The sequence below is a fragment of the Narcine bancroftii genome, chromosome 7 (assembly GCF_036971445.1).
Source record: "Narcine bancroftii isolate sNarBan1 chromosome 7, sNarBan1.hap1, whole genome shotgun sequence".
In the NCBI taxonomy this organism is placed as follows: Eukaryota; Metazoa; Chordata; class Chondrichthyes; order Torpediniformes; family Narcinidae; genus Narcine; species Narcine bancroftii.
The window spans coordinates 44370664-44514842 of NC_091475.1; the positions used below are offsets into that span (position 1 = coordinate 44370664).

The window sequence follows — 144179 nt, forward strand, 5'->3', positions numbered from 1 at the left end:
GTACTCAAAACTTTAGCAATTTCATCAGAGATGAAAAATTTGGAAAATTCACCATTTTTTTCATGAAGGAACCTTTCTTTGTCTTTATGGTTTATTGGAAATCATGACTATTGGTTTCAAATGTTCTGAATTGACACATGGCGGTAATTGTTGAGTGAGCAAGTGAATAGATAATGAGAACTGGATTAGTAAAAATAGCAATATATATGTTACTAAATTTAAAAACCCCTGTACTTGCATGTCCAACAACAATATGATCTTAATTATAAAAATAAAAGTGAATGTATTAATATTATGGTTACTTGAACTAGAAGAGATTTAATGAGTTATTCAGTTGATACTGTGTGGTTTGTAGTGACATATTATGCATAAATAATAGAACAGAAGGACATTAATATGTGTTCTATTTTTATGTGCTCTGAGCCCTCATAACATCACTAATTGATTGAAAATTAGCTGATTCATGAAGGTGCTGTAAGGAAAGAAATTTACTTTCCTTTAACCATCTCTCTTAAATGTAACTTCAGTCCCATATCAACATCATTGACTTTTATCTGTCCTTTGAAATTGATATGAGGGGTTGAGTAAGAAATCCTGGCCTCCCCACTGTGCCTTGATATTTTCTTTAATGATATGCCCATTATTATTTCTGAAGGATGGCTATCGGCATCTGCCTCAGGCTTAACTACTTTCACAAACTCCATGAGGAAGGCAAAGATTTAAATGCAAGGTTTTTATTTTAAAAGCATTAGTGCCTGCAGTTGAGTAGCTGATGGGTGCCTTATAGATCCATTAACATGTTTTTGCTATTTTTTGTAACATCAATTCTTACTTCTGTACATTAAGCTTGAATGTGCATAGCAGATTCATCACTATGTGAAATGCTTGGCTATTATCTCTTCAGCATGACTACATACTCAGTGTTTTGCTATGCTGATACTTCGTTACCCTTCCTCTTATGGGGCTACTTCAAAATCAACACAGCTTGATATAGTGAATTCAGCACATCCTCACCCCAGGGAGTTCTCATTCCACCCTGTTTTCCAATGGGATTTGGGTCTGTGCTTTTTGTAGCAGGCGTCTCCTCGATTACCATACATAGAAAAGGATGCAGCCCACATCTGAGCAAGACATTGGACTGCTTTGACAACAAAAGTCTGCATATTGTACCAGAATTGTGATCGTTGCTTTTATTCTTACATTTACAATATCTTACATCTATAAAACAATGCCAATCAAACTAAGTAGCTCTGCAACATTTTGGAATACCTGAAGCCAAAGAATTCAGTTGAAATAATTTTACCGAGCAAAGGTCCATTGGTTGCTAACACACTGGCTATCAAAAATGAATTCCTCCTTGCCAATTTCTCTCACCTTTCATAAGAACATAAGAATAGGAGCAGGAGTCGGCCATCTGGCCAGTCAAACCTGCTCTGCCATTCAATGAGATCATGGCTGATCTGTGGATAGGCTCATCTCCACCTACCTGTCTTTTCCCCATATCCCTTAATTCCCCTAATATGTAAAAATCTATCCAACCTTGTCTTAAATATATTTACTGAAGGAGCCTCAACTGTAATTCCACAGACTCACTCCCCCCTGGGAAAAGCAGTTCTTCCTCATCTCTATCTAAATCTACTACCCTGGATCTTGAGGCTACATCCCCTCGTCTGGTCTTCCCCATCAATGGAAACAGCACCTACCTCTATCTTATCTATGCCTTTCATAATTTTATACATTTCTATAAGATCCCCTCTTATTCTACTAAATTCCAGCGAGTCCAATCCTAGATGACTCAATCTCTCCTCATAGACTAACCGCGTCATCTCTGGAATCAACCTGGTGAACCTCCAGATGCGCCCTCACCCGTACCTCGCACAGTTGCAGCATAACCTCCCTGCTCCTAAATTCTTTCTCCTCTCATCTTAAACCTATGCCCTCAAATGTGAGGTTCCAGTTGCTTGAAATCCAGATACTGTATTAACTGTATTTTATTGTATTAAAATTATAAATAGTTTGAATTTAATACATTTGCATTCAAAAATATAAAACAAATTGTTGTAACAGGCCTGAATTTCACATTTGTGATGAAAAGTTTAAATACGTTCAAAAATATTCAACAGAAGTAAAGAGCATGCATTTATGATCATCCTGGGTTTCAAAGTACCATCATCACGATACTTTTGAAGTTCCTTTACTGTTGAGGCTTTGATGAAGGGATCATGAGCTTGAAACATTAACTCTTTTTCCACTTTCAAGTTCATCATCATCGAATGTCCGTAGACAAGCAGATGAAACAACTTTTCTCTGGATCACAGTGCACATGAACAATACATTTATCACAGCACAAAATAATCACATACATACATTGAAATTTAATATAAAATACATTTGTCTAATTATTCTGGAATAATTTACTCAATTTCATTAATAGCAGAGCCAAGATTACTGTTCATCAATCTCATAGCCTGAAGGAGCTAACATACCACACAATGATGCAGCCAGACAGAACACTTGCAGCTTTGTGGGTCAGTAGCCTTGTCCTCCTCAACCACCTTAGCAAGTGTAGTTGTTGCTGCGCCTTCCTAGCTAATGAGGAGGTGTGAGTCCTCAATAGGGCAGGATGGTTAGCATAGTGGCTGCACAGTGCTATTTCAGTGCCAGCAATCAGAGTTCAAATCCAGCGCTGTCTGTAAGGAGTTTGTACGTTCCTCCAGTGTCTGTGTGGGTTTCCTCTGGGTGTTCCGGTTTCCTCTCACTATTTAAAACATAGGTCATTTGGGTGTAATTAAGCGAAGGCCCACACTCACAAATGCATCCAGTGTCCAAGACCTCTGAGTGGTGCAAAAATCATCGGCCTTGACACTGAATTCAAGACAGGTTCGGTTGTGATACCAAGCAGAGACAAATGAACCCTTCCTACCACTGAAAATGTTGGCAGGGTACTGTTGTAAGACAAATTGGTTGGTCTGGTCAGTCCTGAGGTCATCTATGACTATGGGTTGTCTTCCACAGCTAGCGTTTACGCTAGCGGGTCCATCATTGAAGCATGGAGAAGGAGGCTCTTGCTTTTCAGAAGTGGCCATGCTGGGCACATTTCCTCCCTCTTCTGTTAGTGGAGCTGAAGGAGACCTTGAAGAAGCAGATAAGTGTAGCCATTTTCTTATATTCATTTCAGTTCAAAGTGCATTCTGATAGTTGTTTGCTCTCACTGAAACAAGCACCAGACCAACAACCATACTACTTCCCCAAATGTGACTTTATGCAAATATGACCAACAGGGTGTGTTTTCTTTCTTTTCTTATCATTTTTTTTCCATTTAGCAAAAAGGTTTTCACTTTTAATATGATAAATATAAATTAATTAATAAAACGCAAAGTTTGGTGCCAAAGGCTTGGTCTGCAGGTGGGTGGGGGGGAGGGGGGGTGCATGATGCCGACTCTGAGCGGCCCAGGCTCATGGGCTAAATGGGCCTGTTACCATGCTGTGTGTCTAAATTTAAAGTTCATTCATTATATGCACACAAGGAACATTGTCCTCTCCACTCTCCATGATGGAGCCATTGATGTGTTGTGGAGAGTTATTGACCTTAATCTTCATGAAATTCACAATCATCTCCTTTGTCTTGTTTAAAAAAAATGGCTATACAGCCGCTGACATGGACCTTGGATAGCGGGTGCAGAGACAGCTCTTCTCCACAGGGTCCTAATGCCAGCAGCTTTGTACAGGCTTTAAGCAGCCTGTTAAAGAAGCTGACCATGTTCCTTCTTAAAATATTGCAGCCGTGAAGGTCTGTGCCCAAGATGGTGGTGCCTCTGCTAGGCAGTGTATGACAAGGGGTTGTAGACTCTGGGGGTGCAGCGGACGGCACAGGGCACAACAGTGGGGAGAACATGCCAGTTTGAGAAGGAGAAACACGGGAGACGACCCTACAGGAGAGGTGACCACAGCAGTGGATCAGCAAGGCGTTTAGCAGCTGAGGGAAGCACACAGGGTGCAGGCCATTGGTGACTCGTGGTTGAAGGATGCACACGAGGCTACAGGCTGCTGGAGACTGGCTCATGGGAACCAGGTACTGGAACTGGGATTTGAGAGGGTGCTGAGGGCAAGAAGAGCCTTGAGCACTGAAGACTTCCTGATTTTATCAGAGGTTTGGACCTGGAACGTGGGCTGCCAATGGTTTGATCAGAAGTCTGTGAGGCCACAGAAGCTGCAGGAAGTCTGGAGGTGAATCCACGGATACTGTATCTCTGAAGGCACTCTCTTTTGCTTCTCTTCCTCTCATTGTTAGGGATGCCGGGCAATGTTCAAGGTGACTCTTTGTTTGCCTTATGGTATATCATGTCTATTACATTTTTATGTATTATTACGTGATACTAAAAGGAACCTTGAGATGTTGTTTTTGCACCACTTGGTGAGCCTCCCAAACTCCTCTCCGTAAGCTGACTCGTTATACTTTGTGCAGATGTCTCCTCAAACAAGTTTTATACTGCCTCTTTTACAACCATGGATCCCGAGCTGATCAAATTGCACACTGATAGCTGAGGAAAACAGATGTTGACCTCACAAACTGAGAAGAACAGGGCAATCTCAATGACAGCCAAACCATCAAATAGGAACCAGCTTTGGAGAGAAAGCATGTGCTCTTAACATTGAGAAGAGAGCAGAGACATGGATTTCCTTGATTTTTCAGCAGATGGACATGCAGTGTAGTGTGGGCTGGACAAGTCTCCTGAAAAGCCATCAGTGAAACTTTGGAAAGATCAGTATGAATTCACAATTTGAATATTAGCCATCATTATACTGACTCACTGTGCCCACAGATATATACAAGGAGAGGTGCTGTAAAGGGCAGCAACATTATGATAAGATCATTCATTTTGTTCAGAAGCTGGCTGTTAATAAATCTTGGTTGGGCACTGGTGAGAGGTACTGTTACTCCAAGTGTCACAAGATTGCTTACATCCATCTGAAAGGGAGACTGCAGTTTTTTTTCTTCTGGGGATATTCCACTATGTAGTCAGAGGTTGATTGGCAGTAGTAAGATCTAGCACTATATCTCTTGGTTTACCTATAATCTTTCAGTTACTATGGTACAATTCACATGAATTCCCCAAGCCCTGCTGTATAGTACAAACCACTTTGTTTACCAATGCATTAAACTCCGTGCTTCAACTCTTTGGACTGCAATGTAAAGTTACGTGATGTTTCTCTTTAATTTATGGGTTTCAACCAAAGCAAAGAAATTGGCCTCAAATTTGTAATCAGCTGTGACTTGTCTGCTCATCCTTTAGAGTAACAGGAAAAGGTAATTCCACCAATGGCAGTATGCTGGAGAAAGCCACAGCCTGGCCTTGCTAAACCAAAAGGTCTTCAGTGTCATAAAGGTATTATTGGGTAAATGGTGAGATGTTTCCACTCATGGGAGAATCTCAAACATGGGGACGTAGTTTCAGGAGGAGAGATCATGTAAAATGGAGGGGATGTGAGTCTGAAGAATTCACTAGCTGGAATGTGGTGGAGGCTAGATCTTCAGGGTTTTTTGAAGAGGAGGTAGATAAATTTTTGAAAGATCTGTAAACTGAGAGATAGAAGAGATTGGAAGCCTGGGGCATATTAACTGCGAACATATTAAATGATGGGAAAGGCTTGAGGGGCCTGTTGGCCTACTCCTCTCCTTTTTTCTTGTGAGTATGAATGCATGAGCTATTTCTGCACCTATTTCTTATATATGCAGTGAGGAAGGGAATATATTTTAACATTCATTGATCTTAGTGAGAGTCGTGGTGCATTGAGCAAAGCTGTCAGAAAGATTCAGAGAAAGAGAAAAGTGACAAAATAGCTTTGTATGCTTGAGGGTGGAAAAGCGATGAACAAGCCTGGGGTTTTGGAAAGGACAGAGAACACCTTGAAAGTCTAATATATTTCTAAATTTCAGCAGTCAGAATGGAGAATTTATTTAGATATGATGATGGTACACTTTATTGTCATTGTGCTGGTAGACCAGCCAACGAAACACAACCAGCATCGATCAAAATTCAAAAACATACAATAAACCATATACAATTAAAACACACACTATTCTAAAATGAATTGTTAAAAATCACTAATTGTAAAACACAGGTGCAGCACCACTCAGTGCCGTGAATTGGTGTTTAACATTGTCACAGCTTAATTAAAAAAACTTTAAGCCTAGTGGTGTGTTATAGCATCTGCCCAATGGTAGGAGATTAAATAGTTCATGGTTAGGGTGTGTCGCATCTATAATGATATTTCTTGCCCTGCCCAAACATCATTCCCTATAGATAGATTCGATGGTAGGCAATTGCATTCCAACAATCTGTTGGGCAGTTTTCACGACCTGCTGGAGTGTCTTACGATCCTGAACAGTACAATCCCTGCACCACACCGAAATATCGTAAGTCAGCATGCTCTCAATTGTCTGTCAATATGAATCCAACAGAATTCTTGAGCAAAGGTGTCTCTTCTTGCATCTCAAAAAGTTGATGAATTCAAGGACCAAGTGAGGTCAACAGAGATATGGATGCCCAGGAATTTAAAGCTCTAAATGCTCCACCACCGCTCCATCAATGTAAATCGGGATGTGAGTGTAGCTTCTTGTGCATCTAAAATCTACAATGATCTCCTTGGTCTTTTGGGTATTGAGTAACAAATTGTTCTCAGCATACCACAAGGCCAGGTGCTGAACCTCACCCCTATAGGCCGTTTCATCGTCCCTGTAATCAGGCCTACCACCGTAGTGTCATCTGCGAACAATAATTAAGTTTGTATTATACATAGGAACGCAGTCGGAGGTAAAAATGGAATACAAAAGAGGGCTCAGCATGCAACCCAGGGATATTCTGGTATTCAAGGTGAGGAAAAAATATTGCCCAGCCTGTAGTAAGGGAATCCAGAATCCAATTACAAAGGGAAGGGCTGATACCATATAAAGAAAGTTTGGTAATCAGCTTTGATGGTAAAACAGTGTTGAAAACTAAACTGAAATCGATGAATAGCATTCTAACATGAGAGTTAGGGCTCATGTCAAAGTAGAGTCTAGCACTGTTGAAATGGCATCCTCTGTCGACCTGTTAGTACGATAGGCGTTGATCTGTAGCGGAAGGCAAACAAGATTTCAACTGAGATAGAACCAAACTCTCAATATACTTCACGATGGTGGAAGTAAGTGCAACTTACGGTAGTCATTTAGACTCTTGGCGGCAGAGCATTTCCAGCATAGGCACAGTTGTAGCAGTTTTAAAGCTTGTTGAAACAACAGCCTTGGCCAGGGACAGGTTGAAAATGTCTGTAAAGACCCCAGCCAACCAATCTGCACAGGCTCTAAGCACATGATCAGGTATGCCATCTGGTCCAGCTGCCTTCTCAACACTTACCCTACTAAGAATGGCCCATACATCTGTAATGGAAATCGAGAGAGGTAATTAATTTGGAAAAAGATCCACCTTGAAAGGGACTTCCTTATTCTCATGATCAAGATGAGCTTAAAAATAATTAAGCTCCTCAGAGGATTTTAAGGGGTCGCAAATAGAGGAGACAGGCACTTTGCCTGCCACGTGTGCCTTGAGTCTGAGGATACCAAGTGCTCTTTGATCATCTGCTTGTATATATGCTTAGCCCAAGAGATTCCCCTCTTGAAGTTGGTCCTGGCTAATCCATATAAATCCCGGACAACAGATGTGAAGGCTGAATCTCTTTCTTTGATCAAATGGTGATAAAGGAAGGAAAGGGAAGCACAGTAGACCTCCAGTCCATAATCGGTGAAGATTGATAAGAACTTCTACTCCACAGTCTCCATCAGTACTGGAGCACCACAGGGCTATGTTCTTAGCCCGCTGTTCTACTCACACCTACAACTTTGTAGCTCGGTACAATAATGGCATCTACAAATTTGCCCAAGATACCATGGTAGTGGGTTCTACAGTATTGAAATGCCAGTTGATGAAGACATTCATCACAGTCTCCCCCCGGCAGAAGAAGGGTTAAAATCAAAAGGACAGCTGCTAGGAAAGACTGAAGCAAGCGATACATGGATACCATGTTTGGCTTTGAGATACTCTAACAGCCAAAATATGCCAGTATCTAGCAAGCAATCGAAATATAATAAGATGTTTTATGAATATGACAGCCTATTAGGTTGTTTACGAATTCTGGTGCTTCGTCTCAAAACAGGTGGCTCCTTTGTAACCTTGGGAACTGGTACAGGTCCTGGATCTATAGTGTAGGAAGGACTGGCTTCTGGACCCACTCCAGAATCGCCAGCGTGAGGCAGTGGAGCCTCAGCATGGCCATCTGAAAGCTTACTAGGGGTCACAGGCTGGGGCGATGAGTCCAACCTCTCAGGCTCACTCTGAGTAGGGGTGCGAGGAAGGGGCGAACCAGGCAAGGCCAGATCTCTTAGGAGTACAGTGTCAGTACTCTCGTCTGGGAATTTAACATGAGCGTAGTTGGGGTTAGTGTACAGTAGCTGAACTAGTTGGACTAGGGGGTCTGTTTTATGTGGCCAGCACGGTTCCAGGCTCAGATAAACAGGCTGGCCAGTCCATCACAGTTCCTGATTTCCTAGGAAAGACAAACATATGTTTATGAGGTGTTTGATTTGTTGCAGTACACAATAAAGACCAAATAGAATGTAGTTCCTCAGGCAGCACCTCCTGCCACCGGGTAACAGGGTAACAGTGGGTTTTTAAAGCAAGATTAACAGTCTTCCAGACTGTAGCATTAGCCCTTTCAACCTGCCCATTGCCCTGTGGTACGGCTAGTGGCAATCCCCTTTTCACAGTTGTCTTCCATTCCTGCAGCTCCAGGATGCATTTTCTTGATGTTTCTCTTCATCTTCTTATCAGTGGGAGTACTTTTCACCTTACACGCTTTAGCGAAGTGGCTGAGTTTCCCACAATGGCTGCAGGTAGCAAATCGAGCCAGGCACTTCTGTCTGGGGTGCCAACTCTTATCACAGAAGTAACATTTTTCAGGAGTTCACCCTTTTCTTTCCTTCAGGGTTCCAGCACTCCTGGATATTTCCTTTTCTGTTTCTAGCATTTCACTGGACTGCATAGCAGTCAGTGTTTTGGCTAGAGTGACTGCCCAGTCGTAGGTTAAGGGCTCCATCTCCAGCAAACTCTGTCGGATGTAACTGGAGTCTATCCCATTGACCAAAGCATCCAACTTCAAGGCATTGCAGTGTTGTTGCACATTGACTGCCCTGACATCAGATTCGTTTGCCAGTGAGTCGAGGACCAGTGCATAGGCAGCATCACTTTCCCCGGTTTTCTGGCATCTAGTCAACAACTGGTGTCGAGCAAGCACGACATTCCGTGGCGCTGCATAGTAAGCAGTCAGACGTTCCTGGGCTATAGCCAAAGTGGTGGGTCCTCACCCAGCAGAGAGTTCAGGTGGCCCCACTGTATCGCCTCATCGACCACGTTGTTTCGAGGCATGAGGTAATCGAGACAAGCAATCCAGTGGTTGAAAATTTCTCTGGCCCTTGGGGCAGACTGGTCGATTATCAGCCGCTCTGGCTTGAGCACTGCATCCATTTCTGCTAATAAAATTGAAGTGCCAGTTGATGAAGTAGACGAAGACGATGTGGTCAAGCAATAATCATGGCTTTTATTAGCAGAAACTCATGGTACAATAATGAAAGACAATAGGTGCATATACAATTATATCCAAGGGGAGTGTCCTTAACAGTAGAGATAATGCACAGTCAATGTTAGTACAGCAAGGCTCGCCAGAGGGGAGACAGGCAGCTTGGCAGACGTTCACCACAATTATGAAGGAAGGGAATGAGTCAACATACAGGATGGAGATTGAAAACTTGGTTGAATGGTACCAACAACAACCTTGCGCTCAATGTCACAAAAACTATGGAGCTGACTAGTGGCCAGAAAGAAAGCCAGAGGTATACAATTCAGTGATTATTGGGGGATCACAGGAGAGGGTGAGCAAATTTAAGTTCTTGGGAGTCACTATCTCAGAGGATCTTTCTTGGATCTAGCAAACCAAGGGTATTGTGAAAAAAGCACGCCAGCGCCTCTATGTCCTTAAGAGTTTGCGGAGGTTTGGTATGACACCAGAAACGCTAGCATATTTCGACAGAGGTGTGGTGGAAAGTGTGCTGATCGGCTGCATCACTGACTGGTAAGAGAACACCAGTACCCTTGAGCGTAAAGCCCTCCAAAAGGTAGTGGACATAGCCCAGCACATCACAGGCAAAACCATCCCCACTCCTGATTACATCTGTAGGGAACACTGCCATTGAAACCAGCAGCAATCATCAAAGACCCACACCACCCAGCATGCACTCAGTTCTTGTTGCTACCATCAGAAAAGAGGTATAGGTGCCACAAGACTCGCATCACCAGGTTCAGGAGCAGATGCTACCCCTCCACCATCAGACTCCTCAATGACAAACTCAATCAGAGACTCATTTAAGGACTTTTACTTGTGCACATTATTGATTTTCTTTTGTTCTCTCTGTATTGTACAGCCAGTTTATTTACGTGTGTTTCTGTTTATAGTTCTTTTATATGTTTACACTATCAATTAGTGGTAATTCTGCTGTGCTTGCAGGAAAAAGGAATCTCAGGGTTGTATGTGAGGTCATGCATGAACTCTGACAATAAATCTGAAATCTAGATCACTGAATAGTGCATGTAAGAAAGATACTGAGGGGAATGCTGGAAGAAAATAATAGTTTACATGCTTTGGAGGGTGGAAGAAATTCTGGCAGAAATTGCCCCAATGGGGGAAACTTTCATATCATTAGAAGTGTCGAGGACTTACAGGGTGTTAAGAGTTACAGAGACAAAACTCATTTGGTGCATCAGAGGACATTTTTTGAGGGCAGGTTTGGCAATAGGGGAAGTCAGGAAACAGTGATGCTAGCAGATGAAATCCTGCCAGTGGTACCTTTAAAATTAGAACCTACAGTTGCACAGAATGCACACGTATATGTAATGAAATGAGAGTTTTATCACCAGGGTTATGAAGAAAATTAGGATTTCATGAGAATGTAACAAATTAATATAAAATATAGGAAGAGTTTACTCAGCCAGCAATTACCTGCTCCTTAATAAAATCAGGATGACACTTTCACCTCAACACCATCTTTCTGCTCTAACTTAATTTTCCTTCATTCTCATATTATCTAACAGTCAATCTTGAATCTACTCAGGAATTGAACTTCCACGGCCCCCCTTTGATAATGAAACAAGGCTTGAAGTGTGGAGACACTTAGTGAACTGCCCCATCATATCTTCTCCTTTTGCATTCTGTTATTGCTCCAACCTCCACTCAAACACAAAATATTATTTGTATCTGCACTTCTGTACTTACTAGTTCTACTGTACTTTCAAAATAAACTCTATCATATCATCTTTGGGACATGTGATAATAAACTTGAATCCCAAAGATTCAGTTCTGATTGAGTGAAGAAATTTCTTCATATTTCTGTCCTGAAAGGTTAGTCTCTTATTATGAGTCTGCACTCCTGGTTTTAGACAACCCAGCCATGGGAAACATCATTCTGTATCTACCTGTGTTGTTGTTCTCAGAGAGATGCTGTATAGAATTACACCCAAAGGTCCCTTTGTACATCAATACGCCTAAGAGTTCTGCCATGTCCAGATTTCATATTTATTGTCATGTACCTTCGTGACATTGCTTGCAATCCTGAGATTCTTTTTCTTGTCGGCGAGGCAGAATTACCACTTACTGGCAGTGCCAAAAATAACTGACTCAACGTACACTTGTAAACAAATATGGAAATGTAAACAAACTGCAATACAGAGACAGAGAAAAAAATTACTAAAGTGCAAAAGTAAAGTCCTTAAATAAGTCCCTGATTGAGTTTGTTGTTGAGGAGTCTGATGGTGAAGGGGTAGCACCTGTTCCTGAACCTGGTGGTACAAGTCTTGTGGCACCTATACTTTTTTCCTGATGGCAGGAGCCTGCAGCTGACGTGGACATTTACCCCCTCCATAAATCTTCGTCCGCGAAGCCAAGCCAAAGAAAAAAGAGGAGAGGAATAGAGCGTGTTCTGGGTGGTGTGGATCGATGGAGAGCATCAGCAATCATCAACGGCAGTGCTCCCTATTAATGTTCTCAATAGTGTGGAGGGTTTTACCCATGATGTCCATTTCCTTTTGCAGGGCTTTATGCTCAGAGATATTGGCTCCCCATACCAGATGATGATGCAGCTGGTCAGTACATTTTACGCCACAAATCTGTAGAAATTTGCCAGGATTTCCAATGTCATGCTAAACCTCTGCAAACTCCTGATGAAGTAGAGGCACTGATGTGTTTCTTCATGATGCCATTAGTATGTTGGGTTGAGGAAAGATCCTCCAAGATAGGGACTTCCAAGAACTTAAATTTGCTCACCCTCTCCACTTCTGATCCCCCGATGATCACTGGATTGTATACCTCTGGTTTTCACTTCCTGAACCCAATAATCAGTTCCTTGTTTTTGGTGATGTTAAGTTCGAGGTTGCCCATTCAGCAAAATTTTTAATCTCCATCCCATATGCTGACTCATCTTTTTATACAACCCACTACCATGGTATCGTCAGCGAATTAGCACATGGTGGTGGTGTTGTACCGAGCCAACAGTCCTAGGTATATAGCGAGTAGAGCAGGGGGCTAAGAATGCAGCCCTGTGGTGCTCCTGTACTGATGGAGATTGTGGTGATGTTCTTACCAATCCTCACTGATTGTGACCTGGAGGTGAGGAAATCTAGGTTGTTGATTCCCAGGACTAGGTGTTTACTGATCAATTTTGGGGGTATGATGGTGTTAAATACCGAACTGTAGTCGATAAAGGAGGATCCTGATGTATACATCTTTGCTGTCCAGGTGTTCCAGGGCTTTGTGTAAAGCCAGTGAGATGGCATCCACTGTAATCCTGTTGCTATGATAGGCAAATTGAAACAGATTCATGTTACCACTCAGACAAGAACTGATTTGCTTCAACCTAGCCTTTCACTGTTGACATGTGTGCCACTGGCCGATAGTCATTTAAGAACCATTCTTCTTGAGGCCTTTATGAAATAGGTGGGTACCATGCCCTGCTGGAGTGAGATGTTGATGATATCTGTGAATACATTGGCAAGTTATATTTGACCTTACACTTGTCTGGATTAAACTCCACCTGCCATTTCACTACCCACACCTCCAATTCTCCAACTGATCTATATCCTGTTGCATCACTATCTATTACTGTATTCACCCATCTACATATTAGACTTAATCATTTATAGATATGACATACCACAGAGGTCCCAGAGGTGATCCCTACAGAACACCATCTGATCTCCAGTCAGAGAAACACCACTCCATCTCTTCTCTCTGTTTTCTCTTCACAAGCCAGTTTTGAAACCATCTCCCCAGCATTGGGAGAACACCTATATAGCCTCAGGGAGATTTGCCTCAGGCAAATCCACACAGAAAGCACTCAAGGTCTGGATTGAAACCGGGCCATTGTGGAGCTGTGTGCCTGCTATCCATGTACTCGTGCACTTGTAATAATGGCCAATACACAATTTGCCTTCATATTTGCTTGCTGTACCTGTATTTTCACTTTTAATCATGTGTGTATAAGGACAGCCAACTCCCTCTGACACCAGTAATATCCTCCTACCAGATGCCATAAACATCTCCAGATTCTGTTAGAACCCCCCCTCCACCTCCCCTATCTCTCATTGCTTATATCTCCTCCTCTCTTTTTCCCTATCCCTCTGTATCCTTTCTTCTAGATATGCATTCACAGAGCTACCCACTCCCTTGATCAATGCTCAGCTCTTCTACCCTCCTCTCCATGTTCACCTATGGCTTCTTGGTTGTTGGCCTGTGCTCCTCCCTCTGTCCCTTCTTCCCTCCTATTCCCATCATTTTATTCAGGTGCCTGTCTGCTTTTTGCTCAGACCCAAAATATTGGTTATATATAACACTGCAGGACCTGCTGAGTTTCTCCAGCAAATTTGTGTATGTACTATAATCACAGTGTATTATCATTTTCTTGTTTCACTCTCTCTCTGACACCAGCACCTTTCAATCTCTCACCATTTCAAAGGCCTGTCTTTCTATTTATTCCAGTACTGTGGATGAGCCAGTCATTACCTTGTGGGAAGATTATGAGTGTATATCAAATGTAAAGAAATGAGAAATTAATCCCAATAACTATGGACTGTGATAACAAATGAAGGACTATTTTTTCTATATTGGAAAATAATCTTTAAAGGTAAACACTGAGCGTATCACTCCACACATTCCATTTGGTGAATCTTTCCTTTAATCATCAGAAAACCAAAGTATTGTTAAAATGTAAGACTATATCTCCTAGAATGCTCAATTTATGCTGAACTTTGTTTATTTATCATTATTTTTCACTGATCCTCTAAACTAATTTCCCTAGGATTATGGTGGAAAAAACATTCAATTTCGCATATCTATGCTATTCAGTTTTATAAGATTGGATGTTCATTTGAGGATATTGACTACACCTTATGACTACTGTCAAGTGGTTACTCCTGAACAGTATTAAATTACCACATGTTAGATTGTTTAGGAACTAAACATTGCTGGTTCTAAATAATGGAATTCCTGACCAAACCACGCTGATTGCTGAAGTTAATTTTCTGGTTTTGGCAAATGAGGATGAAACAATGAGGAAGCTTTATGGTGCCACCTATGAAGCTTAGGCATCCCAACCTGATAGAGTCATGATTGTGGCTGATGATTTCAACCATCCCAACCTGAAAACTGTCTTACCACGGTTTCTCCAGCATGTCCACTACATCTCCAGGTGAGAACACTTAGATCAGGTGTATGCCAATGCTCCTGCTGCATACAAGGCTGTCCCTTGCCCCTATCTTGGCTTACTCGGATAAATTATCTGTCCTGCTAACCCTGGCATACAGACTGCAGGTAAAACAAATGAAGCCAGTTTGCAGGAAGATCAGGAGGTGATTGGGGGGATGGGGGAGGAGGAGGAGGCACAGCAGCAGCAGGACAGGATTGAGACAATGTATTGGAACAATTTCAAGGAGGCGGCCACCTAGAACGGCTACATAAACATTGATGAGTGCATGAGCTACATCAGCAAGTGCACTGAGGATGTCACAGAGATCAAATGCTACACAACTAGAGCTAATCAGAAACTATGGTTTGATGCAGAGCTCCATGCACCTCTCAGAGTACATGATTTTGCCTCAGGACAGGAGACAAGATAGAATTAAGAGAAGCCAGGGCTGATCTTTCCCGTGCAATCTGGAAAGCAAAGTGTAGGTACACACAGAAAATCCATAGTCAACTCTGTGACATTGACAAGGGATCAAAACCATAACAGACCACAACCTTGCAAGTCAAAGACAATGATACCTCCTTTCTGGATAGGCTGAACACCTATGCATGGATCGACGAGAAGGACAGTCTGATGTCAAAGAAAGCCCTGTATCCCCTTTGCATAGCTACAACTGAGGTGAGGGGAACCCCATCCAAGGTGAGACACATCTTGGGACCAGACAACATACTGGCCGGACATCTTCAACATGTCCCTGCATCAGTCCATCATTCCCTTGGGTTTCAAGGCAGCCACCATTATCTTGCTACTAAAAAGGGCAACAGTAATAGACTTTAGTGATTATCGTCCAGTGTTACTAACCTCCACCATAATGAAATGCTTCAACTGTCTAGTGATGGAACACATCAAAGCACACCTTACAGAAACATTGGACCCGACAGGTGTAACTATTCCACTGATGTTATATAGCCTTGTCCCTCCACTCCATCTTGTCCCACCTATGCCAGGCTACTATTCATTGACTTCAGCTCGGCATTTAATGCAATCATAGCCAGAGGCTCTTGGAGAAGCTGTCCTCTCTGGAACTCAACATTCCTCTCGTTAACTGGACTCTGGACTTCCTAACGGAAAGATCACAGTCTGTTCGGGTTGGTAGCATGATGTCGAGCACCATCACAGGGCTATGTGCTCAGCTTGCTGCTGTTCCTCGACTACAACACGAGATCCAGCTCCAACAGTGTCACCAAGTTTGCAGATGACACACAATAGTTGGTCTCATCAACAAAAACAATGTTTTGCACTACAGAGAAAAGGCAGAAAATCATGCGAAATGGTGCGAGAATAACAACCTGAGTCTTGATGGTGCTCGACATCCTGCTACCAACCCGAACAAACTGTGATCTTTCCGTTAGGAAGTTCAGAGTCCAGTTAACGAGAGGGATGTTGAGTTCTCCAAGAGCCCCTGGTTATGATCATATTATATTCAAAGTTGAAATCAACGAACAGCAGCCTGGCATATCAGACGTCATTTTGCAGGTAGGATAGGATGGAGTGGAGGGACAAGGTTATAGCATCATCAATGGAACAGTTGTGTCTGTAGGTGAATTGAAATGAGTCCAATATCTCTGGGAGGTGCGCTTTGATGTGTTCCATCACAGACAGTCGAAACATTTCATTATGTTGGAGGTCAGTGTCTCTGGGAAGTAATCACTGAAGTCTGTTAATGTTGCCCTCTTTGGTAGCAAGGTAATGGTTGCTGTCTTGAAACCCGAGGGGACGATAGACTGCTACAGGGACATGATGAAGATGTCCGACTGGGTATGTTGTCAGGAGAAAGGAGATGGTTGGGGGCTTCAGGAGAACCAGGAATGACCACCCTCCACTACACATAAATAGCTTGATAGTGGAAAGAATAGAGCACCAATTCATTCGAGTCCACCAGAAATGATCTATCCTGGACACAAAACATCTCACTTGTCAGGAAGACGCAACAGCGACTGCACTTCCTGAGAAGACTGAGGAGGGCAAGGCTCCTGGCCACAATCCTGTCAACTTTTTATAGGAGCTCTATCAAGAGTGTCCTGGCCAGCTACATCACTATGTGGTATGAGATCTGTACAGCATCAAATCGGAAATCAATCCACAGGACCATGAATGGCAGAGATAATCATTGGGGTCTCCCTTGCCCCCATCAAAGGAATTAACCGGGATTTTGTCTAAACAGGGCTTGCAAAATCAATGAGGTCCCCTACCACCCTGCACACAGCATCTTCCAGCTATTCCCGATGGAAAAGAGGTACAAGAGTATCAGAGCCAGACCACCAGGCTGGCTTCCCACAGGCAGTGAGACTCCTACAAACCCATCACAGTTCAATTAGTTATTTAATATTAATTTTTTAAAAAATATTCATATTTGTATATAGGTACAGAGCACACATTTTGTTTGTCTGTATATGTCTTTGCAGTATGTGGCATCGAGGACTGGAGAATGCTGTTTCGTCAGGTTGTACCTGTACAATAAGATGATAAATAAACTTGAATTCTCACCCCTCGAGTATGGCAGCAGGACATTCAGCCCAACACATCCATGCTGACTCGTGAAAACCCATCTGCTACTAATCCCGTCCTCCCGCAGTTGGTCCACACCTTGTGATATCTCGATGATTTGAGTGCTTTCTCAAGCCACTTTTTGAATGTCAGTGATTCTGCTTCCACCACTCTCTCAGGCATTGCATTCCAGATATCCACCACTCTTTGGGTGAAAAAGGCCCCCTCCAAATCACTTAACCCTTCCCCCAATCCTCTGTCCTCTAGTTTTACTCTCATCAGGGCTCTAGCAGTCCAAATGCAATCAGGGATGTCAGTTAGGTCATGAACTAGAAAAAGAAAATACATTTTAAACAATAGAAAACATACAATGAAAGTAATTCTCAAGTGTGAGTGAAAGGATTGAATATTTTCACCATCTTGATCAATGCAAGCTGCCTCCAATACACCCACCTCTTATTTTTATTTGCATATTGTTCCCACATAACTACTGTAGGCAGGCATGCAACCATAGATAGACTGGTGGATTTAACTCCCTCAAGTAGCATTGATGAAAGCCCTTTGATTTCTTCTTAGCTACATTCCAGATTTAGTCTGTCAGTGTTATTTTCACTGGTTTCAGTAAACTGACAAAAACAGCAAGCAAGTATTCAAGTGGATGTAAAAAACATGAATGTGTCTTCTGAATAAAAACTCCATTTGTTGAAGTGGTACCCAAATTTGTTCTTGCAAAGGTTTGGTGGAGAGTTCTGTGTGCACACAGCATTTTTATCAGTGTTGGAGAAGCACTCATTGGCACATCAAGCTTGATGTTTTTAACGTAATTTCAGAAGTCAAACTTTGTTGAGGTTGTGCTGGTCTGTGGCGTTAATGTGTTTACGGAAGGGAGGTGCACAGCAAGACTTGTGCAAGGCAAGTTGAGGAGGGTTGACTGTGCGCTTACAAGCAGGTATACCTGATTTCCGCACTCAACACACTTAGCATGTCACTGCAAATGGTGTCAGACATTTATGGCTTAGGTGGAGATTCGATCCTTACCAGACTTATTAGGCTAGCACCTCTTTGCATTTGGATCCTTCCATGGCTCATTGGTGAAACGTCTAACATTGCCTGTTGGTTTTACATTGAGATGGGAGGAAGCCGAACTAACACAACTCCCGCCATTCTTTCTGCTATTGACAACAGTGCATTTGACTTGCTTGTCAGTTTCTGGTCAAGATATTGTTCAGTAGGTGTAGGCAGAGAATGACTTTAAGATAGATAAGTAAAGATTGACTGTGCGCCAGTGGTGGACAGATACATAGGGATAGAATAGAGCTCTATCAAGTGTTGCCCAGGTATGATTATTTGGGCTACAATTGTCAAGCAAGATTAAATTATGGGAGTTATTTACATTGCAGGATGATTTTTAATTGGTACTCTTATGGAGTTCAGAGGACCCCAAAAACCAGCAGCACCACAACACAGGGTTATTTAAACATAAGTAGTTTTTAATCATATTTGAACAAGAAAACTTAATTGAACTTTAACTTATTATTTAACCTACCTAACCTACTTAATCCCCCCACTAATACTAAGTGCAGGTATGTGTAATGTATATTTAAGATTAGAAAAGTTCTTTGGATCACAGTCCAATCTCATGGGTTGTAGGCAATTCTTGTACTGTGCACAGAAATTAGCATTAACGAAGTACACCAGTCTTTGGTGCTTAACAGGCAAATGGTTACCACTTAGGAGGGTTCTTGGTGGTTTTCAGAGAGAGATTCCTTCTCAATCAGCCTTGCTGACGAAACTTTCCCCCTTCAGGGTTCTCCAGATGATCCTCTTTCTTTCAGATCATCTTTCAGATTGCCAGGCTTCCCCTTTGACCAGGCAGCCTTCCAAAGTTTACCAACTTGTCCCTCTGGAACTGATTTCTGTGACTCCTTCTCTCTCTGGTTCACACTCTCCCTCTCAGTGCAAACCTCTTCTCGCCTGCCTGCAAAGATCACATGCTCTCCCGGGCCAGCTGTATTCTGCAACCTGGTTGCTTTTTCTGCAAAAAGCACTCTGCAAAAGTCCTGTGTTTTGAAATGTGTGTGTATGAGCTGCTCTAACAATTACTTACAAACCATCTCTAAATACTCTCTCACAGTACATACTCCATATAGGTGTGATGAAAGGAAAGTTGAGATTGTTGAGTAGGTTTATATAATGTGCCCTCCACAATGTTTGAGACAAATACATTTTTTCCCTTTATTTGCCTCTCTGCTCCACAGCTTTAAATTTGTAATTAAATAATTCACATGTGATTAAAGTGCACATTCCAGATTTTATTCAAGGTTATTTGTGTGCATTTTGGCTTGACTATATGGAGATTACAGCACTTTTTACACATAGTTCCTCCATTTCAGGGTGCCATCATGTTTTGGACATATGGCTTCACATGTGTTAGCAATTACTCAGCTATGTTTAATTGTTCGTTGGTGCAGATATAAGAGAGCTAGGGTTGCTTCTAAGCTATTGATCATCTTTGGAGACTGCAGTTGCCATCTTTCAATATAAGAACCAGAGTTATGCCAGTAAAAGTCAAAGAAGCCATTATGAGGCTGAAAAACAAGAATAAAACAGTAAGAGATATTGCCAAAACCAAAATCAACAGTTTGGAACATCATTAAAAAGAAAGATCGTATTGGTGAGCACAGTTATTGCAAAGGGACTGGTAGGACAAGGAAGACCTTCACCGCTGTTGATTGAAGAATCTTCCATAATTAAGGAAAATCCCCAAACATATGTCTGACAGATCAGAAATACTCTTCAGGAGACAAATGTGGATGTGTCAATGTCTACTGTCCTCAGAAAACTTCATGAATCAAAATACAGAGGCTCAGAATCTTTAAAGGACAACAACAAAACTGATATCTATCTCAAATACATTTACTTATGCTATCTATGGAAGAACTGATGGAGCTAAATTCCCCTATTGAGCAGTTAGAAATTAAAGAAGTGATGAGTTCATTGCAAAATAATAAGGCCCAGAGGGAAGATGGCTTTCCAGCTGAATTTTAGATGGAATTTAAGGATTTATTACTTCCTTTATTTATGGATATGATCCATCAAGCTTCATTAACACTTACCTTGCCTGAATCTTTTTCTACTGCAATTACAGTAATACCAAAAAAGGAGACCCTTTAAAGACTACTTCATATCAGCCAATATCTTTATTGAATACAGATTACAAAATTATTGTGAAAGTCTTAGCTAATAGAATAAATAGACTATTACTGAAGTTAATAAATGCTGATCAAACAGATTTTGTTAAAAAGAGATTAGCAGCTGGCAATGTAGCGAGATTGTTAAATATTATTTATTTAGCACAAACAAAGGGAGATTTAAGTGTGGCAGTAGCACTAGATGCAGGAAAAGCCTTTGATAGATTGGAATGGGACTTTAAGGTACTGGAAAAAATTGGATGTGGACAATCTTTTATTAACTGGATTAAAGCATTGTATATTAGCCCAAAGACTAAGGTAATAACCAATGGACAAATTTTGGCACCATTTCATTTACAGAGGTCTAGCAGACAAGGATGTCCTTTGTTGCCAGAACTATTTGTATTAGCAATTGAACCTCTCACAGAGATAATTAGACAAAATGTATCTATTAAAGGATTCAGAATTGGTCATTAAAAACATAATATAAGTCTATTTGCAGATGATGTAATGATTTATTTGACCGAACCTGATAACCTGGTTAGAAGAATATTATGTACAAGTTATGGGTTATAAAATAAAAATGGAATAAAAGTGAAGTTATGCCATGTCAACAAAACACTCAGTTTAAATGACCAAAAAGTGGGATCAAATATTTGGGGATCAGAACAGATGATAATTTTAAGAATTTATATAAATTGAATTATTTACCTTTGCTTCATAAAGCCAAAGAAGATTAGAAGAAGTGGATGACATTGCCTATTACTTGAATTGGGGGAGTTAACAGTATAAAGATGAATATTTTTCCAAGAATTCAATATCTCTTCCAAACATTACCCATCTCAATACCTCAGAAATTTTTATGAAAATGTAATATGTCTAGATTATCGATGCAGAAATTAACATGGAAATTTCTACAATTATTATAGAGCAGCTCAAATGCAATTTATCGCATCTTTTTTTTGAAGGGGAGACTATACCGGCATGGGTTAATATAGAACTGGGAAGACTGGAGAAAAGTCAGCTGCAGCCTTTATCTACAAATGGAACTCAAGATTGAATACAGGAATTAAAGGCACACCTCTACTGAAGCATTTAATAGATATCTAGGGTAAGATAGATGGGGAAATTGAAACTAAAGGAGGAATATCACCTTATATCCCTTTATTTCAGAACAGTTTGAAAACTTTTTTATGGGGTAACAAATTCTTGAAATTATGGTCTTATAAAGGAGAGACTTATTGAAGACTGTTATGAACAAGGACAATTAATGTCCTTTACTCAAATGAGGGCTAAGTACGGAATAACTAGAAATACACTTTTTTGATATTTCCAAATAAAAAGATGTTTAAGAGACAAGTTAGGATCAGAGAGATTGTTACCCCCCCCACCCCCCCTCATGCAGTGAAGTGGAAATTCTCATTAGACCAGAGATAGTACGGAAATTTACCTCTGTAATGTACCTTCTACTACAAAGAGCAACTTGTAAACTTGGACTTTATAAATCTAAACAGAAATGGAAACAGAATTTGGGAATTACAATAGAGGAACAGACATGGATGGATTTGTGCAGAGACTGTATGTCTAATACAGTCAATGCACGATATAGATTAGTACAGTATAACTTTATGCATCAATTATATATCACGCCGTATAAGTTGCATAAAATAAAATAGGATTTATCAAATAAGTATTTTAGGTATGGTGTCAAAGAAAGTCTTTTTTTGCACTCTACATGGACATGTCCAAAAGTGAGACCTTTTTGGGTGAAAGTAAGGGAATTATTAGGACAAATTACCAGAATATCATACCCACAAAATCATGATCTATTTTTATTAGAGAATCTGGAAGGGACAAACCCTAAACTGAAACTTTCATTAAATCCAAGGAAATTTGTGAAAATAGTATTGGCACTGGCAAGAAATTGTATTGCAGTTACTTGAAGTCGGACTCATGTTTGGGGCGTTGACAGCTTATGTGCAGAAATTCAAAAGTCTATCCCGTTAGAAAAAAATTACTTATAATTTGAGGGATAAGTATAATATATATTTACAAATATGGAGCCTATACATACAAAAGATAGATATCATGGTTTAATTCTCATCTCTTCCAACCGCTGATTCCTATAACCTCACCTATTAGTGTAAATAGATGTCTCTCAGTTAAAGTCCTTGGTGCACCATGGCCTATCCTAGTACAATCCAGTAGCTTTTCTAGTTTCTTTCTTTAATATTTTACAATATAATATGAAAATGTATAAGTAATAATTGCTTTTGATTTGGTGGATTGGGGTTAGAGAGGGTTTTAGTTTTAAGTGGAGGGGGTAGATTTCCTTTTGTAGTCAGGACTAATCTGTACTAATATGATAGATGTATACAAATGATTATATACTACATTTTTGAAAATTCTAAAATAAAGTATTAAAAAAAGCAATTTAGCTACTTGGTCTATCCCTGTGATCCATAAAACACAATAAAGCTCCAGGGATTGACAGTAATAATCCACAATAGGTTACAAACATCCCAACCTGGACCTGTAGAAGCTATTCCAGCATCCAAGTTTTGGACTTTTAGAAGGACTATGGAAAATTAAGCAATTAGATTTCATGGTGATTTTACATTGTGTCCAATGAGGATTAAAGTACTCAATCTTTTTCATCACTCAAAGACATGTTCATCTATTAAATACAAACTTCACCAAGATAAGTAGGAGAATGGAGAAGGTGATGTCAATTATGTGCAATCTACTTGGGGAAGCTGGTTATGCCCTCACAGAGTCCTGAAAGGACCACCACAAAAGCCATGGAGTTGAGTGTTCTAGCTCAGCAGGTCCAGCAAAGAGCAAACTTCTATCTCAGCTGCCAGTGGATACATTGACCTCTGCTCTACACTGGACTTTGCCTTCTTCCCGAAAGTCATGCATCCTAGAATTGGAACCTGCTACTACAATGTTCAATGTAATTTCACTGCAAAGTATTGAGCAGCTGATGGTGTAGGAAGACTTCTTTCATAAGGATAAAGTAGGTTTGTTCTCCTCGGTGCAATCTTTGTGAAATGGGGAATATCTTCATGCAAGACTTTGAGGAAATTTAGATTTCTGAGATACAGCATGCCTAATGATTTCTACATGCAGCCCCCATTGTACATAGAATAAATTAACCTGTGAAATATCAAAGTAGACGAGAAATAAGCATTGAGGGAAGGCAAGTTTCAAGTTTATTGTCACAGAAAGTATGGTACAATGAGAAAGCGTGCAATCCAGCAAACCACCCATACCTAGTACAGCAATAAAAACAGAGTTAGAGTTACAGAGGTATGTTAGTACAGAGCAAAAGCAACATCACTTTGCTAGTGTAGGTTTGTTTGGGAGCGTGTTAAGAGTTAGTCAGATGCAATGTTTGCATGTGTAACATAAAGTCCTTTACTAACACCATTTTGCAGGGTTATGGTAGATGAACAAAGACAACCCCCTGCCTTTTCATGTAGGTGAGGTGAAAATGATTTCCCATGAGCAAAGAAGAGGGTATGTGACTATGTTTCTTACAGCGCGGGCCATGCAATTGTTGGGAACAACAGCTCATCTTGGGACTGGCCACATAGTAATATTACAAATCTCAAAATCTCCTACTTAAGGTAAGTCATTCTCTGTGTAGCAGAGCTGGCACAATGGTACATCATCCCACTGTGATATAGATTCAATATTTCTCTTTCCATTAGCACAACCTGACCTGCTGTGCATATCCCACAACCCTGCACCTAGCAATATTATTATGCTTCTTTGTCTGTGTTATCGTGTTCCATCTGGCCTTATTATCCCTCTTGACTCAATGACTACTCATCGACACAGCAACTTTGGCCTCACCATCAGATATTTCCTTTGTCCTATCCATCCCTCCTGCTGTGTCCTCCACAACTTAAGTTTACCTTTCTTTTAATCTCTTCTCATTTCTGTCAAAGGACATACATCTGAAATATTAACTCTTTTTATATTTCCAGATTTGTCTGACTTGGTGAGTGTTTCCAGCATTTTCATTTCAGATTTCTGACATTTGCTGTTTTTTGACTTTATAAGAAGAGCAAATATGGTCATGGATGTTAAAGATCCGACAGATTTAAAACTAACTAGTTGTATAAGGATGCCAAATGAGTGGAGAAAAGTGGTCATTGCATCAAAGATGCCCCTAAAGGCATGCAGCTTCAGGTCCTTGAGTTGTCCTTAGTAGAGTATGTAAGGAGAAATTATTCCCATTGTCTGAGATCTAAGGCCTAAGGAACCAGATGATATGGCTTTGCAATAATTAGTAAAAAACAAAAAGGAGATCCTTATCTTATTTTTATATAGGTAGCTGTTAAATGTAATTTTCCTTCCAAAAGGATGGTGCAAGAAGATTAAATTGTGACTGAGATAAAACAGTTACAGGAATACTGTAACAGTATTTGTGGGATAATTGAGAAGAGGCAGGGAGTTTAGGAAGTTTGTTCAGTGAACGAGCATGGATGCAAAAATGCAATGGGTCACCTTCATGATAACAATATGATGAGATATTTTATGATAGAGGAAGCATGGAGAAGGACATGTAGGGCAGGGCAATTGAGAACCTACCTTCTGTGCCAGGAAGGACATCTGCAGCACTTGATGCAGACGAAAGCATTGTGAAGGACTCCATACACCCCTCATGTAAACTGTTCTCCATTCTGCCATCTGGTAGCACTCGGGCCCTTATGTCCAGATTGGGCAGCAGCTTTCTCCCCCAAGCCATCAGGCTTCTGAACTCCCAGAACATTTGTGGGTAGAGTATCATGGATTGTTGCTGTATACATTTTAACATTTTAATATTTCAATGTGTTGAACTTCTATTCTAACTTATATTTGTGTAAATATGCTCTGTGATCCTGGAGAAACGCTCTCGTCTTTACCGTGTGAGCATGGTATGAATGATAAATAAAGGTGACTTGACTGTTTCCATCAGCCTATTTCCTGCCTGCTGTTAAAAATCCAGCAGCAAGCTGATGCCAGCCCCTGTTGGTGCTTGAACTAGATTTCTACTGAAGAGTGACATCCATTCAAAGCAAGAATCCATGGGAAAATTTCAGGGCAAATGTTTCCTTCGATTTATGTTTTACATTTGTGCATTAAATAATTCTACTGCTGTATTGAAGCCATGGTGTGGCTGCTTTCACAATTAATGTTTTTCAGTGCCTAAACTAAAATCCACTGATCAGCTTCATAGAGCATTATTTATTCCTTTGGAATTGTGAACAAAATAAGAGTTCAGAGGTACACTCTATGAGTTTGGGGAATGCTCCCTTTGGTAAATTCAGAAGAACATATGACCAGAAAAAAAGATTGGGGACAAAATGAGATGAGACATATTCTGTATTTGCCAAGGAACTACTTTCCAAAAGCACAAGAGGAGGAAAATGACCCATGAGTATTACTTCACCTGACATTTGTTTTATTGTGAAAACAGAGCAGCAGGCACAATGTAAACAAGAAAGCATACAAAAGCATTCTGTATCACTTCAGTGCAAACAATTTTAAAATAAAAACACACATCCCCTGCAGTGGCATTGATTCATGATTATATGTCAATGCCACCTCACTTACATGATATATACAAATGTACAAAGCAGTAAATACTTCTTGTCATTGTTTTCTAAATAATAAATTGTTTAGTGGTAATCTCTCAATATATCTTTGAGAGAGAGAGAGAGAGAGATTACGACTAAACATGACTCAAGTGTACAGTAAGTTTACTTCTTTGGAGGGAAGATGCAATTAAGGGCGAAGGATGGTTTTGCTAAGCAACGTTGCCATCAATATCATGCTACTCGACAATGAGACAATCACAGCTTCTTTAGCATTGATCTCTGTGTTAAACCACAAAGAATTAAGAGGTAAAGCAGGCACAGCGGCAACCCATGAATCACAAACGGTGAGTCTTTTTGAGTTGCACGTGACCACATAGCTCAATAACCACAGGCTAAATTTCCATATATCTGTACTTTAAATCTGGATGTTCTTCTTATAAAATGGAACTTAATAACTTTACTATAAATTTAGATCTTTTTGTTAGGTGAAAGAGTGGTTAGTATTGTTGTGTTCAATTTATACCAGAGCCTTTGCTTGCTTACACAGCATTATTCACTAAACTGAAAATAGAAGCAGTGCATGCTAGTGCCAAACAGGACAGGAAGATTATTGGAAATATGGATGTGGGAAAGGTTGAGAAGAACTGAGATGGAAAATTAATATATGTCCTGTGAGATGCTGAGTGAAATAGTTCATCTGTAGCCCATATTTCTTTGAGCAGCAGCTATAATTGTAAACTCTACAAGTGCGATGAAAGAAATTTCATATTCTCTCATGAAATGGAAAAAGACCATTTTGCCCATTAACATTATAGCAGCTCTAAGAACAATCCTTTAATTCCTATTCCCCATTTATTTCCCTGTTACTTGTTCTCATTCAAGTTCCCATTTACTGCTCCCGGACATCCAAACATCTGCCCACATCAGGAGTAATTTATAACAGTCAATTAATTGGCCAATCATGTGTTTGAGATGCAGGAAGAAACCAGAGCACAGTGAGGAAAGGACATCCAAACTCCACCCAGTCCAGGCCAGTGGAACTGAGACAGCAGCACTGCTTGCTAAATCACTGTACTGTCCATGCAATCCATTTATAACACTGTTTAAATACCAAACTAGTATTATGTTACTTCACTCTCTGAAATAGTATCTATCATCTTCCTCTGTTCCTCAGAATTTCACTGTAGAATAAAACTGCCTTTTTACACATAATTGAATTCATTTGTCACTGTCATCGAACCCCAGGAGAAAAGTCTTTGGAATAAATAAGGATTAAAAAAAGTTTGCAGTTTATGAATGAGGCTTTGGATCCCTGTGACTACAAGTAACATGGTCATTTTTATTCGCCCTTTATTTTGACCTGGAGCCTGATTTGAAGAAGATTTGTTGGAAAATAAGCCATTGGTTCATTTTATAAAACTGTTCATCTTAGGGAGATTAAGTTAGAGAGGATGGCATCTCTGTTGAAAAACATCCCTTTGCTTTGTAGTTGTCTTACATATGTTAAAAGCTTCATTGCTGAAAGTCAGAAGGCAACCCTATTAACAACGGTGAAAAGTAGCCCATCTTTCAAACAGGAATTTTGCTCAATGTGAAATATTATCAGGCTGAGAGCAGGCAAAGCTCATAGTGTTCCCATTTCCATGAAACACCAGTTAAATTTGCACTGTATTATAAACAGGCTCAATTAAGTTATGGTAGATAGTTTTGGAGGGGGCTTCTCTGCAAATGGACTTACACGTGGGGAGGAAGGAAAGGAGTTCTGTTGTGGAAAATGGAAATGTGTCAGCTTTGGTCACATACCTAGTTCAGGAACAGGCAATGAAAAGGTTCCTTCACACTTTTGCAATGGTGATTTGTATCAAAATGGTGCACAAGTTAAACACTCTCACTTTCTGTATGAGTTTTTAGTGAAGCTACAAAGTTCTATGTCAATAATTATTAAACAGTAGATAGTCATGTAATGACAACTGAAACTCATAAGACTTATGTAGGCACAATTATAAAGGAAAAACATTTCCAACACCTCATAATGGACACTGAGTCTGATTGACACATTTAGAAAGGTAACCGATTGCATTGAGTTAGCTTTCTTAATGTGAAGGTGACAAAGATGGAGAGACATAGAAAGACATTTTTTGAGCTGCAAACACTGCCATATATGATGGATGAAAATTCAAGAGTAATAAGGAAAGGAATGAGAAAATCTCCCTTCATGATTCTGATGATCACTTATCAGGTTCCAGGCATTGTACCCCTGTTTGTCACCCATCCAGTAGCTGTGTCCACCTCCCCCTCCCTGGATCCAACTGATATTTTTTTTCCTGTCTATCAGCCATCTGCCTCGGTCTCCCAACTCCATCTTTTCCCTTCCTCACCATCTCCCCACAGATGCTGCTTGACTTGCTGAGTTTCTCCAGCAGGTTGCTTTTTGCAAAAGAATTCAGTTCTCTGGAATTATGGGCTGGAGGATGATGCAGAAATAGAAAATGATTAGGCCAATGGGCAAATGGAAACTTTTGACACCTTAAAGAAGTGAGTCTCATATGAATAGGATCCTAAACCTTGGTGCTAGTTGATCTTTCTTTTCAGTGCAATCCTGTACTCTGTAATTGTTCTCTTTACATGTCTGTATGAATGTTAGAGATAACCTTTCAGATAGCTCACAGAAGAACCCTTTTCATTCTAGGTATTTTGTAAGAAATAAACTTATCAACAATCCCTCTAGTTTCAGCAAACCATCTGTCTCCTAATTCCTGAAATGAATGTACCATCCCAGTAAATCTATATCCAAAATTACGCTATCCTCCATTAGTATGACACTTAGAAACTTCTCAATGTGATCTAGCCAAGGTTTTATAATCAGTAATAGTATGACTTGTGTACAAGTCCTCTTGGTTTGAGGGCCAGCACTTCATTACTGAGCATGATTACTTGTATTATTTGTCCTCAAATCGCTTTGGAGCAAACACCTCTCTTTCCTGCTTATCACCTTTGGAATTTTTTTTTTGCTTTACAAACCCATAAAAAAATTTTAGACTGGGGATCTGGGGAGTTTGAGAGTGTGATTGAGGAACAAGAAGGTGAGAAGAGACAAAGGCAAATAAAGAAGAGAAAAATAATTAGAAATTGAGATAATAAGGTGATATTCAAAATATGCATGCATCTGGAGGAAACTGATGATACTCAAGTGTAGCAAAGATTAGAATAAATTTATCAGCAGAGAATATGGGAAGGATTGATTTAAGAAAAAATATTCTGAGTCCTATGGTGGCACAGTTGATTTGCACCCTGGATGGGATCAGAGCTCAGGCAAATTAAGCTAACAACTAGACTTGGGACTAAAGCTGACTCATTTCATTGAGGATCCACAGTGACAACAGTGATATGTCATTAATTATTCAGACAGAGGACCACACAATTTATGTCATCCAACACCTCCTGCCTTACTTCAGAAAAAGTGCTCAAACTTCAAGTATGGATTGTATTTTCTACACCCTGGACACTTGCAGGATATACATCCTTCAGACTTCCAGAAAATGATCGGTTCAGTTTAACCTTCACTGTTGCACCTTTCTATGAAATTCAGAGATCCAAATTGAAAATGACAGCATTATTCCTTTGGTTGCTAGTGGTTGCAAAATTCAGCAAAACCAAATGTACAAACATCGATATCACAAACTCCATGAATGCATCATTTTCTAAACATATTTCAATCAAATACACACAATTTACTTACAATTACCATATTAGTCATTTGCAACAAATATATAGATTGAAATTACTTATTGGCAAGCAAATTAGTGTTTTAGACAAGCTTATTAATTGAAAATTGAACATGCATATAGGTGAAAAACACAATGCTGGAGAACCTCAGCTGGTCAAACTGTACTTTATAGAGCATAAGATAAAGATACGTAACCAACGTATACTCTATTGGTTATGTATCTTTATCTTTGCTCTATAAAGTACACCGATTGACGTGCTGAGGTTCTTCAGCATTTGTTTTCACTCTAACCACGCTACTGCAGACTTTCATGTTTTACTTATGCATACAGGTGAATTTACATATAGTGTACTTGAACAGGCACAGATTTGAGAATTGAAATCAAAATGATATTGTGTAGTATTCCATAGATAACAGTGTAAACTATCAAAAAATGCAAAGTATCAATAATTGATTTACTAAAAACTTAAAATGATGTAATTAACAAGAATTTTTTTTGGCTGGTGCAAAATATCCAACTGTCAAATTTAGGAATTTGAAATTTATTTTGCAAAGTGATGGGGAAGCTTCAGAACTCACAAGGCACAAAAACACAAGAAAGTTTTGAAGGGCTTCTTCACAAAACACTAACATTTTTTCCATTGCATATTGCCCTTTTGCAATGTATTGGAAGTGAGACAGAGAAAACCTGTTTTAAATCTTGAATGAATATTATTGAGGATGCTTTGATGGCCATTATTTTGCAGTGTGATGTGCCTCTCACACTTATGACTGGCGATCAATTTGTGAGATCCTTAAACTAAGTTATTTCTAGGATCCTAAACCAAAGTTTGTCCAGAATAGGTTTTCAGTGTGATTAATTATCTGAGTGACTTAAATATACCTAGGGAGTGAAATATTAAGGATTTCTGAATTACTACAATTATGCATTGGAGGATGATAATCCATTATTGAGCTCCAATGAGTATTACAACACTATTGAACAGATCAGGCAGAAACCCTCTGAAAATGCTAGAGGCATGATACTGGAATGGAAATTACAGGTTTGTATGTTATCAGTCAGGCATAGCATGTTTGAAATTGTTAATTTATAACACAATTAAAAATAATTCTGATAGAATATGCTTCTCCACTGGCTATTCAGCAGGCTTGAATTTGGAACATTCATTTATGACAATATAAAGTTTACAAAGCATGTCACAATGACAGAGTTGTATCTTCCAGATTTTCCATCAGTAAACCCTTTAGAAATATTAATCATCTTTAATTTCCAAATTCTCAACAGTGATTTCATTAATTACCTTATTCAATGTTACTTGAGATTTTATATTTGGGATCTGTCAGAGTTTTATGCAATCTTTACCAACGAGTAAAAGCGAAGAATGCCCTTTAAATTTTAGATCCATCTATATCTAATAGAGGTGCCCACTAATTGTTCAGCATATAGAGATGCCCTTTGCATGGCTGAGTTTACATAACATACATGCTTTTTTTTCCATGATTAAAACCCAATGAATAGCAGGGGATGGTAATGACCATACATCTTCCTCAGTGTAAATTGATTTTGTTTATAGAAAGGCATGTCCCTATACAATTTGATTTGCACCCCATTAATGAAAAAATATGAATTAATATAGTTCATTCATTCATTCTGCCAATATTCTATCCATTTATTTAAGTCAAGTTTACTTCAGTCTGATTAAAACTAATTTAAATAAATGTTACTTCAAGTGAATTGTGGGAAATTTTTAATATTTGCAAGCAACATTAAAAGAAATGAGCAGCATTGTGAGTGGATGTGAACTTTAATTTGCTGATGGAGCTCATAGTCCTTGCAAATCTGCTGTGGGAAAGTGGTAGTTGGAGGTAATTTTTTTTCTCTGGTAAATTTGTGGAGCCATTACTTGTTTAAAGTGAGGATAACCTTCAAGTTCAAAACATCCTATAGCATAACTTAAGGGACAGAATCTCCGAAAAGTAACAAAGATTGCACTGAAATTGATGGATGATCAAAATAGGATGTCCAAAATGCTGGGAAAGATCCATTGCATTTCCCATTGGCAGTGAGAATCCACCAAGGTTCTTGGTTTCACTAGCACAAGTTTTAGTTGATACTGATCCCATTCTCCAGAAGAAAATATGGTTGCATTTATGTTCCGATGGACTGACCAGAATAGATTGAAGTCTGGTTTGATTGGTCCTGTCATTGTTATCCTCCAAGTGATATGGCAGAACAGTTTTGTCTTTTGCTGAACTAACAAAGATATTCAACTATTATCACAGGCCCAGATAGTCTTCTCTGAAATGTTATCCTCGTGATATATTTTTAAAAATATATTTATGATTTAGAGATATCTCTGCTCCTGCTTTGACACAACACTTCCATCTGCCTCAACAGTAAATTAGTATTTGATAGAAAAGTTAAGTATTCTGAAGTATGGTTTCATACCAGAGACGATAACTATTTATATTTTCTATTGTCTGCCAGTGGAAAAATCTATCTGTTTAATTTAAGAAAATGTTTTCTTATAGCCTTATACTCATAGCCTTAACAACTTGGCATATCTCCCTACTCAAAAATTCCTCCTTCTTACAATGGGTATACTTCACATGCTCATTACTGGATACAGACCATAGTCAAACTTCCTTAAGTCACCCTTGGAGATGTACCACAGGAGCTCCTCAATAGAATTCCACATGCTCTTGCCTTACCTTCAAGACAGCACTCCTCTCTTATATAACACAACCTTGAAGTAAAACAAAATAAGATTCTGAAATAACCATGATCCATTCTATTTCTTTCCAATTATATCGCTGTTTTTCTCTTGAAATCAGAAAATCTTACTGGATGCCTTTAAATGTCTCCTACCCAGCTGGCACACCAGCAGATGCCCATCCTTCACTGATAAAAGTAAACCCTTGAGAGTTAGTGTGATTTTGACTAAGGGGCCATCATGAATGAGCTCTTTCCCAACTCATGGTCAATGCAAGATTATTTTTACAGTGGAGGAAGCTGGATGGCAATCAGGGGCTACCTCCATTACAGGCACATGTATAATAAGGTGGTTCCTATTTACAGTGAGCACAAAAAACCTTGCTCAGTGAAGTTACTTTCACTTTTACAGTTCTCTTGGGGAGACAACACCAGAGTTCATCACAACTATCGATGCCCTTTATTGATGCCACCCTTTATCTTGCTTGTTTGGGGGCAACATTTATAGATAGCAGTCTATCCTTAGACATGCATGCCAAAAACATGATAATAGTCTGTTTCACTCCATAAGTGATACTTGATTCTATTGATGTTAATGGAACTGAATTTCTGAGTATAAATACGTAGCCTTCTACAATACAAGTCAAATGATAACAAATTTATACCTGGCTACAAATTAGGAACTCCTGGATAGTACACATCCCATCATTCAATAGCACTATGCCAAAGTACCATCCAACATAATGTACATACCTGATTTACCACAGCATCAGCTATCATTTATCTATCTAATTTGTTCATAAATTCCTTATCTAGTCCATGCTTTAATGGAATACCAAAAATGTCCTTCTGAAATAATGTTGCAAAGTCATTTATTGCCTCTTGCAATTTGCCCTGAGAGATAGTCTGGCAAAACCACTACTGTTGTGCCATATCTTTGGTACACCATTCGTTCCCTGATGGCTTCCCTGTTAATAAGGAGCACCTACTGCATATCAAGACTATTTCCAACACCTAAAAATAAACTGCTTTAATCCAAATTATTCTGGAAAAATCTCAACTGAAACCTATGGTACTGAGTCCCCACATTCTTCCGCTGATCCAAAGATTCTTCTTCCTTCTCTTCAGAGACTGGCATTCCTTGGGCATGACCATGATTGAAAGTGCAGAAAATACCTTGTCTAATAGTGCTATCTGGCACCCTTATACGTTACCTTCTTGGTGAGCAAAATTCCCATTGATTAGACTGAAGCTTCCCACTGAGTGGTTAGTACTTTTGAGGGATGTCATCCGTGAAGCTGTGGTGCTCTTGCCCATGCTAGTTGATCGAACAAGCAGATGGCTCCTGCAGCAAAACAAATTATTGTTGAATTGCTTTCTGAAGGTCTTGCTTAGCAGATAGAGGGCAAAAGGATTGACACAGGAGTTGCTGAAAGCCAGTATCCTGGCGCAAATGCTGCCAACCAAGTGGACCAAGGAGATGTCCACCTGTCTGTAATGGAAGGAGCGGTACAGGTAGATGATGTGACTGGGGAGCCAGCTTACAGCAAAGAAACCCACAAACACCAGGACTGTCTTTGCAAGTCTTTTCCTGGATTCCATCTGTGAATAAAATTAAACAGAAAGATTGAAACTTTCTAGAGTAACATCAATTAGTGCAAAACTTAATGCTATAATAAATATTTAACACGATTGCCAGTATATTAATTAAAGTTACATAAGATAAGTCAAAATGAAGCAATAGAACAACTTGTTTCCTATCTCAGCTGGAACCACATTACAATTTGTAGAGCCCCCTTTGAGTCAAGCATATCCTCAACATATTTGTGAACTATAGAGGATTTATTCATCATGGGGAATTTTCCATCACATCTTTTAACATGAATGGTATTGTGCAACTCTGATATAACCTGTCTAACCAGCTACTGCCTCATTGCTTCAATGTTGAAGGCTTCTTTTTAATTTTTCACACTATGAACCATATTAACCAAAATACACACAAACATTTCCCTCTTGAATATACACAGTGTCATTTTCTCCCCTTTTTCTTCCCTCCCTCCTTCCCACTCCCCTCCCTACCCATTAAACAATGTCATCACACAATGAAAATAAACAAGAAAATTGTGTCATCTACTGTTACACACTGGGTCAGTTCATTTTGTCTTCTCATTCTGTCACTTTAGCGGGTAGAGGTCTGCGGTAGGCCCTCTCTGTTGTGTTCCATGTACGGTTCCCAAATTTGTTCGAATACTGTGATGTTATTTCTTAAATTATATGTTATTCTTTCCAATTGAATACATTTCTGTGTACCATTGCTGTATTCTCAGGCTCTCTTCTGATTTCCAGGTTGACATTATACATTTTTTTGCTACAGCTAAGGCTATCATAATAAATCTTTTTTGTGTTTCATCCAAATTGAGGCCTAGTTCTTTACTTCTTATATTACTTAGAAGAAAAATCTCTGGATTTTTTGGTATGTTGCTTTTTGTGATTTTATTTAATACCTGATTTAGATCTTCCCAAAACTTTTCCACTTTCTCGCATGCCCAAATTGCATGTACTGTTGTTCCCATTTCCTTCTTACAGCGAAAACATCTATCTGATACTGTTGGGTCCCATTGATTTAACTTTTGGGGTGTGGTATATAGACTTGATCCTGCCTTCCGGTGCTGTCAATGTGAGGCTAACAAGTTCTCATTATGATTACTAGGGTTTCCTGTGATATCCCAAAGATGTGTGGGTTGGTAGGCTAAGTGATTTGTGTTTAATTTTATAATTTACTGATGAACCTGAAGGCAATAAATGGAAATGTGGGGAGAACAGTACAGGATTTATGCAGGATCAGTGTTATTGGGTGCTTGATGGTCAGGGCAGACTCGGTGTGCTGAATGACCAATTTTGGTGCTTACGAGACTATGTCTAGAGTGTAGAACAGGGAGTTGGACTGTTGAAAATGACCCAGCCTGAATTTTTTTTATCCTTATTTGTTTCCCATCTCTACTGGACCACAATCCCATTTGAAGAGCTTTCCTTTTAGTCAAATTCTCCTTTAAACCCTGGAGATGCAGTAGAAAATGAAAGACAGAAATAAGATGGCTTTGCAGAAGTTTCCAGTGGAACACACTGTTGATTGACTCTGGCCACAGAGAAGCATAGGTGAGTGTGGACAGAGGTGAGATCTGAAGAGCCAAATTCTGCTCACATTGCTGAAATCTAGATATTTGAACAGAGACCAATGCAAATGTAAAGATGAGAATTTTTAAAAATCTGCAATTAAAATGGCAATTGCAAGTTGCATCACAAGTTCGAGATGTGAGTTGAGTTACACAAGTCCAGAGTTGATGGGCATTGAGCAATAAAAGCCTGGATTTAGGTGAGATAAAAGGAAACCTACCTTCATTGGCTAAATCGCTGATAACCCAAGATTTAAGATCAAAATGAAGATGTTAAAAAAATAACAGTTTTAGGTTCTACTTTTAAGATTTGCAAAACATGACTTTATAGGATGGAGCATACAGATTCAAATAGTAGCCCAGAAAAGAGAATTGGTTGAAGAATAAAGATATTGTGGAGAAGGCACGAGAATGGGGCTGAAGAGGAATGTAAATCAGCCGTGATGGAATGGCGAGGCAGACTCGATAGGCCGAATGTCCTAATTCGGGTGCTATGTCTTCTGGTCTAATGGTCTTGTAAGGGAAGAACGTGGAAATAACTGGATCGCTCTTTAAAAAAGTCAAAGCAAACTTATTAGTGTGATTGGTTTCTTTTGTGCTCTACTATTCTGTGACTACAAATGCAAAATAAAGCAATCTTCCATCTTCTAGTAAAGATTTTAATTACCATGTGTTCTTACGTATAGTTACAGTAAAAAAAAAATCGGGTTCAAGTGGTACTCAATCATTCATTAGAAAAAACGGAGATCTCTAAATTGTTCAACTTTCTTTCTTGATAAGTTAATAACTACACGTAATGCTATAAGAGTGTCAGAATTTCTTCTTTAGCAGCACTTTTCTTATTGAAACCAGGCACTATTCAAAACTTTTATTTCACACCCTATGCATTTGGCCCATATCTTTCTGAACTCTTTCTATCCATGTACCTATCTCAATGTCTTTTAAACGTTGTAATTGTACTCACCTCAACCATTTTCTCGGATGGCTCATCCCATAAATGCACCATCCTCTGTGTGGGAAAAACTGTTCCTCAGGTCCCATTTAAACCTTACCCCTCTCACCTTAAACCTATGCCTACTGGAATTTTCTACCCTGGAAAAAAAGAAGGGGTTTGATGTTGAGTTATTGTGGCCAAATTGGGGAAGTGTTCCATTTCTCACCATCTTGACCAGTGGCAGTTTTCAACCAGTTACTGTGCAAGAAAAGCAAAAATAGGATTGTTTCTAGCTATCTATCTCTCTGTTTGTTTGTTTGTTTGTTTGTTTGTCTGTCCATTTATTTATTTGTTTGCTTATCTATTTATATATGTCTGTCTATCCACCTGTCTGGCTAGTTATTTATTTATTTATTCATCTACCTATCTCTCTCTCTCTCTATCTAGGTATCCATCTATCTAGCTAGGTATTTAGCTATCCATCTATCTATCTGTTTATTTATGGTTATCTTTATATTCATTTATTTATCTGTTTATCTATTTATCTGACTTTGTCTTTGTGTTTATTCATCCTGCGACATCTAGTGTTGAAACTAAGAAGTGCTGGGCAATTTATTGTTAGAGACCAAGGTGTAACGAGTTACTTAGAAATGGGCAACAGGTCATAGTTGGCCTGTGAGCTGTAGTTTGGCCACCCTTCATCTTGACTGTTCATGATATGTTTCTACTAGTTTTACACTGCTTTGGAGATGACTAGCAGCTGAGGTGGGTGATAGGAGGAGGTATCCAATTTCTCCCTCATTCCACTACCTGGTGTTGACTGCTTTACATGGATGTGCTATCAATGGCATGAACACATATTGTATTTCCAATTCCATGGCTGGTTCATCAAGATCTGTTTAATTTTCCCTAGCTCCAAAACTCCAATAGGTAAAAATGCCTGATCAGCTTCAATGTTTACAAGAAATCTTGCCATCTATTGTGCCTTGTCTACTTCCCAATCAGCACTATTGCTTTGCAGAGGCCAAGACCAGGCTAGGACACAGAGGCCAAGACCAGGCTAGGACACAGAGGCCAAGACCAGGCTAGGACACAGAGGCCAAGACCAGGCTAGGACACAGAGGCCAAGACCAGGCTAGGACACAGAGGCCAAGACCAGGCTAGGACACAGAGGCCAAGACCAGGCTAGGACACAGAGGCCAAGACCAGGCTAGGACACAGAGGCCAAGACCAGGCTAGGACACAGAGGCCAAGACCAGGCTAGGACACAGAGGCCAAGACCAGGCTAGGACACAGAGGCCAAGACCAGGCTAGGACACAGAGGCCAAGACCAGGCTAGGACACAGAGGCCAAGACCAGGCTAGGACACAGAGGCCAAGACCAGGCTAGGACACAGAGGCCAAGACCAGGCTAGGACACAGAGGCCAAGACCAGGCTAGGACACAGAGGCCAAGACCAGGCTAGGACACAGAGGCCAAGACCAGGCTAGGACACAGAGGCCAAGACCAGGCTAGGACACAGAGGCCAAGACCAGGCTAGGACACAGAGGCCAAGACCAGGCTAGGACACAGAGGCCAAGACCAGGCTAGGACACAGAGGCCAAGACCAGGCTAGGACACAGAGGCCAAGACCAGGCTAGGACACAGAGGCCAAGACCAGGCTAGGACACAGAGGCCAAGACCAGGCTAGGACACAGAGGCCAAGACCAGGCTAGGACACAGAGGCCAAGACCAGGCTAGGACACAGAGGCCAAGACCAGGCTAGGACACAGAGGCCAAGACCAGGCTAGGACACAGAGGCCAAGACCAGGCTAGGACACAGAGGCCAAGACCAGGCTAGGACACAGAGGCCAAGACCAGGCTAGGACACAGAGGCCAAGACCAGGCTAGGACACAGAGGCCAAGACCAGGCTAGGACACAGAGGCCAAGACCAGGCTAGGACACAGAGGCCAAGACCAGGCTAGGACACAGAGGCCAAGACCAGGCTAGGACACAGAGGCCAAGACCAGGCTAGGACACAGAGGCCAAGACCAGGCTAGGACACAGAGGCCAAGACCAGGCTAGGACACAGAGGCCAAGACCAGGCTAGGACACAGAGGCCAAGACCAGGCTAGGACACAGAGGCCAAGACCAGGCTAGGACACAGAGGCCAAGACCAGGCTAGGACACAGAGGCCAAGACCAGGCTAGGACACAGAGGCCAAGACCAGGCTAGGACACAGAGGCCAAGACCAGGCTAGGACACAGAGGCCAAGACCAGGCTAGGACACAGAGGCCAAGACCAGGCTAGGACACAGAGGCCAAGACCAGGCTAGGACACAGAGGCCAAGACCAGGCTAGGACACAGAGGCCAAGACCAGGCTAGGACACAGAGGCCAAGACCAGGCTAGGACACAGAGGCCAAGACCAGGCTAGGACACAGAGGCCAAGACCAGGCTAGGACACAGAGGCCAAGACCAGGCTAGGACACAGAGGCCAAGACCAGGCTAGGACACAGAGGCCAAGACCAGGCTAGGACACAGAGGCCAAGACCAGGCTAGGACACAGAGGCCAAGACCAGGCTAGGACACAGAGGCCAAGACCAGGCTAGGACACAGAGGCCAAGACCAGGCTAGGACACAGAGGCCAAGACCAGGCTAGGACACAGAGGCCAAGACCAGGCTAGGACACAGAGGCCAAGACCAGGCTAGGACACAGAGGCCAAGACCAGGCTAGGACACAGAGGCCAAGACCAGGCTAGGACACAGAGGCCAAGACCAGGCTAGGACACAGAGGCCAAGACCAGGCTAGGACACAGAGGCCAAGACCAGGCTAGGACACAGAGGCCAAGACCAGGCTAGGACACAGAGGCCAAGACCAGGCTAGGACACAGAGGCCAAGACCAGGCTAGGACACAGAGGCCAAGACCAGGCTAGGACACAGAGGCCAAGACCAGGCTAGGACACAGAGGCCAAGACCAGGCTAGGACACAGAGGCCAAGACCAGGCTAGGACACAGAGGCCAAGACCAGGCTAGGACACAGAGGCCAAGACCAGGCTAGGACACAGAGGCCAAGACCAGGCTAGGACACAGAGGCCAAGACCAGGCTAGGACACAGAGGCCAAGACCAGGCTAGGACACAGAGGCCAAGACCAGGCTAGGACACAGAGGCCAAGACCAGGCTAGGACACAGAGGCCAAGACCAGGCTAGGACACAGAGGCCAAGACCAGGCTAGGACACAGAGGCCAAGACCAGGCTAGGACACAGAGGCCAAGACCAGGCTAGGACACAGAGGCCAAGACCAGGCTAGGACACAGAGGCCAAGACCAGGCTAGGACACAGAGGCCAAGACCAGGCTAGGACACAGAGGCCAAGACCAGGCTAGGACACAGAGGCCAAGACCAGGCTAGGACACAGAGGCCAAGACCAGGCTAGGACACAGAGGCCAAGACCAGGCTAGGACACAGAGGCCAAGACCAGGCTAGGACACAGAGGCCAAGACCAGGCTAGGACACAGAGGCCAAGACCAGGCTAGGACACAGAGGCCAAGACCAGGCTAGGACACAGAGGCCAAGACCAGGCTAGGACACAGAGACCAAGACCAGGCTAGGACACAGAGACCAAGACCAGGCTAGGACACAGAGACCAAGACCAGGCTAGGACACAGAGACCAAGACCAGGCTAGGACACAGAGACCAAGACCAGGCTAGGACACAGAGACCAAGACCAGGCTAGGACACAGAGACCAAGACCAGGCTAGGACACAGAGACCAAGACCAGGCTAGGACACAGAGACCAAGACCAGGCTAGGACACAGAGACCAAGACCAGGCTAGGACACAGAGACCAAGACCAGGCTAGGACACAGAGACCAAGACCAGGCTAGGACACAGAGACCAAGACCAGGCTAGGACACAGAGACCAAGACCAGGCTAGGACACAGAGACCAAGACCAGGCTAGGACACAGAGACCAAGACCAGGCTAGGACACAGAGACCAAGACCAGGCTAGGACACAGAGACCAAGACCAGGCTAGGACACAGAGACCAAGACCAGGCTAGGACACAGAGACCAAGACCAGGCTAGGACACAGAGACCAAGACCAGGCTAGGACACAGAGACCAAGACCAGGCTAGGACACAGAGACCAAGACCAGGCTAGGACACAGAGACCAAGACCAGGCTAGGACACAGAGACCAAGACCAGGCTAGGACACAGAGACCAAGACCAGGCTAGGACACAGAGACCAAGACCAGGCTAGGACACAGAGACCAAGACCAGGCTAGGTCACAGAGACCAAGACCAGGCTAGGTCACAGAGACCAAGACCAGGCTAGGACACAGAGACCAAGACCAGGCTAGGACACAGAGACCAAGACCAGGCTAGGACACAGAGACCAAGACCAGGCTAGGACACAGAGACCAAGACCAGGCTAGGACACAGAGACCAAGACCAGGCTAGGACACAGAGACCAAGACCAGGCTAGGACACAGAGACCAAGACCAGGCTAGGACACAGAGACCAAGACCAGGCTAGGACACAGAGACCAAGACCAGGCTAGGACACAGAGACCAAGACCAGGCTAGGACACAGAGACCAAGACCAGGCTAGGACACAGAGACCAAGACCAGGCTAGGACACAGAGACCAAGACCAGGCTAGGACACAGAGACCAAGACCAGGCTAGGACACAGAGACCAAGACCAGGCTAGGACACAGAGACCAAGACCAGGCTAGGACACAGAGACCAAGACCAGGCTAGGACACAGAGACCAAGACCAGGCTAGGACACCGATTTCAGCAGCAAATGCTGGCATCTTCCAGCAAAATATCCTCAAAATTGCCATTTACTGTCTGGAGTTTGGGCCATACAAGCATGAATGTCCCAATATTGATCATGGCTGTTTGCCAACATTTATTCCAGTATTGCTTGACTATTGAGAACAATGTGCGAATGTAAAATACCAAAGATTCCCAATCCCTCCCATTGCAGAATCTATTAGAACAATCCACACCAGGTTATGGCTGCTCTAGGACATTATTTATCATCGACTTCAGTGGACCAGCTGAGTTCTTCCAGCAGTTTATTATTTATTGGTGAGTACAAGCAGTTTATCTCTGATGCAGACTTTAGGCTGACAGCAGCAATTCAGGGGATGACTTTTAACCCTGCAGAAAATTTTCAAAGTGAGTGAAGAATTATCATTTCATCAACTGACAACAGAGACCAAGACCAGGCACCTGGCAGCAGAAGCAGACCACGTCAGTGTGAAATCCCTTTGCTTGTAATTTCTTGATTTATAATGTAATTAAATTACACTTGATTTTAATGGATAAATCTTAGTGACTTATATTGAACAGTTAACACAGTAGGTGATGTTCCTGAGGAAAGCAAAGGACAGCAGAATGTCGCTCTTGGTCTGTTTGTTGGTTTCTGATTTATATGGCATGTTGAATGGGGGATGAAACTGTCATGCAGCCACACTTCCCAGCTGTTATGATTCAAGTTAACGTTTGAGAAAGAAATTACAAAGTGGAAAGCAAAACTTCCTTGCTGACACAATACAATGAGTCTCGCTGAACATCTGTTCATAGGCTGCTCATAAAGTATTGCAAAAAAAAAATGAACACATTTCAAAAATACTTCACTGGTTCAAGGTCAGGTTTGGACATTATGAGGACATAGAACCTTGTCCATAAGTCCAAGTCATGTAGTCTTGTGTTTCTAGTCTGGGACTTACTATCACACTTTGTGTTTATTTTCAACCATTCTGTACCTAGATGCTTAAAGAAGATGTCTTCTCATTTCTGTTCTCATCTAAATTCAAATTGTTCATGCACAGTTTCATAACATCAGAAAGGGCACTATGATTTCTGATCCTCCATCCTGCCTGATTGTCACCATTTCCGTTCCTACATCCCACATCATGTCATAATTCCTATTCCTGCATCCTGGGACAATATCACCAACATTCTGGGGCAGAGTTACAGTTCCTGTTCCTATATCCTGGGGCCATGTCACAGTTTCCATTCCCACATCCATATTCTGGCCGACTCATTGTTCATATTCTTAAGCAATTAAGCCAATGTTAAACAAGAAATTAAACAAGGAAGTCTGCAGATACTGGGCTTGAGGGCAATACAGAAACATGCTGAACAAATTCAGCATGTTATGCAGCAGCCATAGGAAATAAAGGGTGTATACCTGGCAAAGAGAAAACATTGGTCACCTTTTACTTCCTATGGATGCTGAGTGACTGCTGAGTTTCTCCAGCACGTTTATGTGTTATTCATATTCTTGTATCTTGACTAGATTTCTGAATTTCCATTCTACGTATGCGCAAATTCCTTAGTATTTACATAAGGTTTCTGCAAAGTACTACAGGATCAATTTGTGCTGTACAAATTCTGATTCTTCTTTGGCTTGGCTTCGCGGACGAAGATTTATGGAGGGGGTAAAAGTCCACGTCAGCTGCAGGCTCGTTCGTGGCTGACAAGTCCGATGCGGGACAGGCAGACATGGTTGCAGCGGCTGCAGGGGAAAATTGGTGGGTTGGGGTTGGGTGTTGGGTTTTTCCTCCTTTGCCTTTTGTCAGTGAGGTGGGCTCTGCGGTCTTCTTCAAAGGAGGTTGCTGCCCGCCAAACTGTGAGGCGCCAAGATGCACGGTTTGAGGCAAGATCAGCCCACTGGCAGTGGTCAATGTGGCAGGCACCAAGAGATTTCTTTAGGCAGTCCTTGTACCTTTTCTTTGGTGCACCTCTGTCACGGTGGCCAGTGGAGAGCTCGCCATATAACACGATCTTGGGAAGGCGATGGTCCTCCATTCTGGAGACGTGACCCACCCAGCGCAGCTGGATCTTCAGCAGCGTGGACTCGATGCTGTCGACCTCTGCCATCTCGAGTACTTCGACGTTAGGGATGAAAGCGCTCCAATGGATGTTGAGGATGGAGCGGAGACAACGCTGGTGGAAGCATTCTAGGAGCCGTAGGTGATGCCGGTAGAGGACCCATGATTCGGAGCCGAACAGGAGTGTGGGTACGACAACGGCTCTGTATACGCTTATCTTTGTGAGGTTTTTCAGTTGGTTGTTTTTCCAGACTCTTTTGTGTAGTCTTCCAAAGGCGCTATTTGCCTTGGTAAGTCTGTTGTCTATCTCGTTGTCGATCCTTGCATCCGATGAAATGGTGCAGCCAAGATAGGTAAACTGGTTGACCGTTTTGAGTTTTGTGTGCCCGATGGAGATGTGGGGGGGCTGGTAGTCATGGTGGGGAGCTGGCTGATGGAGGACCTCAGTTTTCTTCAGGCTGACTTCCAGGCCAAACATTTTGGCAGTTTCCGCAAAGCAGGATGTCAAGCGCTGAAGAGCTGGCTCTGAATGGGCAACTAAAGTGGCATCGTCTGCAAAGAGTAGTTCACGGACAAGTTTCTCTTGTGTCTTGGTGTGAGCTTGCAGGCGCCTCAGATTGAAGAAACTGCCATCCGTGCGGTACAAATTCTGATTAAGCCACTAGAAAAGGACATTTAAATTTTAAATTTATGATTCAGTTCATTGAAGTTTTGGGCCATATGTTAGGCATTTAGCCTAGTTTTTTTTTGCTTTAATTGTTTTCTCATATGACATTAGAATGTAAAATCTTGATGTTAGTAATCTAGGATAGAGACTTTCCCTGGTGACAACACCTCTGTGGGTATATTTTCACATAACGAGTTTACGAGATCTTTAACATTTCCTCATACATAAAGGGAACTGTCATACCCCAAAATGTAAAAAAAAAACAAGTTGTGGCTGAGCAGAAGACATTTTCACAGGTTTATAATATTTTAAAACATGTTTGAGATGATCGGTATTTATTATAAGACCTGTACAGATAGAGTAAAATCCCTGGTATCCAGCACCTACAGGGATTGGAAGATGCTGGATATGTGAATTTTCCAGTTGCTTGAGACTCACTCTTACAATGCCTAACAAATACACAAGCATTAAGAATAAACAGTTTAAAAGACAAAAGCAGTGCAAAATGTAAAGTAATTTGAAAAAAAATTAAGCATTGTAGTTCTTAATTATGTAAAGTTCATTTTAATCCGGTAATTCTTGTAATTTACAAGATTTAAATTCAAACCACAGTCACTGGCACTGTAACAGTGCGGTGCTAATCGCTATGGTAACCATGCCGCCTCATAACTAATCCCCCCCCCCCAAAGTTCACAGATAAAGCCTTACTAATATACTTAATAATTTACTAATAATAAAGACTCTTACTAAGCATGAATAAGGAGATATGTTAAGAGAGTCACACCAACGGCGAGTGGTATCAACCAGCTCTTCATTCATTTTATTCAAACACAACTTTATTCAAACAGCTGCTATAAGCAAAGCACAACCGAAGCATTCCCACTGGCTGAATATTTGCTAAAGGTTTATGTGTTACTTTTATAACTTTAAACATTTATTTAAATGCTTATTTATTTCAATGTATTTATTTTCCTCGTTTTTATTTTGCTGATTGCTTGAGGTTGCTGGTTTTTAAAATTTTATATTACAGAGGGTTTACTGTACTCACTTTATGATTGAAATGGAGTGCTTCCTTAAGACTGTGCGATACATTAAATTATACTATTACTGGAGGGCAACCAAAATTGATAAACACTCACATGCCACACACAAAAGGAAGAATATATCAGAAACTGAGTTCAAGAGTTAATTATACTTTCAAAAACATACAAAGATTGTTTGAAAAGGAAGGTATATAATTGGCTTCAGTTCCCCCTAAATCAGCTGCTCTAACATTTTGTAGCACCTGCTCAGTTAATGTCAGTTTTCACAGACTACCTGCTGCACACAAATATTTACCTTTAGCAGAAACTTCATGCCGAAGCTGAAATTCAGTTTTCTTTGTTGTTACATTTTTACTTGTTCATCTTTCATCAATTAAAGTATTTAACTGATGAGTTAGAAATCACTTTAAAAAAAAAGCAAGATTACAATTTATTACATTTCTTAAATAAAAGCAGGAAAATGCTGGGGCACTCAAAGATTGTCAAAAATAGAGGGATAAGTTTTAAATATAGAGAGTAATTGAAGGAAAAGTTGATGCAAAAGGGTATTTCAAGGATTATAATGCAGAAGAGAATAAAACTGCAAGGCAAAACAATTGAAACATAAGGTGTGGCAACTTTACTGCATTAACATCTTAAAATCAAATATTCTAGGTTTAGTTCCTTCCTTCCTTCCTTCTTCCCTCCCTCCCTTCCCTTCTTCCCTCCCATCTTTCCTTCCTTCTTCCCTCCCTCCTTTCCCTTATTCCCTCCCTCCCATCCTTCCTTCTTCCCTCCCTTCCTCCCTCCCATCCTTCCTTCCCTCCCTCCTTTCCTTCCTTCCCTCCCTCCCTCCCTTCTTCCCTCCCTCCCTCCCTTCTTCCCTCCCTCCCTCCCTTCTTCCCTCCCTCCCTTCCTTCCTTCCTCCCTCCCCTTCTCTCCCTCCCTCCCTCTATTCCTACCTTCCTTCCATTCTCTCTCTCTTTCTTGGCCTGCCATCATCTTGGCTCAGTTTTCCACTTTTTTTATATAGTCTAGGCTACTGGAATGTCCCACAACCTTACTATTAGAAACACATTTCGCAGACAGACCTCCTTGGTTGATTTTAATTACCACATTAATTCAATGGCTCTCTCCCATTTAGAGATATTTGCTTTGTTTTATCCATCCAAATCCCAACCTCACCTGCTCACTAAAATAACTCTCTTTCAGTTCTGTCTCAAAGGACCTACAATTGGAAATGGCAATATTGAAATTAATGTAGAACACCTGGAAGATGTAATATGCCTCATCAGAAAATTAGATGCTAATGCCTGGTGGAGATGAGTGCAGATTGATCAATGTGCCTTGCTGCTTTGTAAAAGAATGCAGAGGATTGTAAATATTCAGAGAGTGAGGGGCCCAGCCAAACCAATAAATATCCACCAGCCTGGAGTTTCCCCTGATCAGGTGATGTGCAAAAAAATGCCTGTGGAATGGGGAATCTGATCATGTGATTGGTACACATAATGATGCAATTTGCAGATGAATAGTGTGTAGCTTTAATGGTGATAGGGTAATGCTTGTCACATAGGAAAAGTCTGCTTTATGGATTGGTTAAGTCAGATTGTGGCACCGTATACAAATCAATGTAAATATATGTTTGGAGAGCTCCTGGATCCCCCATGGTGGGGGGGGTGGGGTGGGGTTGTTGATAGACCACCAGGCAATCTTATGTGTAATAAAGGAGTACCAGGGAATCCTCCATTCCTTACAGTACGTTTTCTAAAGAATAGAGGACCGACCTGGACGAAGGGTGTCAAAAAGTGACCATCCGCAAATGGGAGCGGAATCAAAGTAACACATGATTGCACGTTCAGGATGGAAATGCTCCACAATCTACATTTGGTCTTCAGATCAAAGAAAATACCATGACCTGAACAGTCACCACAGTATGCTGAATTGGAAGTCATCTTTGCCTTGTATGGTGAGTTCTTCATTGGGCGCTGGTTGGTGGAAGATGTGGAGTTAATATGGTTGCACTCATAGCATATAGAGGGTGTGTTTAATGATGGTTGACAAGATGCAAAAGTACCTGTAAATAAAGAGTTCTGATAAGTGAGGGGAGAAAAAGATGTTTCTTGTGTTGGCATCACATGTTGGTAAGACAGGATGGACAATCATTTGAAAGTGAAGTGAGCTGGGAGGGATGAACACTGAGGATAAGTGGAATCTTATAGTGGCTCTGTGTGAGAGGGGACAAGGTAATAGAAAAGTTGCTAAGATAGAACAGATATGGTCAAAAGCCCTGTCAACATGGTTTAGCATAGAGGAAGAATTTAAAATATTGGCATGAAGGTGGCATGATGTGATGTCATGCATGGAGCAGAGTGGGAGAAAATGTAATTAAGTTCAATGTAGAAAACTAGACACAAGTTACCCACTGAAAAAGAGTCTCAGAGTTGAGAAAGGGAAGAGTTAGAGATGAACCACGTGCCAATGAGATCAGGTTAGAAATTAGCAGCAATGTCGAAGAAGCTTCTCACTGTAGGGTGAGAGTAGAAGGTGGCACTGAACCAGGATGCTGGATAAAGAGGTGACAGAAGAGATATGAGTTGGGCTGAAAGTAGGAATGATTTATGAATTGCGTAACAGAAAGACACACAACTTCCCTTTGTGATGATCCTTGTTTGGAGGTTATGACTGGAGTGGAGGAAGCTGTTAAAACTTGGTTCATTGAAGAAAACAGGGTCCTCAAGCTAGCCCAATGGGGGATGGTGGTTATTGGGAGAATGGATGTGTCTGGTGGCAATGTAATAGCTGGGAAAATAAAACCAAAATATTGGAAAGAAGAAGGTACCAGAAATGAAAAGACGCTGGATAAGGAGGTAGATGGGAATATCAGAGTCACAGTCGGATGAGGCCAATGGACAAACAAAACAAAACAAGTTCATATTGGCCTATACCTCAACATATTCAAAGGAGGAAGTTTTCCTTTAATTGTCTCCAGCCTTGCTGTGATCCAGTCTAGATTATTTATTTAGTTCTGCGCATGAACTGCAGTAGGAATGGATGTGCAAGTAAATGCTGGTCTTGCCCATGATGCTCATACCCTGAAAACAAGACTTGGGTCTTCCCATAGAATGCTTCTGGTAAACAAAACTCAGTGTCTTATGAGTCTCAGCAGGTATTTTATGATATTCCATATTAACTCCTCTGCCTTAAATGGGGACTTGGTTGGATAAATAGTTTGAATTAACCTGGATGGTTGTCCCTTTAGTATAGGAAAACTGAAGGATGATCAGATCAAGGTGTTTCAAACATTAAAGGTTTCAGTTGGGTAGGTTACAGATAAACGTTTCTCTCCACTGAGACATTTGGGAACAAGATAGAAGGTCATTACATTGAGAACACTGAGCTATTTCTGAATGGACTCAGAAAACAGTTTTTCATCAAGATCTCTTTTCACCAAAACCAGTGACTGCATCAACAATTTGGAATTTCAACAGTGAGGAATTTGAGGCAGAACCATAATGTTGCATTGCTAATGGAATGATCTAGGTGAACAGGAGAATCAGCTCACAAGGCTGTGAGACTTGCAACTGTGTCCTTTATTAGAACATTCAATCATAGTGTCCACGCTGTTCTTATTAAAATAAATACTGGAACAAAATAAAGCTGCCTGTGACACTGATCTCTTTATTCAAATTACCAAAAGATGTTGCTGTCATACAAAAAGGTGCCACAGGAATACTAATTCTCAAGCCAGCATTTACTGATAACCTTAATCATGTAGCTGTACAACTTCATCTCACATCAGTTAATTTTAGATGGGAGTAGACCCAAATTATAATCTGTATTGTGTAGTAATGAATTCTAATGAGTTTTGTCAAAATAATGATTCCTCTCTGTGGGTGAGAATTGGGCCTAAACGAGTGAGCCCGATCAAAGCACTCATCATGAACGCCACCTAGATTTTACTATGGCCACAAAGTCCTGAGTGAAACTCCAAGGAGAAGGTTGCTAATGCTAGATCTGTGGGAGCTGTTTGTGGACCAGCTTCAACAGAACAGATGAAAGGAAAAATGCACTTTCTTTTGGTATCAAACCAGAGTTTGTTGACAATGGCATGAGGCTGTGAAAAAGAAAGGTGTACTAATGAACAAATTTAAAATGTAACGCAGATCAGAAGTTGAAAATGCCCCCCTTTTTTAAACCTTTGTTTTTCTTTTAATACCAGACATATGTAGCACCTGGCAATGCAGTTAGGTAAGGGGGTTTCACTTTTTATCCTCTATTATTTTCTTCTTTCCTCATTTTTATATATTATTACCTTCTGGCGGATGTTGTTTGTGCTCAAACGCCATCATATTGAAATACTGAGACCACACCTGAAGTTGTCAGCCAGCGAAGAGAAGAACGTTTATTACAATGTGATCAGGCTTAATATAGATACACAACATGTGACCTGGTGTCATGACATCTGAAGTGCTAACAACCTCATGACATAGCTACGTTGAGTAGGCCAGGGCTTCTCAGTAGAGCTACGAGTGCCGATGCGTCGCTATGCCTCGTGGCTGTAGTGGCTAATGGCCAGTAGATAGGAGGCTGTTATGTCTATCTAACAGGAGCTGTTAACGCTGGTTCTGCCCACTCCCTCCAAGCGTACCACTACAACCTTTTATTTCCAAAAAAAGGTATATATTATTTAGAATATGAATTATGAATATGATTTGCAAGTGATATATGGAATATCTTATTTAGTTTATGTAACTGTCCATACTATCTTATTTGCACAAGTTCTTTATTAAAATTAATAAAATATATTTTAAAAAGAAAATGCCCCTCTTCTCTCTGTTAAGTTTTCTTCATGAAGGCAATCAGGACATAACTGGATGTATACATGACTGTGATTTTAAAAATGCTTCTGTCATATTAGTTCCTCCAATATGGCTAATTGGTTCAAAAGGTCAGGAATAATTGCTTTGGGAATTGAAAATATGACCTAATAGACTACATTCTACAGCCAAGATCAAGATGAAATTTTAGATTAAAGCAGAAAATGCTTTATGTTGAATTTAACCCTTTATTTAAAAAAATTAAATTTAGATATACAGCACAGTACGAGTCTGTGCTCCCCAATTTACACCTCACCCCCGATATTTTTCGAATGGTGGAAGGAAACTGGAGCCTCTGAGGAAAACCCATCTCTGGATGATTGATGCCATTGCCAGAGGAAAGCAGATTATCCCCAGAACAACTCATGGTTGACATAAAAATGCGCTCTTTAAGCAAGAACTAAAAAAGGGATAATTCCAGTGTCTGCCATCTCTTCTGTAATTTGAATATATTTGTTCATTATTGTATTGTTTCATCCTGTGATACTCATATCAGGAATAATTATCAAGCAAGATTTTATTCGAAAGAGTCCCCAAGAGGAATAACAGCAAGTCGTAAAAAACAAAGAGTTCTAGGGATATTCATTGTAGATTAAGTTTCCATCTGAATCTGGAAAACCTGAAACTTAAATTCTTAGCACCAAAGGAATCTTCAGTATGTACTTGTTTTGATTCAAGATTCAATTTATTGTCCTTGTAATCTTTCTTTGGCTTGGCTTCGCGGACGAAGAGTTATGGAGGGGGTAAATGTCCATGTCAGCTGCAGGCTCGATTGTGGCTGACAAGTCCGATGCGGGACAGGCAGACACGGTTGCAGCGGTTGCAGGGGAAAATTGGTTGGTTGGGGTTGGGTGTTGGGTTTTTCCTCCTTTGTCTTTTGTCCATGAGGCGGGCTCTGCGGTCTTCTTTGAAGGAGGTTGCTGCCCGCCGAACTGTGAGGTGCCAAGATGCACGGTTTGAGGCGATATCAGCCCACTGGCGGTGGTCAATGTGGCAGGCACCAAGAGATTTCTTTAGGCAGTCCTTGTACCTCTTCTTTGGTGCACCTCTGTCACGGTGGCCAGTGGAGAGCTCGCCATATAACACGATCTTGGGAAGGCGATGGTCCTCCATTCTGGAGACGTGACCCACCCAGCGCAGCTGGATCTTCAGCAGCGTGGACTCGATGCTGTCGGCCTCTGCCATCTCGAGTACTTCGATGTTAGGGATGAAGTCGCTCCAATGAATGTTGAGGATGGAGCGGAGACAATGCTGGTGGAAGCGTTCTAGGAGCCGTAGGTGATGCCGGTAGAGGACCCATGATTTGGAGCCGAACAGGAGTGTGGGTATGACAACGGCTCTGTATACGCTTATCTTTGTGAGGTTTTTCAGTTGGTTGTTTTTCCAGACTCTTTTGTGTAGTCTTCCAAAGGCGCTATTTGCCTTGGTAAGTCTGTTGTCTATCTCGTTGTCGATCCTTGCATCCGATGAAATGGTGCAGCCAAGATAGGTAAACTGGTTGACCGTTTTGAGTTTTGTGTGCCCGATGGAGATGTGGGGGGGCTGGTAGTCATGGTGGCGAGCTGGCTGATGGAGGACCTCCGTTTTCTTCAGGCTGACTTCCAGGCCAAACATTTTGGCAGTTTCCGCAAAACAGGACGTCAAGCGCTGAAGAGCTGGCTCTGAATGTCATTGTAATAACACAGTGTCATATTACATGAAATTGCTTTTGCCCGCTGTAAGGCAGACAGATTCGCCATCGGTAGAAATTGCCTGAAGCGCGTCACAATCAAAGAAAGAAGAAAAAGAGAGTCCCTCCAAGAGTCACTGAGTGTCTGTGGATTTGCCTCCAGCAATTCTGCAGCCTCCGCAGCCACACAGAGTCCAGTCCAAACCATTGGCAACCCAAGCGTCAGATCTGAACCTCTGATATGGTCAGGAACCCTTCAGCACCCCATCGAATCCTGATTCCGATACCTGGTTCCCCTTCAGCCAGTTTTGAGCCAGTCTCCAGCAGTCTGCAGCCTGGCATGAGTCTTCCGACAGCATTCTCCAGCAGCACCTAGCCTTGGTGGGTTCCTTGCCTCGAGTCACCAGCAGTACGCCGCATCCATTAGTCTTGTAGTCACCATCCCGTGGATTGTCTCCTCTGCTTCTCCTTCTCAGACAGGGGATGGTCTCCCCATTTTCCAGTGCCCTACTGCAGTTCTCCTCTCCCTTGGAGTCTGAAACCCCTTGTGGCCTGCTGATAAGTGGTGCCGCTATCTTGGGCGCAGACTCCACAGTGGCGGGATTTTAAATAAAACTGCTGTCGACTCCTTTAACAGGCCATTCAAACGCTGTGCAGAGCTGACAGCAGTTGACTGGACAGTTGGACCCTCCGTGAGCTCTGATTCTCCAGTCCTTGCTCCAGTGCTGCCATTACAGTGGCTCCAGTAGTGCTACCATTTTCTGCAGAAGTTATAATTGAAGAATACAGGAAATATGAACAGATCATTCAGACCTTTGGGACTTCTCCTTCATTCACTAAAGTCCTATCTGACTTTTTTACATCAACACCTTTTCTCTTGATTCCTCCAATATCCAGAAATCTACCAATCTCAGCCTCGATTGTAATCAGTGACTGAGCCTTTACAACCTTCCAGGAAAGATTCACCACACTTGAAAGAAAAAATTGCAGATTTGATACTGTGACCCCCCACCCCCCCCCCCCACTTCCCCAATATAAAGGAGTTACTTTCAATTAGTTAAATTGCCCTTTCAGGTTGTTTTGAATAACAAAGTGTAAGATTCAATAAAATGATAATTTTATTTTATACATGGGAAGCAACCTTGAGTTGAGCCTTTGGCAATTTTGTACCTTTCAATGAGGTCCCGTCCTATTCTTCTAAACTCCAGAGAAGAGTCTTGGCCACTCAATCTGACAGACACCCCATCCCAGACCAATCTGACAAATCTTGGCATCACTCTCACTAGGTAAAATATATTGGGTTTTTTAATAAAGAGATCAAAACTGTATACAATATTCTAAATATGCTCTTCCCAAAATCCCAATTTTGTATTTGCTGGCCATTTTTTTTCTCCAAAAATGACTCAAAAAAATCCCCCCAGTCTTATATGCGAAGTTGAAATTAGGGTGATAATGGTGATTAATGCCAACAGAGATCATTGTCTCTGCGTGGCTCACTTGCATCTATTGTTAGGGGCTGGTGGCGGACTGACAAGAGGGGAGTGGGCGGTGGGATCACTGTGGGGTCTGGAGGCAGGCTGTCATGAGACTCTCCCGATGGCCCGCTGTCAGTCCCCACACTGGTCCCACTGCCCCGCTCTCTCCCAGTGGCCCGCTGTCGGTCCCTACACTGATCCCACCACCCTGCTCCCCCACCCCCCAACAGCCCGCCACCTGTTCCCACATTGATCCCATGGCCATGCTCCCCACCCCAGGAGAGAGAGGGGCAGCAGGACCAATGTGGGGACATTCAGTAGGCCACTGGGAGGGAGCAAGGCAGTGGGATCAGCGCAGGGATCAACAGCGGGCTGCTGAGAGAGAGCAGGGCAGCAGGACCAGAGTGGGGATCGACAGCGGGCTGCCGGGAGAGAGCAGGGCAGCGGGACCAGAGCGTGGATCGACAGGGGGTTGCCAGGAGAGAGCAGGGCAGCGGGGACTGATATCAGTAGTTTGTTTTTATAAAATGTTTTCTGCTATAGCTAAGCTGCTTTTGTTTTCTCTTCTAAATTACAACAGTATTTTTATTAAAAAGATTTTTCCTGTTGTCCAAGTTTCGTTTCTGCTATACTATAACTACATATTTCAATAACATTATATGCTTGCCTGTAAATGCACTAAAATTTTTTTTAATATTCCCTTCTAAAATGGGGGGGAGGGGGTGGGGGTTCATTCTTATATGCCATCAAATCTGGTAATTGCTTTTCTGATGCTATCGCTAGAAACTACTGTAACAGAAAGCTTGATTGACAGGGCAGCAAGTAAATAAACTACTGTACCAGTAACGGAATCAAAAGACACTTGAGATTACTGTAGCAGTCTTCCAAACCATAAGCCTAAACCAATCCATCAATCCTCTTCTAGATAATAGTAAGTGTCTCAGCATCCCAATCTTTCAGGGAAGAAGTTCCAGATTCCCTTCATTGTTTGTGTGACAAAAAATTCTCCACCATATCAGGCCTAAATCTAAGATTATACCATCGGAAATAGTTTCTCTTTTTCTACTATGTTGAAGCCCTTGCTTATTTTAATCATTATTAGGTTACATTGCCATCCTTTGAAGTCCCATTTTAATTCTCGACCATCTGCACTCTCTCCCGGTATCTCATGGTTCATTGTTGTAGGTGAATGCAATAGTCTATTGAATACTGGCAACCAGTCTCTTGGTGATGAGGTCTAATTGTCCATTAACCTGTGATTTTGTTTTGTACCTTGGCCCTAGAGATTTGTATAGGTTGTCATCTTTTGTATTCATAGCTTCTGGTCTCTCATCACTGAAGTAAATATTCTCTTGTTCATGATTTCACTTATTTACCTGCTGTCAACTCACTCAGTTAATGTTTGTATTGTCTTTTGAAATTTCCATTTTTCTTTGATACATCAAACAGCCTCACCTAACAAATTTCTTTGGGTAGTTTTAGACATGGAACTCATCCATATATAAAGATGAAAAACCAAGGACCCAATGCAGATACAGATACACGATCCTTTATCTTGACATCTAAAATCTGGAAAGCTCCAAAAACTGGCATTTTTTTTCCTGGTGCTGGTACAGTGGAGGGAGAGAGAGAGAGGGAGAGAAAGACAGCAGCGCGATTAGGAGGGGTGGGGGGGTGGGTTGGGGAAGAGAGAGACGGCAGCGCAACTCGGGTGGGTGAGGGGGGAGAGAGATGGCAGCGTGACTCGGGTGGATGGGAGAGGAGAGAGAGATGGCAGCGCGACTCAGGCTGGCGGGGGGGAGAGACGGCAGCACAACTCGGGTGGGCGAGGGGGAGAGAGAGAGACGCCAGCGCAACTGGAAGGGGGTGGATACAGCAGCACAATTCGGGTGGGCTTAAATCTGGGGCAGCTGGCTCTTGTTCTGAAATCTGGAAAAAGCCGAAATTTGGAACATACTGTCCCCCAAGGGTTCCGGAAAAAAGGATTGTGTACTTGTACTTAGCATATCACCTGTCATGTCCTGTCAGATGTCTTCTACCTTTAAAACATGTAAACCCAAATGCAACTGTGTTACGACCCTGAATACAAAGCACGCTGCTATTTTACTGTGCAGTTACTAACTCAGGATAGAAGTTTCAGTTGTTTTCATCTCTCTCTGACCCTCTTGGCATGGAATTTAAAAAAAATCAAGCTCAATGGGCAGGCTCGGTTATAACAATGTGCTGGCTTAATTCAAAACCTGGCAGAGAGGGAGCAAAGCAATCTACTCAAGAAACTTTACATTACCCAAGGCAAAGCAGTCCACTTGACTGCATTCTATCCAGCATTAAAAACATTCACTCTTTCCACTACCAGAACACCAGTATTGTGCCCATTGACAAAATTCACTGCAGCAATTTGCCTTTTTTGACAATATCTGACAATTCTGCAACACTGATGACTGAGAAGAGTAATGACAGCTAGCGCAAAGGATTACTTTCTCCTCCCAGCAGTTATCATCCAAGCCTTGCACCAGTCTGACTTGGATATATACCTCTGTTCTTCATCATAACTGGATCAAAAGCCTCAAGCCTACCTAAGGATAATGCTTCAAGAACTCAAGGGCAATTGGAGATGGACGATAAAAGTCTTCAATGCTCAGACCTTACAAGAGAATAGAAGCACACCATGCAGCTCAAATTGATACTCCATCTGGCGCTGACTCCGAATGTTAAATACAGAGGATACATTTTCTATATTCATAGCACTGTGCCACAAATATCAACTCAGAAAATTCACAAGTGTGTGACACAGCGATGGCTAAACGTAAAGGCCAAAATAGATGAGATAATCGTATACAGTCAGCCATTATACATAGTTCCAACTAGCTTTATAAACAAAATCTAATGAAATAAAGTGCATGTTCTTAGCTCATTTCTTAACCAAAGACATCCCAAAAACACAATAAATGAAACATTTAAATTGTAGACACGGTTGCAGCAAATGAAACAAAGTAGTCAATTTGCAGACAGGATGACAAGCAGCAAAGTATTAGCTTCTAGGAAATCCAGTTAAAGATATTGGTTATGGTTTAATTACTCTCTTGTTCCTTTTCAGGTGTCCACAAGCTCCTGCTCTGTGCTTTTTATTCAACTTTATTGTCAACACAGTTCCTCCAATCTCTACATTTAGCGAAACCCCTGCATCCCCGATGACATCTTAATGGATACCTCTGTACCCTCTCCTAAGCCACAGCATCTTTCTCAACTGAGGTATGGCTTAATATCATTACTTCTTGTGTTTATATTAAAATATCTTGATCAGAAAACCAAGGATCTCTAAACCCATTTCATTACCTTATCCGCTGCCCTATTACTCCTGTTAAGATTTCCACAATTTAACCCTACAAACCTCAATTCTAACCTTCTATCCCCATCACTGTATCCCATTGTCGCCCCACCAAGGAACCACAGCAAGTGCCAGCACTACCCAGCCAGTCAGGCAGCCAGCAGGAAAGTTCATCAGAATTGGAAATGTGAGACAACAAACATGCTTGAGGAAGGAAACATCACCTGAGATGTTGACTCTATCTTTCCCTCTCGAAGGCCACAGCATCGTTCTCAGCCTGGTGCCCAGCATTGGTATCACCAGTGAGGTAAGACTTTGTACAGTATTACTTCCTTATTTTGTCTTAAAGTCCTTGGAATGTTTTCTGACATTCTGAGTACTTCTCTGTTTTTGTTTTGAACTAATAACATCTGCATATTTCACTCCAATCAATAAAATATTGTATTTGCAACAAGCTCATCGACATTGTATTACATCCATCAGCAGTTTGCCCATTCTTTTTTTTTAAATATTTTATTTTTTGCTTTTTTTCCAAAAATTACACAAAGTAACATTTTAAATATACAATTACTTGCCCATTCCTTGAACAGGAAATCACTCCAAAGATGTACAAACAATATTGAGTTTTAAAAAATCATGAACTAAAACTTGTTAAAAATCAATAACTGCAGATGCATAAATTATGAAATAAAAATAGAAAATGCAGGAAACATTCAGTAGGTCAAGCAGTCTTATGTGGAAAATAAAAATTAATATTTCAGGTCAGGAATCAGTTCTGTTGATGGGTCCTGGATGTAAAAAAAATAACAATTTCTCTGGCTACAGGGCTACAGTGGGTGCCTGACCCAGTTGGGGGGGGGGGGGGTGGTGTGGATCACACCGAGTGACACCATCAGAAGGGGTGACACCATCAGAAGGGGTGACACCATCAGAAGGGGTGACACCATCAGAAGGGGTGACACCATCAGAAGGGGTGACACCATCAGAAGGGGTGACACCATCAGAAGGGGTGACACCATCAGAAGGGGTGACACCATCAGAAGGGGTGACACCATCAGAAGGGGTGACACCATCAGAAGGGGTGACACCATCAGAAGGGGTGACACCATCAGAAGGGGTGACACCATCAGAAGGGGTGACACCATCAGAAGGGGTGACACCAAAATGACAAAAATTTTTGTGCAGTGTTTCAGCAGAAATGTATTATTTTTATAAAACTCTCCCTGTAGTTAATTATAACAAAAAAAAAACATTTTTTGTAAGTCCAGATTACATGTATCAATATACTGTATCAATATAACATGGGATATGTTAGAATAGTTATGGGTAAAATATGTCTTTAAAAGAGATCGATTGTGGGGGGTTTAGCTCAGGTTACACTTCACAGAGTAATACTTCACAAAAGACAACTCATTTAAAATGCAAGAGATTTGCTGAAGTGAGACATTGTGTCACTAGTGACTTTGCAGAGACAATGGAACTGCTTTGGAAAGGACTTCAAAAGGAGGTGCAAATGGAACATAATGTTGATCATGTCCAAGCTCAGAAACTGATAAGATCTTTCGAAAATTGGGTTTGGAGCCTTGGGAGATTTTTTTTTTTGTTTTTTTTTTACAAGCTGAGAGAGGAAAAAAACAAACAGTTAATTTCTCTTTTGGAGAGAGAGAGAGAGAGGGGGAAGTCAGTTCTACAGCAGCAGTTGAGGCTGCAAAATGGCAAGCTTGTTGAAAAACACCATTTTGAATATGGGTTCTGAGTTCAGCCTGTTCAAAACTCTTGTAGTCCTTACAAGAGGAAATGGCTGGCTAGAGTGTTTCTCCTGAAATAAGAGAAACAAGAGGAACTCTGTGGTGACCTGGAAGAAGAGGTTATCATTTGGAAAACCTATGATGGGGCAAGTTTCTTGGGCAAGACACTGAAGTGACTGATTGGAGGAAATCAGTTTGTGTGTGTCCAATGAGCAACAAATTTCACTCTGAAACCAACAAGAACCTTCCTGAGTGATAATCATTTAACTTTAAGCACCAGACCCTGGTGGAAATTATAAATGTTGATTTCTGTGCATGGTATAAGAATTGGCTTATACCGGTGAACTTGGAGAAGTGGAAAGTGAATGATTAGACAGTGAAACAGAGAACTTTCCTGAACATATACACATTACATACATATGCACTTAGAATTAGAAAGGGGTTAAGTTAATAGTAATAAGTTAAAGATTGACCCTGTTATTATGTTTAAAGAAAATTAAAAGCAACTTTTGTTTAAGTAACCACTTGTCTTGATGAATTTCTATTGCTGCTGGGTGTTGGGGTCCTCTGGCCTCGAAACAATACCTACAAGGCTGAAGCTCTATGCTAATTTTTGAACCTTCTAATGCACTCCTGTCTGAGTCCATCACCCCCACCCCCAGTGCCGCCACCCAGGACATACAAGGAACATAGATTTGTTTCTTCTATGCTCAGTACACTCATATACTAGGTGGGGGGGTGGGGGTGGGAGGTGGATGACACCATGAGTTACCGCACTGTGTGGCACCAACCCTAGCGACGCCACTGGCCTGACCTCCTAAGTCTTTCCAATATTTTCTGTACTTCTTTCAAAACTGGATTTATATGAATATCTGAAATTTTCACAGCTATTCTGCAAAAAAATGTCACAATATGTTTTCATCATTAATTGGAACCCCTTCACCTACAAATAACAGATGTTGAAAGAGCCCTTTACCTGCTGGAATTCCATATAGTAATTCAGCTTTTGATCAATGCATTTAGTTTCATTAAAGTAACAGAGAGATTCAATATTATATTTGCAATAACCTTACATAATGTTTCTCATTCTCATTGATCTTGCAAACTGTATTCAGTTTCTTCAATCATCCCTGGAAGATTATTGGAGCTTTGCCTTTTAGCTGTGAGTTAAATCTATGCTGTCTTTTTGTCTAAACAAATAAAAGCCTTGGATGCTGAACTTCTGAAACAGAGCCAGAAAATTATGGAAATATTCAGGCCATCAATCAGCCCACCTCCCATCCATTGACTCTACTGTTATCTATATCTCTTCCTATCTCGGGAAAGCTGCTGGCAACATTTATACATGATTCTGTGTAGAAGTGGTACTGCATATAAAAAAAATCAAATTTAGGAAGGTCTATCTGACTATATTTGATTGAAATGGTCTGAACAGAAGCTGAATGGGATTTGTGCTGATAAGATGAGCTTGGTCAGAGCTGTAAATACAGATTTGGTACCAAACAATGATTCAACAAAATCTTGTGTTCCTCACCTTCAGCTCTATTAAGGACTGTGGTGTATTGGCCACGGTCTTTTGTGTTGCATAGGGACCAAATGAGAAAGGCAACAGGTTCTCAGACACCACAGTAAGATCATAGTGGAAGACGTCTAATTAAGATGAGGTGTCTGTCATGCTCTCCTTTTCTTAGCTTATATCCCTCTTCTCATTCCTCATTCAGGTGAAAGGAATTTTCCAGTGGGATGCCCCTTGCTAAGCATTCCCTTTTTTCTGGTAATTCCCACAAGGTGCCCAGTATCTTTTTCTAATAGTCAGGCCTGATGGGCATTTCTAAGCCTTACCATTGGCAAAAAATTACACAAAAAAAGAAGCTTCATCTGATCTTAACTGCTCAATGACATGTTAGGTTATCTTATCTTGTCCTATCGGAGATATTTGCTTTATTGCTTTCTCCCACCTTCCCCATCTTCTGTGATATATAAAACTAACTTGCTTTTCTCTCTTCCCACTTGTGATGAAGGGTCCTGAACTTGAAACATTGACTGTTCTTTTTCCCATAGATTCTGTTTGACCCACTGAATGCTTTCAATACTTTCTGGTTTTATTTGATAATGTAATTCAGACAGCAGAGCACTTGTACTTATTTACTAACATTTTCAGGGAATTTCTGGAACAAATGTTGAAAGCTGGTGGGACCTTGACAATGAATCCCAGAAAGTGGGCAGCATGGTTGGTGTAGTGGCAATGCCTTTACAGTGCCAGCAATCAGGACAGTGGTTCAAATCCCACACTGCCTGTAAGGAGTTTGTATGTTCTCCATCTGTCTGCATGGGTTTTCCCCGGGGCCTCTGGGGAAACGTACTGGGGTGTAGGTTAATCGGGTGTAAAGTGGGCGGCATGGACCAGTGGCCAAAAATGGCCCATTAGCGTGCTTGATATCTAATTTTTTTTACAAAATTTAAATTGAAAGTATCCCAACAGATTTCAAAAGTTCCTTTCAAGCCTACATGTACAACTGAAAAGTAAGAAAATTCAAAAGGCATTCAAATTCCCTAGAAGCAATTTGCTGTTCGGGTTGGGGTTGGAGTCCAAGTTATAGAGATACAACATGGAAACTGCTCCTTTGTTACCCTGTGTCCGAACCAATTATTTATACCTATCGCACATTTATCCCATTTTATTCTACCCATATTCTCATCAAGTTTGATCTCTCAGCTATATACGTGGGACAATTTAAAGTGGCCATCTCAGCTACCAACCTACACGTCATTGGAATATGGGAAGAAAGCGGAGCACTCAGAGGAAGCCCAGGCAGTTCCGGTGAGGATGTGGAAGCTCGACACAGACACAGACCTAAGATCAGAATTGAATCTAGGTGGGACTCTGCATTTTGAGGCAGTGGCTCTACTAGCTGTGCCACTTGATTGAGCAGCTTCTTCCAAAAGCAACAGCAGGCAACTAGAATAGCAATCTGGCACCTAATGGCCATTCAAAAATCATTCACCCTCCAAACCAAAGCTGGAACATCTGTGCAATAAATTGCAGAGTGTACAATGTTCTGCCAACATTTAATATTGAGTCCTGCATAGTTACAAATCCATGGATTATATCCCAGAATTTTTCAATTGACAAGACCCTATAGATTACACATCAGACCCTTATACGTGCCGAGATACCCCTTGATACATTTCGTAGCACATCAGTTATCAAGACAGCTGGTGTCAATGTTGTGCTCTGATTCGCCATCAGGTTCATTTAGTTCGACCTGGAGACTTGTAGGCATCTTTTTCCCAGGTTCGAATCCAGATGCTCTGCTGCAGTGAAGTGATCCAGTGTAAACTATGCAGATTCATGGTGAGAGCAGCCATGAGCTCAAATGAAGATCAGAGCAACATTTCAGTTCAGGAAATCAGCATTCGACTGCATCAGTTTTTATTTACGCTGCCATCATTTGAGCTCCTCAATTTAACCAGCGTTGTCCTACAGCTTTACTTGAAGGAAGCAGCAACCTAATTTAAACTTTGAGTTGATTTTAGGAGGAGTGGCCTCTGGATTACTTGAAACTCACTTATTACAGGTAACAGGCTTGGATTGTTGTAAACTCCCAGGTTATTAGGATGTGAGTAAATAGATCTCATTAGGATGTGAATAAATTCTCATATTTGCTTGTAACATTGAAGAAGGCATGCCTAGAGATACAAGCCACTTTCAGATAGCCACAATACCCGGCTGTAAAACAGCCTATTGAATTCCTATGCAGCTGTCTGGTGGCCACCTGAAAGTGGAGAACCTGGCCAGGAGGTTTACCTACCTAACCCTTCTCCAGTAGGTATAATATCCTGCTCCAAGAATCCCCTGTTGCACCTGAAAGCAGCTCAGGCAAAGCTGCTAGCAACTTTCAGGTGCCTAGCAGCAGGCCGGCTGTTGACAGTCAGCTGGCGACCCGCTGACAGCCATCCTCCCCACTGGTGACAGCCACCCTCCCCGCTGTGGACACCTACCCTCCTCACTGCCTGACAGTCCCCCGGCGTGGGACTGCGGGACTGGGGCAGCCCCGTAGTCCCCCACTGGCTGCCCCAACCCCACAGTGCCCTGCCGGCCGGCCCAGCTCTGCAGTCCCACGCCGGGGGGCTGTCAGGCAGTGAGGAGGGAGCTGTCGGGCAGCGGGGAGACGTGAAAGCAGTGGACAACCAAACGGAGCAGTCCATGGCTGTAACTCTCAGGACTAATATAGTTGCACACACCAGCATTAGTCGCTGTGAAGGAGCATACTTGAAATGGGAGCATGGATTGTAGGAACATTGATGTATCGTATAAGGTCACTGTACTAATGCAGTTCAGACTTACAACAGTAGTCATCATGGATAGGAGGGAATCTCCACCAGTTTAAAGGTTAGCAAATTTTTAGCATTATCAATAAATTTAAAAATGGGAGTGTAAAAGCTTTCTTTCAAACCACAACATCAAGTAAAAATTAATGCAATGTTCCAGAAGCTTAAAACTGTCAGATGGCTGCCCCTGCCCAGACTCAGGAGACGGCTTTTTCTCTGCGGCCCCTCTCCCTGATTCAGACCTTTCAGGTGGCAAAACTCCTTCAGTGCTGCCACCTGAACGTCCCTTGCAGACCCCCGCAGCCTGCTCCCAGAGCTGCATTTTCCAGGCGATTCCACCTGAAAGCGGCGACAGTTTGTCATCAAAATCATTCTTCCATGTCCTTGCTTCTCTCTCGTGCCAATTCGCTCCACCATGATTATTTTTAATCTCTCACCTTCAAGGGGAGCAATTTACAGTGGACTTGTCAGCCACAAACGAGCCTGCAGCTGACGTGGACTTTTTACCCCCTCCATAAATCTTCGTCCGCGAAGCCAAGCCAAAGAAGATTAACCTGCACATCTTCGGTAAGTGGGAGGGAAGTAGAAGAAATCCATGCATTCACAGGAGGTTAGAAATGAGCCTGGGTCACTGGAACCATCAGACAGCAGCACTACCCGCTTCATTGTTGAACATCCACCATCAAGTTGCAACTTTTGACCAACCATTCATTTAAGACAGAAAAGAAGAGAGATGGGATTTACTGCTGCATAATATACGTAGCTTCACACTGCCGCAGGTTTAAATAGCAATCACACAAATCACAGGCAAATTCCAAGGGTTCACTGATGTCTCTCTACAGGGCTTTCTGGAAGAAATTAGGGGGAAGCCGAAAGATTTTCTGTTCTGCTGGAAGAAAGCCAGGTAAATTCTCTTCCTATTCACTGAAGGAGTATTACTAATTGCTAAATGCAATAGAACTGTACACAGTTCTAGTCAACCCAATTTGAGAAAGTTGTGTTGCATTAATTCATCAAGTTAGAGGCACGGAAACAGGTCCATTGACCCACTGGGTCCACTGACCATCAAGCACCATAGTCATCCTACTATCATAACACTTTATTTTCCCTCATTCCCATTAACTCCAGTGGCCTGCAACTCTATTAGTGATCAACTTATTCCCATTCCCTTCACAATAGTATAACATTAATTGACTCTATTGTAGTAGGTATATCTTATGTCCATGTGTGGCTGCAAGTATGAATTTCCATGCATCTCTACAATGTACTTATGTTCACAATAAATTCTCATCTCATCTATCCCCAGATTCTACCACTTACCTGCACACTGGGAACAATAGACAGCAGCCAATTAACCTTCAAACCAGCATATTAATGGGATGTGGGAGGAAACTGGAGCATTCTGGGGAAACCTGCACAGTCACAGGGATAATGTGCAAACTCCACTCAGGCAGCATTTGATGTTAAGATTGAATCTGAATCACTTTAACTGTCAGGCAGAAACTACTGGTTGCATGATTGTGGCACCCAATACTGAGGATGCTGCCAGGACTAGAAATTTATAGCTAAAAGGAAAGAATGGATCAGCCTGGGTTGATTTAAGTGTATAAAATTGCTAGGGCTGAGGTTGGGGTTGGCTGAATGGTGGTATTTTATCTACCCAAGAAGGCAGACAAAACCCCAATTAAATGCTCCACTTGAATGGCCCCTCTGACAGTGCCTGCACTCTCTCATCACCACAATAGAGTGGAAAATGAACCTAAAACCTGGACCTAGAGTTGATGGGTAGGGACTGCACCGCTCACAATGACAGGTCCTCTTGAGGACCTGATTGCCAGCAAGTTCAGCACTCCCTTAGAACAAACTACTGGTCATGTTGCTTAGTTTGTGTAACCAATCCTTCTAGGTTTTTCCATTGTGGATTGGAAGTAATGGGGGAACTCACGTCTCCGTTGTGATCTGAATGATGTTGTCAGGCCTCCACTTAAAGCCGCTTTCTCTCAGATAGCTTTCCAATCAACATCTTCTCCAGTGTTAAAATCACAGTCAGGGGTATCCATTGGGAGCTGCACAGGAAGTCATTTGTGGCTTGAACTGCTTACTGATACATTTCCTATCATGAATTGGAGTTAAGACTTAGGCAACCCATAGCATACTGGTTTATAAGAACATGGCAGGGCAGATGATACCTCCCAAATTATTCTAATACCCTGCAGAGCATAACTTTGAATCACCCTCCTCGTGGACAGAAAAGACCAAAACCAAGATCTCGTCTTTATCAATCCAACTAGAAAACCTCATGATCTCCTCTGAACTGAGTACATGTACAGGAAAAAAATAATCAAAATGGAAATTCAAGATCCTTCCCATTCAACTTAATGAGGCAAATATTAAATAACCAGAGGGAATGAAACAAATGAGCAGACAATCCTCCCAATAACCTGCTCATGTTGCTTTCACATTTACTACATTGTGGTATGTGGAATCACTGTTATAAACCAACTGATGCATTTTGCAGCCATAACAAACACCACTGCAGTACTGAAAGTGACATACTTTGAACTGAGAGATGTGATAAGGTACTGTATAAATAGATGCTCTCCATATTACTTAACTTTACACCCCTTATAAATGTCACCACATTTCAAGCTATTAAAAATGGTTAGTTTTACAATCTTACAGGCTTTTTTCTTCACATTGTCCTTTACAGTTATCACAATAAATGATCATTGATGATTTGAATGCTCAAGCTATTTGTTCACTGCATGCCCGAGACCTTATATCGTTCTTGAATTTAATTTTTGTTTCCTTCTCTAAAAACATCCCTGATGCTGAAATTGTTCCAATAAATGGGCTGCTGAATGGTAGTCATGCTGGGGAGGAGAGAGTGAGGACAGGTTTATGGGGCTTCTTTAGAAAATGAAAAACTTGGAAATTCATTGACTCCCTGCCCTTTGAACACTGGATTGGGGTCATTGCCTTTCTCATTATACTGCGATTTTTCATGCAGCTCATACACTGATTAAAGATATTTATTGAGGAGATCATCTTAAATAGTACACTGCTCACCTGTCCCAATAATGCTTGACATTTTTGACAATTATTATACTTCTCCATGGCTCAGACATGCCAAAAATGGGGTAAATATGACATTTTAGAAATATACAGCTCAAGTATTATACTCTTGACTGAGAGAAGAAATGTGAAATTGGTTTGTTATATTGTCCTCTACAAACAAGTCTTTATGTCATCATCAGCTACATTAATTACAATCATACGACTCCAGCTTGTGCTATACAACTGAACGTAACTACTGACAATTCCATCTAGCTGAGCCCAAACATTGGGGTGCCACAATGAGAATTCACTCAAAGTTTAATGCTGAGCTTTCCACTTTCAGTGATACATCCTCCCTGATTATCAACACAGGTGCTCTCTAAGGATGCGTGCTTAGCCCACTGCTCTACTCATTATACACCCATGACTGAGGCCAGACACAATTCCATGCTATCTCCAAGTTTGCCAATGAATAACTTTACACCCCAGCTGTTGGCAGAATTACAAGTGGCAATGAGGAAGCGTTCAGGAGGGAGATAGATCAGCTCGTTGAATGGTGTAACGACAATAACCTTGCGCTCGACGTTAGCAAAACCAAGGATATGGTTGTGGACTTCAGAAGGAAGTCAGGGGAGCACGACCCAGTCCTCATCGAGGGCTCAGTAGTGGAGAGGATCAAGAACTTCAAATTCCTGGGTGTCATCACCTCCAGAGATCTGTCCTGGAGCCTCCGTGTTGATGTACTCACAAAGAAGGCTCACCAGCGGCTATACTTTGTGAGGTGTCTTGAGGAGATTTGATGTCACCGAAAACGCTCGAAAACTTCTACAGATATACCGAGGAGAGCATTCTGGCTGGTTGCATCACTACCTGGTACGGAGGTGCCAATTGTCAGGACAAGAATAAACTCCAGAAGGTTGTTAACTCAACCTGTGACATCATGGGCATCAGACCACTCCATTGAGGGTATCTACATGACCTGGTGTCTTAAAAGAGCAGCCCCTATCCTCAAAGACCCCCACCACCCAGGCCATGCCCTCCACCCTGCTACCATCAGGGAAAAAGGAAGAGGAGTCTAAAGATGAGCACTCAATGGCACAAGGACAGCTTCTTCCCTGCTGCCATCAGATTCCTGAATGATCAATGAATCAAAGACACTGCCTTACTTTTTGTGCTCTACTATTGTTATTTATAGTAATGTTTTAAGATGGTTATAATATGAATGTTTGCACTAAGATGCTGCTGGAAAACACTGAATTTCATGACTTCTTCATTACAATAAATTCTGATTCTGGTATCTTAGTAATAGGCTTGGAACTACGAAAGAGCTCTGATTTGTTTTTCCATGTGATTTATTCAGAAGGAAGAAAGATATGTTGAAATGGTTATTATTTAACAGCATATTTCAGACTTGATTTTGAAAAGAAATGTGGGGGTTGTGAGTACATGGGATGTCACTTGGAACATAATCAGAAGCCTGCAATGTTTCTTTGTGGGTTATTATAACAACAGTGTGATCCCACTCCTTATACACAAAGCAAAGCTTTATCTTCAACAGCAATCAAAAGACTTCCATATAAACACATTAAAGTGCCTTCATTTCACAACAGAGCTCTTCCCTTGATCATCTCTGGAATTTAGTTTGAACTTGACTGATAAATTTGGGCTATGGTGACAAGCTAATAAATATTTTATATCAGTGAATGTTGTGCTCATTAATGCCAGAAGATCATTCCATCGAGGACATCTACGTGAAGCGATGTCTTAAAAAAGCAGCTTCTATCCATCATGACCCAGACCACGCCCTCAGATAGCATCAGGAAAAAGGTACAGGAGCCTAAAGACGAGCACTCAATGGCACAAGGACAGCTTCTGTCCTGCTGCCATCAGATTTTTGAATAATCAATGAACCAAAGACACTACCTTACTTTTCATGCATTATTATTTTTTTTAATTTATAATGTTGTAAGGTGGTGATAATATGAATGTTTGCACTCTGATGCTGTCGCAAAACACCAAATTAAATTCTGATTCTGAAGATCGCAAGAGGCATAAGTTGTAAATAAAGTACCATTGATACAAAAGATCCCAAGTTTCTTTGTTGCTTAAAAAAAAAATCACATGGTACCAAGAGAGTGCATTAATCAGTATGAGTAAAGAAATGGAAAGTGGGTCCTGACGCTGTGAATTGAACTGGGGACATTGACCATGAGTGGCAGTTGTTCAAACAATGGTTCATGCTGTATCTGCAAGCCATTGGATTCAATAGCAAACCAGATGCAGGCATGATTACACTGCTACTTACGGTGGTTGGGCCTCAAGCACTAAAGGTTTTCAACACGTTTGTTTTTGCCAAGGCAGAAGACTGGGGCAAGTTTGACTAGGTTATCAAGATGATTTATGAACACTGTTCACCAAAGAAAAATAAACGTTTGAGAGGTATGTCTTTCGCGCACACATGCAACTACAGGCAGAGAACTTTGATATTTTCTTGACGGAGTTCAAACTAAAAGCAAGAACATGGAATTTTGCATTTCTGCAAGATTCAATGATCTGTGATCAGATTTTTTTTGGGATTGTTGATAAGAAAGTGAGAGGTTGCTGCGAGAGACAGAGCTAAACTTAGCTGGAGCTGTAAAGATATGCCATAGCAGTGAATTAGCTCTGCAGCATGCGAAAAAGTTCAGTGAGAGTGCAAAAGCCAGATGAAGGCATAGTCATAGCCATGGTGTCTGGACACAAACAAAAAAAAAACAGACATAAGAAGCAACAAAAAGATGGAGAAACATTCAAGTGCAAACAATGTACTCAATATGTACCAAAACGATGCCTAGTCTGGAAAAGTCTGTAATAAGTGCAAAGGGCAGAATCACTATGCAAAGCAATGTTTTTTTCCAAAGGGAAACAAAACAGAATTGAAACTGTGCACACTATAGAAGATACTAAAGAAGAAACTGCTCTCATTGATGCATCCTTCATGGCCATGGTTGTGCAGGAAGATTTCAACCCAACAGACACTGAACAGCCAAGCATGAACAGAGTTGAGCAGGACAAGTGGACTGTGTCATTGCGTACAAATGGAGCAAATATTCCTTTCAAGCTGGACACAGGGGAAGAGGCCAATTTGATCTATGAGTGTGACATCAGGGCAATGAAGATAAAACCATACATCCATTCAAATCCTGTTCAGCTCAAAGCCTACAATGGACAAAGCATGGATACGAAAGGTACATGAAAACTCAAGGTGAAACTTAAAGATAAAGAGCACTACCTCAGGTTCACAGTAGTCCCAGATGGACATGAATCACTGCTTGGTGACAAAGAATGTGAAAATTTAAGCCTAGTCAAGAGGGTGTACCACATTAATAGTGCCAGTTCACAGAACAGTGTAGAGAAAATACTGGATCAATTTCCAGACACCTTCAAGGGGTTTGGAGTTCTACTATTCACCAATAAGATACAGGTAAAGGAGCACGCACAGCCAGTAGTGCATGCCCAGAGACGAGTTCCAGCGGCACTAGAAGTAAAGCTCAAGCAGGAACTCGATCAAATGATGGCACTAGGGATCATAAAGAAAGTGGAGGAGCCCACAGAATGGGTAAGTTCAATGGTGTGTGTCAAAAAAAAGAAAGGTGACCTACGTGTGTGCACGGACCCAAAAGACTTGATGCCAATATAAAGAAGGAACATTATCAGATTCCAACCAGGGATGAAATTACAAGTGAGATGGCTGGTACAAAGTTCTTCACTAAATTGGATGCATCCAGGGCTTCTGGAAAATAAAACTGCATGAAGAAAGCACAAAATACTGTATATTTAATACACTGTTTGGGCAATACTCCTGTCTGAGGATGCCTTTTGGAATTTCCTCAGGACAATGGAGCACATCATAGAAGACATAAATGGGGAATGTGTGTATATGGATGACATGATCCTATGGGGATCCACACAAGAACAACACAATGAGAGGCTCATCAAAGTGCTACATCGCATCCAGAAGTATGGATTAAAGCTAAACAGAGCAAAATGTCAGTTTGGTGTGAAGAAAATCATCTTTCTGGGAGATAAACTGTCAGAGGCAGATGTGGAGCCAGTCAAGAGCACGGTGAAAACAATTGTAGAGATGTCCAGACCCACTGACAAAATAAAAGGCATATTGAGAGGGCTGGGAATGATCAATTTCATTAATAAATTCAACCAAACATGTCTTCCCAAGCAATGTACCTTGAGTAAGTTGTTACAGGTCAAATGTGAATTCAAGTGGATAGCCGACCACAAGGAAGAATTGGGACAACTGAAGGCCATTCTAACTACAGAACTGGTGCTTTTGATGTTCTTTGACTCATCCAGAAGGAGGAAAATGTCTATGGATGCTTCAAAAGATGAACTAGGTGCCGTACTACTTCAGGCATGAAGGACAATGACTACATCTGAATGTCGATATGTGGAGATAAAAAATGAGTGTCTCGGTCTGGTCTTTGGACTCGAGAAATTCCACAGTTATGTGCATGGACTACCAACATTCGCGGCAGAGACAGACCACATGCCATTAATAGCCATTTAAAAAAAATCTCAGTGAGATGTTGCTGTGAATCAAAAAACTGATGATGAAGCTACAATGTTATGACTTTGAATTGGTGTACACACCAGGGAAACTTATTGTGTTCGCTGAAGCATTGTCCAGGTCAAAGACACAGAGTGAAGCACACAATGAGAGCTCCACAGAGATAGCTTTGAATCTCCATGTGAATCTGATCAATGAATCTTTTTCCATATCTGACATGAAATACAACCAGATTACAGCTGAAACAGTAAAGGACATAGTTCTACAGAAGGTCATCAAGAATCTGAATGAAAGATGGCCTAAAGGTAAATGTCAGCCATACTACAAGCTGAGCTGAGTGTTGTAAATGAGCTTCTACTCAGTCAGAGCAGAATTATCAATCCTCAATCACTGCAACAAGAGATGCTGAAAAGGTCGCATGAGGGGCACCTTGGAATGGAAAAATGCAAGATGTGGCCTAGAACTGCTGTTTATTTGCCAGGGATAAACAGTGACGTTTGACAGGATGGTTTCAAGCTGTGATACCTGTTTGAAACATCACTTAAAGCAGAATAGGAACCCATAATCATAACTGACTTACCAGCAGAACCATGGCAGAAAATTTCGACTTATCTGTTCCACATGTATAGAAAAATTTACCTGTTGTTATTGACTACCTATCAAACTATCCGGAGATTGTGCTGCTTTCTAATATGTCTGCTGCTTGTGTGATCAAATATATGAAATCGATCTTTGCAACACATGGAATTCCTCAAATTAACAATGGACCCTGCGACAGTAGTAGAGAATTCCAGAACTTTGCAGAATACTATGATTTTCGACTTGACCAGAGGTGCAGGGCTGCTGGAGCTTACTGGAGCGCCACTCTAGCTCCTCACCAGGCCACACTGGCATCTCACCGAGCCGCTTTGGGACTGCTACGTAAGCAGTAGAAACAGAGGCAGCACCCGCCCTCCCACCCCCAGATTTTAGCACCCCCATGTTCTTGGCAGCCCACCCTCCGGTAGCTCATCACTCCCCCCCCTTCCTGTTCCTTGGCAGCACACCCCCACTCACCTTCTCAAGTCTCAACAAACCTGATTCTTTCATGACCAGTCATTCTACTTCGTAATCCTACTGGTCACTGTAAATTATACAGTGGCAAATACAAAATGGTGGCCACCAAGACCAGGTCTCGCAAGAGCACCTTGTCGCCATTTTGATGAGCTCCGGCTCCTATAAATTTACCACTGCACCCCTGCATGTGACTTCAAGTCCTCTGCATTCACATGCCGCTTTCAGGAGCGTTCTCCACCAAGAATGTGCCTGCAGAAGCGGATGCAGACCTGTGGAATAGTCGTTCAGGTGGCAGCCCTGAAAGCGCTGTCCACCTGAAAGGGACAGCTGCAGGAGAGGCGCCTCGGAGCACACTCTGGCTCCTGTCCCTTCGGAGCAGGGGCAGTTGGCACAGGACGTCAGGGCAGGGGTGGCCGGTGGGGGACGTCCACCCCTGCCCAGAAGTCCTGCACCTGCCACCCCAGCCCTGACATCCTGCACCAGTAACCCCTGCCCCGACGTCCCGCGCCGGCCGCCTCTGCCCAGACGTCCCGCGCCGGCCGCCTCTGCCCTGAAGTCCCGCGCCGGGGGGCAGGGGCAGTGGGGAAGGGGTCTGTCAGGCAGTGGGGAGGGGGGGCTGTCAGGTGCGGGGATGGGGGCTGTCAGGCGCGGCGACATTCAGGTGCCTAGGAGGACTTCAGTACTCCAGCGATTATCCCTCCTGGTGGAGGGTTAGGAAGTGCGCCTCAGAAGCGCCTTCTGCTCTTTCAGGTGGATACCCCGAGAGCCGCATGGGGGTAGAATATGCAACTTTACATTGGGTTATTCTGGCCACCTGAAAGAGACTACAGTCAAAAGATAAAGCAAAGAAAGGAGTTCATATGATTAAACAGTTGCTCAATAAATCACAAGACAGTGGCGCAGATCCTTATCTAGCTCTATTGAGTTACCGAGCTTCACCACTTGAACATGGCATGTCTCCTGCTGATCTCGTGTTGAGGTGTAGACTACATACAACACTTCATTACTCTGCAGACTCAAACAAGAACAGTTATGTTTTTTAGACTACAATGTCAGGAAAATCGCTGAAAAAATTAACATAATTACTGCCCATATGGTTGTTCACATTGGGTGCCTATTTAGACTGCAAGTACCTGAGTGCAACAGTCCCAGTGGTTGGACGTGCAGTAGAGTGGATGATCATCAATGATTTTTTCCAGTATGATTTATACTGCAGGCTTCCTCAAAAAAGTTGTAGGATCCTGCAGGATAAATCACGGTGCAGGATTTGACTCAAAATTCCTGCACATTCCTTTTTAAGCTGCCCATGAGGCAGCAAAATTCCTTTATTGTGCTGTTACCAGCATGCAGTCTAAACACCACAAGAAATATCAAATGGAAACAAAAGCATCTGCAAAGGAGACGAAAAGCAAACTAAGACAAGTCAGAAAGAAGCTTAGGGCCACTGGCACAACATGACACAGTGAGACTAAGAGATTCCAATAATTTGGACAAAATGCCACTGTTCTATGGAGAACTAAATCCAAGATCCTACACTGTCAGAACAGAGAATGGTCAAATACTGAGGAGGAATCAAAAGAGCCTGCTGAAAGCACAAGAGACTCTGCAAGAACAGACAAATGTAGAAGATCCAGCCTGCACAGCAACAGAGGAAACACCACCAATGCTCAACACTAGTGGGCCAGCAGAGCCAACACAAGCACCTGTGTTAATAAGATCCACACGCATTGTCAAAGCAACTGACAGGCTAAATCTCTAAAAGAAAAAAAAGAACAGCACACTTAAAAGTTTGTGCTCCTGATGTTTGTCTTATGTTTGTGTTGAACTTTAAATGAATACTGTATTAGTGTGTCATGTTGTTGAAGTAAACATCTTAAGGAAAGGAGATGTAGTGATAAAGTGCTAATGATCCTCCTGACCACTAGAGGCAGTCAGAGATGAATGTTTAATTTTGGTTAGATTCAAGGTGTACAGAACATGGCTGCACCACAGAGTTGTGAGTTGTAAATAAAGTATTGTTGATACCAGAAGAACCAAAGTTTCTTTATTGCTTAAAAGAAACATCATAAATGGGTCCATGTTGTATTAGTCCAGACAGCATATGCTGTCCTCTCTTACCTCTGCTATACATTCTGATTCTGTGCAGTTTCCCCATGGGAGCTTGGCTGGTTGGACCAGCTCATCTCTTGAGGGGAGATGGCCAATCTCACAGGATTGGGGTTGCCCACACAATCCACCCAGTCCCCCCCCCCCCAACAATGCTGCTGAACAAAATGCCACTGGAGAGGCATCGAAGACTGCAAATGCTGGAATCTGGAGCAACAGACAACCTGGTAATAGCAACTCAAGTAGTTCAAGTTGCACGTATGGCGGAGAAAGCATTGTCAAGACTAAGGCTGGGGGAGATGCTACACTCTGAAACATTGACAGTTCTTTTTCTCCCATGGATGCTGCTTGACCTGCTGAATTTCTCCAACAGAGCGAAATGGCAGATGGCTAAGCCAAGCACCCGTCTCTTGTTGGGTTTCACTGCAATCAGACCTACATATTCAGAAATAATCATTAACTATTGGTATGTTTAAGCAATTTTGAAAAAGAATGTTAATCATTTTAAAAATAAACACCTGAAAATTGCTAAAATGTGTAAAAATCAAAAAGTTAAAAATAAGCAAAATTGATACACTTTGTGTTGCCTCACATGACTACTCTCCATTGAAAACAACCTGTACCAGATCTAAACACAATTTGCAGGAGGAACTCAGCAGGTTCACCAGCAGCTTTTGAAGAAAAAGAATGGTCAAGGTTTCAGGCCCGTGCCCTTCCTCATCATTCCTTTTCTCCAACTGATGCTTCTTGACCTGCAGAGTTCCCCCAGCATATTGCGCTTGGCTTCAGATTTCACCATTTGCCATCTCCGATGTGTCTTCTGCTCTTGCAAATGATTCCCTTTCTGGGACCCTGCTGGACTCCAGGGACTTCTACACTGAGATGCCAAAGTTGCTGTCAATTACAAAGTGAGAGGTCATCAGTCAAAACAAGCAGCACGACACGGTATTTCCCCGCAAACTAGAAAACCACAATAAAGGTTCACTGGATTGATCTTTGACATGTTTGTCTCATAAGAAGAGGTGAAGAAGCCTAGGTTTGTGCTCTCTTGAGCAAACAATGAGAGTCTTGTAGGAGCTGAGTGGTTCAGGGAGCATCCATGGTGAGAAGTGGTCAGTCAATGTTTTGGGTCAGTCTTTGAGACCCTTAGCCTCTCTTTTTGTAGATTAGAAGAATAAGAAGTGACTTCACTGTTCTTTACCAAAGGATAAATGAAGTTTCAACTGGTTGAAGCAAAGGCCACAGTCTCAAAATTATTCAGAAATGAAATGGGAAGTTCCTCACCCTATCTTTAAAATTGCTTCCCTGAGAAAATACTGGAGGCTCAGTTGCTGACAGCATTTAATGCAGATAGGATAATTTTTCTATGTGAAGGCGATAAGAGGATACAGGTTTAGTGCAGGAAAGTGGCACTTAGGTAAATAATTATCCAAGATCTTATTATGTAAAGGCTCAAATGGCTGCCTTCTGCTTCTATTGTTTATGTTAAATCTGGGCTACTGTTACATCAAATCCATCAGCAGCTTGCTGGCTTCTTGTATTAAGGCATCTAATGAGGAATTCCATTGTCATATTCCTTTGTAGACTCTCTTCAATCAAGAGTTCTTACTGTTACCCCTATCTGTTGCACATTGCCATTACTTTGACAAAGGGCTCAGGTCCAAAATGTTGATTCCTGTTTAATTCCTTTTGATGCTGCATTACCTGTTGAGTGTCTCCAGCACTCTTGTGTACCATACTACAATAACAGTGTCTGCAGGCTTTCCTGTTTGACTAGTTCGCCATCAGAAAAGAAAGGATGACATGTTTACAGAGGATGCCAGGAGTTCCCCAAGAGTTGCTCTTTACCACATGGATGCACACCATTTTTCATGCAAACAGTACTGTGGAACAGCAATGGATAGTAGAGTTCTGTTGTCAATCATCTCCCCCTTAACATCAATCAGTATAGCCATTAACAATCATATCTAGCTGTACCAAAGAGAATGAATATCTCAGAGCATTAGAGACATCACCAGGAGAGTGCGAGCTCTTAAAGGTCACACCAAAAATCTAAGCCCACAAGTACATTCAAAACTGTTAATTGTCAGCAAGTTTTGTACTTACTGCGATCTTACAGTGAATGGAAATTGCTTCTTCCGAGGGAACTGATTGTTTTCAAGCAGATTTCTATGCTGTCGTTGTTGACTGCAAATGGCCTTCATTTTGCATTGATACAATGGCATCACCTCTGAAACTGAGCAGCCAGAAAGCTGTGGGCTTACCTGTCTCAATATGTGTTGATTGCCCTCTGCTGGAATATTGTAAGCACTCCTGATCAAGTTCTTGGCAATGTGGAAATAATACACGGAGATGATGAAAAGTGGGATGACATAGAGAATCAGGAACGATACCGTGGAGTGGATTTTTGGATGTAGATCATTGTCATGTGGGAATGGGGCACATGCCTTAAATGTTTTATTGGTATGAGGGTCATAGAAAGAATGCAAGTCGGAATACACAGCATCGGGAACAGCCAGCAGCATTGAAAAAACCCAGATGAGTGCAGCTTTCACACAAATCTTCATCAGGGCATTGGTAGTTTGGATATCCATCGGTCTGACAATAGCTTTATATCTGCAAAAGGAATCAATGAACAACATGTAAACATGCTCAAAATTGCATAATTTACTTCATAACGATTACAGAGAAATGGAATACAATGCATACATGCAGTGGTTAAAGAAAAGAGAACATCTCCAGATTTCAAGAGGTGGCAATAATTAATTGTAGGCTATTCCACATTTCTTATATGAATTAAAAGTAAATTATAACATATTATCACAGGGAGAAATCGTGGAAAGAACCTAAGGTGATAATATATCTTTGTGTGCCCAGCATTTTGCAATTACTCCTTCAGCTGACCCCTTAAATTTTGGAGATCCCATCAATATAAAATGATACTAAAGAAGTGGACTTGAGGTTCAATTCTCTGAAGCCAACAATATATGAAGAAAAGTACACTCTACACTGACACTGACCCTTTTAACACCAAGTTTAATTGCATGTGATCTACAATTCATGATCCCACAGCTCAGACACATGGTAAGGGTGAATCAATCATTTATAGGGATATTTTTTCCACAACTTGCAAAGGTAGCCTTATCATAGGCCCTGCCGTGCTTTGGCATTGATACGTTGCTGATACCAATGTGATAAAATGTTCTTTGCAGTGTTATTAATGCCCTTGTTACAAATGAAGCATCCATTAAACAACATGAACAGAACTCGGTGATATTTGCACACAAAAGTTTGTGTTAATGCAGTATGGTTTCATCAGACTTTTGAAAGAATGTAATCTTTTGATTGTAGGAAGATTTATGTTGCCCAAAGATTGAATTACCTATTGAAACATGGGTAATATTTACATGGACCCACTTGTGAGGCATTGATGATTTGCAATTAACATGAACCTGGATGCATTGAAGGAACCAAAAACCTATTTCACAGCAGAATTCTCATCAAGAGGTTTCACACAACTGTAAGCAGGCAAAGTGGCCCAGTATAATATTAAACTATGTATCAATCTTTGCACAGAGACCAAGGCCCTGCCTTTCATTCAGTGTTGTATCCCCATGTCTTCTGCCCCAGTGCCCTGGAATCCTCCTTTTTAAATTCCTCTGCCTTTCCCAAACCCCACCCCACCCCTCATGACACATTACCTCTTTGCCTGATAATAGATGTGTGTTCACTTTGGGAGGTTAGATACCCAGTATAAGTGGAAATAAAGGAGCTGTCCCTGTAGATGCTTCTTGATAACGATTTTTAAGAAGGGCTATCTGGAAATTGCTGATAACCTTTCTTATTCATTCATGGAATAATGGGCTTGCAGTTTGAGCCAGCATTTAATTGTCCATCTCTAATTGCCCTTGAGAAGGTGGTGGTGAGCTGCCTTTTCTAAAGTGCAAATTATTATCATCTGATTGTATACAGATATATATATATATATGTATATATAAAACCCGACGAAACAGCATCTCTCCAGACCATGGTGCACACACAAAAACACACAATACACAGTACATAAAGATCACATAAATAATCAAAATAAATATACATAAATACTTGGGGTGATTGTCATGGTTACAGGATATTATTTATCAGTCTCACAGCCTGTGGAATGAAGCTATTCCCCAGCCTGGCCGTCCTGATTTTGATGCTCCTGTACCTTTTTGATGGCAGTGAGTTGAAGAGATAATGCAGTAGATTGAAGGGGTCTCCTATAATTCCTTGGGCACTGTTCGGACAGTGCTCTCAGTAAATAGGGTGGCACGGTTGGCATAGCAGTTTGTGCAACGCTGTTTTGGCACCAGTGATCAGAACAGGGGTTCAAGTCCTGTGCTGTCCATAAGGAGTTTGTACTTTCTCCCCATGTCGTTGTGGGTTTTCTCCAGGGGCTCTGGTTTCTTCCCACCGTTCAAAACATACCAGAGGAGTAGGTTAATGGGGTGTAAATTGGGCAGCACGAACATGTGGGCTGAAATGGCCTATTACCGAGTTTTTATGTCTAAATTGAAATGTTAAGCAACAGAGGAAAGGGGGAACCAGTAATCCTCGGCTGTTTTAATGATCCTCGATAGACTTCCGGTCAGATGCTTTGCAGCTTCCATACCACACAATGACAGGATAACCTCATTGGTGTTTCTATGAAATGTTGTCAAGGTAGAGGTCGGTAGCCTTGCCCTTCTCAACCTTGTAGGCACTTCTGCACCTTTTTGACTAATGATGAATTGTTTTGTGTCCAGGATAGGTCCTCCCTTATATATACTTTGTGCTCTCCACTCTTTCCACAATGGAACTGTTGATGTGTAGTGAAGAATGGTTGACCTTCATTTTCCTTAAGTCCACAATCATCTCTTTTGTCTTGTCCAGGTTGAGAATCAGGTTGTGGTTCTAACACCATTTTATGAGCCTTTCATACTCCTTTCTGTGCTGTTGTGGATAATTACTGTTGTATCATCTGCAAATTTGATAATTCTATTAGAAAGGTTAACTCAATCTGTCAGAGCAGCCGTGAGTCAGCAGGATGATATGCTTCACTGCTCACCTTGATGGGACTTGAGATTTTGCAGCCAACCCAGACTGACTGTGGTCTTTCCATCAAGAAGTTCTTGAACTGCTACAGTCTATGTTAAGGAGATAGTTTCAAGCTTTTGACCCAATTATGGTGAAGGTACTGCAATATATTTCTAAGGTATGTGACTTGGAAGAGCAACTTCCAGATGCTGGTGTTCTCATTCTTTTTTCTGCCCTTGTCCTTCTAGCTGCCAGAGGTTGTGAGTTTTAAGATTTTGAAGTGCTTCTAATTATTTGATTTCTTTGGTATTTGTTTTAAATAAAAGCTCAACAAAAATAACTTAAAAATAAGAGGTTGGAAGATGCTGTCTGAAGTGAGTCCTGGAGTGTATCCCGCCTGTAGATGCTACAAACTGCTGCTGCTGTTTGTCATTCTGTCACACAAATAGATGGCAGACCGCATCCTGGAGGTTGTACAAGAATTTTATTGATGCTCAGTCTCCTGGTTCGCTGATCTCAGTTGAAACTCAGGCTGTTGCACAAGGTAATGCTTCAACCAGCTTTCCATGCTGTGTAATCTCTCAGGCACAGATCCTTGTCTAATCTCTGAAGCTGCACAGCACTGTCCCTTCTCCTCCAGGCCACTTGCCAGTTTGGGTCTGGATGTTCACTTCATGTGTAGTGCTGCTGGCTCCAAGGCTGCCCATTCGCCTCATTACAATCTCAAATGGCCTTAGCATCAATTGTTATTGTGCATCACATGGGCACTGTAATTAGGAACACAGATGTGGATACTCCAGAGAAAAGCTGGAATTGTTCAGAGGTGATTAAGGGGAGATTAAAATTTATATGAGATTTGATGTACTAAATTGGAAAATCCATTTCCACTGGCAGGAGCCTTGATAACCAGCAAGCACAGGTCTAAGGTCATTGGTGCCAGAAGCAGATAGAAAGAGAACAGGATATCCTTTATATGTTCAATTGTTATGAACTGGAGTACACTGCCAAAAAGCATGAGAAATGTACAGATTTCTGTCAAACAAATAAAGACTTTAAGGGCACACATTGGAAGAAGGAAGCTGGGTGATTAGACTGAAACATTGTAAAATAGGAGTGAGAGGAGCCCTATGAGGCTGCTCTGCCATAGAGATAATCATTACGAGTCCTCTATCCTTATTCCCATATTCCCAATTTCTTCCATTATCTATCTCCTCATAGATCATAGAGTATTACAGCACAGTATAGGCCCTTGGCCCATGATGTTGTTCCGACCTACTTTAGGGTGACAGAGTTAGCGTAGACGTTGGCGCGGTTTGCGTAGTGGATAGCGCAACGCAATTACAGTACCAGCAACCCAAGTTCAAATCTGGTGCTGTGTGTAAGGAGTTTGTACATTCTCCTCGAGTCTGCATGGGTTTCCTCTGGGTGCTCCAGTTTCCTCCCACCCTTCAAAACATATGGGTTGTAGATTAATTGGTGTATTTGGGCAATACGGTTACCATCCTATATGTCGACCTTTAAATTTTACTCAACAGTCTAAACCTACCCTACCTCACATCCATAACCTATTTTTTCTGCATCCATGTGTGTGTCTAAGAGTCTTTTAAATGTTCCTATTACACCAGTCTCCACCACCACCCTTGGCTATGCATTCCAGGCATCCATTAGTCTCTGTATAAAAAACTTACCCCTGACATTTCCCCTAAACTTTGCTCCCCTCACCTTAAACACATATCCTCTGGTATTTGCTACTGTCACTCTGGGTGTTAGTTATTGAAAAAGTTGTTGGCAAAATGGCCAGCTTTGGTGCTGTGATTCCATGATTGTACATCTGACAAATGTACTGAGTGATTTATCCTGGAACTACAACCGTTGACTTCATCCATTTAATTCATGATGCTGGGCATCTTAAAGAAACAATGGAACCAGTGCATTGGTTATTGTAAACAACAAATACATCTCACTAATACTCATGTTGTACATGGGACAAATATAGCAGCTGCTGTGATTTTTCTTTAATATATTTGAGGAAACACTCAAGTAGGTGTGCTAATAGGGTGTGGCCATGCGACGGACCTAGGTAGACTTGGGTTGGAAGGGCTCTCTGTGAAGATTGATTAAAAGGACAATTTAAAGTCACCAAATCAAAAATTTTTTTGTAAAAACAAAAGAATGACAGATGAGAAAAATAAAACCCCAAAATAACCTGAGGAAGCTCAAAGGTCGCTGAGATTCATCAACAGAAAGTCCACAAGGGAGTGGTGAAGAAGGTGCCACCATAATGTCAGAAGAAACCCAAAGAGATGGGGGGATTGACACAAGATCTTCAAAAAGTGTTAGAAAAGATGGAGATTTTGAGTGGACGATTTTCTAAAGTGAAAAATGTACTGAGGGGGGTTGCAGAAAAAATAGTGGTGATATTGACGGCAATTGAAAACCTAACAACTCGGGTGGGCCAAGTCGAAAACAGCTTGATAATGACCTGTGACAAACTAAAGACCCTGGAAGAAAACGCAAAGAAATGGAAACAGGATAAACAATAGCTGCTAGATAAAATTAACCATATTGAAAACTTCAGTAGAAGAAATAATGTCCAAATCATCAGACTAAAAGAAGGTACTTAAGGGAACAACCCGATGAGCTTCTTTGAGGAATGGATCCCATGAATGTTGGGAGCAGGAAGATTCAAGGAGAGCCTGCTTGTGGAGAGAGCTCACCGGACCAACCTCAGTGCCAGAAAACAGTTGGATCAAAGACCTTGACCGATCCTGGTAAGATTTTTAAGTTACTGGGATTGGGAAGCAACATTAAAAGCAGCAGACAGGGAAAATAATGGCCAAATCGTGTCAGACGGTGAAAAACTACTATTCTTTCTAGATTTAAATGCAAACTTGTTTAAACAAAGAATATGATGGTGTTAAAAGACAATTGAGAAAATGGAATATAACATATTCGATGGTATAGCCAGCGACGCTGAGGATCAATGTATCAGAGGGACCCCGAAGATTTTATAAATCTCCAATAGAAGTAGAGAAGTTTCGACAAAAATTATAAGGGGGACCCACAAATGAACTCCAGAAAGAAGAACAGGAGAAAGACAAAGTGAACTGTAAATGCTAAAGTCTGGATAAAAGTAAAAAGAGAGTTATATTTTGAATAATTTTGACCGGAAATGTATATAGGAGAGCTCAATTTAGGAAAATAGTAGCAAGGCAGATACTCCAAATTAAGTGAGTTAATGGCACTGAAAAAGGAGAGTTTTTACAAAATGCTGCTGAAGTTAAAGGGAAGGGTTCTGGCACCATAGGCTTTTCCCATGGGCTTCCGGGGTTTCTTGTATACGTCACCATCAGAGCAGGTACATTGGACGTATTTTTTAAAAGGGAAAATCACTGTACTGTATGGATAATCAAAAGGCTCATATTCTAGAGCTGGATATGTGTAACTATGAATATGAGTAAAACATTAAAATTTATTAGTTATTAACAGTTTAAACAGACCTGTATAAAGGAAAAGAGATATATAATTTTCTTACAGCAAACACACACCTTACAAAACTGAAACATAATAAATTTAAAAGGGGATTGGGTGGGACAAGTCATATCCTCCTCTTTTAATTCCAAAGCAAGGGGGTAGCAATTTTAATTAATAAAAATACACCAGTGTTGGTTGAAGACACATCCATTGATCCAGTAGGAAGGTTTGTAATGGAACATTCGTGATTATATGAAGAATCCTGGAAGTTTATGAATATTTATGCTCCAAATTTTGATCATGAATTCTTTATACAGAATGTCTTTTTAAAAACAGTAGAAGGAAGACAAAATGTACTGGTTGGGGGAGATTTTAATTTTTGTTTAGATCCTATCCTTGATAAATCAGCAAAGATAATGACAAAGCCAAAAGTTGAGAAAGTTATTTTATCTTTCATGAAGGATTTAAACCTGATAGATGTATGGAGACAGTCACACCCCAGGGCGAGAGATTATTCATTCTACTCAAAAGTTCACAATTCTTATACGAGAATTGATCTTTTTCCATGTCTGCACATTTGAAAAAACACAGAGTGGTTGAAATGGAATACCTAACCAGGTTATTATCTGACCATGCTCTGCTGATTTTAGCAATAACGATGTGAGAAAGGCAAGAGAGTGTTTATAGCTGACATCTTAATCCCACACTGTTGAGAAGGACAGATTTCAGTAATTTCATTAGGGCACAAATAGAATTGTTTTGTGAAATGAATTGACCCTCCACTAACAATAGTTTTTTTTAAAATATGGGATACTCTCAAAGCTTATTTAAGAGGACAGATAATTTCATATACCAAACAAAGAAGGAGCATATGGCAGAGGTCAATGGTCTGGAGAAAGATAACACAGAATTGGAAAAAGAATACCAAAGAACAGGTTCGAAAGATAAATACAAAATTTTGGAAAATAAAAATTGGACTATAATACATTATAACCATATAAAATAGAAAAAAATAAGTATTTAAAATCAAAGCAGAAGTATTACAAATTGGGAGATAGAACACATGAAGTTTTGTCATGTCAATTAAAAGCGGAGGAGACATCAAGGATGATCAATGCAATTCAAATAGAGCCTGCCAAATTAACATTCAATCAGAGTATTGGAAAAAGTGTGGGGACATCACCAAAAGCAGTACTGAGCCAGAATTAACTATTGCCCATGAACTTGGGTAATAGAATTCTAAATATTTGGTATGCAAAAGGAATTAGATATATGTTAGGAAGAAGGGCTAACGTATGTCCTTTGAATAATTAAAACAGAAATATGATTTGTCAAATGGAACCTTCCACTGCTTTCTTCAATTAAGGTCTTTTCTGTGAGAGAGATGGGTTCCCACATTTGTCCCACCCTCAAGTAATGAAGTGGAGGGGATGCTTTGACTGGGAAATACACCTAAATATATAACTAAGATGCATTTTGTTCTCCAAGGGGAAAGCACTAATCCGGGCCTACAAAGGTCAAGGAAGAAGTGAAAGTTAGATCAAGGAGTTATAATACCAGAGGAATGTTGGTCTGATTGGTGTCTGAATAGTATGACATAAACGATAAATGCAAGATATGGATTGGTACAATATAACTTTTTACATCAACTATTATAACTTGCGCCACAAAAACAACACAAATCAAAATTTGAAATTTGAACCTTCCTACATTCTACATAGTTGTGTGTGAAGGTAAGATCATTCTGGCATGATATCGCTTAAACACTAACAAAAATAACAGGAGTGACCTTCACATACGACCCAGAGCTATACCTTCTGGGCAATTTTATGGAAGTGAAACTGACTAAATTTCAAATTTGTTTTGTTGAAGTAGCCCCTGGCTGTGTCCAAGAAGTGTATAGCAATCACTTGGAAATCCGACTCTTCCCTACTTATTGGCCGATGGACCGTGGAGATACGTAGCTGTATACCCATGGATAAAATTACTTATACCATAAAAAATAAATATGATACATTCACTAAGATATGACAACCACATCTGGATTATGTAGGGGTCCAATTATAAATTTGGCCCTTCAATGTATCAATGTATATATGTAAAAATCTTGAAAACAAATGAGAGCTCTGACAGTGTGTGAAGTGATGTTTTTGTATTTGTGGGAGGGGGATGGAAAAAGGGGCAATATTTTGTTCTGTTTTGTAAACATTTAATATATGTGATGTGCATAAAAGTTTACAGATTGTATGAATATATTTCTGGAAAATTGAAAAATAAAATATTTTTTAAAAAGTAGGTGTGCTAATTACAAGAAAGCTCTGCCCGAAAAAATATTCACATTAATTTATCTTAAAGCAGAAAGGTTAAATAAAACTTCAACTTTTGTTCCTAATCTGTTAGAAAGGATGACGCTGATGACAAATCTGCTCCTATTGATTAGTATGGGAGTACTGTACATAGTGTGTTTTCCATCCTCTTTATCGGAACTGCCAGAGGCCTAAAACACAAAATGGAAATTCACTTTTGTTTGATATCTTAAATTAGATAAATGAACAATAAAATATTATGATACATATTACTCACCAAATCAGATATGGCCATTAGTGTAATATACAGATATTATAAAACAGTCATTTAAATCTTACAATATTCTCAATGAGACATTATTAACAAAACATTATTCTGGAATTCTTAACTCCTTTGCTGTTATGTATGCCACAGGGTCCATTAAATGTGCAATTAATTCATTACTTTCTCTTTGTGACTTGCATCTTTTGAAGAGCGGGATTGAAAACAATAAAAACAGAATGAATATAATAGAAAATTCTGGAAATATTCAGCAGGACAGACTGCATCTCCGGGAAGAGAAACGGTCAATATTTCAGGTGGAGATACTTCACCAGAACTCACATAATGATGAGACTACATTGGAGAAAATAATGCAGGGCACCGGTCTTCAGCTTTCCCTGCCGCTTCAATTCCCCATGCCACGGCCACTCTGACCCATCGGAATGTGGCCTTTTTTTACCAATACAGTGAAGCCCATTGCAAGTTTGAGGGTCAGCACTTCATTGTCCATCTAGGCATATTGCAGCCTTCTTGACTCGATAATGAACCGCACCATAGAAAAACATAAAGACTACAGCTGGTGGAATCTTGAGCAAACAAAGAATTGCTGGAAGAACTCAACAGATCAGACACCATGGGTCAAAATGATCAGTCAACATTTTGGATCTGGTTCCTTTATCAAGACTAAAGAGAAAAGGGTGTAATATTACATGTATCAAGGGGGAAGGAACCTGGGGAGGGAGCCATAGGGTGACAAGGTATTAGACAGAAAGTGTTCTTGGCCTCATCCAGTGTTCTTTACCCACTCTTGTACTTTATCATTATTACTATTTCCTATTTTTTCTTGTCGTCTCGCTAAACTTTCTTCTCATCCACTACCAGTGCTTTCTCTCTCTTTCCGTCTCTCCTATACGCCATCACATTGTCCCATTCCCCAGGATTTTCCCCCTTATATGTTACATCAGTCTCGATAAAGAATCCAGACCCGAAACATTGACTGACCTTGCTCAGTGCATTCTACAACTTCACTTAATTTATCAGTTATATCATCTGTGACAGAAGTTCACCTTGATCTTTTTCTCTTCCTTTTTTTTATCTCTGGGAGTGGAACACATACCAAGACCTGCTGAACAGCAGATTTTCATGTTCTACATTTTACAACTTCCATATTTTACCTTTTATCCCCACTCCCTGATCATTCCCTTCTCTCACTGCCCATAAAGTCATACTAGATTCATCCCTCAGCTTTATAAGCTTCTTTTGTTTCCTTTTCAGCTTTGGTGAATGGTATCTGATCTGAAACATTAGTGTTTTTTAGAGGGCAATGTCAGAAAAATCTAACATAAATTAACATAATTACTCACCTTGTAGTAATTTACACTGCATGCCTTAAGTCCCAGTGCTTTTATGTGGAGCAATGTGGCCTGCTTCATCAGCTGTATGTCGAATTCATGAGGTGAGTTTTGTGATGCAATTTAGACTGCAGGCTCCCCCCCCCACCTCCGAAAATTAGTAGGGGTCCTGAAGGATCAATCATGGTGCAGGAAGTGACTAAAATTTCCTGCACTTTCCTTTTATGGACTGCCCATGTAACGGCAAATTTTGTTGATTGTGCCATTACATGCCTGCAGTCTAAAAACCCTAAGTGACACTGTCTTTCTTCCAATAGATGCAGCCTGTCCGAATGTGGTCTTTTGTAAATTAAATATGCAAGTTAACCTTGTTAAAGGGAGGGGTTTGATTAATGGGGAGGGGGTGTTCCTTTTTTTAGTTTTCTTTATTTGAGATATTTTGACAAAATGGGTTTGATTAAGAATGGCACACAGAATTTATACTACATATGTATAATTAAGGTACTATTTGAGAAATACAAATTATCTGTCTTTTCATATAGTTCAGCCCATGTATTGGATTAGTATGTGTGTATGTTTATTTTTTATTCAACTCAATAAAGATATTTTAAAAAGAAAACTTAAACACATTAGACAAACTCCAAGTCATCCAGCCCTTTCACAGAATGGGAGTCCCAGTCAATATGTGAAAAGTTAAGATCTCCTACTATCCCAACTTTCTGTGTCTTACGTCAGTCTGCTATCTCTCTGCAGATTTGCTCCTGCATTTCTCTCTGACCATTGGGCTGTCTGTAATACAATCCTATCAGCTCAATCCATATGGCATCTGTAGACAAGCCCTCTGGGCTGTCCTTCCTACACGCTGCTGTGCAACCAAGTCTCAGTGATAGCAATAATGTCGTAATTCCATGAGCCAGTCCTCATCCTAAACTCATCTGCCTTACTGACAATAGTCCTTGCTTTGAAGTAGATGCACCTGAGAACATTCCTATCATGTACAAACCTCTGATTTCTGTCTGTACATGCAGTCCTCACATGACCCTTATCCTCCTCCATCACACTATCAGTTCTAACACTCTAATTCCACTCCCCCTGCAAATCTAGTTTAACCCCCCCCCCCCAGAGCAGCACCTGCAAGCCTACCCGCAAGGATGTTGGTCCCCCTTCCTATTTTTAGCCTCCTTTGAAGAAGACCGCAGAGCCCACCTCACTGACAAAAGGCAAAGGAGGAAAAACCCAACACCCAACCCCAACCAACCAATTTTCCCTTGCAACCGCTGCAATCGTGTCTGCCTGTCCCGCATCGGACTTGTCAGCCACAAACGAGCCTGCAGCTGACGTGGACTTTTTACCCCCTCCATAAATCTTCGTCCGCGAAGCCAAGCCAAAGAAGCACATGGCACGGGTAGCAATCCTAAGATTGCAACCCCGGAGGTCCTGTCCTTCAACTTTGCACCTAACTCCCTAAACTGTACTTGCAGGACCTCTTCAAACTTCATTCCCATGCTATTGGTCCCTACATGGACCATGACATCTGGTTGCTCACCCTCCCTCCTGAGAACTAGAAAAAAAATCAGATGGAGGAATAGATAGGATGAAGCAAACATCTCTGATGGGATGAGGCCAAGTTTGCAACAACATTAAGATGTTGATGAGAGATTTTGAGGGGGGTAAAAGGCAAAGAGAGATAAGTGTAAAAGTAGTTAAAGGTCTCAAAACCTCACTGTGTAATTGAATCCTGGATTTCTTAACCTCTAGACCACAATCAATGCAAATTGACAAGAACTTCTCCTGCACAATCTCCATTAGTACCAGAGTACCAGGGCTGTGTTCTTAGTCCCTAATGCACAATCAATTAACCAAAAGACTGAAATACAGGAACTGAAGGCTTTTATTAGCTAGAGATGGACAGCATCCCTTGAATTGCTGGCTCACACTGACCCAGGTTCAAACTGGGGAATGAAGGGGAAGAGTCAAAAGCCGGCCAGTGAGAGCAGGGTCGAACATACAAGGTCAAGGTATTTACATTAACAAATGGTTTTACCACATTCATCCTTTCTTTTAAAAATAAGTCCCAGGTGGTGTGGTGCAGTCAAGTGCCCTCATAAGTCTAGTCTGTCCATTGCCTCCTTGGCATTGTGACTGATATACCTCCGGTACTTCTTGCCAGTGGGGGGCAGGGAGTCTGAGTGGAAAGCCCTGCAAAAGGTATTAGGCACAGCCAAGTGCATCATGTGTAAAACTCTCCCCATCATCCAGAAAATCTACATGGAATGCTGGCATCAGAGAGCATCAGCAGCCATCAAGGATTCACATCTCCCAGGACATGCTGTTTTCCCTGCTGCCAGCAGGAAAGAGGAATAGGTGCCACTCGACTGGTGCCACAAGACTTGTACCACCAGGTTCAGGACAGTTGCTACCCCTCCACCATCAGACTCCTAAACAAAACTCAATCAGAGGCTCATTTAAGGATTCCTACTTTGCACATTATTTAATTTACTGAACATTTATCTTCTGTATTGCACAGTCTGTTTACATTTCCTTCTTTGTTTACATTTCTCTTTTGTATTCATATCTTTCTTCCTGTGTACAGTTTATAGTTAATGATTAAAAAAAACTCATGGAGTGATTTCTGAATAAAAGGAAGAGTTAATTTAAAAGAGCATGCTTCACAACTTTGAATTTTCTCAAATCAGTCCACAGTCTCTTTTGTTTTTCTTTCTCATTGTTTGGGCTTCAGGCAGTGTTAGTGGCACATCTTTGTGTGGCTTTATTGCAGGCAAAAGTTGATGTGTTACGTGTACTACTACATTTTGTGTATTAGTTTACATAGCAATAAAGGAATCTTGCATCTTGAGTTAACAAAGTTTTACTGATGTATTTGTAATCTATGGAAATAAGGCAGTTAGTTAGTGACACCTTGAACAATTTGCTTTGAAAGATTTGCATTGGGTGAGTGTCTCAAAGGGGAAAGATATTGTAAATAATCATTTTCAAATGAACAGAACAACATAAAAGTAATAGCTAGAAAATGTGTCTGCATTTAGTTTTGTTACCAAGCGAAATTTGGTAAAATTGGAAAATTAGGTTATAGGTCAGTCATTATCATTTTTTAAATACCTTATTTAACATTTTAAAAAAACCATGAATCATAAAGTTAATAGACACAATACAAAATATGTATTAATAAGTATACATGGCATATAACAAAAACCCTCTATCCCCTCCTTCCTCAATAAAGCCTTCCCCTTTATATACCCCTTACCTAAAATCACCCCTTAACTACCCCTTCTAAAAGAAAAAGGAAAAAGAAAAGAAAGGAGATGTAAACTATAAAGACATAAATAAATACTGTGGATTGAGGCATTTCACCACACCAAGGCAGAAGTATTGAAAATTTTAAGCCCATATAATCTAAATAAGGGCTCCATACTTACCGACAAAAATAATGATCTCGTAAATTATGTTATTTTTTTCCAATGGTATACAAGATCTCAATTCTGTATGCCATCGAAATAAATTCAGTTTTATTTGGTTTTTCCAAGTAATCGCAATACATTTTCCTGCAGCTGCTAATGCTAATCTCAAAAATGCTATTTGAAATTTATTTAATCTTAATTCCAAACAAATCTTTTTAATATTACTTAGCAAAAATATTGATGGATCCACTGGGAATTTAACTTTAAAAATATTTTGTAAAAATTCCTTAAACCACATCTGAAAAAATGTCACCATTTCACAAAGCCATGTTGAATGTAAAAACTTTTATTTTTCTCTTTGGCATCTAAAACATAAATCCATAGAAAGTAAATTATGTCTTAGGAGTTAAATATAATTGGTGTATAAAATTATAATGAGCTAATCTATTACATTCACTATTTTTGTCATGCTCTCTTTACACAAATTTCTCCAATCCTCCTGAGTAATTTATGTTCCTAAATCTTTTTACCATTTTAATCTAGATTTTTGTAAATCTGGCTTAAACATTTTATTCTGTAATAATGCACATATTTCTGATATAATATTTTTCCACCATCAGTAATTAACATTTCAAAATTAGTCTGTCTAGGTAACCTCATAGTATTCCCAAATTGATCCATTAACAAAGCTCTAACTTGAAAATAACAAAAAAAGAGTGTTCAATGGTATTTCATATTTTTCTTTCATTCTTTGTAAAGTAATAAAATAACCTGCTTCATTATAATCCTGTATAATTTTAATTCCTTTTTGATCTCATATTTTCAAAAGTTGATAATTAACTGTAATAGGAAAAAGTTTATTCTGAATCAAAGGTATCTTCATAGAAACTTTACCACGTGTACCAATCTTTTCATTTATCTTATTCCATATTTCCATCAAATGCATCAAAATTGGTGAATTATATTTACATAACAACTTCAAATTCCATTTATATACAAATTGATCCCTTTTATTCTCATTAATTCAATTTATTTCAATATCTGCCCATACCAATTGAGTTTCAAAATCAAACATTCTATTAATAAACTTTAATTGTGCCACCTTATAATAATTTTGAAAATTCGGAAGTTGTAAACCTCCTAAATCATACTTCCTCGTTAATTTTTGTAAAGATACTCTTGGCATTTTATCTTTCCATAAAAGCTTCCTAACTATAAAATTCAAATCTTTAGAAGTATTTTGAGGAATTTTACAAGGAACAGATGGAAAAATATTCATTTTAATACAATTAACTCTACCTATTAATGTTATCAGTAAATCTTTCCATTGATTTAAATCATTCTTAATTTTATAAAATAATGGTAAATAATTTAATTCATATAAATTATTAAAATTTTTTATCAACTTTGATACTTAAATATTTAATTTGATCTGACCATTTAAATTTAACAATATTCTTATATCATCTTCAAATTAATGGCAAAATTTCATTTTTTCCCAATTAATTTTATAACCAGATATTATTCCATATTTTTCCAATCTGTCATATAAAAATCTCAAAGATTCTTTTGGTTCTGTTAAATAAATCAAAACATCATCCGCAAATAAATTAATTTTAAATTAATCACATTTAACTTTAATGCCTTTAGTATTACTATCTTGTCTTATTAATTGAGCCAGAGGTTCAAGAGTCATTGCAAACAATGCTGGTGACAAAGGGCAACCCTATCTAGATGACCTCTCCAATATAAACGGTGATGATATCTGCACAACTCTAGCCATCGGCTTTTTATATATTGCCTTAATCCAACTAATAAATATTGGTCCAAATTTTTTTCCAACACTTTAAATAAAAATCTCCATTCCACTCTATCAAATGCTTTTTCAGCATCTAATGATAAAACCATTGGTACATTATTAGTTTGATAAATATTTTGCAAGAGATATCTAAACTTTGTAATATTATCAGCAGAATAATAGTCAATAAAGGTATCAATAAATCTTGGAATTTCTTATAAAACTCAACCATAAACCCATCTTCACCTGGAGATTTCCCATTAGGCATTGATTTAAGTGATCAGTTATGAAATTATCGAAAGGCAGAACAGACTCAAAGAGGTAAACAATATCCTCCTGTTCCTAATTTTCTATCAGAAGGTGACAGTAAAGTTGCTACCTTATCTCTTTCATGCTCTGTGATGGGTATTTTTCCTCAGCAAACATTTTGGGTCATGGGATCACACTGTACTATAAACACACTTCTATTGTACATTAAATTGCTCCCTCTTTCACAAATGGCACAATAGAAACATCTCCATCAACAAGCCAGCTTGCAGCAGCTGGTTGCATCATTCAAATAATGGTGCTATAACAAAACCAATTTTCTTCCCAACATTTGTGAATTGTTATCATGCTATTCAGAGCAGGTAGATGATGGATAATGAAAGCAAGGAGGTCTTTTGCATTTTGCGGAGAAAGTTCAGACAGTTGTTGCTTCACTAAGACAGTTGTTGGTTACAGCCATCATTTTACAAACTTTGAAATGAATGTAATATGCAACCTTTGTTTTATCATCTGTTGACAATATTTTCACAAATATATAACAAGTCACCCCTGAAAAGACCAATCAACTTCTGGGACTGAGTTCTCACATTATGTTTCACTCAAAGATGTGTGTCATAGGCCATCACATAAGCATCAATATTATCTAAAAGGAATGAATAAATTATCATCTTCAACACACTCGTTTTGTGTAAGTTACACATGTAGTCATGTTGCAATTATGCCATAGCAAACTGTTTCAGGATTATAGACTGAAGCAGTGAGATCTGTTCTGTGAAGTGTGTTCAACTGATTGATCTCAAAGAACTCGGAGGAGATAATTTATTGCTATGCTTGCTCTTTGATCAAGGATTAGCTATATTAAATTAAGATCCATTTAATGGAAAGCATACTTAACATTCTAATGGTATGGCACAAAATGTCAACAAATCCCATTTGTCAATTCTTTATCTATTTTCCAGATGATATTGCTGGCAAGGTGCACACTGATTGGCTATTTTTCAGCTCATCTTTATACAGGATGACAAGATAATACTGTAATTAAGTTACTAGTTGTGCTGGTAAATAGGAAATGACTTTATTGATTAAATATCTGATGATGGGTAAGATGGCACAACTACTAGAGTTCCTCACTTTCCTGAGGAACTCCTGTAGCTGTGTCTACCAGTGAAATAGAGGTAATAGAGAGTTCATGGTTGGAAAACAGGCAGTTTAGCCCACCAAGTCCACACCAATTATTGAGAACCCATTGACATTAATTCCATTTTTATTTCCACCAACTATCTCAAATTCTACTGTTCACCTACACACTAGAGGCAATTCATTTCATATGATCTGCATTTTAAAAAACATATGAATATGTATCTGTACATGAACATATGCATGTTCTGTATGTGTGTATATATATTTATACTGACATTTGTTCAGACACACACATACACACAAATATGTGTGAGTGTGTCTGTAGGCTCTATACACACAGTGAGGAAGTCTACAATGACAATAGCTGTTGGAATTGGAACTGTGAATCAGCAACTCTATAAGATGTGCCATTCTGCCACTGAACAACCACAATGTACTTTCAACCACTGAACAAATTTCCCTCTGACCCCATTGCCTTCATTTTTAATAGGGCTTCTACAATAGCTGCTAAGCCTCCATAATACCAAAAGTGATCACTCTCACCTCTGTGTAGAATTCATTGCAGCATTTATGCTGAGATCAAGACAGGTCATCAGGTCAAGACAGCAGCCCCTAATCTGACAAACATTCTCAGGTGTAATTAACCATCACTCACTTGGTAATATACTTTGATTGCCCTGTTTTCCATTGCCACCACTTCACTTCAGGGTCCAGCTCTGCCTCTCTGCAACTTTCTGTTGCCCTGCAAGCTTTTGAAAGCCCTGCCCCCATCCCCACTGTTGTGGGCCCCACCAATCTTCCAAGCTATATCTGCTAGAATTCCCTTCCTGAACTTTTTCCAGTTCATTCCTGAAACAGATGAATGTTTCAAATGTTAATTTGTCATCAAATGAACATATTTATAATAATTTGATCTCTCTTTTAAGCTCATCATTTTGAACAACTCTGATTCACCCACCCAATTATTTTATTTTGCTTTTCACTCAGTGCTATTTAATTTTATTCCTTTAAAACAGGGTTTGACACTTAAAGCTCTGTAGGTTCAAATATTTTTGCTGCTACATCTGTAAATGAGAAACTGCCAGCTGTGTAACTGCAAGCTAGCTGTACATCCACATAGATCCGACATTAATAGATGCAATGTAACTGTGGTCTTAATGGATAAATCACAGGATATGGGCATCTGAAATGAAATGTCACATGGGGTAAATTGCAGCAGGTTTTATTTTTGAAAAAAAGAGATGTCTAACATATTTACTGTATAAAATCTGCCATCTGTCTGAAATAATTCAGATAATCTAATGGGGAAGTCTATCGGGAGTCATGCTGTTAACTACCAGATAGATCTGGGAATTTTTACAGGAAACAATGCCTGTCCTTATTTGGATGTGTGCTTTGAGGCAGTGTGCTGGTGACTTGAATATTTTATTTAAAACAAAGCAACCTAGCTTGAAGAGGTATGTGAGCATATCCATATCCCCAGAAATCAGCTGAAATAGAAACTTTAGAAGGTAAAGGGTCAGAAAGCTTACATGATTATATTCTACTGTTTAGTTCAGTGGTTCTCAACCTTTTTCTTTCCACTCACATTCTTCTTTGGCTTGGCTTCGCGGACGAAGATTTATGGAGGGGGTAAATGTCCACGTCTGCTGCAGGCTCATTGGTGACTGACAAGTCCGATGCGGGACAGGCAGGCATGGTTGCAAGGGAAAATTGGTTGGTTGGGGTTGGGTGTTGGGTTTTTCCTCCTTTGTCTTTTGTCAGTGAGGTGGGCTCTGCGGTCTTCTTCAAAGGAGGTTGCTGCCCGCCGAACTGTGAGGGGCCAAGATGCACGGTTGAAGGTGATATCAGCCCACTGTCGGTGGTCAATGTGGCAGGCACCAAGAGATTTCTTTAAGCAGTCTTTGTATCTCTTCTTTGGTGCACCTCTGTCTTGGTGGCCAGTGGAGAGCTCGCCATATAACACGATCTTGGGAAGGCGATGGTCCTCCATTCTGGAGATGTGACCCACCTAGCGCAGTTGGGTCTTCAGCAGCATGGATTCGATGCTTGCGGACTCTGTCAGCTCGAGTACTTCGATGTTGGCGATGAAGTCATTCCAATGAATGTTGAGGATGGAGCGGAGACAGTGCTGATGGAAGCGTTCTGGGAGCCGTAGGTGATGCCAGTAGAGGACCCATGATTCGGAGCTATATAAGGTTGAGCTATATAAACTGTAGAGACTGGACAGTAGAGGTCAGTCTTGGGGAATAGCTCACTGTGCAGGTGACCTACGAACTAACGACTGAACCAGAGCTCTGTTAAGCTTTATTCTTGTGCTGTGTAATAAACTGATTGTTGAACAGAATACCTTCTCCTATCACTTCATTTAACGAACACGCTGGACTCAGATGACACACAAAGACTAAATTAAGGGTAGGGTAAAGCCAGAGTCCGACAATGGATGGAGGGGAGGGGTGGTGGAGAGGTGGGAGGTTGTTTGATGACCATGTGTGGAAAATAAGATTTGGGATTCATGTTGCTTTTTTTTGCAAGAAGCTAGCTGATGATTGGCACTGACTCGGGGCCAAAGGGCCTGTTTTGTTGCTCTATGGCTCTATTCTGGCAGAAAGCTTCAGAGTAGGGTGCCAACGGAGCTTTTACATTCAACAGAGATGTGAACTCAATTTGGTGTGACCTCCAAAAGACATTACAATGAAACTGAATCCAGAATACAGAAGGAATCAAGGGTGGATCTCTATGACACTAATAATTATTTTTCTATTTTGTTCCACAAAGATGTCACCGTTTATAGATATCTCTCATATAAATACACACACATACACCATTAATTTTCTCTGTGCATATTTTAAAATGTTTGTTTTGAATTGGTTTGTTCTGTTTATTATGCACGAGGGAGTGGTGTAGGTTATGTAAGCTGTGAGCTAACATTCGTCTTTATACTGAATGATAAACTTTGGCCTTAAGTCCCTTCACAATGAGCTGTTAATAAATAAGATAACAGGCATCTGGAAAATATCCCAGACTGGTGCAACCAGAGACCAAATGGGTTTAAAAGAGTCGCTGTCTGAGGTGAAGGTTGTGTGAATGTAAGAACCTGCCACTTATCAATTGAGTTTCATTCTCAGACAAAAGGGCCACTTTTGAATCTCCTAAGCCATGAGAAAAATATGGCTCAGTCCACATAACCAATCAGCAATGCCTCGCGAGGAACTGAGTTTAATCTTACTTACGATTGGTTCTCCCACTTGAAAAAAAGTTTGTTACACTTTGCTCGTTCCTATTCCAAGTCTGATCAGATCACCAGTTGCTAACGGATGTTGAGCGTCCGAGCGCGCACGACCAACAGCTTCTTGCAGGCGACGCAGTTTCTGTTTTAAAATATCCCGCATACTTCATCAACCAACCTGATGAAGGTGATAATTTAATCGTCGCGCAATTCTGCCATTTGATCCAAACTATTTGTTTCGACCAAGGATGTGAAAACATCAGCCCAACTGCAAGTTCAAAGACCTGTATCACGCGTTCTGCTCTGGAAATCGGATATTGGAGGGGTGCAGCCCGTCCCGCCGACTCCCTCCTGTAACCCTGCACCGCGGGCTGGACGAATGGCACGAAGATCACTCTTCTAGCGTTAAAATAAGGCTTTCGATCGCAGGGACTCTCTTCTTCGAACAGCACGAACATTGAAAGCACGTGTATTGCTTTCACGCCTGGTTCACGCGTGGTCCAAGTGCGCTCTGTGCCCTCCCTGTCGGTCCGAGTTGTATTACCACTTTATCCCCCTTTCTACTCGTGGACTGGACGTTCCCCGTCTTTGCTGAAACTCGGAGAATGTTTTTATCAGGCGAAGTAATAGAAGAAGAGTAGGGGTTATGCTTCAACCACCGACCTTATCAAAGAGAGATTAAAAATCATGGCAGAGACGAATAATGTCTTAATATTGCTGTGTGTCGTTTCTTTCAGTCATGGGTCCCTTGTTGCACATTTTCATTCCGAATTGCGGATTTGGCACGAACTGCAAATTTCGCAGCTATTCTCTCAAATGCCACACATCTCCCTAAATGCAACCGGCTGGAGAGAGGAGTTTTGCCAGTCTTTTCCAACAATTTGTACTCGAACATGGAGAGTTTCGGGTTATTAGGGCGTGTAAGCGATCAATTTAACACGCGTGATTAAACAAACATGGCACGGTGTAGCATAGAAACAGGATATACGCAGTGTATTCTTCCTTTGCCACGGCAGACACCTAGATCACTTAGACACCTAGTAACCCTTGTCTTTCCATACTGGTGTAAAACATCCGCGAGTTTCACATCGGCCCCATTTTGATTTCTATTGAGATCGGCATCGACAACATTTGCCCACAGACAAACCTGGATTAAGCAAAATAAAGAAACAAGGGAAGGGAACAGCAGAGTTTTCTTTTCCCCTAGTGCCGGATTTACCATAGTGCAGACAGTTCACCTAGGGCCCCACAATTTTCATTTTTTCCTATTCCCCTAGTTATAAGTTAATAATGACCTTATATTGTTCACTGTTACTTAATGTTAAATATTTAAAAAAAACAGGTTATATTTAATATAGTTCTGGGGTCTGGCCTGGAAAATTTTTAAAATTAATTTATTTTTTAATCTTTTACTTCCCATTCAGCACTTACTGAGTCTTAATGTCTTGTCGAAGGGCAACCATTGTTGGGTTGTGCTTAGGGCATCAGTTGGCCTTAATCCGGGCCTGACCACAGGGAAATCTTCACAGAAGTTAGCCGGCAGTCAAAATGTTCTTGCTTTTTGAATCCTGTGAGTTCTTCCAAAATCCCGAGGACCCGCCTGGCTATACTTATTCATGGCCACTTTTATTAGGTTTATTTAATCATTTTCAGCCAGAAAGGGGGCTTAATATCCGGAGAAGAACCCAGCGAAGGTGCACTGCACACTTTCCCTTGGCATCATGGTCACCCACAAGGACTGAATGTACCCTCGTACATCTGAATCGGGTCCTCACAGATTCCCCGAGCACCAACAAATTCCTTCGCTGACTTTCCCCTCCTTTGGCCGATGGAGTCTCTGTTCACATTGCACTGCAAGGTTCATTGGCGAAACCAAAACACGAGTTTGAGCCGCAGGAGTCTGCTCCGCGTGGTCACTGAGAAACCAACACCTATATGTTTGGCATTTCAAAGAGTCCGATCAGGAATGATAGAACAGGACTAAGAATTCGCGGAGTGAGTCGGTTTTTTTGGTTTGTCACCTGGCGGGTTAAAGCGACAGAGAGTTCCGAGAAAATGCCAGATTCATTGGTTTTACTACATCAGCGCAACAAATGAAGGAAGCTATCTTTTTCCGTGTTTCCTCTGTGGCTCTTGGCTCGCTGCCTATACTGGGCTGCAGTGGGGAGTGCAAGTTGCCTTACAAAGACTGAAGCAGCTTGAGGTAGACCATAGAGGAGACCGTGACAATGGTGCAATGCTAAAACTAAGTTCACAGCAATGTCTCCAGTCGGCTTCAGACGGGTAATGCTACTCGTGCCCACACCTCCTCCCTCACCACCACTGGGGGCCCCAAACAGTCCTTCCAAGTGAAGCAACTTGTAAATCTGCAGGGGCCATCTACTGCGACTGGGTTTTTCTCCTCTACCCTCCCATCCTTATCCACCTCTGACCTCTCGCCCCTGCTCCTTCTTCCCTTCTCTACCCACTTTCTTATTCAGACGTTCTGCTCATCGCTTGTCGGAGGGCTCAGGCCCGAAACGTTCCTTGCTTCTTTAGATGCTGCGTGACTTGCTGAGGTTCTCCTGCATTTTTGTGCAGTGTGAACCGAATGCTGTCGCTCCATCCTCTCTGGCCTCAGTTCCTGAGAGCTGACAGTGGTCTCACACGGAGATGTGGAACACAGAACTAGCGCTTTCTTTTATCACACGGTGCACGGCGCCGCCGCTCACTGGACCACGGTATTCCGGGCAAGTTTCCCAGCCGCACCTCTTTCCCAAACATTTCAATATGTGAAGGAAACAAGATGGCATTAAAACACATACACGAGCGCGAATTACAGCACGCAGCAGATGGGATGATCTGCACCAGTTAACATTCACCGATACTTAACGGAGGTCTGTGCCGCACCAGGGACTTCTGGAGAAAGTGCAAGACAGTTTTCCCGTTCAGGGTAGTTGCCCCTTACTACGTAAGACTTTCCGGAGTGGGAAAGGACACTCACCTGTCCGCGCTGAGCGCCGTCAGTGTGAAGACCGACACCCCCACCGAGGTCAACTGGATGAAGGGGATGAGTTTGCAGCCCACCCGGCCGAACAGCCACTCTGCGGCGATGTACTTGCTGGCATCTACCGGAGCACAAGTTATCAACAACAGCAGGTCGCCCAGTGCTAAGCTGGTGATGAAGATGTTGGGCACGTTCCTCATGGACTTCACAGTGCAGAAGATCTTGATGAGGGTTACGTTGCCGACCAGCCCCACCAGGATGATGAGTCCGTAGACGGCGGGGATAGCGTAGAAGATCGGGGAGCTTTGGGTGTCGGGATCGGCGCCCTCTCCACTCTCGTTGAGGGACTGGTTCAACTCCTGCAATTCCCAGTCCGAGTGGGACACGTCTCCCGTACTCATTGTGCCGAGCGCTGAGGGTTGACCACCACTCCTTGGGGCGCACTTATGTGGTTTAAAAGAGGTTCCTCTGAGCGGAGACGACGCCTCCGTCAGCCGGCGGCTGGACCATTGCCTCTCTTCTCCTGTGCGGCGAACCACGGCCGCGGCAATATTTAAAGTGCCACCTCTCAGCTGGCGTCCCTGCCTCCCCGCACTTGCCTTGTGCATCCACGAATGGGCTGGTCTTTGCAACCACCACTGGCACACGGAACATAGCCACCTGCTGGAGAACTCGGCGCCCCCTCTCCTTCCCAGGCAAGAAACCACAGTACGTGTGCAACTCAGCGAACCTGGCTTCACCTGTGGAGCAATACGACGAGTTATTTCAGGTTAAAGGCCCGCCATCAGTAGGGGCTTCATTCATTAGTTACCTTTCCCAGCTTCTCGATGCTCGGTATTATGTGTTTTAATTTTAACTTCTTCCAATGTCTATTTTTTAAAAACAAATAAAGCAATCAAAGTCTAAAATGCAGGTACAGTAAGTGATTAGAGCAGAATAACACAAAAGACTGGAATCTGGACTTAAAAAAGCAAACTGCCAGTTAGAGGAAGTCGGCGGGTGCAGTACCGTCTGTCAAGGGGGAAAGGAACGGTGTGTGGAGGGGTCAACGTTTCCGGTCCAGACCAGGCACCAGAATGGAACCTCTTTAGGTGGTGATACTCCATGTATGTGGGGCGGTTTGACTATATTTGGAGTCATGTATTCAATATTGAACGATGTAAATCGATTGGATGCTGTTTCAACAGAATAGGTGGCGATTAGAAGAATGTGAGACAAAATTGTTGATAACTGAACACCCATAGAAGCTAAAAATGTATTATTTAAATCTACGCAATAACTTGGACTTCTCAAATGTCTATGGCGACCAATTCCACAGATTCACCGTTGTGAATTTTCCTTATTTCTGATTTAAAGAGACTTCCTTTCATTCTGAAGCATTCCTCTCTGGACCTCGACTCTCCCACTATTGGAAACATCTTCTCCAGGTCTCCTCCATCTAGCCTTTTCAATAATTGGTAGACAGGCAGACAGGTGGATAGATCGATAGACAGACAGACATGCAGATAACTATTCTTTACAAGGTCAAAGATCCCCTCAGATATCCTATCTATATTCAGCACACTCTGTTCCAAATCTGCAGCTCCTCCGTCTCCATTGTACTTTCTCCAGTGATGAGACATTTCACACAGATATTTTGGAGATGTTTTTCTTCTTACTAAACAGTGGTTTATCCTCCACCTGTCTTCATTATTTCTTTATATAAATTAAATTATGTTGCTTTATTAAAAAAGGATTTGATTAAATGGAAAGATCTTCTGTTAATGTTAATTGGTCGAGTAAATTGTATTAAAATGAATATTTTTACTCGAATCCAATATTTGTTTCAGACTATACCTTGTTTACTTTCAAGGAGTTTCTTTCAGGATTTGAATAGCGCAGTAAGGGAATTTTTATGGAAGGGGAAATTAGCACGAGTAGCTTTACATAAACTTACATGGAATATGCATTGGGTGGTCTTCAATTACCTCATTTTCAAAATTATTATGAAGCAGCTCAGTTGAAATTTGTTAGTAGATTGATGGATATGGACCAACCTCCGAGTTGGGTGAAGGTGGAAATGGCTTGTATTTCTGAAGTTGAGGTACATCAGTTCATATTTAAATGGAATATAAATTAATTGCAGGAATGTAATATGCTGGTATTAAAATATATGGGGTAAAAGAAATATGGTTTTAGGGTCGAAGGGTAAACTATCAATTCAAACTCCGTTATACCATCATCAACTTATTCCCTTTTCAATGTTTAATAATCATTTAAAGAGATGGAATTCTAAGGGTATAAAGATAGTTCAGGATTGCTTTGAAGAAGGATAGTTCCTTTCCTTTAATCATTTGAGAGAGAAATTTGATATTTCTGTAAATTCTTTATTCGTGTACTATCAACTCAGAGCTTTGATAAAAGATAATAATGGTAAAGAGATGAATTTATCCATGTTGATGAAATTTGAGTCTTTGATTTCCTCTATACCAAAGAAAAGTTATATTTCAGATATGTATCAATTGTTACAAGATGGTATGGATAAACCAGAATGGGAGAAATCTAGGCTTAAATGGGAAAATGATTTAACTTATATTTTTCCTGAAGACATTTGGGAGGTTATGTGTCATGACAGTGTAACTAAATTGATGAATGTAAGATATGGAATGGTTAATTATAATTTTTTTACATCAGTTATATTCGACTCCAGTGAAATTGAAAAAATATGGATTCTTGTTTTTGATGTGGACTAAGTACTGGAACTCTTTTACATGCTGTTTGGTCTTGTGTTAAAGTACAACCATTTTGGGAAGGAATTAGATTGTTCTTGGAAAAATTATTTAATATTAAATTACCATTAGACCCATTGATTTTTTTGTTGGGCTATATGGTTTCTTTGAAGGGATTTGGGTTGGATAAATTTCAAATTGCATTTGTACATTTAGCATTATCTGGAGCATGAAAATGTGTAGCTAGTACCTGGAAAGATAATGTGGAGATTAATATAGGTCGTTGGCATAATGAATGGAGAGTTTGTATTCCGTTGGAAAAGATTACATGTAACTTGCATGATAATTATTCCTTCTTTGTTAATATGTAGTCTTCCTATTTGGAGTATATGAATTTGGAAATACTTTGAAATATTCTATATATTCTGTTTTGTTTTTGTATTTGGCTCCCCTTAAAGGAGCTGGCTGAAGGGCTGGGAGGGGTGGGGAGGGTTTTTCTTTATGTATCTAAAAATTTCTTGCTGTTAGTTGATTGTATTTTGTTTAAAAAAAATCTTTTAAATAAAATTTGAAAACAAAAGAATTAAACTTTGTTAAGTATATTAATTAGATAAAAGTATTAACTTTGCTTGTTTCCAACCCTCAAACAGACACTAGAAACAACTTTAATTCTGATGGTTCAGCTGGTTTGGATAGTATCCAGATAACTTATTTGATAAATCATAACCAATGAGCAGAAATATTTTCACCTGATCTTGATTGCAAATTTCTAATGTGAAACAAGTGATCCTGCTATTTTTTCCAGTTTCATTCATAAACCCATAACTTCCTTTTAATTGCTTCAGAATTATCCAAAGAGAATAAATCTAACTTCTTTCATTTTTTTTCCCCCCATGAAACAAAGATCAGTTTGTTTGTTTGGTTTTGTACCCTCTCAGGAGTCATTTAATACTTCCAGCAGACAAGACAAGGGGGATCACGTCTGATCAGGATCTCTGTCAGATCTTTTGAATTTATATTCTTATGAATGCAACTCAGCCATTGATGGCTTCTTCTTGGATTCACCTATTTTATTAACCTTGACACCTTTCCCAATTAGGATGTATGCCTGCTACATTAAGGCCCTGCTTCCTGGGGATTTTGTGATGAGTGACTCACCTCCAGAAACTCCAATGTTGTGAGTGTGGTGGAATACTTAGATTTCAGATTTATTGTCACATGACATCACATGCAACCTTGAGATTCTTTTTTTTTCTGTGGGTGAGGCAGAATTACCAATTATTGGTATTGCAAAAAAAAACTGTTCATAGCATATACATGTTAACAAATAAAGAGCACTGCAAACAGATAACAAATGTAAACAAACTCCGCAATACAAAGAGAATAAAGAAAATCAATGAAGTGCACAAATAAGAGTCCTTAAATGAGTCCTTGGATGAGTTTGTTGTTGAGGAGTCTGATGGTAGAGGGGTAGCAGCTGTTCCAGAACCTGCTGGTATGAGTCTTGTGGCATCTATACCTCTTTCCTGATGGCAGCAGCAAGAACAGACCATGTGCTGGATGGTGTGGATCCTTGATGATTGCTGCTGCTTCTCCAATGGCAGCATTCCCTGTAGATGTTCTCGATAGTGGGGAGGGTTTTGCCTGTGATGTCTTGGGCTGTGTCCACTACCTTTTGGAGGGCTATATGCTCAGTGGTATTTGTGTTCCCGTTCCAGACCATGATGGAGTCAGTCAGCACACTTTCCACCACACATCTGGAAAAATTTGCCAGGGTTTCTGGTGTCATACCAAACATCCACAAAGTCCTGAGGAAGTAGAGATTGATGACTGCAAGTTCCATCAGTTCTCTGAAGTTCACTATCAAGTTCAAGGCAGCCTGTTTGATTGGCTATTTGTGCAGCCATTCAAATATTCATTCTATCACTGAAGAAAAGCTCCTACAGTGCAAACAATTTAGAAATTACATTTACTCCAAAAGGTTTAAAAAAATCAGATCAACTAAGTCTGCAGCAGTTCATGAAAGTGGCTTACCGCCAAGTTCACAAAGACTGCTGCACCAAATGAGCCCTGATCTAAAAGTCCGTGGCGGTAAGCAATTAGGCAGGTGAACCAGCCCCGACCTAGGCACTGGGCTCAGAAGCCCGTGCTTGGGGACCCATGTGATGCCCTGGTGACATCGCCTCCCCCAGCACGGTTCTCAGACAGGTCAGGGCTGGGAGTATTAGACCAGCCAGGCAGCCTGCAATAAATCAGTTTTGTTCACTAAACTCAACCCGTCTGGTTGTGCGATCCTTCAGTTAGCAGTGTAACCGCCACTACAAGTCAAGCTTTATTTTACAGTGCACTGCCTGATAGTTGCTCTGACTGACATCTTGCAAAGCAGTAATGCATGTACCTCCACAACTCTAACTCATACAGGGTACTTACCTTCAGTAGCAGAGACACAGAATGCAAGAGGAGGAAGGTCATCAAACAACATTGTAAATCATAGCTAGAGTACTGGGCACATTTCTGCTTTCCATATGAGAGGAACGGCCTGATTGCATTGGAAGTGCAAAGTGGGTGCCACCATAAGATTTAAGTTTCAAGATTCCTTTATTATCGTGTATAAAGTACGGACTATCTAATATTACACAAAATTACCTTCTGCCTGCCGTAAGGAAGACAAAGAGTCACCATTTGTGCCGCCCGGCGCTCCTGACAGGAAGAGAGAAGGAGAAGCAAAAGAGAGTCAGAGGCCCCAAATGTCTGTGGGTTCACTTCCAGGGCTCCTGCAGCTTCTGTTCAATCCATCAGCATCCAAGGTGCTTCGGGAGTCCTTCTTGCTCTCAGCCACACTGATGTGCATGGCCGGTCGTTGTCTCCGGATGGAATCCCAAGGGAAACAATTACCCTACTAACAGCACTAACAATGCTCATTGTCGTGCTTCTAAAATTACTTTCAGCTGTGCAATTTAATGAAGATCAGGGACTCTGACTGCCTACCCCACATGACCTGCCGGATTCTCTGCCGAGTACCTGGCCGGCTCCGCCACTGGACCCTGAAGAGGACTAAACCCTTCGCCGGCACAGAGGTCTCCCAGCTCCTGTCCCACGTCTGAAATGTTCCCCGGCCGCGTGGACAAGCCCCCCCCCCCCCCGAAGTTGGGACTAGGGGCTTACTCTTGGTATGTTCCTGGGCCTTCAGCGGCGAGCTAGGTGCAGTGCTGGAGAAACCCGAAAGACCCGACGACCCACAGGCAGCTGGAGTCAAACCTTACTGGCCCGGCCTCCCATGGGCTGCTACGAATGAAGCAGACCACCCTCAAGGGGCCGAAGAAGTCGGAACCCATCAGGACTGAGCAGCCACGGACACACCACCCCCAGGTAAGTGCTGTCCCGATCAGCCGCGACCACTTCACCGCATCTCTCAACGTTAAACACGACCCAGAGGACAGAGTAATGGGCAGGCGGAGGGATCTCGCCCCTCCAGCTCAACACGAGTCTAGGCAGTTCGACAGGCTGGATGGAGACTCCGTCAATCTCGTCACTTTATTCCCTTGAGCCCAGGTACATCTCGCTCTCTCTGACTGGTAAACCCACCGTCGCAAACTCATCTCCCTGCCAGGCCATCCGTGAAGCACTGTGGAGTAGTCTCCCACAATTTCTACACGCACCAATGTCAGATCAAAACACAGTCTCAACGAAAATGGCTCTATTCAACATCAGGTCCTTGGCAAACAGGACATTTATCCTTAACAATTTCTTCACTGCCCAAGGTCTCGACTTTCTACTCTTGATAGAAACCAGACTTCCCCTCCACATTAGCTCTGTCCTGAGAACTGTAGCTTTCTCAGCACTCCAAGCCCCTCCAAATGGGGTCTAGCCATTGTATTTAAAGACTGATTCAACCAATGCGTAGTAAACCCTGGGGAATTCTCTTCCTTTGAGGTCCAACTTATCAAAGTGGCCTGGTCAATTCCTTAATTGTTCTCCTGTACTGCCCACCAAAAATACACAAAAGACTTCATTACCCAATTTGCCGGCGTCCTCTCTAACACCACGCAAAACTTTGACCGGGTTCTGATTCTCTGAGGCTTCAATATTCATTTTTTTTTTGCCCATCTAAACTCCCTGGTAGGTGAGTTAATGCACCAACGGTATCCTTTAACTTAGATCTGCTGGACTGAGATGAGGAGGAACTGCTCTTCCCAGAAAATGGTGAATCTATGGAATTCTCTGCCCATGGAAGCAATGGAGATTCCCTCGATAAACTTATTTAAGACCAAGATTGGATCGATTTTTGCATAGTAGGGGAATTAAGGGATATGGGGGAAAGATAGCTGGACATGAGCCTATCATCAGATCAGCCATGATCAAAGTGGAATGGTGGAGCAGACTTGACTGGCCTATACATTTCCTGATGCAGCCACACACAAAAGCAGCCATCGTGATGGGGTCACTTTGGGTATATTTTTGATTCTTTCTCTGGAAATCTCTATACTACATCTCCACAAAAACTACTTTAAATCTCATGAAGAAATGCAGGATGGTTCTGGAAACGGATGCAATGCAGGAGTAGAAAATAAGGTCATACCTGTGTCAAGTGCAGCAAGACTGAGAGCATTTCACACTTGATGACCTGGTTCTTTCCTTCAATCAGGGAGAAGAGACTCAGTGAGGACCTTGTTAAGGTTTAAAAAATTATGAGGGTCATTGTTGATCAGGTAAATATTTGCAGTCTTTTTTTCCCCCCAGAGTAGAGGGATTCAAAAACTAGAGGGCACAGACTTGCATTGAGAGAGGGAAGATTTAAAAGGGACTAGAGGGGCACCTTTTTCTTACAGAAGCTTATTGGTATGTAGAATGAGGTGACAATTGACACTTGGTGCATCTGATATTGCTGGGAGTCTGACTCGGTGCACAGATCATACACCTCTGGTTTTCCTTTCCTGAAGTCAACAATCAGCTCCTTGGTTTTGGTGACATTGAGTGTAAGGTTGCTGTTGGTGTGCCATTCAGCCATGTTTTCCGTCTCCCTCCTGTATGCTGACTCATCACCCCTTTTTATACAGCCCAATACTGCGGTATCATCAGCACATTTGTAGATGGTGTTGTTGTCATACTGAGCCACTCTTTACACATAGGTGTAGAGCGGGGGCTGAGAATGCAGCCCTGTGGTGCTCCAGTACTGATGAAGGTTGTGGAGGAGATGTTCTAACCAATCCTCACTGATTGTAGTCTGGAAGTGAGGAAATCCAGTAAGTGTTGAGTCCCAGATCTTGGAGTATGCTGATCAATTTTGAGAGGATTTGAATTTTAATGCAGTGTCTCAGAGGAGCATTGACAAGCAAATTTTAACACTGAGTAACATAAGGTACGAATGCAAAAGTTAAAACTTTTGGTAGAAGGCTAGGTTTAAAGCATATGAATGATGTTTTAACCTTGACTTTGGTTGAATCACCAATAGCATCGGAGCCTAAGCTCAAGCAATTATTAAATTACAAGAGAATTTCTTTTTCTATGGTTTTTCATGAGATTGAGGGAAATGGAAATTGGTTTGAGTGAATTCAGACTTGTGATTGATAGAACAAAGGAACAGGCCACAAGTCCACAACAGATATTCAGGGCCAAGTATTGGAGTCATCAATTGGATAAAATCATTAATGAGAGTTCCTGAGGTGCATGTATTGGATTTAATATTTGTAGTCAGAGGGTCTTCTTGGACAGGGAAAAATACCGTCAAACAGTGACCGGTTTTATTATGTTTCAGAGTGTTGCTAGGGAGGGAAAACGTTTCAACAACTTTAGAATGGAGTTTGTAGTGGGACTAAGGGTAGCTAATTTCATTTATTTCAGATTCAATTGGAGAATGTTTCTCTTCAGCTGGTATGTTTTTTTTTGGACAAGCAGTCTAACAAAACCAAAATAGTTAAGAACTTTCTTTTTCAATTTTTTTTATTGGATTTTGTAGGAAATACTATACAATGCAGAAAAGTGAACAAAACTAAAAATACAATATCACATGTCTTGACAAACAATATAAATTTGACCCCCCCCCTCAACTGCAATGGATGAAAAAGAAAAAAATGTAAAGTATTTGGGAAAAAAACCCAACCTAACCTATTCTAATAATAAAAAAAAACAACTAACAAAAAGCAGCTGAGCAGCCTCTCCTGAGGGTTGCATATATTTTGTAGTTTTTGGTTCCTACTGTAAACAAAAAAGGTTTAAAAAAAAACAACTTTATCTCATCTGGAAGAGTGAGTACATCTAATCACATGAGAAACATTTACATCATGAAAATAAGACATAAAAGGTCACCATGTATCTTCAAATTTCACTGATGATCAAATACATGATATCTAATGTTCTCTAAACTTAAACAGGGCATAATATGAGAGAACCATTGAAACACTGTTGGAGGTCTAGAGTCTTTCCATTTGAATAGGATGGCTCTTCTAGCCAACAATGTAGAGAAGGCCACAACCCGTTGAACAGATACAGAAAAACTCTCTATGTCTGGGTTAATAACCCTGAAACGAGCAGTTATTGGCTTTGGTCGTAGCTTCACCTGGAGTACAGTTGAAAAGATATTAAAATTACTTTCCAATAGTTTTCTAAGGATGAACAAAGCCAAAACATATGTGTCAATGTAGCAATTTCAGATTTGCATCTGTCAGAAATAGGGTTAATAGAAGAAAAAATTATGAGCCAATATATCTTTGGACATGTGAACACGATGGACCACTTTGAATTAGATTAAAGATTGTTGGGCACATATAGAAGAGGATTTACCAGTTTAAAAATCTTGTCCCATAAATCCTCCAATAAAGGTCTTGTAAATTCTAGTTCCTGGTCAAGAGCTGATGCAGTGGAACTGGGATGTTGGAATCTGTCATTGACAATACTCTTTTAAAGAGATTCCACACAGCCCAATCTAATTCAGAAGAATTAGTTAACCAAGTGCATTTTATTTCAATTGCTGCAATATTTAGAATAGCACCATTTACTCAGTTGAGGAAATTATTGGCTTTAGTTGGAAATGAGAAAGCCTATTCCTGTATAGTGTCAAAATGTATAGCTGAGTCCATGTTTTCTAGGCTACTTCTCATATGAAACAGTGGAACCTGGAGCATTCTGTAAGTAGAGAGCTCTCACTCACAGTCATTGCTTCCCTGAAAGGTGAGTTCAAACTTACCTTTTGCACATCTAGCCCTGTCAACCTCTTGACTGAAGCCATGCCAGCCTTCATTAGTAAATTCCTGTGTGCATTTCATTGGTCTTGTGTATGCAAGTCCTATGGTGGAGAGAGGGAGGGGGGGATTACATTTCAGAGAAGGGCCCACCCATGACCCAACTGGAAAATATTATCAGACAGTTCTATTGCTCCTTGCCAACCATTAAACGTGGCAAAAATGCCCTGTTCTGATTAAAATGTGTCCAAAAGTCATTAAAATCTGAATGAATAAAAGACAAAAGTATTGCAAACTTTTAAAATATAATAATGATAAAACAAAAACACAGGAGCATAAAAATAGCTTTCAACATCTCAGTTAATTCAAAAACGGGAACTTGTTCTCTTACAGCTGTTCTTTTCTTTTGGTGACAACTACATTCATTATGTTAACAAATGCAAGTTTAGAGCAATTGATTTCCAGATTTAATGTTCCCTGCTAGACTCCATGACAGTGTCTTAAACTCACAGTGAAAGTGGGAACCATGGCAAGTACGTTTGGGACATCCCATCTTGATGGGACTTGCCTTTGAATAGTGGGGATTTCCCCACAAAGTTCAGATTGTCACTTTCAGCCCCAATAACAGTCAAACTGTATTTCAGTTACTGTAGATTTAACTCAGTTATCTTTTGAACATGGACTCACAGAATTTCAGAACACAGAAATAGGATAATTGGCTCATCATGTGAGTGTCAACCTTTTTGTCCATCCATACTAATCCCATTTTCCATCTTTAGGACTGTATCCTTCTATGCCTTGCCTATTCAAGTGGCTATCTAAATGTCTCTTAAATGTAATGATTGCCTCAGATTCTATCACCTCCTCCGCAGCCTGTTCCAGCTATTCATCCATTAGCTGTTCCTTCATTGCCTTCAGCAGCCAGAGTAGTTGTTGCAAGTTGTTGTTTGAGACTGATGCAGCTATTGTAAGGTAAATATGACAAATGGTAGCATGGATACGCCAAGCCCTAGCATAAATCAAATTAATAGATAGTTATTTAGCTATGCTTTTTGAACCTGCTTTTATTGATGTCAATACAATAGCCCAATATCATAAACTCTTTTCTGTCCATCCAGTTGGCTATAATTGCCCACTACAATGGCTGATATCTTGACTTTAACTGCTTATTCCCCTGCTATTTCTTTATCTCTCAGTGCACTTGAATAGTTTAACAAATAGGCACCATACAATGCATTAAGTCAATTTCTCTATTCCTGGAGAGAAAGGATTTTGCACTAATCTATCATTGTCCGTTCGTGGTTGTAAAATGTTACATCTGGGCCTCCATTTTGCAGACATATATGACCATAAGACATTGGAGCAGAAATAGGCTATTGAGTCTAACCTACTATTTAATCATGAGCTGATCCATTTTCCCACTCAGCCCCTCAGCCTGGCCTTTCCCCACAACCTTTGATGCCCTGGCAAATCAAGAACCTATCAATCCCTGCCTTAAATACACCAAATGACGGCCTCCATAATAGTTGTGGCAATAAATTCCACAGATTTACCACCATCTGGCTGAAGAAATTCCTCTGCTTTTCTGTTCTAAGCAGACATCCTTCAATTCTGAAGTTGTGCCCTTTTGCCCAAGATTCTCCTACCACGGGAAACAACCTTTCTACATCTACTCTGTCCATGCCTTTAAATGAGATCCCCCTCATTGTTCTAAATTCAATGAGTACAGGCCAAGAGCTGTCAAATGCTCCTCATATGATAATCCTTTCATTTAAAATTCCTGGATGTCAACATCTCTGAAGATCTATCCTGGTGTCTTTCATGCTAATTCAATCATGAAGAAGGCTTGGTAGTGGCTATATTTCATTTGGAATTTGAGGAGACTGGGAATGTCACCAAAGACTTTTGGAAATTTCTTCAGGTGTACCATGGAGAGTATTCTGACTGGTTGTATCATTATCTGATATGGAGGAGTCAATTCAAAGGAAAGGAAAAGGCTACAGAGAGTTATGAACTCAGCCAGCCTTCACTTCATTAACAACATCTGCAAGAGGCCATGTCTTAAGAAAGCAGCCTCTATCCTCAAGGACCCTCACCACCCAGGCCATGCCCATTTCTCACTACTGCCATCAGGAAGGAGGCATAGGAGCCCAAAGAACCTACATCCTCCATCATCAGATTTCTGAACGGACAATAAACCATAAAAACTACCTCACTTTTTTCTTCTTTTGCAAAAATTTTTTTAAAAATAGTACATCTCGTGAAATATCATTTATAGCAATTTTTGCACCTGTAATCCACAATAATGCTGTGGCAAAACAACAAATTTTGTGAAACATGTTCATGATATAAAATTGATTCTGATTCAATTGCAGAATCATCCTTGCAAACCTCCTCTGAACCCTCTCCAACATCAACACATCCATTTTTAAACGAGAAGCCCAAAACTGCCCACAATACTCTGTGAGGTCTCACTGGTGCGTTATCAAAGCCTCAACATCATATCCCTGCTCCTATATTCTATTCCTTTTGAAATGAATGCCTTCTCAATCATCAACTCAACATGCAAGTTTACCTTCAGGTATCCTGCATGTGGACTTCTAGGTCCCTTTGCATCTGGGTGTTTTCAATTTTCCCTCCATTTTAAAAAAAATAGTCTGCCTATTTATTTTTTCTACTGAAGTACCTAGCCATACATTTTCTGACCTTATATTTCATTTGCTACTTCTCCGCACATTTTCCCAATCTGCCTCCCTGTTTCATCGATACTACCTGCTCCTCCTCCTACCTTTTGTATCATCTGGAAACTGCCATGAAACCATTCATTCCACTACCTAAATAATTAATATACAACAGAAAAAGAAGCAATCCTAACACTGACCCCTGTAGAACACCACTAGCCACTGGCAGACAACCGGATTATGATCCCTGGATTCTGATTATCTGCTTCCTGTCAATCAGCTGATGCTCTATCCACACTAGTATGTTTCCTATTATACCATGGGGTCTTGTACAGCACGTTGTCAAAGGCCTTCTGAAAATCCAAACATCCACTGCATCTCCTGTATCTAGCCTGCCTGCCACTTCTTCAAATAATTCCAATAGATTTGTCAAGCATGAAGGTTTCCTTAAGGAAACCATGCTGGCTTTAGCCTATCTTGTCATGAACCTCCAAGTACTCCATAAGCTCAACCTTGTCAATTGACTCCAACATCTTCCCAACCACTAGACATTAGGCTAACTGGTTTATAACCTCATTTCTGCTGTCTCCCTCCCTTCTTCAATAGTGGGATGACATTTGTGATTTTTCAGGCCTCCAGGATTGTACAAGAATCTGTGGATTCCTGAAAGATCATTACCAATGTCTCCACAATCTTTACCATTAATTCTTTCATAACCATCTGGTCCGGCAGACTTATCCACCCTTAGATCATTCAGGTTTCCGAGCATTTTCTCCCTTGAAATAGTAACTGCATTCACTTCCTTGATAACATTCAGCATCTGGACACTGCTAAAATCTTCCACAGTGAAGACTGGCGAAAAATACTCTTTCCTGCCATCTCCTTGACTCCGATTCTTTTTTTCTCCAGTGTCATTTTGTAGTGGTCTTGTATCTATTCTCATTTCTCTTTATATAATGAAGCTTTTTGTTTCATGAATTAGATTTAGCTTTATTGTCAGGCTACTTACATGACATCATTTCCAATCCTCAGATACTTTTTTTCATGTGGGTGAATTACCTCTTATTGATAATGCAAAAAAAAAGACACAACATGCACATGTAAACAAATAAAGAAATGTAAATAAACCAACTGTACAATATAGAGAATAATTTTTAAACATCGATAAAGTGAAAAAGAAAGAGTCCTTAAATGAGTCCCTGATTGAGTTTGTTGTTGAGGAGTCTGATGGTGGAGGGGCAGCAACTATTCTTGAACCTGGTGGTTTGAGTCTTGTGGCACCTATAACTCTTTCCTGATGGTAGCAGCGAGAACAGAGTGTGTGCTGGGTGGTGTGGATCCTTGGTTATTGCTGCTGCTCTCCGATGGCAGCATTCCCTAAAGATGTTCTCAATAGTGGGAAGGTTTTTTCTGTAATGTCCTGGGCTGTGTCCACTACCTTTTGAAGGGATTTACATTCAGGGGTATTGGTGTCACCATACCGGACCGAGATGCAGCTGGTCAGCACACTTTCCACCACACATCTGTAGAAATTTTATATCAGTGCATATAACAATGAACACCTATTTTTATTATTTCTCAGGGTAACATCAATCAATTTATGAAACAAAGTTCTAAAACAAATTCATATTAGACACATTTTTCACCAATTGTTTTTCAGTAATTATTTGTATAGTGAACACTACTGTGATGGGACAAACTGAATAATATTGCATTCACTTTACAATGACACTGGCACATCTCATTTATACGGCCTCCTAGGGTTAGAATTGATGTCCCATGGCACGTCGCAGGGAATCAGTTGAAAATAAACATTTAGCCAAAGGCAAAGCTAATTAGAGATCAAGCAAAACTTGATCAAAGAGTAGGTTTTAAACACCATTTCAAAGAAGGAGGAGTAATCAATGTTGCATGGTTTTGTGAGGGAATTCTAGTCCACTGAACACAAACAGCTACAAACAGAGCAAAGAATGATCTGATACGTAAAAATCCAGAAGCTTCTCAAATTGTACAATAAACAAGATTGTATTCGCTTTAAAAAAAAAGTCAATATCTACTTCTGGGGGAACCATGATCTATCATTGGGCCTCCATCATTACTAGAACAGTCAGTTGCTTGCAGTAGATTTCAATGGATAATCCACTGACTTCAACACAAATAATGCACAGTAAGAGAACATTTTAACTGAAAAAAATTGTAGTGTCTATTGTTTGGTTACCAGGACTACTAATAGGCTGGGACTGTTATGCGCGGTTTGTATTTGGTACGATCATAGAAATCCTGTTCCTGAAAAGATAAGAAACAAATAAAAGTCATATTGGTATTTCAGGGGTCCTTGGTCATTTGATAATTTACCATTGAATAGTTGTACTGAATAAGTCCGAAGACTGACCTTGCTCTTTACTGAAGGTGGATTACAGAACATTTATCATGTGCATCCTTCTCCATGGCAGAACCTTCTTACTGTTGTATTAGTTTACATCTCCATTATATTCCATCAGGCAGTGCAGTGTCCTTATAGGCCCATTGTCCCACACTACGATTTCTCATGGCAATTTATTGTGCAAAGTAAATTTTGTGTGAGTTATCTTTGTGACTTCTTTAGAGACACACATTCTCTCCGAGTATATTGATGTGTTATTTCAGATTATATCCTGCCCTTTGACTTGTATTTCACTTTACACATCACTGCTACACTTTCTTTCCTCTGACATGATGCTCCATCTATTACATTTTAATGTAGAAGGCCAACTGGCTCTCTGACTCTATGCCAGCTCACATCGGTCACATTTCCCCACACTTTCCTGTACCCTATTCCCTCTCACATGCCCATCAGCTACACTCTGATTACACCTAGGGCATCTATAAAATTTGCTTGAACTTGAGCTGCTACATTCTCCTCTTGTCAAAACAGAATGACGTTAGCCAAGCCTCCTGGTGTTTACATATGTAATCTCCTACTTTGGCTTGGCTTCGCTGATGAAGATTTATGGAGGGGTAATGTCCATGTCAGCTGCAGGCTCGATTGTGGCTGACAAGTCCGATGCGGGACAGGCAGACACGGTTGCAGCGGTTGCAGGGGAAAATTGGTTGGTTGGGTTTGGGCGTTGGGTTTTTCTTCCTTTGTCTTTTGTCAGTGAGGTGGGCTCTGCGGTCTTCTTCAAAGGAGGTTGCTGCCTGCCGAACTGTGAGGCGCCAAGATGCATGGTTTGAGGCGATATCAGCCCACTGGCGGTGGTCAATGTGGCAGGCACCAAGAGATTTCTTTAGGCAGTCCTTGTACCTCTTCTTTGGTGCACCTCTGTCTTGGTGGCCAGTGGAGAGCTCGCCATATAACACGATCTTGGGAAGGCGATGGTCCTCCATTCTGGAGACGTGACCTACACAGCGCAGTTGGATCTTCAGCAGCGTGGATTCGATGCTGTTGGCCTCTTCCATCTCGAGTACTTCGATGTTAGGGATGAAGTCGCTCCAATGAATGTTGAGGATGGAGCAGAGACAACGCTGGTGGAAGCGTTCAAGGAGCCGTAGGTGATGCCGGTAGAGGACCCATGATTCGGAGCCAAACAGGAGTGTGGGTATGACAACGGCTCTGTATACGCTAATCTTTGTGAGGTTTTTCAGTTGGTTGTTATTCCAGACTCTTTTTTGTAGTCTTCCAAAGGCGCTATTTGCCTTGGCGAGTCTGTTGTCTATCTCGTTGTCGATCCTTGCATCCGATGAAATGGTCCAGCCGAGATAGGTAAACTGGTTGACCGTTTTGAGTTTTGTGTGCCCGATGGAGATGTGGGGGGGCTGGTAGTCATGGTGGGGAGCTAGCTGATGGAGGACCTCAGTTTTCTTCAGGCTGACTTCCACGCCAAACATTTTGGCAGTTTCCGCAAAACAGGACGTCAAGCGCTGAAGAGCTGGCTCTGAATGGGCAAAGGCTACACTAATTACATCTTTACACCAGTCTTGTTTACTTTAATGTTACTTTAACAATATTTTAACTATCAGTCAGTGAAGCTTTGAGAACAAATGCTGCTTCCTATCTCCATGCCTGTTTGCTTCAGACCCTGTGGTAGAGAGCTGCAGTGTCATAACCTTTATCATGATGTTTGCTGCCATTTTCACAGAAGCTTGGAAGGTTTTACAATTCCTGGAACATAGAAGCGGAGATCTTTTTCATCCAACTTGTCCTATGGTTCTGTTAATGCACTGATAAGTACAAATGACCCCATTGCTATTTGTGCTCCATGGTGAGGTGGCAGCTCCGATTTCTCCGGAGTATGGGTACACATGCTGATAACTTCACATGATAATGTTCCTCTGTCTTCTGACCACATGAACTGTTTATATACAATATACAAATACTTTGCAACCTGCATTTAATTGACAACAACTGAAGATACAAGAGCATGCCAAATCAATATTCCAAATGATATGCACTATGGCAAAGATAGCCAAAATCAGCTAATTTCTCTCTGCATTCCTTTAGTGCTTTATCCTGTGTATATTCTGTGACAGGCTGCAAGAACTGAGGGAGTGGCAGAAGTACAGTTTGTGTGATACTTTTTCCAGGTGGATGAGACTATTGAAGCCTTCAGAGGATGACGTTGAGTTGGTTAGAATGTGATATCACAAAAGTGCAAGATATAGGAGCAGAAGTAGACCCAATGGGCCATCAAGTCTTCTAACCATGAGCTGATCCATCTACCATTCAGCCCCACTCCCTGGCTTTCTCACCATAACCCTTGATGCCCTGACTAATCAAATACCTGCCAATCTCTGCCTTAAATACACCCAATGAGCTCACTTCCACAGCTGCCTGCGGCAACAAGTTCCACAGACTCGTGACCCTCTGGCTAAAGAAATGTTTCCGCATCTCTGTTTTAAATTGATGCCCCTTTATCCTGAAATTATGTCTTCCTATCCTAGAATCCTATACCATGGGAAACATCCTTGCAACATCTACTCTGTCCAGACCTTTCAGCATTCGAAATGCCTCTGTGAAGTCCCCCTCATTCATTCTGTACTCCTCATATACTAACCCTTTCATTCCTAGTATCATTCTAGTAAATCTAATCTAAAACTTCAATGCCAGCATGGTTTTCTCAAATATGGTGCCTAAAACTGTACACAGTACTCCAAGTGAGGTCTCACCAGTGCTTTATAGAGTCTGAACGTTACATCCGTGGTCTTGTATGCTATCCCTCTAGAAATGAATGCCAATATTGCATTTGTCTTCTTTGCCACTATCTACAACCTGGAGGTCAACTTTTGGGTATCCTGCATGAAGACTTCCAAGTCCCTTTGCACCCCGGAATTTTAAATTTTCTCCCCATCTAAATTATAGTCTAAATAATAAAAAAATGAAGGGTTGCAGTTTTGTAATGTTGACTGTTTCACTTTTCACAAATGCTGCTTCCCTTGCCAAATGTTACCAGTAGATAAAGAATCTTGGTAAAGAGTTTTGACTCAAAATGTTGACCTCCCATTTTTCCCCATGACCCACAATTGTTTGTCTGCTCAAGATTCCATCATCTGCAGTTTTGGTGTTTTTCTATTTTTCGGTTTCTATTTCTGATGTGAAAGATCTGGGTACACATTGCATTATCTTAATGTGGATTGCGGCATCACGGATGATATGAGCATTGGGATGGGGAGCAAGTAAGAAGTGTATGTTTACACAATCTATGGCTTGTAGATCAGAAATGATGTTGGGATGAGGGTGAAATGGGATGTGAGATGGAGTATACTGCCCCTTCAATGCTGGCCACAGAGTCTGACAGCCAATCCAATAATTGCTGGCACAACCGTTGCTTCACTGCTCTTTTTTTCCCACCATTCTATGTGGGGCTCTTCAGAAATGTTTGAGTCATACAATAAGACATTCATAAATTGGTTTATGAAATTTTATGTCTGATCAGTAAATAGAGTCTCCAGGAAACACTTGACATTGAGTCAGTCACTCATATCCAAGATACGTTTTTTTAAAACCAGTGTTTTTCCTCTATTTATGTCCTCATTTTGATATCCGATTTTCATTTTAAGTAGATTTACATCCCATCTCATTTCAGGACAAATGCATTTCCATTACTCCCAAATTCTTTCTCAATGCCAATGCTTAATCTCAAATAATTGACACCACAGTAAACCATAAAGAAAATGAACTAAAACTACAATGGAATTTTTATCAACGGGGTCAGTGATCCAAGGAAGGTCAGATAGAATTTAATTCAGGTAAATGTGAGGTCTTTCTACAAGCGAGTCCACCCCCTCTGCATTTGTGCCCTTGGTGGGAGAGTGTTGCACAAAGCAGCACCATGCAGGTTGTAAGGTAAAACATCATGAGATGGGAATGTGTAAGGAGTTACCCTGTACAGGGCTGTAACAAGATGTGAATGCATCCTTGTACTTACAAGATAAGAGAGACATTGATGGATTGAGAGGCAGGAAGCTAGCAGGGAAAGGATAGCAACAGTTTTAGTCATTGGACAAGTAATGATATGATGATGTTCTAAGCATGTATCCAAGGGTATAAAAAATCACCATTTTGCTGATAACGGCAGAATGCATTCTCCGACTAACATGGTTAGTTGCAAGTGTTACAATCCGGTAATAAAGAACAAAGAACCCTGATTTCGACTCAGTCTGGTGTTTGTCTCACTCATTCATGAACAAAGCAGACCTAACAAGGTGAAGGGCATCTAAATCACATGCTGTTTCTGCAGCATGAGAGGCTCTGTGTGCCACTTATATGTGGAATTATGTTTGAATTTTAACAGGGTTGCTCCTCAACTTCCAGATATCCTGTAGCCCCACATTGCCAATCTCGGACATTGAGCCAGTCAGAGACTACCTTGTCAGTTTACTCCTCCATTTCACTAAGGAGACCCTTTGCAGCTCCAATTCATGGGCTGTCGGTAGACCCAATATCCTGATTGCCTGACTTCCTCAGAGGTAACACTTGCCCACATGAATCCAGGGAGAACATGGCGTTCACTGGTTCACAAGGACTTTTGCAATGAGTGAGAATGGAACTCTGGGGCTGGAGTACATTGCAGGAGCACTGGACAATCTTTTGATTTGTTTTAATTAACCTATACTAACTATAATAAAGTACAAGAAAAAACCCTTTCCATATTATACGAAAAAGGGAGAACACCCTCTGATGTCTTCCAACAGATCAGCCTCTCTAAGCAGGTGCAGCTGGTGACCTAAAGAAGACCAGCAACATGTGTTGCAAGAGTTGATTGGGAGTAGAGATTGGAAAGGAAAGAAGCCAACTGCTCAAAATGCACAGCTCTAAATGTCCTGACTCCTCCTGGCTTTGAGTCTCTTTAAAAACACCCTCAGTCAGTCTACAAAGCCAGTTTCCCTCCATTTTAATTGCCATTAACTAGCCCAGTGACAATTTATTAGGATCCAAATGAACAAATGTATCCCCACCAAAGTTTGTTCATGAGACTCTTCCTTGTTTCCAGCTGATGTGTTGAGTTCTTTTGTAATGCCCCGTGTGGTTTCTGAGCTATTCCCATCAAGCATATTCACCTTAAATCAGGACCATGATGTTAAAAGATTCTTAGGAAACTAGGAAATGTCCAGCACAGAGCTGTAAATTCCCAGAAAAAAAAAATGATTTGGCCACAGGGCTAGAAGTCTGCACTATATTCTGCCTTCTAATAAATTAAAACTCGCCAGAAATGAGGTGGGATTTCCATTCAAATTTTAATGAAAACCATCTAAAACACAAATAATCTGCAAAATACATTGAATTAAATTCTGCCCATCAGCTTTCTTCTCCCATTATCCTGCTTCTGTGTCCTTGTTGACACTTTTAATTGTAAATGAAGAATTAAATGAATTATGGGGGAATTCCAAAAAAAGAGTAGAGAAACAAGGTTAAAAATATAGATTTACACAGAGGCTTGTGAAGTTGTTTTTCTTATTTTAATTTATTCTTGGAATGTGGGCATTGCTAGAAAGGATTTAACAGGCCTTGCTTCCTGCCCATGAAAAGCAAATGATCAGCAGCATTACTGAATGATTAAGTCCTTCTTATGAGGAGAATCAGACAGTGGGCTCCAGGATTTGGACTCAGAAACAATTCACCTTGGTTTGAGACTTGAAAGTAACTGAAGGTGTTTTTATGCCAGGCCTCCGCTTCGAGGTCGGCTTCAAACATGGATAAAAATGTTAAACTTTTATGCGGAGCAACGCCTTGGTGTGTTGTCTGTAGGCAGGGAGACTGTTGTCTGTAGGCAGGGAGACTGTTGTCTGTAGGCAGGGAGACTGTTGTCTGTAGGCAGGGAGACTGTTGTCTGTAGGCAGGGAGACTGTTGTCTGTAGGCAGGGAGACTGTTGTCTGTAGGCAGGGAGACTGTTGTCTGTAGGCAGGGAGACTGTTGTCTGTAGGCAGGGAGACTGTTGTCATTGTGCCGCCTGTCATTAATATGCAGCAGAATAATGGCTGTCTTCCCTACCCATAATCCCCCATGTAGCTGGAACTGCACTGCGTTTCCAAGAACAGTTCCAGCTACATAGGGGATTATGGGTAGGGTAGACGACCATTGCTCTGTCGCGTATTGAGCCGCTGGCGCCGACAAGTGGCCCCAAAGGCCAATAAGGTGAGGTGCTGGAGGCCAGAGCACCAGTGGGGCTGTCACAGCCTGACCTGGCCATCTGATGGCTCCACTGGCTCAGCTGCCCATGACAAATCTTTCCGGCCCAGCTGCCCCTGGCCTGAGGGATTCATGGAGGGAGAGGGGTGAGTGAGTGGAAGAGAGAGAAGTGATATGGGTTTCAGGCTGACAGCGTCATTGCAATGCCATTAACCTACCCTTAGCCAGCTGCTTTCAGTGGATGTACTTTTATGCAGTGGATGTACCTTTATGCAGTGGATGTACCTTTATGCAGTGGATGTACCTTTATGCAGTGGATGTACCTTTATGCAGTGGATGTACCTTTATGCAGTGGATGTACCTTTATGCAGTGGATGTACCTTTATGCAGTGGATGTACCTTTATGCAGTGGATGTACCTTTATGCAGTGGATGTACCTTTATGCAGTGGATGTACCTTTATGCAGTGGAGTGGAATGCACCGCTCCACCTCTAGCACTACCTTGGAGAGGGATTGGAGTCGTTGCCTTGCAGCCACTCAAGGTTCATTTATGACGGTAAATCTTCCAATGTGAAGTCTCTGCCTTTATGTTCAGATTATTTTGCTTTATAAAAGGACCTTGAGAGGAAGTGGTGTTCTGATATATCATGCTGACTTTATCGATGGTAGCATTTCAAGATTTGAGAGGTCCTGTTGAAAAAGCCCTGGTAAATTAATAGAATAGTAGAATGATTACAGTACCAAAAAAAGCCATTCAGCCCATTGTTCTCATGCAAGATCTTTATGAGAAAAATTCACTAGTTTCACCTCACTCTAACTGCAATTTTTTTTTACTCTTCATGTATTTATCCAATTCCATCTTGAATGTTAGAATGGAAACTAAGATGGACATCTGCAGACCTCATCCCGGAAACAAATTTCAAAAAACTCCTCTTGACCCTGCCTAATGTTCCACATCCTTTCATTTATGTGGAGAACAGAATTTATTTTATTTTTATCTATTTTTATTTCCGAGTACATACACGACATCACATACAACCCTGAGATTACTTTTTCCTGTGGGTGTGGCAGAATTACCACTAATTAGTTGTGCAAAAATAATCTGTACAGTGTAAAACATGTGAAACAAAGAAAGAACTGAAAACAGGTAACAAATGTAAGCAAACTGATTGTGCAATACCGAGAGAGCAAAAGAAAATCAATAAAGTGCACATGGAAGAGTCCTTAAATGAGTCTTTGATTGAGTTTGCCATTGAGGAGTCTGATGGTGGAGGGGTAACAGCTGTTCCTGAATCTGGTGGTGAGAGTCTTGTGGCAACTAGACTTTTTTCCTGATGGCAGCAGTGAGAACAGAGCACGTACTGGGTGTTGAGTAATGTACCATCGATAATCACAAAAGGCTGATATTATGAAACTATCAAACTTTTATTAACTAAGGGCAAGAACTACCAACAACCTCGAAGCAAAGAGAAAGGAGAACATGCAAGGGACTATGGGTAGAATCCATAGAGAGGGTCTTTGATGATTGCTGCTGCTCTCCGACGGTAGCGTTCCCTGTAGATGTACTCAATAATGAGGAGGGTTTTGCCTGTGATGTCCTGGTCTGTGTCCACTGCCTTTTGGAGGGCTTATTAATTGCAATGTTCCAGTTGTGGCCAGACCAGAGTTTTATAAAGGTTCACCACGACTTCCCTATCTTTATGCCCAGCATCGTACATAATTTATTAACCACTTCCTCAACCTGCCTTGCCACTTTCAATGAATTGTGTACCGAAAGGCCCAGGATACTATTCTAAATGATTTTCCTGATTCTTCCCAGCAAAGTGTTCACCTTACAATTCTCCATGCTAAACTTTACCAGCCACATATCTGCCCTCACAGAAGGCTGATTATAGCCTGCTGCAATATATTACTATTCTCTTTGTAGAAATCGTGGCTTACCACCCCAATCCCAGGCCTTAGATCAAAAAAGCCAATAGGCCGAACATTGGTTTCTGGGGAAGTGCCACCTATTAATCTTCCTTCAATGAATAAAACAACTACAACCCTCTGCCTGTGGCTTAGCTAATTTGTGTTCATGCTGTCAATTACACCAGTGTTTTAGGTTTGCGATATCTTATTAAAAACCACCTGGAATCCTTGCACTGCATTATACTCTATCCATTAGCTCAGCAAAATTTTCTATCAAATTGGTAATCATGATTTGCCCTTAACAAATCAATGCTGGCTTGCCTTTAGTAATCCATTTATGTTGAAGTGACTGGAACTCCTACTCAATGTTGCTAAAGACTTTTCTACATCAGATGTTAAATTAACTGGGGTGCAGTCCTTGAACTAAGCCTTATTCTCTACTTTGAACAACAGAATAATATTTGCCACTCTCCAATTCTCTTGCACCACACTCTGCATCCAAAGAGGATTTAAAGCATATCCCCAGTACCCTTTCATTTCCTCCTGTGCTTCCCTTAAAATCCACGGATATAACCCATCTAGTTTTTATTCCATACCTACTTCATTTTTTCTAATACGTCCATGCTAACATATTGAGTATCTCAATTATCTTTTCGTTCCCCTTTTACTTTGGAATTACCCTCTTCCTTGGTGAAGACAGATGCAAAGTATTAATTTAATACCCTCAGCATTCAGATGGAAGTTTCTGCTCTGATAAGTAATACATCCACTCCTTTTACTGTACACACACCTTTTGAATTCCCATTAACGTTGGCAGCTAATCTTTTCTCATACACTCTCTTGACCTCTCTTAATTAATTTATACTTGCTCCCTGACTCCATTTGTCATCAACCTGGTTCTCACAAATATTTACAATTTGATCCCGAGCTTTTTTTTGTTCCTTTTATCTTCATCTGTATCTCTTCCATCATCGTGAGAGCAGTGGATTTGTTTCTTTTATTCTTCATGGCAATTTGTCTCAGCTGTTCCTGAACAATTTCCTCCTTGATGTTCTCTTGCAGTTTTGCCTGTCAACCTTTATTCCTTAGAAACAAATCTGGAAATGTTCCTTTCCTTGTTTGAAAGGTACCTGGGGATATTCCCTAGAGTGAAGGAGGCTGACTTATTAAAAGGGTCATGGATAAAGTGAATGCTCACACTCCTTTTTTCCAGGGTAGACAATTCCAGAACGAGAAAGCATAAATTTATGATAAAACGTCAAAGATCTAGGAGGTACCTGAGAAACAGTCCTCCCACACCCCCACCCCCACCACACACACACACACACACACACACACACACACACACACACACACACACACACACACACACACACACACACACACACACACACACACACACACACACACACACAGAGTGTTGTCTGTATCTGGAATGAGCTGCCACGGGAAACCAGAAGTGGGCACAATAACATTCAAAAAACATTTGGATAGATTTATGGAAAGGACGGGCTTGGAGGAATGTCGCTCATCCATCGTCGTTGATGAAGACCTCAGTGCCATAAGTCCCTTTAGGTTTGGATGCGGTGTGTCCAAAGATGATTGGTCAAGCCAATTCAGGCACGGAATGTCCTGGCACATGTTGGGCAGACATGAAAAGGCTCTGTAGTTGTTACGCTGATGGCTCTGGATGTGCACAGCTCACGCTTATGTTGTGCTTCAGCAGTGGGACTTGTTTCGAAAGCTTGACAGCCCATGTGGATAAGGCCACACCAGGTATGGGGTTTTGTTCCAGCGTTTCCCAGGTGGTCATGATTATGTCAAGCGATTTCAGGGAGGCCTTTTAGTGTGTCTGTAATATTTCTTCTGCCCTCCATAGGAATATGGACCAAATGTCAGCAAATAGGATTAGCCCAGAATGTCAAATTGATTGGCACATACTAGTTGGGCCAAAGGGCCTGTTCTGTATGACTCTATGCACTTGTATAATCACCATTATAATTCCATAATTTCAATGTTATGCCACTTGGATGCAATATTTAAAGACCTTTAATTTGCACAGTTTCTATAGACTTGCCAATCTGCATGTATTCTCATAACCTTCAATTGCCTTGTCTCGCTAGGCCCGCAGTGAGCGGAAAACCACGCAGTCGAAAGAAGGTTGCACCAACTGCTTTACTGATCCAAAAGCAGTGTGCTTAAGAACCCTCGCTCAGCAGCCCCTCTGACCTGCGGGTTGGAACTGACATCAATGGGCTTGCCCCACACCTAGAGCTCTTACAATCAGATCTGCCGCAGATTTGCCCACGACTCCGTGAGCCAGTTTGCCTGTTGCGTGGCTGAGCCACCACAACTATCAAATTCATTCTCAAAAGTTAAACGTATGGTTCAAGTTTCTTCTTCATTTGGGTAAATGTGGAAATAAATTACCTATCTCAAATTTGTAGCAATCCAACACTGTGTGATAGGGAATGCTACTCCTCAGATGTCCTTTAGCATACTAAAGAATATATTTTAGAGAGTGGTTCTCTGAAGATTTAGAGAATCACTGAGTCACATGATAGGGCAGGATGCACATGCTTCACAAGTCAAATCTTTTCAATCCTGTAGGAAGCATTAAACTATTGTTGAACCTTTCTCCATTACACTAGCTGTATTTGAAGTTCACTGTTCATCTATAATGTCCAGCCTGCAATGTAATGCTGGACTTTGTAATATTTACAGAAGGAATAGAAAAACTGCATCCAATGACATTAAATATCAGTTCATCCTTCCTACTCACAACTAGATATGCTATAACTTTTGAACGGTTGGAAATAACTTCAATTATTTAAAACAAAGCACCATTCTTCTCATACAGGCCTCTTTCCGTTTTGCGTTGTGTATTCACTTGATCACTTATTAAGCCACAAAAGAGAAGCCATTTAGCCCATGATGTCTATGATGGCTCTCATCAGAGCAATCCAAGGAATCCCTGAGTCTTCCATTAATCGCACAACTTATCCATCCCGCTACCTTATTCTCTCTCATATACCCACCAGCTCCCTTTTTGTTCTTTTCCCACCCACTGACATTATTGACTGTGGTCAATTAGCCTACCAGCACATCTTTTGGAAGTTGGAGGAAAGCAGAGCGTGAAGGAGGAATCCCGGATGGTTGCAGGAAGTCCATGCCAATTCCAGTGATCTCTGGGGCTATGTGGCAGCAACACCAACTGCTGCATTGCCTTTATGAGTATTCTTGGTAGGGTGAGCATTAATTATCTCTCCTTAATTGCCGTAGAAAAGATGGTAATCAGCACCACCTTGCTCTATTCCACAACTTTTATTGTTAATGATGCAAATTCTACTTCTCCCTGGCATCATTTGGATTCATTATATCTGAAAGTTCAGTGGCATACTTAGCAGAGTACTACAGGCATTGAATCCAAAGCAATGCTCACATATCCCAAGGAGATTGGCCGTAAGAAATTATATGAAGCTGATGTATGTTTCCTGCAACAAAATAACACTCCTGAAAGACATAAATAATGGACATGTACAGCTCTGATCACTGATTGTGATCAACAGAAAATCCAAGAGATTTGCAATCTTGACAATTCTATTGGTTGGGGGGGGGGGGGGGTGGGGGGAAGAATTCCAGATTTTCATTCCCTTTTATCTTAGAATGTCTCATTTGCTCCAAATTGACTTCTCCACAAAAAAAATCTATCTCTCTCTCTCTCCTCCCAACTGGCATTTTATGCACTGTTCATTTGGAGCACTTTAAGTTGATGCCATTGAACTTGTCTCGTGGTTGCAAACACCATACTGGACCTCAATGATGACATCCAGTGATTCAGAGAGCTAAAGGGAAAAGGACTCTGTGATATCCAAGCTTTAGCAACACAATGAAATTACAACAAAGGGTTGGCCCTGGAAACAGGACAGAAAAGGAGTGGAACAACAGGACCTAACACAGATTAAATCTGAAGAGATATCTGGGCAGTGAGAGCAGAAGTCAAGGCATCAGAATATTAATAGATGCCCAGACTGATGAAGAAAGTATTTTAGCTCCTTCTGCATCTTGACAACTACCCTTCCATTAACCGTGGAAAGATACTAACTCCTAAAACGTATCTGTTTGTGAAAGGATTGCTTACATTCTTTTGGTTTAAGGACTTTTGCTCATTCACGTTTTTTTTAGTAAAAACATTTCTAGGATTAAGTTGGCAGGTGAAAACTAAACTGAAAGGCTGTGAAACAACAGGAAGCTGAATGTGAATTTGATTCTTCCTATTCACCAACTGTGAACTTTGGAAGCCAATGGGTCTGTTCTCCATCAACTTTTCCATCCTTTTCTGTCAGGTATTACCTTTTGAAGGAGACATGAAACAGTTCCCCCTCAATAGCTGGCCAATATTTATCCTGCAATCAACATAAATGTTCTGAGCATTATCTATGAGATCCGATTATGCAATAATGCGTTGTTTTGTTTCATATATTGCAACAGTGGGCACACATTAAAAAAGGGAATAAGGATAAACCCAGCATCCACAGTTCAGACAGTTTAAGATCAAGAGTGGGAAATTTTTTGGAAAGATTAATCCAGAAGCAAAGTCTGAGTATGGAATAATGGAAACTGGCAGGAATTTGAGGAAAGTGAATTATTCTTCGATATTCTGATGAGATTGATGGGGCAGTGTGATTTAAAAAAATATATAAATGGAAAAGATGATGGATAAAATGCCACATAATAAGCTTTTCAACAAAGTTGCAAGTGAGCAGTGGGCAGCATTGGTAGGAAATGGCTTTTGGTAGAAAGTAAAGGATTGTGATGAAGAGTTGGTATAGAAACCAGAGGAAGGTGCATGGTATTATTCCCAGTAGTAGGATCACTCCTTTCTGGGTTTTGGTGTCCCAGGGGAAATTTCAAAATATCTGTGTCATAGCAATTAGTTGAATAATGATTGGCCTCATTGGGGTAAAGTGCAAACACTGGCCAACTGAAAGTGAATGGCAAAAAGTACAATTGTCTGTATTTGTTTTATGACTGGTTTGTGTCTGCGTGTTTTTCACTAAGAACTGGAGAATGCTGTTTCATCAGGTTATCCTTGTGCAATCAAATGACAATATGATGACTTGATGGCTTAACTTGACATGAAAAGTTGAAGAGAAAGACTTTAAGGCAGTGAGCAGCAAGGATCTGAGGTGAATTTCAGATTGAGATAATTGAAGGCATTTTTCATTATGCGAAAGAAAACTTCTGTGCAACGTGTAAAGGAAAGGGATTGGGAAAAGCTTCATTGTCCCCTGCAGAAAGCAACTATGGTTTTGAAGGGCCAAATGGCTTCCTTGTAAGTAGCTAAGTAGCTATGATTCAATTGTTCTCACAAAATGCTTCCATCCCTCCCTAATTTCCACTCCACTCAGCAGAGCTCAGATTGTCTATCTAGAAGACAGAAAATGAGATGAGCAGAGAGTCTCCAGAGTTGGAAGATGAATATTATCCTTTGTTTTACAGTGATTGATATGTTCCTGTCTATGTTTTGGCACAATTTAAAGGAAAGCACTGAATACAGTAAAGTGAGGTTTCACGTTGATAGTTTTCTACTTTGCTATTGCTGATAGAATTCTATCACCAGATTTTCCAATTTCCTCTCTGGAGTTCCCATTTAGAGCCAAAAGTGCTTTGGATCACCCAAAGGCAAGTATCTGAGCTGGAATGGATCGAGGAGGCTGAGACAATGTTTGCAGCAGTAATACCATTGAAAGAGGCTTTGTGATCTAGATGAATATACCACCCACCTCTCTCAAAGTTACCATTTTACATTCTCTTCATCAACTCCCCCATCACTCTGCTAACATTACTGTTTTGTCATAGCATGGGAGGAATGGGTAACTTATCAGCGTCTTCCAGCCAATCTTCCCTTCTGCTCATTTGTTGCAATTTCTTTAAGAATTTCCACACAGACATTTTTTTATTGGCAACACCATGAGCTCTGCTTTTAATCTAACAATATTCTTACCGTACTGTAGACATGAAAGAATCAATTTTCTCATGCAGTGTTTATTTATCAGTGGAATGTACATTCATTTGGAATTTTGAAATCCCACTTTAAATGCTTGCCATTATTTATCTGCTGATTAATATTTCAGAATAATTTTCCAATCTTCCTTCGTCAATGCATCTCTCATATCCACAAAACTAATTTTATCTAAGGTCTCCATTTCAATTTTTGACTGATCTGAGCCTTCTCAAGGAGCATGTAAAATTCTATCATTTTATCACTGCAAGAATGTTAATTAATTTCCTAGTGTCATGACTTATTATTCCAGAAAACTAGTGGGAATGCATTATATGTACTCATCCTATAAACCACTTCTGCTGACTTGATTTGTCCTGTTAATGCTCCTTTAAAGTCCTTGTGTCACCTTTTATATAAACATTTATTACTTCTTGATTAATTATTTCTCCAACTGTGTTACCACTTTAGGTGCCAGCATAAGATTCAGTCCCTTTTTAATCTGTTATATCTAACCTGACTGTTTCTATGCTCTATATTTCTGAGCCAAGATCATTCTACCTTATTTTTTGTGTTGTTCAATATTGTCGGGGTTAAGCCACCGCCTTTTCCATTTTGCCTGTCCTTTGGAAATATTTGAGGTAATTTCCAAACATGGTCATCATGCAAGCAGATCTCAGTGACAACTCATAGGCCAAACTCATCAATTTTTATTTGTACAATGTTCTCTGTTTTTAAGTTTTTTATGCATTCAGACACAGTGGTTTGAAAAGGTTCGTAAGTAGCTGCAGCAAGATTAATGGATAATTGGCCTTTTTGTAAAGGGTGAGGGGCTTGAAAGTAGGGAAGCTTTTAGGCTATGTTACAGAGCCCTGATCAGACTACATACAAAGTACTACATTCAGCTTTGTATTTAATAAAAGGTACGCTTGTAATGGAGGCATTGCGGTGAAGTTTTATTAGGTTGATTCCTGATATGAAGAGGTTGATATATGAAAAAAAAATTGTTGAACAGGTTGGATCTACTTTTTATTGACATTTAGAAGAATCAGATGATCTTATTGAAGTGTGTAAAATTCTGAGTGGATTCGTTTAACCTTTCTCTGGTTTCTGTTTACTTTTGGTCAAAGAGCGACTTTAACCTCACTACACAGTCTGGTCCCCTTCATTATTTTAAAGTGCATTAAAATCCACCTGACTGATTCACCAAGGGACCAATGCTAACCTATTTCAGTGGCAACGTGGAGATCATTCCAAGAAAATGGATTTCTTGTTCCCCCAATACCGATGGAAAAATCCCATGAGTAGAAACACATTCCTTCCTCAAACAGTGCTTCATCTCTCTGATCTGTTTTGATCCTTTGCCAATTAACAATCTATAGGTTACTGTCTTTGAGGATCTGCGTTTTATTTTGGCCCCTGGTTCTTCAAAGCCTCCCCATGGAACATGACATTGCCTGAATTCTGTCATCGGATCCAAGAAATGGGTCCCCTCTCTCCCACGAAGGAGGATTTCCTTAACTCTGGTACTAGGCAGGCTCTTGGTTTGGGGGGGTGGGGGGGTGGAATAGTATCTGTTCGCTAAACACTAAGATATTATTTCTCATACACTACTCTCTCCAGCCCATTTGGATGGTCTCCTCTACCAGGGTGCCATGTTGAGCACTGTGTCCCTCAGAATCTTTGGGGATGTTTCAGAAAAGAATACACAGTGGGAGGCTTCAGCTTATAAGTGAATCAAGATGATGCAAAGCGGAATTGATTGAATCTCAGGGTATTGGAGAAAGAAAGAATCAGCATGGATATGATTCATACCTGCAGGTAGAATTATTACTTGTTCATCTGTCTTGGCAACCACTGATAGACTCAAATATGGATTTCCCATCCTCTGCGATACCATGTAATCAAATAGACATAATCATTGAGTAACTAGTACATTCTAGTACCAGTATGAATGAAACTAATGCATAAATGGCAATGACTCTTCAGTTGAATCAAACTACTGCATTTAAGCTCAATGTGAGATGATAACTGACTATGTATTACATTATTACAATCCACTATGATGTCAAGACCCTGTGTTGATAAGGATTGCATCTTAAGTATTCAGCAATTTTTAAAAAAATGAGAGACACAAGAATAAAATGTTCCAAACACACATTTTGTATGCCTGACATATAACATTGCTCCAGGATTCTCTTGGCCAACATTAAGTTTATAATTACTGAAATAATTTGGTTTTGAATTGTTCCGTGTTTGAAGCCAGGCACTTTGAGTTTAGGATTTGATGCTGGATCAAGTGCCTGTCTTCCTATCCACTCCAGGAAACTCTGTGGAGCAAGCACTGCTGCACTGGTGTCCAAAGAGAATGACCACATTTGGTAAAGTGAGGAGAAATCTTGCATCCTAGCCTAACCCCGCCCCATGAGGTATTTGAGCCTTTTAGGTTTGTGACAGCCCACTTCTCCATCAGTGACTCCAAAGATCAAACACCGTGGAAAACCTTCTCACCCCGCAAGTGATAGAATTTGATTTTGGACCAGCTGCGGGAGACAACTACAATAGATGGATGATCAGGACAATCTGTCATTGTTTGCTCAATGGGAAGAAACCCTTTGAGTTGAAGCTTGGGACAAGTGACAATTTTGTGCATTGTATCCCAAGGACAGCATTTGGATGTAAGCTTTTGTGCTTCCAGGAATGTTTGTTCTTGAGAAATTGAGTTAATCTTTAAATCTTTTTCTTTTATATGAATGCATTGCAACTTTAATTCATTAGATTTATGGATAAGTTTTAACTTATGTTCTGTTTTCTTAAATCACTGAAATTTACCTTCGGGTCATTTGGAGAAACATTCAAAAACTTCAGCTAAAGTTTTCTCATAGTAGAGGAAGGACTAATTTTCAATGAAATGCTAATGAATTTAAATTTTTACTTGTGATGTGTTACTTCTTAGTGAAAATTAATACCTCCCTTATTGACTGCAAATTCTCATTCATATAATTTCTAATGCAGTGGATTCAAATTATTACATTGGCAATGTAATAGAATGGGTAAATCTAGTGGTAACGTAAAAAAGGCAAAAATACTGGAAGAACATTTCGGGCCTGAGCCCTTCTTCAAAGTAGAGAAGGGCTCAGGCCCAAAATGTTAGTTAGATACCTTTACCTCCTATGGATGTTGTGAGACCTGCTGAGTTCCTCCAGCATTTTTTTTGCTTTTAATACAATCACAACATCTGCAGACATTTTTGTCTCACACCTTGTGGTAACATATTGAGAGAAAAATATTATAATTAAAGTAAATGAAGAAATTGCTCACTGTCACCAGTCACTGGGAGGTCATGGAGCCTGTGGTGCGCTGTTGTACAGAAAAGCAGACACAGACTGATCAACTGGCTTTATTCCACTTAAAGTCTCTGCTGTAGTTAGCTGTAGCTCCTAGTGACTGACCTCGAGGGGCTGGCTGTGGCTTGTATCCCAGCAGATTATTGGCAGCCGACTGGGTGGGGCTTGGTCCATTCAGGTCAGCTGATTGACAGCCAGCCAGGTGTTGTCTTGTCCTCCAGTGCTCTTCCTGCAGGTACACAGGTGACAATATTCATAAATACTTCACTGTTGGCACATTCTCTTCAGCTGCCTCCAGATTCTACCACTCAACTACATAGTAAGGATCCAGTTACAAAGGTTATTTAATCTATCCAGTCCCATGTCCTTGGGATGTGGGACGAAACCAGAGCAGCAGGCGCAAAGCCACGCCATCACAGTGAGAACATGCAAACTCCATCCAGACATGACTGGAGATCAGGGCTGAACCTAGATTTCTGGAGCTGTTCACTACTGGTTCCACTAGCTGTACTGCCTGATTTAAAATTCAGATCGGTTACCCAAACCATCAGAACAATAAAAAGAATAGTCTGGCATCTTTTCATGTTATTACTGCTACAACCAATATATTCACTTGAATGAAACAAGGCATATTGCCAAGTTAGATTGCTGGACTTTGTGCCAAACACAGCAGTGACAATCAGCTTCACTGACTCTTGGGCCTGAAAAAGGCTGCAGTTGCACAGTAGTTTTGTTCAAGAGGGCATTATGGGTGTTTCTGGTGGGGTAAGGTTATCTGTGCCTGTCCAGATTTATTTTTCATTCTCTCTGAGTATGTGGGAACCACTCCCAAGTCAGTAATCTAATGGTGTCTGGGTGGTGAATTCATTCTCATTGTGGAGGACAATACATAGTTCCATGTTGTTGACCAGTAAGAATGAAGAAATGTTAATAATTTTGTGTGAATCCAGCTAACATGTGACCTTGAGAGGAATTTGGAAATGGAGCTGTTCCCAGTAGCATTACACCCATGACCTTGCAGACAGTAGAGGTTGTGGATTTGAGAGGTACAAATAAAGTCTCGGTTCCTCCACAGTGCATACACTGGTCACAATTTGCAGTGGAAGAATGAGCAATTAAGGTTGTGGATGGGATGAAATCAAGCTATGTCCTGGATGATTTAAATTAAATTTTAATTTTACATTTAGATATACCTGGTACAGCACAGTAGGGTGCTAGCCACTCAACAATCTCAACAGGCAATTGGCTATCTCAATAACAGTTCTTCACATCACAACTGGTGTCAAAGGACAGCAGAGACTATGACATGTCACAGTCCATTCCAAAGTGCTGGAAAGGGCCTACAAAATGTGCACACAATGGAGAGATTACAACATTGATATCTCCTCTACACAAGAGATTCATTTTCACTTTATCATCAAGTCTACGGACTTCCTCCACTCACTCTGTTCTTGTGCTTTCCAGAAAAGAGGTTTTAATATCAGGCAGGAAATGCTGGAAGTCCTCAGCAAGGCATTATCTGGAGGTGGGGGAGGTGGGGGGGGGGATCAAAGCTGATGTTTTACTTCAATGACTTTCCATCGGAGTAGCAAATAGTTTAGAAGTAAAGGAAGTGTTGAAACTCCAAGGAAGGGACAGAGAAGATGTGAGATCGAGGAGGTGGCAGGAGAAATTAAAAGACAAAAGGGAAAATGGAGCCTAGGGCCAGAGGGCTGTAAGGCATTCAGAGAATAACCAAAATGCAGATATAAATTTGAGACAAATGTGTCTGAAATTCAGCTGAGAAGAGGAGAAAAATGAACACTGGAATTATGAGATGTAGAGTACAATTGCTAATGACCTTAAATTGCTGAATTAAATGTTAAGTCCAGAAGGCAGTAATATTCTTAATCAAAAGATGAGATGTTTTTCCTTGATCTTATTATTGGCAGATTAATTCAGAGATCAAATTGGGAAGGGCTTGAAGAATTAGTGACAGGCAGAAAGAGGGATTGAGAGAGAGAGAGAGAGAGAGAGAGAGAGGAGAGAGAGAGAGGAGAGAGAGAGAGAGGAGAGAGAGGAGAGAGAGAGAGAGAGGAGAGAGAGAGAGGAGAGAGAGAGAGAGGAGAGAGAGAGAGGAGAGAGAGAGAGAGGAGAGAGAGAGAGGAGAGAGAGGAGAGAGAGAGAGAGGAGAGAGAGAGAGCCATGTGATTAATGCCTGGTCAGTATCAGCGCAGAAGCATTATAGCTTTTATGAGAGACAATGAGAGCATGACAAAGTAACATAAAGATGTCCAGGAACTATCATCCAGTGGGCATATTTGGAATATAAACCACAAAGCTCTAGAAGGTGCCTATTTAATTAGATAACTCTCTCTGCCTGATTGGAGAAACAGTGGTTCCTTGTTCCATGATCCTGGAATGTCCATGGTGAAGAAGCATTCTTAGAAAGGAAGTCAGAGAAGAGAATGGACTGTGGAGTGGGTAATGTCTGAGTCCAAGCCATGAATCTTGTGATTTGGTGTAAGAAGTGACACTTTGGAACTGTAAACCAATTGTGAAGTTATTGGAAGCTAGCTGAATGCACCCATGCTTAAGTCACATGAGTGATAATGATGAAGTTGCACTAAACGTTGGTGTAAAGTCTTGTTCAAGCACATCAGTTGTCACCCTACAGAGGTAATGGAGTCAAAAGGGCCATCCTCTCTTATGACTCAGTGAAAGAAAAGCAAGGTTTGAGGATGGAGCTCCAAGTGTGCACATACATGGACATCACCTGCCCCCTGTAGCAGGATGGCCAAGGCTGGTGTGACTTTAGTTCCGGAGAGAAGGGGAAGAAGGTTGAACAGTTTCCTTATTGATTGAAATGAAGTATTGCAGTGAGGAAGATGTTGAGAAGATGATTGATTTGAGCATACACCTGTCCTTCACCCAATTCTTCCCTGGGTGTGTCGGTAAGGATTATAGCTTGCATGGCATCGTAGATTAGATTGAGAATGGTGAACAATTACTGAAGGCAGCCAAATTTCAGAAGAATGCTGCATACTTCCTCTCATTTACTGGAATCAAGAGCTGCAAAGAGCAGTTGATGCTGAACCAATTAATTATAATATTAATTTTATATTAGTGAACTGTAATTAAGCTCTGAGTCAAGGCTTGCATACTCTAGTACTATGTTTGGATTGCTGCATATCTACTAGAATCGTGCATACCAAACCAGCGATTACCAGCACATCTGTACTTCTGGGAATGTGCATAAATTACTGAGATGTCACTGCATCGGGTTATTTACGTCTTAACAAGCACATGCATCAAATCTCTCTTCCTTGCCATTGTTTTCACTCCATAATAGGCTTGGCTGTCTGAATGAAATACATACAATTTTTAAATGTACACTTTAAAACAACCAACATTAAATCTTGTATCCATTCAGTCTTTTTACAATCTTGGAATGTGTCTCTTCTTTATATTGTGAGTATTAATAGCACACAACTCAAGTTTCAGGATTCTGCATGAAAGCAAAACTGTGGAGGTACTTGGCAAGTTTGGCCCCTTCTCTGGAGCGAAGAACTTTGATGACCTTTCTATCAGATATGGAAAAGGGAGAAAACAAGTGTCATCAAGTTGGAGAGAGGGGAAGAGGAATTGTCTTTGATAAGGGGTAACTAAGGTTATCCAAGCACTGTTGGTGCTGTCTTGAAGAGCGAGCTGAATGCTTGTTAATTACAGCTGAACTGTCCAGGGAGATGTAAATAAGGGGAGATGAATGAGAGAATTAAAAACAAAGCTAGAGTTTGTGAAACAGATACAGCAGCTGCTGAAAAGCTAAAATAAAATAAATGCCCAGCAGACCAGGCAGCGTTGTGGAGAGGACGAACTAAGTTGATGTCCGTGCATCAAACTGAAGGAGTTCTGACATAAGCAATCTCAAATTTCTGGATTCGACACCGAATCCTCAGTGGCAACATGCCAGATGGAAGATGAGGTGCTGCTCTTGAAGCTTGCATTGGAACTGTGCAGGGGGTCAGAGGAGGAGTGGAATTGAGAATTAAAGCAACAGGCAACTGGAACAATAGCCCAAATGGAGGAGTTTTGCAAATTGGGCATGCCAACTGCATTTGGCTTCTCCGGAGAAGAACATCAGGATCACGGAATGCAAAACACTAGATTGGAAGCAGAGTAGGTTAGGATGAAATTAAGTTTTCAGTTCATTTCATCCAAAGTACATTCTGAAGATCTACAATGGACGAGATCTCTGTACTATATGGGAAGCATGATATATAATGTTCTTCTTTTCTTTGGCTTGGCTTCGCGGACGAAGATTTATGGAGGGGGTAAAAAGTCCACGTCAGCTGCAGGCTCATTTGTGGCTGACAAGTCCGATGCGGGACAGGCAGACACGATTGCAGCGGTTGCAGGGGAAAATTGGTTGGTTGGGGTTGGGTGTTGGGTTTTTCCTCCTTTGCCTTTTGTCAGTGAGGACCGCTAAACTAGCACTCTCAACAGAATAAGTGTGCTTTATGATTTGTAGTGGTCGTGCAATGTTCAATGGCACTCAATTAACTAGGCAGCTGCTCTCTGATAAGATCTCAGATTTATAGATTTCAATTCCACTAATAATACCAAGGGGAAAATAAATTCTATTACTTATTTATCTGCAAATGTCTATGGATGAAAATGTCAGCAGATGAACCAGAATGTTTGTAAGGAAATGCAATATAAATTGAATTATTAAGTTGGTGCAATGATTCTAGCGTTATAAAGAAATACATCAAATCCACCCTTTTCAAAATAATTCCCCTGCTTTCCCACCATAAGGTTATTCTAGCAAGCAAGACCGTTTTAAATGTGTCCAATGAGATTTATTTTGCCACATCATTGCTGAGGGTGTTGTGATGCATGTGCTATGTTGAACTACATTTCCCAGCATGCAATGTGTGTGGTTGGGCGGAAACAGGAAGGGGCTTATGGAGGGTTGTCGGTGGTAGTTTGTTAAAGCAGTTCATTTAAAAATAAAGTCAGCTGAGTGTGAAACCCACAAAAGTTGTTTTTCTTGAAAGGACGAACTTAGCATGGAAAATTATTCTTTTTCTCCACATTTAACAGGCAAAGTCATTCTTAAAGTGGTACCACTTTTATTTTTGAGGTTTGAACAGGACAAATTTCACACCAGCAAAAATGTCAGACAGTCACACAAACATGAACCATATAAATGTTGCAGCAGAACTTGTCCTTTTATATGGATTTCTTACCTGGACTGATGTTCTCCTTGGCAATATAGGTGGACTGACAAATGCAACTTTCAAGCCATTCTTTGGATATTTGCACCTTCTCCACCATTTTCAAGGCCTTCTCTTTCACTGCCTCAAACCCTTCGGTTATAGTTCTGGGATACAAACCCTCTGAACTGTAGAGATCAGCTTGTTTCAGTAGCTCATCAATAATAAGCACATTGGATGTGGTGCTGTCACCAGCCATGTCTCCTGAGCTGTAGCCACTTTAACTATTAAAGAGGCAGTTGAATACTATATTTCTTTTTTTTTTCTTTGGCTTGGCTTCGCGGACGAAGATTTATGGAGGGGGTAAAAAGTCCACGTCAGCTGCAGGCTCGTTTGTGGCTGACCAGTCCGATGCGGGACAGGCAGACACGATTGCAGCGGTTGCAAGGGAAAATTGGTTGGTTGGGGTTGGGTGTTGGGTTTTTCCTCCTTTGCCTTTTGTCAGTGAGGTGGGCTCTGCGGTCTTCTTCAAAGGAGGCTGCTGCCCGCCAAACTGTGAGGCGCCAAGATGCACGGTTTGAGGCGTTATCAGCCCACTGGCGGTGGTCAATGTGGCAGGCACCAAGAGATTTCTTTAGGCAGTCCTTGTACCTTTTCTTTGGTGCACCTCTGTCATGGTGGCCAGTGGAGAGCTCGCCATATAATACGATCTTGGGAAGGCGATGGTCCTCCATTCTGGAGACGTGACCCATCCAGCGCAGCTGGATCTTCAGCAGCGTGGACTCGATGCTGTCGACCTCTGCCATCTCGAGTACCTCGACGTTAGGGGTGTGAGCGCTCCAATGGATGTTGAGGATGGAGCGGAGACAACGCTGGTGGAAGCGTTCTAGGAGCCGTAGGTGGTGCCGGTAGAGGACCCATGATTCGGAGCCGAACAGGAGTGTGGGTATGACAACGGCTCTGTATACGCTTATCTTTGTGAGGTTTTTCAGTTGGTTGTTTTTCCAGACTCTTTTGTGTAGTCTTCCAAAGGCGCTATTTGCCTTGGCGAGTCTGTTGTCTATCTCATTGTCGATCCTTGCATCTGATGAAATGGTGCAGCCGAGATAGGTAAACTGGTTGACCGTTTTGAGTTTTGTGTGCCCGATGGAGATGTGGGGGGGCTGGTAGTCATGGTGGGGAGCTGGCTGATGGAGGACCTCAGTTTTCTTCAGGCTGACTTCCAGGCCAAACATTTTGGCAGTTTCCGCAAAGCAGGACGTCAAGCGCTGAAGAGCTGGCTCTGAATGGGCAACTAAAGCGGCATCATCTGCAAAGAGTAGTTCACGGACAAGTTTCTCTTGTGTCTTGGTGTGAGCTTGCAGGCGCCTCAGATTGAAGAGACTGCCATCCGTGCGGTACCGGATGTAAACAGCGTCTTCATTGTTGGGGTCTTTCATGGCTTGGTTCAGCATCATGCTGAACAACTGAAAAGTGGCAAAGCAGCAGGTATGGATGGAATCCCCCCAGAAGTCTGGAAGGCTGGCGGCAAAACTCTGCATGCCAAACTGCATGAGTTTTTCAAGCTTTGTTGGGACCAAGGTAAACTGCCTCAGGATCTTCGTGATGCCACCATCATCACCCTGTACAAAAACAAAGGCGAGAAATCAGACTGCTCAAACTACAGGGGAATCACGTTGCTCTCCATTGCAGGCAAAATCTTCGCTAGGATTCTACTAAATAGAATAATACCTAGTGTCGCTGAGAATATTCTCCCAGAATCACAGTGCGGCTTTCGCGCTAACAGAGGAACCACTGACATGGTCTTTGCCCTCAGACAGCTCCAAGAAAAGTGTAGAGAACAAAACAAAGGACTCTACATCACCTTTGTTGACCTCACCAAAGCCTTCGACACCGTGAGCAGGAAAGGGCTTTGGCAAATACTAGAGCGCATCGGATGTCCCCCAAAGTTCCTCAACATGATTATCCAACTGCACGAAAACCGACAAGGTCGGGTCAGATACAGCAATGAGCTCTCTGAACCCTTCTCCATTAACAATGGCGTGAAGCAAGGCTGTGTTCTCGCACCAACCGAATACTATATTTACATTTCTTGGAACAGCATGTTACAGTCTTTGGTAAGTTTGATATCTCCAACACCAGATACCAACATTTTCATGGTACCTTTATGGAGTGGTACCTCTCAAGTACTATGATGTGCTTCCATGATAGTCAGTTTATCCTGTAGATCTTTTAGCTCAGCATGGAAATTCTGTAGAATTATTTGGGCACGGGACTAGTCTTGTTGTAAGCTGTGTATCTGCGTGATTCTTTGTCCAAGTTCTCCTTGTAGTTTCTGAACCGTTGGCTGAAGTTTTCTGTGTGACATTAACACGTACACTAGAGTTGCTCCAGAATGGAGGACCATCGCCTTCCCAAGATCGTGTTATATGGCGAGCTCTCCACTGGCCACCGTGACAGAGGTGCACCAAAGAAAAGGTACAAGGACTGCCTAAAGAAATCTCTTGGTGCCTGCCACATTGACCACCGCCAGTGGGCTGATAACGCCTCAAACCGTGCATCTTGGCGCCTCACAGTTTGGCGGGCAGCAACCTCCTTTGAAGAAGACCGCAGAGCCCACCTCACTGACAAAAGGCAAAGGAGGAAAAACCCAACACCCAACCCCAACCAAGCAATTTTCCCCTGCAACCGCTGCAACCGTGTCTGCCTGTCCCGCATCGGACTTGTCAGCCACAAACGAGCCTGCAGCTGACGTGGACTTTTACCCCCTCCATAAATCTTCGTCCGCGAAGCCAAGCCAAAGAAGAAAAAGAAGAAGAAAGAGTTGCTGCCATTTGTTACTTTGCTTAGAGTCTATTAAATGTTGAAAATTTGCAATCTTCTGATTTTCTTTTTCTTCCATCATTTCAATATAGTCATTCAACATTATTATGTGGGCAAGACAAATTCTTTCTCCTTTTGTTCCAATACTGACTGTACCAGAGAATATTTAGTCTTATGCAGTGTGATAGCCTTCCATAATTGAACATTTTGTGAAATTTCCTTTATTACAATAAAGAAACTTGAATTCTTTTTAAACAACTAGATTTATTAACTAAAGCAACAGCACTAATAACAGAAAACACACAGGCAGATCCTCAGGTAGAGGCATCCATCTTGAATCAAGATGCAACAGTATTCCCAAGATGCAACATTCCCCAGATACCACACACTTCATCTCTGACTACTACTGGTGGTAGCACCCTATTACTATATCCCCTTTCCTTGAGATGTTTTATCAATAACCAGCAAGTAATTCTTTCCATCCATGTGGAACAGATCAGCCTCAACCTTCTGCCATGGTTCCGCTGGTACGTCAGTTATTATCAGGGGTTCCTTTGCTTGCTTTGCGTAATGTTTCAAACAGGTCTCATAGCTTGAAACTATCCTGTTAATGTCAGCATTTTTCCCTGGCCAATAAACAGCAGTTCCGGCCCTCCTCTTACATTTTTCCATTCCAAGGAGCCCTTAATGTACCATTTTCAGTGTCTGTTGTTGCAGTGATTGAGGAATGACAATTCTGCTCTGTATGAGTAGAAGCCCATTGACAACACTCAGCTCTGCTCTGATGTTGTAATATGGCTGATATTCATCTCTAGGCCATCATTCAATTCTTGATGACCTCTTGTAGAACTGTGTCCTTTTCTGTTTCAGCTGCGATCTGCTTGGATTTCAAGTCAGATATGGGAAGAGATTCAATGATCCGATTCATGTGGAGATTCACACCTGTCTCTATGGAACTCTCAATGTGTGCTTCACTCTTTGTCGTTACCCTAGATGATGCATCAGCTAACACAATAAGTTTCCCTAGTGTGCTCACTAGTTCAAAGTCATAACATTGTGGCTTTAACATCAGCCTTTGAATTCTCAGCAACATTTCAGTGAGATTTTTCTGAATATCGCTATTAATGGCTTGTGGTTTGTCTCTGCTTCTAAGGTTGGTAGACCATACACATAACTGTGGAATTTCTCTAGTCCATAGACCAGACCCTGACATTCCTTCTCGATCTATGCATATCGACATTCACATGTTGTCATCGTCCTTGATGCGTATGCCACTGGCCTCCAAACTTCTCCTGTAGCCTATAGCCCTGAAGTAGTACAGCACCTATTCCATCTTTTGAAGTGTCCATAGATGTCACACTCACAGATCAAATTGACCTTTGCCCCTGTGTCCATCTTGAAAGGAATGCTTGTTCCATTTGTTTGCAATGACACAGTTCATTTACCCTGCTCAACACTGTTCATTTCCTGCACTACAATGCCCACAAAAAGTGTATCACTGAGAGCAGTTTCTTCTATAGTGTGTACACTTTTATTTCTGTCTTGTTTCTCCTTGGAAAAACATTGCTTTGCAAAGTGATTCTGCCCTTTGTACTTATTACAGACTTTCCCATAAGCTGGGCAATGCCTTAGTGCGCATTTTAGTGCCACGTCATAAAACAGTTGAATATCTCTCCTTCTTTTTGTTTATGTGTGTGTCCAGACACTTTGGCTACAACTGTGCCTTCATTTTCACCGGATTGTACACTATCACCAAAATTTTTTTGCATGCTGTAGAACTATTTCAATGGCATGGCATATTTTCAGAGCTCCAGCTAAGGTAAGCCCTCTCTCTCACTTTCTTATCATTAATTCAAAACATAATTTGATAACAGATAATTGAATCTTGCAGCGATCCAAAATTGCATGTTCCTAGTTTTTTAACAGACATAAAATTAAAAGCACCCTGTAGCTGCGTGCGTGAACAAAACACATACCTCTCAAGTGTTTCATTTTTCTTTGGTGAACAGTGTTCATCAAGTATCTTGATAACCTTGTCAAATTTGCTCTGGTCTTCTGCCTCGTAAAAATAAATGTGTTGAAAATCTCTAAAGCTTTAGGTCTTTCTTTGGCTTGGCTTCGCGGACGAAGATTTATGGAGGGGGGGTAAAAGTCCACGTCAGCTGCAGGCTCGATTGTGGCTGACAAGTCCGATCCGGGACAGGCAGACACGGTTGCAGCGGTTGCAGGGGAAAATTGGTTGGTTGGGGTTGGGTGTTGGGCTTTTCCTCCTTTGTCTTTTGTCAGTGAGTATCTAGTTTGCTATCGACTCTAATGGCTTGCAAGTACAGCATGAATCTTTGCTTAAACAACCTCCACTCGTGGTCGACATTTCCAGTCCATTTTACAGCATCAGGAGTTTTTAAATTCTCCATACTTTATCTGCTGTTATTGATTGTTACTCACTATGCAGGCTGTTGTTTCTTTCACATGCACATTTCCAGTGTGTCTTGCACTCCTGGTACCATGTGATGTTACTTTTATTACAATAAAAAACTTGGGTTCTTTTTTAACTAAAGCAACAGCACTAAGAACAGAACACACAGGCAGGTCCATCTTGCATCTACCGAAGATGCAACAGCATTCCCAAGTTGCAACATTCCCCAGATACCTAACACTCTATGTTAGACTCCTCCTGGTGGTAGCACTCTATCATTACAATTTTCAGAGCTGGCATCATATCTATAATGTAGTTCATCCTGTAAATGCTCATCCTGATATTCCAGGGTTGTTAGATGCTCAATGAGATGCCCATTTTCTTTTTCTTGTTTCTTCAAGCTGATTATCAAACACTTGTATCTCATGTCTGTTATTCTGCTTATCTGTTTTCACCACTTACACTGTGTGCCTATCTTGAGCAGCTCCTTAGCTTGTGTTCGTGTGGCCTCTGCCGCCCCACGCACACTCACGGCCTTTTCCAGAGTCAAATCTTTTTCTAAGCCCATTATCCGCAAATTATTCTGTCTCAAAAGAGTGAATTTTTCAAATCTCCAAATTCACAGGACTTACTCAGTGTGCGCAGCTCGGCTAAGTATTAGTCAAAATTTCATACCTTGTTTCTGGTCACTGGAGAAAAACTTGAATCACTCAAACATGACATTTTTACTTGGAGGGTTATCGAAGCTTGGAGAGCGGTCCAGAAAATAGCAGATGAAGTTTAATGTAGACAAGTGTGAGGTGATGCATTTTGGAAGGGCAAACCAAGGTTGGAAATATTACAGTAAATGATAAGGGACTAAGGAATGCAGAGGGATCAAGGAGTACAGATACGTTGTTCCCTGAAGGTGGCATCACATGTGGACAGGGTTGTAAAGAAAGCTTATGGTATCTTAGCCTTTATAAATTGAAGTATTGAGTATAGGAATTGGGATGTGCCAAATTTGGAATGTTGTGTGCAGTTCTGGGGGCCTAACTACAGGAAGGATATCAATAAGATTGAAAGAGTGCAGAAAAGATTTACTAGAATGTTGCCAGTCTTCAGGAGTTGAGTTACAGGGAAAGATTAAACAGGTTGGGACTCTATTCTTTGGAGCGAAGAAAAATGAGAGGAGATTTGATAGAGGTTTGCAAGATTATGAGAGGTATAGTCAGCGTGGATGCGAATAGGTTTTTTCCACTAAGATTGGGGGAAGATAAATACAACAAATCATGGTTTTAAGCTGAAGGGGAAAGGTTTAGGGGGAACATTAAGGGGAAGTTTTTTACTCAGAATGGTGGGAGTGTGGAATGAGCTGCCATCTGATGTGGTGAATGCGGGCTCAATTGTGTGTTTTAAGAGTAAATTGGATAGGAACATGGATGTGAGAGGATTGGAGGGTTATGGTAATGGAGCAGGTCAGTGGGACTAGGAAGATGATGATTGGGACAGAGGGGCTGAATGGTCTGTTTTCTGTGCTATTGCATTCTACGTTTCTGTGGTTCTAAAATACTCCTCAAATCTTGTCATCAGTGTGTCCAATGTGAAAACTGCCTCATCAATTTGATCAATATAGATATCCAAGGCATCCTCACTCATCACGTGCAGTAACATGGATGCTTTCTGTTTTTCATTCTTCCAACCTCTAAATAAATGTTGAATCGCTGTTTGAAGCATTTCCAATTATCAGCTAGATTGTTGGTAAACTGCTCTGTGTGGGAGAACTTATCCATAATTACAAACTATTGTCTTTTCTTACTCTCTCAGACACTTCTGACATCATGTTTCAAGAAGAACAACTTTTGTGGGTTTCACATTCAGCCATATTTATTTTTAACAAGCTGCTTTAACAGTCTACCACTGGCAACCCTTCATGTTTCAGCCCAACCACTCACAAAGCATGTTGGGAAATGTAGTTCTACCCGGAACACACCTTGTACATATAAACTTTTCAATGGGACTTTTCACAGCAAAGGTGTATTCTTCAGCATCTAGGAGTGGCGGAATATATCAGAGGAGGCAGAATGCTCATCGAGCATTTGCTCTCTCTGAACGAGCTCCCTTTCTACCCTTATTAATCCTGTTGCAAAATTCCCCAGGAGCATAGCAACCTTTTGCTAGTCTTTTGATGGCATCCAAAAGAAAGCTTTCCATTCAATCCTTGAACATGAGGCAATAGTCAATGCATTTAAATCTAAATTAAAACCCTCTATCTCATAAATTACCATTTACTTATGCTTGTGGAGACAAGGAGAAAAGTGGAGATGAAAACAAAGATTCAATCAGCTCTGATGTTATTTAATGGTAGAGTAGGATCAAGAAACTGTGGCAACTTTCCCTTCTTTCATTTCCCATGGTTTAATACTGATATTACTTACTATTTTATTCTAACACTTTTGTGTTTTACTAGTATTTTATACTATTATGTCTTTTTGCCAAGAAAGTTAAAAACATGAAGAGATTAAACATGTATCTACAGTATAAATAGTATCAACACTATGATTAACCTTTGAAAAATTAAAACAAAGCTCCACCAGTTCACCCAACTAGCGTC

General features: G+C 41.2%; 1 protein-coding gene across 1 annotated transcript; it reads right to left on the reverse strand.

The window, feature by feature from the left end:
- Window positions 1-33796: 33796 nt before the first annotated feature.
- On the reverse strand, window positions 33797-99115 carry grpr (gastrin-releasing peptide receptor). The gene is made up of 3 exons (XM_069889921.1): window positions 98712-99115; window positions 75691-76042; window positions 33797-34195 (listed from the first exon to the last, which is right to left on the reverse strand). Exons 1-3 carry the CDS (start codon window positions 99113-99115, stop codon window positions 33797-33799), a joined length of 1155 nt encoding a protein of 384 aa, XP_069746022.1.
- Between the last annotated feature and the right edge of the window lie 45064 nt (window positions 99116-144179).

Coding starts and splice junctions, on each gene's coding strand:
- grpr (XM_069889921.1), bottom strand. CDS start 99,115: ATGAGTACGGGAGACGTGTCCCACTCGGACTGGGAATTGCAGGAGTTG. Junction 76,043..98,711: donor ACGGCGCTCAGCGCGGACAG/GTGAGTGTCCTT, acceptor TTCCTTTTGCAG/ATATAAAGCTATTGTCAGAC. Junction 34,196..75,690: donor ATCAACACATATTGAGACAG/GTAAGCCCACAG, acceptor TTTTATTCACAG/ATGGAATCCAGGAAAAGACT.